This window comes from Chlamydotis macqueenii, chromosome 2 (genome assembly GCF_036417535.1).
Source record: "Chlamydotis macqueenii isolate bChlMac1 chromosome 2, bChlMac1.mat, whole genome shotgun sequence".
NCBI classification, from domain to species: domain Eukaryota; kingdom Metazoa; phylum Chordata; class Aves; order Otidiformes; family Otididae; genus Chlamydotis; species Chlamydotis macqueenii.
Window position 1 is genome coordinate 104,994,042 of NC_141557.1, and position 144,179 is coordinate 105,138,220.

Consider the following 144,179-nt stretch of genomic DNA (forward strand, 5'->3'; position numbering starts at 1 on the left):
ACTTAGGTCAAGAAAAGAGTAAGTTTGCTCATGCTGATTATTTTGGCAGCATAGTGTATACCATGCTGTAAAAATCACCTGTCTAAGCAAGCAGTTAACATGCAACTCCTAGCTTATTTCCTGGTGGAACATAATAAACACCTGATTTCCTGGTTAAACATAATAAATCACATTTCATTATACCAGTTGATATCTGCAATCTACACCAATATTTATGGCACAGCATATATGTGTGAAAATTCTCTCATCTTCATAGCTAATATAATAGGCAGTATTATATTAACAGTAGGTTCTTCACATCAAAATTATTTGTTTCTGGGGATATCTGAAAGATATTGGGCATTCCAGGAGATGGAAACATGGATGTAATAAAAACTAAATGAACAATCTCTGGGCAGACATTTTTTTCTGTAACTTGCATCAGAGTTGAATCTTAACTTCTGCTTCACATTTTATTGAAACAAAAATGTACTGACGTGAATGACAATTCTTTGTGAGTGTAACCTGCCTGACTTGTAGGTCCATGAAAGGTCTAGCTGCTTTCTGTAATTGTCTGGAGGTAACACAGTGGGTTGACCCTGGCTGGTAGCTAAGCTCACACCCACTCACTCACTCACCCACTCCCCCTCCACGGGCTGGGGGAGAGAATTGGAATGGGCAAAAGCATAGGAAAAAAAAAAAACCAAAAAAAAAAAACCTCTCAGGTCAGAATAAAGACAGCTTAATGAGGAAAAAAACTAAAAAGGAAAAATAAATAAGTCATGCAAAAACAATCATTCACAGTCAGCAGACCAATGGTCAGCCAGTCCCTGCGCAATGATCACTTTGGGAAGATTCCCCCCATACACTCATTTTTATTGCTAGGCATCACGTTATATGACATATAATATTTCTTTGGTGAATTCAAGTCACTGTCCCAACCTTTTGCCCACCTCCAGCCTACTCACTTGGGACACAGAGTGAGAAACAGAGAAGGTATTGAGGCTGTGCAAGTACTGCTCAGCAACAGCCAAAATATTGATTAGTATGTTATCAACACTCTTTTGCTCCCAAATACAAATCAGCACCATATGAGCTATTGTGAGTAAAATTAACTCCATCTGAACCAAATTGTGGTGGTTTAGCCTGAGTCACCACACAGTTTCTCACTCACCCTCCCCCTACCCAGCAGGAAGGATAAGAGAAATTGGGAAGAAAGGAAAACTCGTGGGTTGAGATAAAAACAGTTTACTAAAATACTAAAAACTACAAAGATAACAGAATATAAGGATATTAATATATACAAAATATACAAAATGAACAATGTACTATTTCTCACCACCCGATGTCCAAGTGACCGACGCAGCCTGTCCCGAGCAGCGATCATGGAAACGACACCGAGCAGCAAGCAAAGGAGGGAGAGCAAGCCAGCAAGGTAGAGGGAACAATGCCAGCAACCAAGAGAGAAGAGAAGGATGCCAAGGATGCCCAAACGGGTGCCAGAATGGAATGCCCCCTCCCATGGGCAACCCCTACTTATATACTGAGCATGACGTTTATGGCATGAAATACTCTCTTTGGCTAGTTTGGGTCAATTATTCTGTCTGTCTTTTGCCCAACTTCCTGCATCTGCACATTAAAGAGACTTGGAAAGCCAGACAGTGTCCTTGGTCTCATTAGCAAAACTCGTATCATCAGAGTGTTTTTATCAACATTCTTCACACATGAAATCCAAAACACACTGGCTACGGAGAGAAGAATTAACTCCATCCCTGCTGAAACCAGGACACAAACCCAGTACAAGTAAATTCCACCACCTGCCTCTGATGTGAGGCCAGTCTAAGAGGGACTCTTCCATCAGTCCTCCATCAGTTTCTTCTTCAAATGCAGTTTTTGTTCAGTTTTGTGTAAGAAGAGGTTAATATGGGCTTAATTGCTGTGTGTATAAGGGTTTTGGCATTGCTGGTATGGAATTTCACATGTACCTAAGGAGCATAAGTTCAGCTCTTGAATAACTCTTGAAAAAATTCTATTTTAACCTTATTTAAGTAACAAGATATAATAAATTAATAAGGTTAAAATATATTCTTTATTCTAGAAAATTAGCATTCAAGCAGTAGATTTAAAATACGAGTTTTGCATACATTCTGTCTGTGTGTTATACTGCCTACCATTATGATGAAATGGTAAAATTAATAATAAAACTAGTAAGATGCAACAGTCAAGAAAGTGGGTAATTTTCCATAGGCCTCTTGGTATAAATACATAATGGATTAAGTTTGGCTATACTTCTTTGTGGTATATATAACCATTTTTATAGTAGGTATAATCTTTGCCTGTTGTTTCATTTCTTTGTAATTGTTTTACAAAAATTTTATTGTGAAGTAGAGGAGGGCAGGTAGATCGGGAAGACAAAGATGGACCTGATGTCATTTTTATTGTAAGCCATGGATAAGTATTGGCTGAATGTTAAACAAGTCACTAAATCAGAATAGAAGCATAGCAATTATCCAGAGTTGCATATTTAAGTGAGAAATTCTTTCTTAATTCTGATCCTCCAATGTATTGTAATCCTTTCAAGACATTAGATATTACTGGATTAATGGCTGTTAGTGTAGGGCTTTGCTATAGACGCACATTTTTGTTAAGCAATAATAATAAAGAATTTCCACTTGGAATTCAGACAGAGGCAATTGGAAAGCCAATATGTACCTTTAAACAGAAAACAGGGACAATGTTAAAATCTGCCTCTGTTTCTCAAAGTGATATATAGGGATCTCCATACTGTAGCATGTTATAGTTAAATGCTTCATGATTGCAAGAGTGGCCACTCTTTTTTACACTCTGTTTTACAGAGAAGCATATGGTTCTTTTTCCTTTTTTTTAGGGTCTCCCTCCATCTTAGTACACACTGGCTTGCTTTTGCTACATTTACTTCACATACTTTCTATTTGAATGTTATTTGAAATCAGCTTTTTTTTTTTTTCAGAATTAACCCTAAAACTAATGTTTTCCCCTAAATTATTATATCTTTATCATTCAGATGGAAGATGCAAGTGACATTTTTTATAATAAAAATATATTTTTAGCATTTTATTATCAAACAAGAGTCAATATGAAGTGAAAATAGCAACAATTATTATTTTATATTATAAATCTATTAGAATAATTATTTTAAAACACTAGAGAAATGTAGTCTCTGATTTAAGTATTGTATTGGGTTCACACGGTAAGATTTTGGTAGCAGTAGGGGCTGCAGATATGGCTTCTCTGAGAAGACACCAGAAGCTGTCCTTGTGTCAGGCAGAGTCAGTTCCAGCTGGCTCCAAGGTGCTGACTAAAGTTGCATCCATCAGCAACATTGATAGCATCTCTGTGATAATGTATTTAAGAAAGAGTAAAAAACCACTGCACAACAGCAGCTGTGAGTGAGGAGTGAGAAAATGTGAGAGAAATGGCTCTGCAGACACCAAGGTTAATGAAGAAGGAGAGGTAGGAGGTGCTCCAGGTGCCAGAGCAAATATTCCCCTGCCAGCCATGCAGGGCAGAAGAGAAGACCATGGTGATGCAGGCTGTTCCCCTGCAGCCCATGGAGGTCCACAGTGGAGAAGATACCCACACTGTAGTCCATTGAGGACCCCACAGTCAAGCAGTCTGTTCCTGAAGGATTGTACGATGTGGAAAGACCCATTCTGGAGCAGTTCTTGAAGAACTGCAGTCCATGGATAGGGGGAAGGGTATGAGGAGTAAGGAGGAGCAGAGACAAACCGACTGCAACCATTCCCCATCCCGTGGCACTGCTCAGAGGAAGGAGATAGAAGAGTCAGGAGTGAAGTTGAGCTTGGTAAGAAGGGAGAGGTGGAGAGGAGGTGTTTTAAATTTTATTTTATTTCTCACTATCCTACTCTGTTACAATTAATTGACAATAAATTAAATTAGTTTTTCTAAGTCAAGTCCATTTTGCCCATGATGGTAACTGGTAAGTGATCTCCCCGTCCTTACCTTGAGCCACAAGATTTTGATCGTATTTTCTCCTCCTGTCCTATGGATGGCAGGAGGGTGATAAAGCAGCTTAGTAAGTGCTTGCATCCAGCCAAGATCAACCCACCACAAGTATGAAAATAGAAATAATCAATGTCTTCATCATTAAGAAGCCATAGTAAATTTAGAGGATCTCTCTCTCTCTCATGTAAGTTCTTAAGCAAATTGGCAGGTGAAAACCCCTCTAGCAGAAACATTTTAAATGAGATTTTCTTTGTAAGAAAATACATTAAAATGCAAAATATTGTAACTTTTCTGATCTTTTTTTTTTCCACAGAGAAATAAAATGTAAGTTAATTATTTAAGAAGTTTGTTTTCCTAGAGTATCTATGATAGTATCATGTCATTTTAGATTACATGAATACTACTTTTCAAGGTGCTCATTAATGTATGAAGTTGGAACTGAATGTCCCTATTTGAGTTTAATTCAAGAAAAAAGTCAGTAGAATTTGGGAATGAAATCTTTGCATGTTATTGGAAAACTCCCTTAAAAACTCAGTGGCCTAACATCTAACTCTTAGGTTTGCTGGTTAATTCTGTTCAGTTACATGACTGATCTGTAAGCTTAATTTCTACTTTTTTTTCTTAATCTGGAATGTTTTCTTTAAAAGTTGTGCAGACACTGAGCCAGTGTTAGTAATAAATGTAATCTGATCTTTGTGATAGCACATCTGTTAAAGTGGCTTCCACTATTGAATTGTGTGGTCATAATTGCCTAAAATTATTTGGTAAAAAAGATTAATACCCTGAGAGGTAAGAGCATTTACGTACAGGGAGAAAAAAACCCGAAAACCTCAAAAACCTGTTCTTAAGTCTGCAATTTTAAAATTTGCAAGAGTATGTTTGCTCTTGATTTTTCCTGTAGTGCTTGATTGTAAATACCATTCTGTATTTTTAATTCTTTTTAAAATTACTTTTCACATATTCCTGCCAATCTAGCAAGAATTAATATACTTCCCAAACATAGTATAATCCCATATTGACCCATTCTAGAAAACTGCATTTTTGAAACTGTGTTATAGGAAGAATAAAATATTTTCTGAAATTTCTACTGTAACCTGTTGTGTTGGTCTTGAACAAGATGGAAAGGATGGTAAGTAAAGGCTAGAGATCAGAGGGAAATATAAGCAGCAACTATGCAGGAGAACATCAGAACTAAATATGTTTCTTATTGGGTTAGACTAATAATCTTTTAATCTATCTTCAACATTTGCTATAGGAAACATGATGCTGGAAGACAATATGAGTCAGGCCTCTTCTCAGGCTCATACTCATCATATACTGCTAGTATCAACAACTGTTGTTACAGATGTATTAGAGGGTACATCGCTGGGACGGGAAGATGGAAAAATAATAATAAAGTGGTTTTTTGAAAACAATAATAAAAATATTTTTAAACTTATTTAAAGGTTCTTTTATCCCTAGGTCCAGAAACTGCTTTAACAAAGTAGAAAAAGACTCTTCCTTTTGTGAGATGTGTCTTGTCAAATGCCAAATAAACAACTGTGATACAATGCATGGCATAGTAATGTTGTCAGGTATCTGAAAAGAAACTGTTCATTCCCCTTGGACAGGAGTTGGAATAAACATTTCCAGCCCATATTTCACTCAGCCAAGTTCAGACTCTCAGACTGATTCTGTAACACACATTAAAAGCTCAGTTTCCTCAGATGCATTTTTTTCCTATATGTGGTCAGTTCTTGAATAACTGAAACAATACCTTTCCTTATGAGCTGTGACTGTTCCATTAAATCAGGCAATAGTTTTCAGATGCATGCGTAAGTTGCATTGACATTTAATTTCCATTACATTTTGTCAGTATAATAAATGCTTCTTATGTTTACAGAAAATGAAGCCTGAAGATTTTAGTGTATATTAGAGTCAATGGAAAGAAGGAAGGAACAGTGATTTAGGATGGTTCCATCTGAGAAGATGTGTAACAAGTAAACAATTTAGAAGCTTTTACTCCATGGAATAGATAAAAATGTCAGAGTTAGAAGTCAATGTAAATTACTGCCCAAAGCAGATGCACTCTATCCAAACATGTAACTTAGTGGGAACAGAAAAACAGAACCATTTAGTTTTAAAAACATGTTTATTCACTTAGTAGAATACGCCATTTACTATAATTTTGTTGCCTTACTGCATAGTTACTATCAGTTTTTCAAATTAACGTTTTTTGTACATTGTTATCTGTGAAATTTTCAAAGCAGACATGTTGGATAAGCCTTCGATTCCTGCTGAGCACAGAGCCACTAATGTGACATTGCCTAGAGACAAAAGCATCATTGTTCTGTGTGCTTTTGGATATGGTTCTGCTTTCCTTATTTAATGCAAGGTCATTGTTTTCAAACCACAGCATGTTCTCATAAAGATCAAGCATTTTCTTAAAAAGGAATCATAACAACTTGGTATAGTGGAAACTGAAAAGTTAAAAGCCATATAAAGTACTGATCAAAGGAGAGAAATATTATCAAAGGAGGAAATTATATTTTTATTTAAAGGACTGAGCTGCTTACACAGAGGGACAGATAATTGAGAGATATATTTTAGAACTAGAGATTCCTTTTTTTTTTCCATATAAAAAAGGATTTGGTTTTATTGTTGCTGTTTGCTTTTGTTTTGTTTTGCACACCACCCCCCATCCCACCCCCACAGGAAAAAGCATTTTAATGGTTTATGTTGAAACATTTCTGTGCTGCAAGATAAACTTGGTGGTTAATATCTAAATATTTGTATTAGTATTATTCTGAGGTTAAAAAACTTGGGTTATATTGTTAGATAAAATACTAATTTCTTAAAAAATTATGAATGGCATATATAAGGCTAAAAATAAAATTTAAGTACATCATGTTCCCTGGTTTGTTCTATAATGTTTATTCATTTCTTAACTGAGCTTGGTGACAAAAAAAAAAAGAGTTTTCATTCTGAATTATGAGTAATCATCAGAAGAACGAAAGATGTTAAGTTATCATTGTAGGAAGGAAAATCAACATAAAGTCAGTGAAGTAAAATGAAGCAAACACATGAAAGGCTGAAGTTAAATAAGGCTTTTTTTTCAGGAAGCTAAAGAATAGCAGATGTCCCAGCTCCTTGCAGGAGGGTTGCACTAGATGACCTTTGAAGGTCCCTTCCAACCCTAACCATTCTATGATTCTATGATTCTATGAATACAGTGGAAGATAAAAAAATATTTCCTATCTTTCTGAGATGGGGAACTGTCCTGATCTTGGCTTCCTGTTAATGTCATGTAATTTCCAGTATTTATTACACTAGTGAGTAGCACATTCTAGTCTTTCCATTACCAATGCTTTTGTGACATGTTGATGATTACTTAGTTTAGAAGTACAGATTCCTGCAGCAGGTTAGTTGGATAAAATCCAACCATGGAAATAAACAAAAAAAATAACGTCTTATTTCTGAACTTCTGCACCTGATTCCTAGAGTTTTGCTGTAAACGTGGATAGGTTACCAAGTTAATCCATATGTTCAGCCTTCTGAGAGTCTCCTCTAGTGATTGATCCACTCATCTAAGTTTGAAAATCAAACCAATGATGCTGCTTTCATTTTGAATCCTCTTTATCCATCCAGATAAGCACATCAGATATAGTTTAGATGCATTTGGTGTGGGCTTAAGACATATCCACAGCCTTGGTTACTTCTTATCATGCCTTCCATCGCTTTGATCCATCTTAAAAGCCACTCCTGCATAAGATCAAAGACTATATACTGATCATATATGCACAGACTTTAAAACCTATCTAAAGGTCACAGCCATGCCAGCAGGTAAGGCATAAGACAAAGATTCACTACCTTTTTCATAAACACTTTCCTCAGTGCAAACATTTCTAATAATGATGATCCCAATTAAAAGCATATGCATCTAGTTGTGTCTTCAAAAGAGCTTTTTTTTTTTTTTCTTTAAAAGTGTTCTCATAAGCTTCTCTTCTTGTTGTTCCAAAGCACATATATTCAAAGAGATTTATCAGGTGAAAGAGTGAGGGTTTGGTGGGGCTTCTTTAAGGGATCCTAGATAAATTATTGGAAGTACAGCACTGTATAATGTGATTATTCCATCTTTGCTTTACAATATTTTGCTTTTGAGAACTAAAAATGCTAGTAAAAAATTATCATATTGATTATTTTAATTTTTACCTTTTCAACTAATTATGAAATAGAAGAGGGGTTTTTTGGGGGGGGGGATTTTGTTTTTGTTTTTCTTAATACTCATTTAATACTCATTTGGCATTGAATGGCTTCCAAATAATTCCCAAGAATCTATTCTTCTGTAGCAAATAATGGAATGCAGAAAAGTAATTTCTGTCAGATGGCTACTGTTACCTTCTGTGTATAAGCCATTTTTTTTTTAAATAGTGATTTTCATCATTCTGAAATCTAATTTGAACCATTCTGAAATGACAATTATTGTGAACTGTATTAGGATCTTTTGTTTCCTCCCATTAATGCTGTTATCTTTATGGGCTCTCTTGTCTAACCTACACTAGTTCAGTGTTAGGAACATATTTAAATATATGACTGTATTTGAATAATTACATATTTTATTTTTTTTTAAATGGCACTAAATCCTATCATGAATCACCAAGTGTACGAAAAACTATCCTTATTATTTTCTTTCTAGTAGTTATTGAAATGAGTCAATGCTGGCAGTGGTTAAATTGGCAAATTCCCAGTGGTGAGGCAGTGTTACTAATGGCTTGCATCACAAATGTTAAATTGCTTGAGATAAATTGACAAGAAAGTTGATTAATGCATTAATTTGCAATACTGTGAATTCATAATTAAGTGATGCATAGGTAAATGTCTGCATTTGTACCATAGCAAACCATTTGCATTACAAATAAAGAAAAAAATAGGTATAAATATACATAAACAACTGTGAGGAGGAAAAACATGAAGCTGCACATCTCATTTCAAAATCAAGAAGAAATTAAATAATCTATTGCTATTTCTTCAGTGAGTAAGTAGTGCTCCCTGCAAGCAACCTGTAAATAATGTTATATAACAGGAAAATAAGAAGTGATGTAAGAGTTAACATAGCTGTCAGACCAAAGGTTGTCTATCTGACTCTGAAGGAGGAAAAATTCCACTGATTCGTGCAATTCCTTCAGACTCCAGTGTATATTTTCAGGATTGCATCTAATTTCCCTGTTTTGCATCCCAAATCGTCTGTATCCTCTATCTTACAGTAACGCTTAGAGTAAAAGTAACATTAGCTATAGTCTCCTTGATCACTATTTTCCCAGTCCCATGCTTATTTTCTCCCTGAATTGGTGGGAAGGGGTCTCAGAAGTATCTGATTTCCTAAAATATCAATTAACTACATAATTAATCAATTAGCATACAGAAAAAAAGGAGATGGGGAATAGAGACTTCAAACTATGTGGAGGCAGAGAGAGTATAGGATAATGTATGTAAGTTATGAAAACAGGTATTTGACAGATTCTTAGCTCTAAGTGGGTGCTGAGGAACAGAAACCATGAATGAACTGGAGAAAGAAAGAAGAAAAGAGCATGACAGTGAATATGCATGAAAATGGAATAAGAGAAGAAGGGAAGAGTTTGAGAGTTAGAGAAGAGAAAGGATGAGGAAAAGAACCTTGTATTGTAGCTTATGGAAAGGAAAAAGAGTTGTGAAGGAAATTATACAAAAGATTAAAAAATGGTAACACAAGAAAGTTCTAGTAAGAATGAAATATACATCTTACAAGTAACATAGCAATAAGACACTAAAGAATTCAGCGCCAGTGAAAAGTGGAGTAGTTAAGATAGATGAAAGTGGCTATGGATGAGATGTATTCTTTCCCAAGATGATCTGAAGATAGACTGGCATTTAATAAAAAAAAAAGCTATGCAGCTCAATATTTCTGTTAAACAATTATAAAATCTGGTGCTACAATTAAAGCCCTTCTTTTTGTGCATCAAAATGAAGTCAGTGTCACCTAATCAGAATGGACAACTTCCCTTTAAGTTAAAACTAAAAACCTAAATATCTGAATAAAACCAGCACTGGCTGGACCACATCCCGTATTTTACTACACTGGTTGTACAGGCTGACTGCTGTGCTGGAGTTGTCTGCCTCGACTGCCTGATGCTTGTGTGCCACCTGTGAAGCCAGTGTGTGGAAAGGAAGCTTGAGGAGACAGGTCATACCTTAGATCAAACTCGGTAGTGAGCTTCTGTGTTGTAACTTTTTTTCTTTTTCCTTTGTTTCCTTTAACTTACAAATTTTTTTTTTCCCCTTATATTCTCCCTTTGTATTATAAATCCCAGCTTCATTAAAAGCATCTGCTGGCACAAATACTCAATGCAACAGTAACTGGGAATTTAATCAAGCAACTCTCTTAACTCATTCCTCTGAGCTATACCTGATTATACAGTATAATATTTCTGACACAGATTACCAAAGGTATTTGTGTATTTGATTTCCATTAAAATGATGAAATCTATAGAATTTAAATGCCAAAACATTTTGCAAAAAATATTTTGTTCATTATTTATAAGATTCCAATGCACCTTCCATCCTGCATACCACCTGCTGTCCCTTCTTTTTTAATAATGAAGATGAAACAGAAGGAAAAATAGATTGATAAAATGATATAGATTAATATATTTTTCTACTCCATATTTTGGGAAAATTTGTATTAGTAAGTTGTACTGAAACTCTATTCATTTGGATCTGATTATTGAGTTTTTAAATTATATCTTCAGTCTCCCATTTCTTCATAATACTCCAACTATGATTTTTTTTTTTTCCAGTTCAAAATAAAACCACAATGTCAGAAAACAAAGTCAGGGGTTAAGCTCGTACCTCTGTGCCATGAAAAATATTCAACAGCTTCCTCAAGGGAAATTTATAATACCTAATGTAGGAGCCTCTCTTCATTGAAGACAATGCAGAAGAACTACCTCATTTATTCTGAGTCACTATTCAGAGGCAGTAGATTTCTCTCAACACATGTCTATGGAAGCACTGCTGCCAAATGCTATGTCCTTGTTTTTGTGGGCACTCCATACTTTGAGTTTTTGAGTAGCAAACAATCTAGTTCCTGTAAATTGATCAAAGCAAGAAGGAGTTTCCTATTTCAATCACACAAGAACATCAAGATTCCTTATATTTTTATGGAATCTGTCAAATCTCTTATTAATTTTTTCTTTAGTCATTTCATTTATTTATATTTCCATTTATCTTTCTCCATCTTACTGAAAAAGGGATGCATCTGTTCTACATGCTTCATCTGTGGCAAAATTTGCTGGAAAAACCCAGAAAGGTGGCAGTAAGAAGTAGAGAAAATAGTAATTAATTCTGTAAGTCAATAACAGTAGTCAGGCTTACTGAATTATGTTTTAGGACTTATTCTGGAATTTAAGATTACTGTGCATGTGCCTTATGTAGGTGTGAACACACCTAATCCAAGAAGAAGGAAATCACAGCAGAGAAAGTTATTTTACTGTTGTAAACACACAGTAGAGGAAGCCTTATGTTCTCCGCTGTTTAACTATCTGAGAGCTGAAAGATGAGCTAGGGTAAAAACCTCCTAATGTTTCCTTATGGGGACAAGAATTTACTCTGAGCTCTGTGGTTTAACTCCAGCTATGAGACAGTTTGATGCCAAGGTTTCTGAACAGCCCAACTTTGACTTGACAGTATCAAGATTTCTGTTTTTTCAATTATTTTCCAGGTAAATTGTTGAAATGCTAAAAAACTTTGAAATTAAAAAAAAATTGGAATAATAGAAAATGTCAGTTCTACATTCCTAGCACCATCATCATTTATTAGGAAGCACAGCAATCACAATTTATGTTTTATTTAATAGGGCTGGGATGAAATTTTGATGACTTTCTGATTTCTGCCTTGCAGAAAGAAAAAAAAAATTGTTCTGTGCTTAATTCTTTCCAGCCAACATATAGGAAGCTGAGACATACCAGCAAGAATGAGATCAACAGATGTTAAAAAACCCAGTATTATCAGTATGGCTAGTAGTGTCTGCTATTACCATATTGAGAATATAAGTATATAAGCCCTCCAAAGGCTTCTGAACATTCTGATTTCCCTACTGTGTTCTAGAAGACAGTGGCACATTTTACTAGGGTATTTCACCTTATTTTTATTTCAGAAGACTCAATTAAAATTTCTAATTATCATCTTGACTGATGTGACTTTGATATCTTCAGAACAAAGAGTTTGATTTACATCAAAAGGGAAGAAAAGCTAGTATTTTCTTTTTTCCTCCTCATGCCCTTTGCTGTTGTGTGACTAAAGTTCAGAAGTGAATGATTTTGAAATTTTTCAAGCATGTGAAGTCATTATAAACAATGACCAAAAGAAAGGTCATTCATTGTGGTTTCTGCTGTTCTTATTTATATAGTTGTCACAAAAGCCATTGGAGACCTGCTGAGAAGTATACAACTATATTGAGGGGCACATCTTGAGGCACTGTGAATCTAAGGAGCAAAGTAAGCAATCACCCCTATTTTGGAGCATTTCAGCTCTAGCAGGGTCTTAGTAGGTGCTTGTTAATCAAATTAATTCTGAGACAACACCTTATTGAATGCAAAACTCAGTTGGGGAACTGTCATGCTGTAAAAAAAAACATGAATAATGAGGTATTATTCTGTGTCAGAGTAAAGCTGAGGTCCCTGCAGTAAGGACTGTGCATTCTGCCTTGCTCTTCTTCTTCTGTGCCTTCCCCCACTCCTTCCAGACTCTTTCCACCAAAGTCAGGGGTCTGCATGTTGGAGTAATAGATACGATCAATACTTTTGGCGATAAAATGTAAGTATAATTGTGAGAGAGAAGACTGGAGATTGCATCTATTCAGTCCTATGTCTAACACTAGGGGAGCTTTACACTGCTCTGTCTGGCTATTAACGAAAGCTAAGATGTGCTGTCAAAGGCATCCTTTTTTTGTTTGGTTGTTTTGTTTTGGTGAATATGAAATGGAATTAAGACAGGTCAGAGTTTGACACAGGTTCTCAGGAACATAAGATATGATCCTCTCTGCTACTGAGCTGCCTCCAACCAAAGGTTAAATCTCCCATTTAACAGTTGCCTAATCCCAGTCATGACTAAAAGCTTTGTTGTAGTCGACAACATTTCTGTTCCTCAGATTGAACTAAAGGTCACTATCCAGCCATCTAACTCCAAGTCAATTTGTATTTGATAATGAATAAAATGCAAAGAATTACAAACCCCAGAAGAATCAGAAAATGGAACAAAGAGGTTTGAGAAAAGAAACACATAAAGACAAGAGAATTGAAGACAGAGAAATGATAAAAAGATCCAAGTGATTTTCTACTCTTCCACTATTTGGAACTATAAATTATTTTACTAACAGTTCTAAGAAAAGTGACTAATCCAGATAACAGTGTACAGTCATACAACATATGTTATAAGAGTGTGGCTGTAGTAAGTTAAACAATACTATGTGGAAAAGTGTGGGATTAATTTACTTTTTCACATAATTTTCTTCAGATTTGTTCTGTTGAATAAGCATATCTTCCTTTCTATTTTCAACATAGATATAGTTTATTATAAGGATTTTTAGAATATTTTAAAACATTAATATCTGTCTTCCTGGTTTTTACATATGGCTTCCCTTGTCAACCAAATATGCCAGTTATGTGATAGTTAATATCTTCTGAAAACTGTTTAATGAAATTTAAGCATGGGAAATGAAACAGCAGTAGTAGTTTGAACTTTTACTAACTAGATGACACAGATTAGAGTCTATTCCAGTACTGTCAAGATCAGGTTGGACAGGGCTTTGAGCAACATGATCTAGTTAAGTTGTTGGACTGGATGACCTCTAAAGACCCCTTCCAATCCAAACCATTCTATGATTCTCTGGTTCTAGCCATGCAGTCCTCCTTCATTTATTTCCCTTCTCTCTTGAGTTAACCTGTACTCAGATTTCCCACTTTCCATGGGAAAGTTGATTATCTCATTAGGCATTCTACGACATAACACATAGTAAGACACTCTGTGATGTGCTAGGTTTTATTTATAGAAGATGTCTACATCTACCTTTTAAAGCTATTCCACTTAATATTAATTAAATACCCCACTGTGGATGTAAGAAAGCTAGAGAAGGAGGAAAAAATGCTGTGTAATCCAGCAAATGGGATGGTGACTTGACTGTAAAGAAAACTTTATTGCTTTAGTTTAATAATCTTTTCACCATTACATAGTGCATACCACAAGGCTAGAAACTGTAAACATTTGCCTGTAAAATCCTTCTCATTCAGATTGAAAATATCACCCTTTCCAGAATTTGATAGATAAGGCAATGGGAAGAGAATGTTCTACGCAAAAAAAATCCTCACCAAAAGAAGAAACTGAAAAAAAATTCTCATGTATTGCAAGTGAATACACTCATTGCTGAACTCTGTGGCTGAGAAAGGAGGACCATTTTGTAAAGCCTAACTGATTAAGCATATTCAAAATATACCTATAAGGTTCCATTCCAGGAAAAAAAAAAATCCAAAAGAATGTAATCATAAGGCACTTATCAGTGCTGTCAAAAGGAATTGCTCTGCAATGTCACAAGGGAAGACAGTGAAGCAACGATCAGTGATGAGAGAGACTAGCTGATAGCTGGAATGAGGAAAAGTCAGCAACAGAGAAATCAGACAGAAAAAGAGAGTGAAGCTTAATGAAAGTATTGAATGTAAAGGATGAACATTCTGGCAAGTTAGAGAGCTGAAGTAAAGCAGCAGGGCAAATGAAGACAGAACCAGGAGTTAAAGGGATCAAATGGATCATTAACAAAGGAACAAACATTAGCCAAGGAAAAGTGCAGGAGGCTGAGGGAAGGAGAGAGAGACTGAAGCTGAAATTAAAGAGGAAAGCTGAAATGTAGTGAGGCGATTTGCAGCAATAGGATATGGCAGCAGTTGTAAAGATGAGAAGAGACTTCCTTCAAGTGCTGAAAGTGGAAGGAGAACTGAGAAGGTTTGCAAGAAATGATGAGAAGAGTGTCCCAACACCAACAGCCTGATCTGGTCTACAGGGGGTAGGTGCAAAGACAGCAGGATTAGGTGAAATGATTCAGGTCTCCATAAATCAGAATCTTGGATGGCAGTAAAAGTGCTTTGAATGGCTGTACTTTTGTTCAATTTTATTTTATTCTATGGGTGGAAGAAATGTCCCAGAGAGAGGAAAAGAAGAACAATAGAAATGGCCATAGAAATTACAAAGACAGTACACAAGTGGTGGAGGTTCTGAGAATAGATAAGTGGACTGGGAGTAATAGGCATGCAGGATAGCAATAATAAAGGAATATAATGTCAGAGAGTTTGTGGCAAAACTATCGGCATGGAACCTGGATTTGTACTTGTTTGAAAGGGAGGAGAACAACAAAGGAGAACAGAAAAAGGAAGAATCTTGAGTTTGTAGAAACATAAAGGTAACAGGTATAGTAGTAGAGCATAAGAAGTTTACATGACATATTTGTTCAGAACATGGATATGGATAAAAGCTGGAGAGATATATAAAATTTCTGTGGAATAGGACTGGTAAAAAAAGTAGAATTCGAAAATGTTATCAAATGTGATTTTAAATTATTTTTTTTTAATTGGTTTGGGTGAAAGTTGATAGACATTACTGCAACATCTGTGAGCCAAGATTTCATGGAAAGAAATAAAGGGATGGTTGAGGTTTTCCATGCTTCTGAAACCAGATTATGCTAGATCTAATCCACTGTGCTCACAGAAGCAAAGGTAAATTGTAATCCAACAATTGAAAATGCATGAAACTTCTCTTAAGGCATATGAAACCACTGCAAAATTAGTTGCAATGTTTAATGAGGTTGCCATAGTTGTGCCTTAGCTGAATGAGATTTCTGGATCCTACAGTTGTTCTAACTTAAATAATTATCTTGCCTATGGTATTCCTTCCACAGAAGATGTACCAAAGCAGCATACATCACTGAGTAGGCTTTTGGATGTGTCCTTTAGTGAAAGTTAAAAGCTTTTCATCTCAGTTTGATTTACTTCCACAGATTTTACATGTACTCACTATGTCCCAGAATATGTATGCCAATAGTGTATTCTGTAGCTGAAAGACTCATGTTTCCACTAAAATTTATATTCAAGTACTGGAAGTACATAGATGATATTTTTAACTAAACTATCAGGATTACATACTGTCAGTACCTTTCCAGAAAACTGTACACATTATTAACAACCAGATCTACACAAAGTTGTCCCTGCTCTGACTTTGTGTAGGGGGTAGACTAGATGAGCTCCAGAGGTCCTTTCCAGCCAAATTGCAATTCTGTGAGTCTCAGGTATTGCTGTGAAATATCACACTGACTGTGTGCTACCCACACAGAGAAAGCTGAACCTTTGCAGACACCTACACTTTTCAGTCACAGAACTATTATAGGATAACCTGACAATCCTTGTTTTTACTTTTAATGAAATGTGATATTCAGAGAAATATCTCTAGCTGATTAATGTTTTGAGGATGTAATTCAGATTCTGGACTTCGGTTTTACACAAGCAGTCAAGTTCTTTTTCGGGTCAAAGATGTGATCATTATGTTTACCCAGCATAGAACTCACTCTGTGTGGCAAATCATTGTACTGTTGTATTGCGTAAATGCTGGATTATGGATCTAAATGTCATATAGTAATAAAATATTGTTTCTGCTATAAAATAGCATTTGATTCTTAAATTTTAAGTTTGTAACTTGCATGCTAGATACACCATGGTAGGATCCAAGCAGTGTTTTCTGCACATATTTCTATCATCCATAAACACAGGACTACTACATCACATTTCTTTGTCTTGACTGTTGCTTATTCGTACAAGAGAATGTCAAAAGGACAACAACCATCTCTAAAGGTGTTACAGAATTGTAATATAGAGATTGAGCTCCATCTTGTGGAATACAGAGCAGTTTACAACAGATTCTGTTTTTCCCTTCAGAAAAGGCATCATTTAATTAATTTCCTATTTGAAGTTTTCCTTGTTGAAGTTTTGAATAGATAGGGGAGAAAAGTGTTACAATATGTCTCACATTAATAAGATGCTGCGAAGAAGAATTAAAAGTATTGGGAGATAGAGCCACAGCAGATAATGTTTTGGTGAACATTTTTGTTAATACAGGAGATGACACAAACATTGCTACAAACTGGACTATTCATATTTTTTAATATTCACAGACATATTGGTTTTCAGCACTCAGGGTTTGAAGTCTATTAATAATTCACTTAACTCACCTCTGAAAAAAAATAATTTTAGGCATGTCTACTCTTATTTTCATTTTCCAGTTATACTATAGAAGATGTGTTGCACGATCTTTATGAAAATAAGTGAATGCATTCTAAGACGCACATACAGAGAGTCCAGTTATGAGCTGTAGTAATCTGCTGAGTTAAACTTTTCTGTTGAAGAATACAGTATTAAAGACAACTGAGTGGGAAAATAAAGTCATTATGTGCTTTTAGTGCATATTACTAAACATAAAAAATGTTGTCAAGACTGAAAAAGTTCCTCTTTAACTTGAAATGAAATATACCACTGAAAGGCATTCAATACAATATGCTAAATACAGGTGTTTAAAAACAGAATGAACCTTTCAAAGGTTCAAATACACGTGTAATCACTCATGCATACGTATATACCACAGGGAAAGCTAGACTGTGTGTTTTGTGCAGCTATAAAGATGAGATCATCTGACATGGTATTTTTTTAATTGAGGTATTCCAAGGTAAAAATGTGGGTGTTTAATTTTTAAGTGACTCCACTTATATCTAGGCATCAAAACTGCAGACAAGCACTTAGCAGAGGTTTGAAAAGTGTCAGGCATACAAGTCCTAGTCCTGTATATTTAGAGTTAGTTTTCCAACAGTTTCCTTTTTTTTTCAGCTCATTAAGCATGAAGGGATGTTTGGTTTCTGTTCCTCAGAGTCTGCAATACCTGTGACACAGATATGTGATGTGACCAAGTACATAGATATAACCCCCCTGTACACAGGAGAATAAAATAAAATAAAATAAAATAAAATAAAATAAAATAAAATAAAATAAAATAAAATAAAATAAAATAAAATAAAATAAAATAAAATAAAATAAAATAAAATAAAATAAAATAAAAATCCTAAACAAGCACCCTGGAACTCCTTTTCTCCGCCTCTCTCTCCTTCATCTATGTGAGTTAAGTAAAGGGTGGGCTCAGTTTTGTAAAGTTTTGATAGAAGTGGTATTGATTTCAGAAGGATTGCCAACTTTACTGATGACATGGTTAGAGTTTGGGGAAATTAACATGGTCCACAAATCTGTTTTGCATGTACTCTTTACTTGAATAAAGCCTAACAAAATTTTAAAAGACAATGAAACTCAGAAAACAACTATCATTAAGTGAAGTAATGACAATTGGTGCCACACAGAAGTTTCCCTTCAGGAACATGGTTTGTAATCTGAGTGCTGATGGATCCCACTGATTTCATGATTGTGAACTTCAGTGCTGTGGGGATATGATGATGTTGACTCCTAAGCACAGTCATATCTTTCATTATTGTTGGGTAAATGCAAACTCTTCTCAACATCTTTGGAACAATTTAATTTTAAAACACTTCCTTATGCAAGTAGTACCATTATATCTTTTTTTTTTGCCAAATTGCCTCCTGATATTCTGTTTGTCCTGCTAAAACTGAAAAGCATCTCAAAGAAATTGAAGCCTCAGGGGTTGATCAAACTTGTGGGGAAACTGGTACTTTCCTCTCCAGCTGAAGTAGAAAATCTGGTATGAAGATGGAAAAGATTATTTGTTTATGAAGCACAGATTTTTCTAAATGCAAGAGGTTTTAACACTAAGTATATATGCTAAATTATAATCAAGTTTAGATTGACTTTTTTTTCTGTATCTCCTTTATTAGACAGGTTTTGCCACAATCAAACTGTGCAAAAAAAATTGTGAGTCTTGTGTTTACTCTATTCTTTCATTTATTTTTTTTTTCTAGACCTCATGAATTATAGTATCTCTTTATAGATTTTTTTTTCCTATTTGCTTTTTTTTTTTAGGTCCTTAAAAATCAGGGTCATTTTAGATGAGTTGCTATGGATTGTTTTTATCCTTGAGAGTTTTATGACGTTATACAGTTCCTCACTAGATGCTCTTCTATGCAGGAAAAATCCAATATTTTAGGCTTCATTCAGTTGATCAACATCTAAATTCTTTTGTTTTAATTTATGTAGCTGTCTTAAGAGAAGATCAGTGCATTCATTTTTCACATCATTCCTACTTCTTTTGCATAATACATATCTTCACATTACTGATTAAGATTTCAGATGAAAACATAGATAATTTTGTAATCCAAGCTTCTCCTTTCATAATAAAACATATTTCAGAGCCTTTAGAACATTAAATTATGTATATATAATTGGAAATTTTAGAAACTCTTAATGTTAAATATCTTTTATGTGAAATATGGAATTACTTTGGACCACTCACAGCTATTGTATAGGAGTGGATACAGTCTCCACCTAATTAGGTATGAGTTTGATTGTTAAGCTCTTGTTTTGTGATACTTCTTCTTTGCCTCATGTTTACTTATCTAGTTCTTGGAATGGGTATAGCACAATAATATTGCTTTAGTTTAATAAAGAACTAATCACCAGATTAGAAAAGCTTAAATAAGATATGCCTTAGAAAAATGTATGTGGGTTAATAAAGGAAAGTAATACCTATATGGGTGATATTTTTTTTTTCTCAAAGGTTTCCGAATCAAATGGAATGCCAGAGAAGAAAGAAGAAACAAAAACTTAAGGAAAGGTCTTCAAAAGATCAAAAATACTCAGAACTACAGAGACCTTTCATGGGAATCAACCTGACTACAGGAAAACACAAAGTGTTATGAACTTCATGTAGAAGACCTGTTTGCTGCATATTAAAAAAAAAAAAACCAAACAACTAGTTTCCTTTCCCTGGTTTTTCCTTCCTAGTTTTAAAGAATATTGACTGTGATGCTCTCACAGTTAAACGAAACATCTAAATCTTTTGCTTTCAATAATAAATAACACCTTGAGAAAGCCGGGTTCTAGATTACTCCATCAAGTTATTTATATTAATTTACTTGAATGTATTATTTTTATAAATAATATAGATTTCTATTTTTTAACTAGTTTTACCACTGAAAGTGTAGACTTCTGGGGTTCTTTTTATTGTTGAAGTAGTTGGGTAAATGATTTGTTTTCTGTAGAGTGTTTTTATGACTATTAATAGGAAAACAGCAGACAGTTTGTCCTCAGATTGTGAACAGATTGAGAACCTCTCCGTTCCCAACATCCAAGAATCTCCCTTCGTAGTTGAAATTATAATTTTTGTGACTATAAGAGTATTTTTCAAATGGGCATTTGCTGATATTTTTTTTTTTTTGAGCATTTACATAGCAGGTTAGTAAAGTCTTGGAAGAAGAAATTACAGGAACTTAGAGGAAAGTGTTTCTCTCAAATGCCACAATCCAAGCAGGTGATGGTCAGTGGGGCTATTCCAGTGTCTTTTACACCTTGGAGAACCTCTGAGGTGTCTGATTGTTCTCTCTCACTTTTGTGATTCAGGCAGCTGTAATGTTTGAAGTAAAAAAAAAAACACAACACTTTCTTTCAAGTCAGAGGAAAAGGAATTACTATGAACTTCTGCCTTCCTATTTAGCACAGAGTCTGGTCTACTTATTAGGAGTAAGCAGCTGTTTGCACCTAAGGAATTACTTCATGCTCTATAAGCTTAAATCCTTAGCATTAGTCTGACATTTTTCACATAGAGCATTCTAGCTTAATAATGACCTTGTGCTTGTTATAAGGTGTTGAGAAGTGTTTTCAGAGTTTATTGAGTACAGTTAGGAATACAGAAAGTGGTTTTGTGAGCCCTTCTTAATTTAGTGTGTGTTACATGACTGCCTACAGAGTTTCATAGTGCTTTGCACTTGTGCTCATTAAGTGTCTGGTTTATTGTATTTAAACAACAAATGACTTAATTATAAGGAATGAAAAAAAACAAAGTAAATGTTTGATTAAACTCAATAAAAACTGATTAAAACAACTTTAATTAGATGCACGTGGCTTGGATATTTGCTTTGAGTCATGCAGATAAATTATTTCCCTACTACGCATAGAGAAATCATCTCAGCTAACTAATATTTAACTCTATGACGAAGTCTACACAGGTGGAAACGAGATGACCCAGGAAAGGAGTGAGAGGTACTTTTTAGAGCATATTGGGAATACTTTTTCTACAAAATCCCTCATAAATAGCTTATATTTTCACTTCAAAACTCCTGAAGAGGATGTGTCCTTCCTATGAAGGACACAATGCTTGTGTGATTCAGATGCTGAAAGGCAAGTAATAACAGGCAAATAATGCATGTGTTTGATCCCATTTCATACCTCATTTTTCTCCTCATGAATTTTTTTCTCTCTTTCTTTTTTTTTTGAGATTTATGGAAGAATCAGAAATAGAGCAGGGTCTCTGTAGATAGTCCTGGTGAAAGAAACAAGCCTTCAGGGATAAGAGTAATAGGATTAATTATTTCTTAAAAGAGTTCAAAAGAACATGGCAAAAAAATTAGAAAGATATAGCTAAAATAGCTCAGCGAGAAGATCTATGACTTGTTTAAAGATTGGAACAAGAAATTGGGTGGAGTAGACCTTAGGTTTGTGGCATATTTTTCTTTATTATTGTCCTGGAGAACACTTTGGACCGCATAGTTAAATTTCTTCTGAAGCTTTATCAGACGTTTATGTCTGAGGTGCCACACCTAATTACTCTGCTTACAGTCATATGCATACTTAGACGTGTGTGTGATGGGGCGGGGGGGGCGGCGGGGCGAGGAGCGGAGAGGAAGAGTCCTCCCTGTTTGTAGTGGTATATGTACAGAAACTAATGTGTTTCCTTAAATTTATATTGAGAAGGAAAACTGTGTCTCTAGCATGAAGGATCAATGTACCTGAAATGCTAGGCAGAGGCTTAGAGCAGAGTATAATGAAATATAATCTGTATAAGCATCCATTTAACTCTTGCTGTCCTGCCTGGATTTAAACTGCAGATGCCTGACAGATGTGACAGAGCTGACACAAGTCCAGCACTTAAATGGTGCTAGACCCTCAATTATGTAAGCAGATTCTCTAGAGAGTTATTTTGCAGGCTTAGTCTGCTTGAAATGAAGCAGGTGAGTTAATCCTTTCCATCCCAAAGCTCTCTACCAGCAAAGTAGCTGATAAAGACTTTGAGTCTTATCAATCTCAAGTAGGATTATCTCTTCCACCTTTAAATTAAGAATGTCTTAGCACTTTTTAAAGTAAATGGTTTCATGGTCAAACAGAATATAATAATGCCTAAAATAATCTGCATTCCTGCTAGATCCCACCTCAAAACACCCTGAGCTGGAAATTACCTCTGATAGCAGACAGGGCACAGCAGGTTCCCATTCTGAGAAGTGCAGTATCTTCCTCAGCTTGAATCAGGGAAAGTCCCAGTCTGAGAGAGACCTCAGAGCTGGTCTCTGACTTCTGGAAAAGCTATATAAAAAGTTATATTAAAGTTACACAGGAGAGCGAGCCATACATGGAGTCTGATTTCTGCTGGCTGCAGCTATCCCAAACAGCAAGCATAGCTTTTGTAAGGCACTTTTTTTTTGTCTCTTCCATGAGGGTGCTCAAAAGTTTCACTTCTCTTCAGCTTGGTCTTTTCCTATGTCTCTCTCCTCAGCTATGTAGCCCTCCGTGACCTATTCTTTTTGAATGGCTTTTAATTATTTTTCAGTTGTTCTAATTATTTTTTTAATCATCACATGAAAATGTTAACATTAATTTTTAAAAACAGTGGCACAACAAATTTAAAACCTTTGCCATTCCAAATAAAAGCTGTAAGTGTGCTCTATATTTACAGAAGCAAAAAGTTTAATTTTGTGGTTTTGCTCAAATTTCTAAATATAGTTCTTCAAGATTTTGACATTTTTATAAGCTTGAGTTTCAAATTCCTAGTATGAGAAAATTTCTAAAGAAAGTTTCAGGTTTTTATGGTGCTTTTATAACACACTGTGAACATAAAAAAACATTTTTTTCTTAGATCATGAAACTTTTCAGCAGTAGTTACTTCAACTAATTGAAAAATGTGTGTGTTACGCTAAGATTAAAAGCATGTCTGTGCACTATGGTTTTCAGATTATTGTCTTCTGAAAGAGGCTGAAGGAGGAGAGAAAAGAATGAAAGTGTTATCCTATGGACAACAGTTGGACTACAGTCAGCATTACTTGCCGAATCATAAGTTACCTGGTATAATAGCAGAAACAAGTATCATTACCTTCATAAACATAACAATCATCTGAAACACCACCACAGACTCCAGGTAACAACGGGATTTTTTTTTTTTTTTAAATAAAATCTTTTGGGGCCTATAACCAGCTGAGAATTGAGAGACTCATTGTCTTACTTCATGTAAAAACACCTATTTTCACAGTTCAAAATAATATTTTAGGAAATATTTCATATTATATTTCTTAGGAACAGATTATGCTTTCAAGACTGTTATGTTGTATGATATGTACTGGGTGTGGCTTCCAGAGTCATTTTGGCTGTAAAGAACTTGAAGGTGGTATGAACTTTATGTAAGCAAGAATGAAGAATTGGACATTATATGATATTCTAATGTATTAAGGCTGTAATGCAATTAATATATCCTGTAATAAAGATATATATCATCACTCCCAGTAAAATCACCTTCTGAATTAAAAACTTGCTCTGAAATACATAACAGATGGTGATAGGATGAAATTCACTACAAAACCATCACAATTTTCTGTATAATTGGCTGTATAAATGAGTCATATTCAGTTCTGGAATAAATACTCTGGCAGCTGTAACTCAGTACATATCATAGGTTTGCCTTCAATTTATACTGGCATTACTGGAAGCAGAAATTTCCTGATAATTTTATCTAGAATAACTAAGAAGTCAAAAACATGAAAAAGGAAATTCATTCCACTAAGTGTTTTTCTAAAGGAAATAACATTATTCATTTTATATAGGCTATTTACTGTTCTTATTCAAAGCTAAATATTTGTGGACTAACCCCAGTTTCAGTCCTCATTGTGGCAACCTTTATATTTAATTTCCTGATTAACTCTACATTGAATTAAATCACATTGAAATATAATTAGAAGAAATTGGCAATAAAATATAAAAAGCAAGAATTCTTCATAAACCTCAGCACATTAAGCACCAAAGTCTAATGTACAAAAAGAGATGTTTTAACATCATAGAATGTGTACACGTATGTATAGATACAAATGTACATACATATATGTATATGCACAAAAAATACATGCATTAACATGATACATATATTAAAGTTTCTTTTCAATGTAGATGTTTTAAGAGTTTTATTATTTTATTCAATTTTACTAAAATGTGAAAATTGCTTCCCTGTATAATCCAATGTACAATGATGCCATTATATAATCTAATTAATGGCTGTTTTCATAGAATCATGGAAAGATTCGGTTTGGGTGGGAGATCTTGAGGTCATCCTGTTGAAGCTCCGGTTCAAAGCAGGGCTAACTCCAAAACTGGAGCAGGCTGCCCAGGGCGGTGTCCAACCAAGTTTTGAAAATCTCCAAGGACAGAGATGTCTGTGCAACCTGATAGTGCTTAACAACTCTCCCACAGAGTTAGAATTTAAGACAATTAATTGAAACCAGATTGTTATAAAGATCTTAGGAGGGCTGAGGGATTCCAGAGGGGGTTATTTGATTGTTTCTTACACAATTGGACAAATTTGAAAAACACATTTATCTTGGAATTAAAGGGGATTGCTAAGAAATTAACTAAACAAATAAAACAATTTCTCATTTGGAAATGAGGTGCAAATTATTTTAATATGCTGAGATCATCATCACAATCTGAAATGAATACACAAACTGTTATTAAAAATTAAAATGTTAGCTCAGCAGCCATATAGTGCATTTTTGTAATCTGAATTGAAGGAGAGAAAATATTAAAGAATGACTAACATAAGTTGGAAGCCAAACACTGCTTGCCTTCATATTATTTTTTAAAATATTGGATGGTTTATGCTTTAGCCATTAATTGCTCACTACAGCAAATTAGACACACAGATGTTTCTCCTAGAAACATGTAATGTCAAAACCAAAATAATTATTTTCTTTAGTTGCTAAAATGTTGTAGCTTATTTTTACATATCCACAATATAGCCTAGTTAGAAAGACAACTGGTCTTTATTTTTGTTAACAAGTTATCAGAATTTCTTTACAGGTAGGGAATTCATCCACATGTTTGAAAGAAGCAGACTGACTAATAAATATATTGCATAGTTTTTTCAATGATATAATTTAATTAATTCTAAGATATTATTTTAATACAAGTAAGGATAAAGCTGTAACGGTTGACCAAAGGAAAATTTCTGGTAGTTACTAGAGCTTACCTAGCCACAGAAAAGTCGCAGAAATTTTAAATGGACATTCCACTTCCTCTGCAGAAGCAGTACTTGAATACTAACAGAGAATATCCACAGATACAGAGAGAATGTCAACAGATTTCTTCAGCTACTGGGCAGTTTATTATGGCATAATAGGCGTTTTCAGTCATGTCTACTAGTTAAGATAGCACAAAATGGTAAAGATAGAACAGAAAACATCTAACACACCCCAGTAATTTTTAAATTAAGCTTTCACCAAGAGTATAGGAGATAAAGGCTCGGTCATTTCCTGGGCTTTAAACTAGTATTCCTTTCTGATTAAGATAATATTCTGATCACAGTCAGCTGGACTGTGGGTTCTATGCTGGCTATTTAGTTAGGCATCAAGCAAGTACATGACAAGAAGCTAGCCTAAGTGCTAAACTGTAGAAAGAAGTTAAGAACTGTAAATCCTAATCTAAAAGAGGTTTCATGTGCCAAATTTAAAGCTATGGTTCATATCAGAAAAATAATGTAAGTGCCTAAATCCTAATTTGCCATACTCTTCCACCACCTTACCACTACTTAAACTAGGTTAAGCACATTTCTACCTGACTTTAACTTCTCCTAGTCTGAGTTTTCAAATATATCTCAAACTACACATCCTCAGAAGCTTAGAAACATTTACCTTCTGTTAAGTTTTATAATGACAGAAAAACTCAGTGTTCCTCTAACTAAACATTATAAGAGATTTTATCTAATAATGTACAGGACCAAACCTCTCATAAAATAGAGCTAAGTTGCTATCTTAGAAAAAAAAAATAACACAAACCAATTATCGTGGTTTAGCCTTAGCCAGCAAATAAGTACTACGCAGCTGCTCGCTGACTCCTCCTCCTCCAGTGAGATGGGGAGGAGAATCAGGAAAAAGAAAAACAAAACTCACAGATCGGGATAAATCAGTTTAACAGGATAGTAAAGGAAGAGAAAACAAGAAAAAAATAGAATATACTAAGCATGTGATTCACAGTACAATTTGCTTACCTCCCAGAACTCAACACCCATCCTGTTCCCAAGCAGCAATCCTGCCCCCGGTGCCGTCCCCACTTTATATACTGAGCATGACATCATATGGTACCAAAAATCCCTTTGGCCAGTTTGGGTCAGCTATCCTGGCTATGTCCCCTCCCAGCTTCTTGTGAAAATTAACTCTATCCCAGCTGGACTCAGGACACCAGTCAAGAAGCAAAGAGAAGAGCCTTGAAGTGGGTTTAAATTATCATTGTAATCTACCTTTTGTATTATCACCTGCTGGTTAAACATTGACCAGAGAGAAAAACGCAATCTGAATGGTCTTCTCAAAGTTCACAGTTTTTTCATTGCCCAGGAAGAAATCTTTGACAACACTGTCTAAACTGCTCCAGGTAATACTGCTCTCTTCTCCTTCGGATACATGATTCTGATGCAGTAACAAATAAGAATTAGAACAAAAGGGGAAAACAGAGCACAGCTCCATAGCTTACTTGCTAGCTCATTTATCAAGCAAGGGAAATTCATGAGTTCTGAGAAGTGTTTCTCGACTGTGAGTGTTGTGCATATATACATTCTATTTTACAGATCAAGGGAAATGTTTATTTTTTCCCTTACCATCTTTTCCTTCACAATGGGAGGCTCTCAGCCTTGAAATTCTCAACCTAAAGGTTCTCTTCAAGTCACTGAACAGAGTTTTCATCTTCCCACTGGAATGCTCTTTCTATCCTCTTCCCTAGTCCCTGGTTAGGTTTGGCATTTTTTCATAAATGCTCTGCATAATTTATTTGCCAGATCTGAAATACCATTCCTGGATTTTCAAGGGTATAAGAGACCAATAGCCTATCCTCCTTCACTAAAGCTAAGTGGATTCTAGAAGCAGTAATTTGAGAACAATCTCCTCTTCTTGCCTTTCCAGGATAAGAATTTGTGGGTTTAATGCAAAATTCAAGAGTACATACATACATAAAAGACTGCAAAGACTCAGACTGATGGAAGCAGAGTCTTGTGTCTTCTTTAGATAATGATTAGCTGCTTGCCTCTGGGTAAGGTAAGAAACATCTGTATTTTTTCCAGTGTCCAAAACTATTTGGGCAGAATTAGGTGTCCATACTGTATGTAGCACAATAGGATCCAGAGGTTTTTCAGTCCTATATGTATTTCATTAATAAAAATTAATAACAATATTATCAATTTCAGGGAGAATGGTAATCAAGTAAAGTTTTACTGCCACCGAGAAGTAATCTTAGATATTCAGATAAACTACCCTTCTAATAAGGCCTATTATTAAGTCTTAAAAGTTTTTAAATGAAATTCCAATGAGAATTTAAATATCAATGCTCCAGAATTAGAAACATTAGAAATCATAGAACCATTAGGGTTGGAAGGGACTTTTAAAGGTCATCTAGTACAATCCTCCTCTGCAAGGGGTAGGGAGATCTTCCACTACGGTAGGTTGCTCAGAGCCTCATCCAACCTGGCCTTGAGTGTTTCCAGGGATGGGGCATCCACCACCTCTCTGGGCAACCTGTTCCACCCTCAGCGTAAAAATTTTTTCCCTAATATCTAATCTAAATCTACCTCCCTCTATTTTAAAACCATCACAACAGGCCCTACTTAAGAGTTTCTCCTCATCTTTCCTGTAGGCCCCCTTGAGGTACTGGAAGGCTGCTATAAGGTCTCCCCGGAGCCTCCTCTTCTCCAGGTTGAACAGCCCCAACTCTCTCAGCCTGTCCACATAGGAGAGGTGCTCCAGCCCTCTGATCATCTTTGTGGCCCTCCTCTGGACCCTCTCCAACTGGTCCAGATGGTAAGCACTTCTGTTTTTCTTTTTGTTCTTTTTGGTTTTGGGGCATGTTTTGGGGATAGTTTCACATTACTAGTTCTTATTTAACATGTCTATTTTGAAACATAAATTAAATTTTAAAAAGTCTTGACTTTTAGAAAAGTATGTCTCGCACAGTACTATGTAGTTGTTGAGTAAGACTTGCAAATACTTGCTTCAAAGGCTAGAGAAACTTGATACTCAATTAAATAACAGTACTGGGAAGCTCCAAGTGGAATGGAAACTCCATTCAGGTCTCTGAACATTCCAGCAGTGACTTCAGTTGGTGTCAGGATCTCTAATACATGCTTTCTAACTGCTTTTTTTTTTAGAGAACTTTGGCAAAACAGGCATGGTAAGAAGGTTAGGCAATGTCATACTTCCTTTAGGAACGCTCTTAAGGGACTATGAGGTTCTATGTCCTCACTAAATCATACTACCTAGTCAGAGCAGTAGTTATAAGCTTCAGTTCATTTACATATCCTTTTCTGAGATACATGATTGGTGTGCCTGGGAAATAGGCCCATGAGATCAAATTATTCTTCATTTCAGATTTTCAAACTACGTGCAACAAATTTTATTTAGTGAATATAGTAATTTTTTTCCTACTTAACATACCATTTCCAGCCAACTGAAAGAGACAGAGATTGGTATCACCTTATCAATTACTGTTCATCTCTTCATTATGCTTATTAAGGTATGACATATGACTGGAAATGATTCAGTGAAACTAGGCCAATCTCCTGCTATTCTGTAATCCCTTTCACAAACTTGTTTGGATGTGTCTTGAAAGCCAGTAGATATTTTTTCTTCACTCCTCCCCTTGGGAGTTTCTTCCTTACTCTGACTCTTCTAATAGTTTGAAATCTTCTAATTTCCAGTCTAAATTTATTATTTGGCAATTGCCAACATTGTCCTTTAGCTTAAATAGCTTTCTCCTCCTGGGCATTTTGCTATTCTGCTCACTTCTGAGGTATTTATAGACAGTAATCATGTCTGTTCCTATTATTTTTTTTTTTTAGTGTTTGCATTTTTTAATGTGCTGTAAATCACATAGTGTTGCTACTGCTCCCTGATTAGATTGCTGAATCTTTTAAAAGCAGGAGGATGGATGTTTAAGCCAGTTAAAAATTGTTCTATTGATACTTGGGGAACGATCCTTTAGGCAAATGTCTATTTGTATTAAGTGTTTTCAGACTGAATGCTATGCTACTTATTTTATGGATTTTACTCTTATCAGTAGCTACTTCATACCTAAAGAATGGCACCTGCTTTATTGTAAGAACACCTGGAATTGAAAAGCTCCTTGCAGCAGCCAGCCTACCTCAGCAGCTGTCTTTGCTGACCAAGAAATAGGGTGGAGAGGGAGAGGGAAAGAAAGAGAAAGCAGACTATTTAGCTGATGTAAAAAACTATTCATTAGTGTGATCTGCTTCAGTGCATTTTAGTGGCTTTTAATCCTTTTAACCCTTTTCTGAGCGAGTGTTTTCCCATCATAAACTTGCAGTTCATTGCTCTCTGTACAAAGAGATACTTGTTTGATCGATGTCTAGTGAAATCTTACCCAAATCTTTACAGCAAACTATTGATTGAACAATTATGCTTCATTTATACTGAAATGTTATCTGTTCCCCCATTCAATCCTCTGTTCCTTTATCTGACATTATATAGACCCTCATTATAACTCTGTTTATAGGAACTGACACATTTAGCCTGTAAATCAATTTTCCATTCTCATTGTATTGGAGAAATCGCTCTTCAATAGGATTTTGCTGCCTCAAAGGACAGGTTCAGTGTAGCACTTACATTTAATTGATCCGTTAGGTTTGCTATTGAAGTGCTTGCCAAGGTTGCACAGGTGAAGTAATCTGTAGTATTCTTATTGCTGAAAAAGCTAGTTCAGTTTAAAATTAATGTTGAACTTTCTCACCTAGAAAATGAACAGAAATTAGGTTGCTTTGTGTGATGCTGAAATAATTTCCTGGTTTAACAACATGTTGAACTTGCACATCCTAGTTGACTTTTCATTTTTCTTTCAGCTCTGTGAAATGACTAAGACTAGCCACCTCCCTACTGCCTAAGGACATTCATATTGAAAATGAATTACTGAGTATGGATAAGTATGTTTGTTAAAACATTAAGAGCAACACCTGGAAGAATTTGCAATCTCATCAAACTGTTGAAAGAAGAAAGAGCTATCTTCTAAATCTAAACATTTCATAACAATGTCCAGAAAATATCCTGGATATCTCTCATTAAGCAAAAAGAAAGGAAACTTTCTTATTCTTATTTACTCTTTTTTACTTATTTTCTTACTTCATTTTACTTATTTACTTACTTTATTCTTATTTACTTACATTCTTTATTACTCTATACTAAGCCTTCCAAGATCGAGAGGTGTCCCCACATGTGCTTCTAGAGAGAGAGAAAAAAAAAAGTCAGCTAGGATGTACAAGTTCAACATGTTGCTTTGTAGGGGAAAAAAGATGAAAATAACATTTTAGTCATATTTTATGTACCTGAAATCCATAACTACACAAAGACCATAAACCTTGTGATGACTTTCTGTACAGCCTTTTCACAGTCATCTGTCCAGTTTGGTTGGTGTGTACCTGCCCTGAAGTGCTGTCTTCAGCAGAGCTCTAAAGGAGCACTGGAATAGGCTTATGTTATTTTCAATACATAACTAAGCCAAGCAACTTTTTTTTTTCATTATTTGTTTGGAAATCAACCTTTATGTGAAAAAACAAACAAAATTATCCACATTTTTGAACATTTTATTTCTTGAACATTTTATTGAATATAAATATAAAAAATACAACTTCCATTTATTTCCTGTCTACAATATCATACATGAGAAAAGGAAAAATGTCACTAAAAGTCTTTATGCTTTTTAAACTTCATTTTTAGATCATGATGTTCTTTGGAACTGTAAATCTTTACTTGGATCACTGTTATTCACCATCTTTGAATAATTAGGACATAATGAGATTTCTTCATTTCCAATGACAGTAAGTCCAACTTGCTTAGTATTTCTTCATGAGTTGAATCCTATAAGCTTGACATCTGTTTGATTGTGCTACTTTGAAATTAATGATCTGAAGCTGAAATTCTTAGATCCAAGTTTTTCAATGCTTATACATACCTTTCATGCCATCATTAATGCAAAGTCCTATGAACTGTTTGTAGTCACTACTTGGATTTTTAAATATATTATCTGTACAGCCGTACAAAGCGTACAGAGGCAGAGTTCTCAGGTGGTTTGATGAATAGAGGTAAATAACTCAATTTAGGTTAAATAAATACAGTCTTAAGTCACTGTGGGAGCATGAACACAGCATGACATAAATATTTTTTAGCATTTGAACATTTGTAAACTTGAAAAAGCTATTAAATGTGACTCTATTACTTGTATTTTTTGTAACTACTGGAAAATAGTGTTTAGGAGTTTTTAAGAGATTCATTTGGATCTCAACAAAACTACAGTCAGAACCTTGAAATTCAACTTGCCTTCTCTGGGATTTTCTAATTTGAAGCACTGAATTCCATTTGTTTAGTATTAGCTCCCTGAAAGTAAACACATCAGTTCTGTACAATAGTAAGATCTCATAAATCTCAAAATTGGAAAATTAATGTGAGATAGGCCTTTTGGATATTTTATGACTGTGGGATCACTCTGCTAGAAAATATTTCAAAATTAAGAACACACATGAGAATATTTGATGCTTACAAAAGGAGATAAAATTTCCTACATAAAAGGAGTTAAATTATACTGAAGAGAAAAAAAAAAAAGTTCTGAACATGTTTTTGTTTCATCACTGTTGGTATCTGATGTTCTCATGTGGTAGTTTTCCTTTTCTTCCTTTCTGAAGTAAACTTCTGAAAACAAAGAAATAAAGAAACAAACAAAAAATAAAAAGAGCAAGCTATTTTTATTTTTACTACTTTTTTTTTTTCCCTCTGGAAACTACCTTTGTTCCTATATTTCTGCTGTAATAGTCACTATCTGAATAGTGACACTTGAAAATTCTTTCACTTTGACTTTTGATAACCTACATGATCACTGTAGATTTTGTGAGGGTATTTCACAGGACAATATACATTTTCAGAAAATATTTCCAATCACATAAAGTCTGCTATCAAAAACACAAAAGATTCTTTCCATATTTGAGTAAAGATGTTCACAAAAATTGACTAATACTCAGCAGATACACCTTGAAAACTGACACTTTTAAAAAACAATAGATCTCAAACATTTTTGGTAAATCAGAGAAAGACTAGTTGAATTTCAAGATACCCCTGCCAGGGGTCCCAGAACACAGAAAAACTTGGACTCATTTGCACTTAAATAGATACATTTGTAAATTTGGAACACTTCTACTACTATGAGTGCTGAAATAGAGAATCTCTCTTTTGTCTGTGTGCATACAAATGGGTAGTTGTACTGTACATGAAGCAAAACAGGCTGCCTGTTACCATGACAAAATAGCAGCAAGACATGTTAGGTTAAAATTATACCACAAATTGAAGTTTATAAAATTCTAACCATGAGTTAACTGTTATACATGCTAATTTTATGCTACAGTGAATTTCAAGAGTTAATTTCAGAAGGGATTAGGTATGTGGCATGCAAATATCTGCATTTCTGCAATGAAACGCAGGAGACTAATGACAGGTATGAATAACAAAATGTACTAATGGCTGTAATTTAAAGATTACTGCAGTGATGCATTCTGGTGGTGGTGTGAAACTTATTTATTCATTTCAGTTGTGATTTGGGAGGCTGAATTTGACTCCATATTCCCCAAGCCAAATGCAATGGCATGTAAGTGAGGCTATTGAGGAAGATTTTGGTGTGCCCAGTTGGTTGGTTTTCTTGTTCCAGGTATCATCTATAAACTGCTACCAGAATGGCAATTAACATGAAGGTTATTGCTGAGCATGTTAACATCATGGAGCAGATTCTCCTGGAAACCACGCTAAGGCACATGGAGAGCAAGGAGGTGGTTGGTGACAGCCAACATGGCTTCACCAAGGGCAGATCATGCCTGACCAATTTGGTGGCCTTCTATGATGGGGTGACAGCATCGGTGGACAAGGGAGGAGCAACGGATATCATCTACCTGGACTTGTGCAAGGCATTTGACACTGTCCTGCACAACATCCTTCTCTCTAAACTGGAGAGACATGGGTTTGATGGACGGACCACTCAGTGGATGAGGAGTTGGCAGGATGGCCGCACTCAGAGAGTGGTGGTCAACAGCTCGATGTCCAGGTGGAGACCGGTCACGAGTGGCGTCCCTCAGGGGTCTATGTTGGGCCCAGCCCTGTTCAACATCTTTGTCAGCAACATGGACAGTGGGATAGAGTGCACCCTCAGCAAGTTCGCCGATGACACCAAGTTGTGTGGTGCTGTCGACACACTGGAAAGGAGGGATGCCATCCAGAGGGACCTTGACAGGCTGGAGAGGTGGGCCCGTGCCAACCTCATGAAGTTCAACCAGGCCAAGTGCAAGGTCCTGCACCTGGCTCGTGGCAATCCCAGGCACAAATACAGGCTGGGCGGGGAATGGATTGAGAGCAGCCCTGAGGAGAAGGACTTGGGAGTGCTGGTGGATGAGAAGCTCAACATGAGCCAGCAATGCACCCTTGTAGCCCAGAAGGCCAACTGCATCCTGGGCTGCATCAAGAGGAGTGAGGCCAGCAGGTTGAGGGAGGTGATTCTCCCCCTCTACTCTGCCCTGGTGAGACCCCACCTGGAGTACTGTGTCCAGTTCTGGAGCCCCCAACATAAGAACATGGACCAGTTGGAAAGGGTCCAGAGGAGGGCCACAAAGATGATCAGAGGGCTGGAGCACCTCTCCTATGAGGACAGGCTGAGAGAATTGGAGCTGTTCAGCCTGGAGAAGAGGAGGCTCCAGGGAGACCTTATAGTGGTCTTCCAATACCTCAAGGAGGCCTGCAAGAAAGATAAGGAGAGACTGTTCAGTAGGGCCTGTTGTGACAGGACGAGGGGTAATGGTTTTAAAATAATGGGAGGTAGATTTAATTAGATATTAGGAAAAATTCTTTTACAACGAGGGTTGTAGAACACTGGAACAGTTTGCCCAGAGAGGTGGTGGATGCCCCATCCCTGGAAACATACAAGGCCAGCTTGGATGAGGCTCTGAGCAACCTGATCTACTTGGGGATGTCCCTGCTCCTTGCAGGGGGGATTTGGACTAGATGACCTTTGAAGGTCCATTCCAACCCTAACCATTCTATGATTCTATGATTCTATGAACCACAGTTTCAAATTGGATTCTGATTGATTATTTTTGTCATCTTTTCGATACCTATTAACAGTCACTGCCTTCTGAAACAAGAAGGAATTTAGAAGAGATGCAAAAGATAATTTGTATAACTAGCAAAAACAAACTTCCTCAATTTTTTTTGCCAGTTAAACTCCAGATTTGTCTCAGAGACTATATATTCAGTCCCAGGAAAGTCTTAAAAATAGGGAAAAAGCCACCATCATCAACAAAATATTATCAATAATTTTTGAGTCCTCATTAAAATTACTGAAACCGCCATTGTCCCAGCTTCAGCACTACATAATTTGAACTAGACACAATACAGCAACAGATCACAAAAGCCAATAATAATAAACAAGAAATATAAAGATAAGTCAGCTTAGAAGGTTAACTGTAATTACTCTAATGTTTAATTTTCTTCTAGCAGATAAGAACTGAAGGAAATTATCTGTATGCTTTATAACCTCATAGAATATAGTTCAAAAGATACATTAAGTAGTGAACCCAATCCATTCAAATATTGGATAAACTATATCAGAGTTTCCTCACTGATGTTTGTAACTTTCCAATATTCTCAAAGACTCTGCAGGTTACAGCTGCATGCTTTTTCCTAAATTCTTTCCTAAATCCTAAATTTGCCTGCTGCAACCCTGTCTCCTTATAATTTTTTTCCAGCTTCCATGAAGCACGTGAATTGTTCTTTCTGTGTGTCAATAACTTACAATGCCAGGCTCAAACAAAATCAAATCAAACCAAACCAACAAAATAATAATAATAAAAAAAAAATTGTTGACACATAGCCTTAGAAATTGCTTCAGATAATAAAAAAAAAAATAACACTGGTTAAGGAATACATAGTACTTCTGTAGTACATAAAAGGAAAATCCACTGAGGTTTAATAACTACATACAGGAACTGCAGATGACTCAAAAAATAACTTGAGCTGGAAGTATCTGGATGATGAAAGAATACTAGGGAGCAGCATTATTATCTTCTTCATATTCTTTCCTCAACTTCTGCTTGTAGACAGTTTCAGGAACAGAACACTGAATTTCATCTTCACCTTGTGTGCTCTTTCTTAAATTCAACACAGTTATTTTTTTCCACCTTCTCTTCTTTATACTAAACAGATCTACTGATTAATGACAAGAGGAGTGAGGAAAAAGAAACAAAAGCTAAGCTGATAAACATTAGTACGAGATAGATGAGAAGCATTAAAGATGAGTCAAATAATAACACTAAGTGAGACATTAGGGGCAAGGACTAAGAAGTGCTGTTAAGAATGCTAAGAAGACTGCTAGTCACAGAAATAAATATTTCTAAATTAATACATATGAGTATTGACTGACACCTTCACACACTCTTCTTCTTCCCAGGAGATTATAGAGGCCTGGCCCTTTCCCTCATTTCTATGGAGGGTATGCCTGTATGAAGACACAGCATCAGTTACTGTACCACTTCATCTGCTTTTATGGTACGATACTTCAATCATTTGTTTTTCTGTATTTGATAAAGACTATCATTTTATATATTGAATAGACTGGGATAGCTGGACATCCCTCACTTTTTGACACTTCCTTTATGCCTTTGAGCTCAAAGGAGGACAAATCATTGTGCCTTCTATGACAAACTGAGGACAAATATTTTAACTCCTTTCTTTGCAGAGTGAGTACTGTGGTTGTCTTCACCCTGGGAATATTCAGTGCTACTACTTGTTTAAGAACTGACATCTATTCTCAGTCATGTATACCTATTACACTCTTAAATCTGAAGAAAGCTTGAAGCCCTCTCTCTATTGTTTAAATTTATTCTCCAAGACAAAACTATGACAGTTATCCTGCTTCCAGCTGTATGTGACTGTGTGAAGATGAAGAAGGTAAATTACAGACATATTAAGTTGAGATAACATTAATTAGAGGGGGAATGCCATGGGGTGAAGTTTATAAGAAAGTATCACTTAAATAAGACCTTGACTACATCTGCCCAGCTCTATCTCATTAAATTATTGGAATAGCAACACTAACAAAGCACAACTAATTATTGTGGAGAAGACTTACTCTAAAGATCTGGACTATATCCACCCTTCTCTAATGGTTTAGGTATGCATGGGAAAGAAACAGAGATGCACAGATGAACTGATAACAGTTTTTCATTCATGGCAGGGTCTCAGAAGATGACAGAGGTTTAGGTAAGAACCAGTAATTGACTTAGGACATGAAGAAAGTCAAGAGATTGGCCTTAGGTGATGTAGTCAAGGCCTCTGGTGGCTTAAGCATAGTTTTTAGGTTAGAAAACAATAAATAGTGAAGACAGTAGCTCCTCTTGGGGGAAGCATATACACGGATGTGTTCATCATTGCCACAGGCTGAACTCATTTTGCCATCCAGGGCTTGGATACCTCAGCCAGGTGGAAAAAATATCCCATTCCCTTGAGACCATGGTGCTGATCACAACTAGACTGGAGGCCTTGTCCGATGTGGGCATCCTATGCAGAGTGTATGTCTATGCAAGTGTGAGACAGAATAGAAATTGCCATCCACTTGACATACCCATCCCATTCAGTAAATAAATCTATGTCACTGGGTGGCTCGTTCCATCACACCTTCCTTTCTCTGTGATTAAGAACTAAAAAAAAAAACAAAAACAAACCCAAAAAAGGAAGCCACTAACTTTGTAAGACAATGACATTTTCTCATCTACCTACTTCTGATTAGGTAGTGTAATTTCCAAATATATTCACAAAGCCTTATTGCTTTTTTTTTTATGTTCTTTGTTTGGGCCTCAGAAAAGCTGATTAGCCACATAGAGAAAATGTAATTTACAAGAAATGTCTGTGGGTGGGAGGAAGACCAGCTGATTTCCAGTGTGGTAAGAGCATTTAGGAAAAGGCAATGGGAAGTAAAGAGTACAAGTTGGGAAAGCTGTGGATGCCAGAAGGGGGCTGGGAGGAGACAATCGCATTTTAAATAAGCTTTAGTGTCTTCTGAGATTGTTATGGACACAAGAAGGCAACTGTGGATCCTGCTTCTAAGATAGAAAAGGAGGAGTAGGAACTGACAGAGAACCTCAGAGAGATTTCTGCTGCTGCTAATGAAAAAATTAAGGGCAGTAATGGTCACTGTTTAAACAAGGATATAGCCCATTATCTCTTTTGCATTATCTGCTCTCCCATTATCTGCTTTTGCATCTTCTCATGCTCTGTAGATAGAGATGGTTATTCCAGCTTGAGAAGGAACTCTTAGTTTCCCTGAGGACGTATGGACAGCTGCTTATTCTGCCTCTTCCTAGTGGTGGCTCTCTCTTTTGTATGGTCAGTCTTGTTAGGATCCTCATTAAAGTTATCCTACTAAATAAATTACTTTGGTTTTCAAAACTCTTGTGCCCATCTCCTGCCACTCACCCTGCTTTCATGGTAATCTATAGAGACGTAGGTGTCTTAATTGTGGATGATCTGAAATCTAGAATAAATAATGAGATATTATATTGACAATATATAAGTTAAAGACATTCAAGATAAGAGGAAAAAAAAACAAAAAAAAACAACCAAAAGACACAAGTGGAATTGCTAGGCTGCTAATAGTAACTTGAGAATTTCAGATTAAAAAATTACTGATGTTGACATATATACAATCCTGAGTAAAAAGCAAAGCTGTAAGACAACAACTCAGCAAGGTTGAGAATCTGTCTATACCACGTGTCATAGTTTAGCCCCACTTGGGACCAGACTACACAGTCTCTCTCTCACTTCCCCCACCCTCTGAAGGAATAGGGAGAGATAATATAAGAAACAAAGGCTCAAGATTTGAGATAAGGACAGGGACAGATTCTTAAAGTTGCCATTATAGGCAAAACAGACTCAACACTGGAAAAACTATTTGTTTATTATTAAAACCAAAGCAGGAAAATGAGAAAAAGAACAAGATAACTTCCCCCTACTCCTCCCTCTTCCCCGGCTTAACATTATCTCTACCTCCTTGCCCAAGCCCCAAGCGCCACTGGGGGGAATAGGGAATGGGGGTTATGGTCAGTTCATCACTTGTCACTTTACGCCACTCCTTCCTCCTTGGGGGAAGACCTCACATTCCTCCCCTGCTCCAGCACAGGGTCCCTCCCACAGGCTACAGTCCTTCATGAACTGCTCCAGCATGGGTCATTTTTCCAGGGAGTGCAGTCCCTCAGGAACCGGCTGCCCCAGTGGGCCCTCCATGGGCCACAGCCTCCTTCAGACATCTGCCTGCCCCAGCATGAGGTCCTCCATGGGCTGCAGGTGGATCTCTGCTGTTCCATGGATCTCCATGGGCTGCAGGGGCACAGCCTGCTTCACCATGGGCTGCAGGGGAACCTCTGCCAAGCGTGGCATTACTCCTCCCCCTCCTTCCTCACTGACCTTGGCGTCTGCAGCCATTCCTCTCACAAGAAATTCTTCACAATCAGGCTCAGGCAGGCGCCTCTCAGGTTCTCTTCACATCTGCTCTCTTCACTCCTTGCAGTCAGGCTGGGCTGAATTGGGCCCCGACAGCCGCCCAGCGGGAGGCCAGAGGGTGAGGGCTGCAAGGCCCGCAAGGCTCACGCCTGCCCCTCTCTGCCCCTGCTCAGTGTCTTCACATTATCTCTCTTTTTTTTTTTTTTTTTTTTCTGTTTTCCTCTTCTTAAATATGTTGTCACAGAGGCGTTATCAGGGCACATTCTGCTACCAATTGGCTCGGCCCTGGCCAGCAGCAGGTCTGCACTAGGCCTGGCTGAGCCCACCACACAAAGGGGAAACCTCTAGCAGCTTCTTGCAGAAGCTGCCACCGTAGCCCCTCCTCACTAAACAAAACCAGACCACCATGGAACTACAGACACCTGTATTTTCATGACCTGTTTGGCCTGCAGAGACTATTACTGGGTGCCTGCACTGAAAGTGGTGAGCATACTCATTTAACTTTACAGCATGCTAGTCTAAACTGTGTATTGTATCTGTTAGCTCATGATTAAATTATGTGTTCACATAAATTGTGTATATTTCTACTTACAGTCTTTGAGTGCCATTAAGAGTGCCCAAATAAAAGTGGTTTAAGAGAGGTTTACACCTCCCAGCACTCTAAAAATATTTATTGTAAAATTGTTCCCATTCACTTGAAAGGAAGCAGCTCTGCAACCATGCAATTTCTCTCCTTCCCATATAGCTCTTAGGTTATGGGCTATCATATGAGCAAACACAAATTTAACACTGGATTTTGATTTAGCATGGAAATAGTGTTATGAACATCAGCCAGGACTTGGAAAAAAAGCCAAGAAAATACACTTCAGATTAGCATTTTTTTTATATTCAAAAGAGTTCTATTATTCAGTGATATTAACGTGCAAAGCTCTGGGTTTAATTTCTTTTGAACTTCATCCATCTTCCTAGATTTCTTTAAATTCTGTCTCTAACGCTCATTACAGATGAAAGAAATATTTCCTTGTGCTTTCTCCAGACGATATTCAGAAATCCAAAAGGTGTTTTCAGCATTATATATTAATATTAACTTTTTAATCACCTCTGAAATTACAGCATGACATTTATTCTAATTCTTTTTTGTGCTATTGGTGAGATTTTAATAGAAAAAAAAATATTGTTATTGCTGATGTAAATGAATTACTTGGTTAAAAAAAAGTGAACAATTTATGTTCAGAAGATTATATCAGATTACAGGGTTCTTTTCTGTATGCAAAATGAAGAATGATGTGTATAAGCCTGTTTTCTCTAAACCCAGAAATATTAACCTATGACTTTTAAATTAAACTTTACTTACACTGTTCTTCTCAGGAAGTCCTAACTCTTTCAATTCATTGAAAACAGGTTTTCTTTTAAACAGTTTTTAAGGAAAGTAAACCAGCCTCAATATAATGATAATGCAGTGATTTTGCACTTCTAAAGGGGCTTTTTACTTCAGGCTTTCAAAGCTGCTTAGAAACATTAAGGATGAGATTTTTAAAAGGCAGTAATACTGGCTTACTGTTGCTGATGTTAAACTCTGGAAAATCCTCACTAACTTCAGTCAGAGTGAAACCAGGCCAATGCTGGATGTCTTGGGACACAGTTCTCCCACACCTTGCACACCCTTAAGTTATTTTGTGTAACTGATGGTTTCAGGAAGTAAATACTCATTAGTTATATTTCACACTGAAGCACAGAGCCATGACACATTTCATCAACCAGCACAGAAAGAGCTATGGTGATCTTGTTTAGAGGTCTGGGACTGAATTTCAGAATAGTATCTTAAATATATTGTAATACACTTGTCTGTGCCATGATTCACGCAACAGCTACGTGGACTTCATTAAGCAGTGAGAATATTTTTTACAGTTGATTTTCAACCCCCAAATAAAATTCAGGTAACTCTTGTTGACCAAAATTGGGAAGAGACTCTTAATTTCTTATCTGTTGGAGTTGTTTTCATGAAAGATCAGATAAAGAGTGGAGCTATGCAGAGAATTGGTCCATAAGAAGAGAAATTATCTCAAACTATTTTTCCTTAAAAGGGTAAAAAGCTTGTGACAAAATTCAAAACATGAATTTTGGAAGTATTGAAAATTTCCATTCTCAGTTTCTCCATTTATGGCTTTTTAGGTATTTGCCTGTGGGCTTCTACGGATACAGGAGAAATAAGTGATTTCCACTTTCTACAGCAGCTACTGATTGAAATTGTCACAATTCCTCCCAGTTGCTCAGATCTGCACAGTATGGCTCTGAGGAGACAACCACAGAGCAGTGCTACAAGCAGTGTCCCTCTGTCACCTTCTTTCTCTCCCTCACAGCAGCATACATATTTATGCACCAGTGCATGGGTGCAGGGTCCTGATGTGGGATGTGGTCCTGCAGCCGTGAGCAAGGAGAGCAGAGCAGGTCCAGTCAGGCTGGCCCCAGGATGGCCATCCAAAGCATGTGGGAGGTAAGGCAAGTTGGCTAGGCAAGAGTCTGCAAGAGGATGAGATGGCACGGGCATCCCTAGAGTGCAGTCCAGGAGAGGGCTGGGGCAAAGGGTCTGAGCTCGAGCACAGCCTCTGCGGGAGGAGGAGACACCCATGGAGACTGAGCCCAGACCTTATTCCAGGTCACTGCTGCCTCACAGTAGAGGTGGCCACGACCTCCCGCACTGCAGCCCGAGGGCGCGAAGGGAGAGAGTTGGGATGGGGAGAGGCTGCAGAATTTGTTGAGTTGTGGGCCCTGGCACACATATCATAAGTGAACTTAATAGGGGTGCTAGAATACATCACTGCTTTTCCTCTCTCTCGAATATGGAAGAAGAACTCTTTCTTACAACATGTTATGTTTCCTGCAATAGTGTTAAGTTTAACCCAATACCTGTCCATCACATTACATATGAGCTCAGTTACTCAGTCACATATTTTTACAAATGATTGTTAAACCTCTGCATCATTGCACAAGTATAAACATTATTTAAGCAAAAAATTAAGTTTCCAGTGTTCTATATTCTCCTGTCTTCCCAGCAATGTTTGTAAGTGGTGATCCTCAGCTCCAAGCATCAGATGAGAATCTTTTTCAATCATTGTTAATTTGAACTCTCTGCTCATTTGCATGTATGTAGATAACTTAATAGATATAGTTAGATAATTTGCTGTGCTACCTAAGGCAGAGTTCTTGATCATGTTCATTTGCACTTGTTGACCATTACACTTTTTTTTTTTCAGATAGTTCATGGGGCTGTGGGTAATATTGACTACCCACCATATGTGTGAAATGGCAGTCCTCAATCCTCCCCAATTCCCAAGAAGTATTTTCTAGTTTATGATCCAAAATTAGCTCATGCAGATACTGCATCTGGTGAATATTGTCTTGGTGATTCACTACAGTGCTGGCTAATGTTTTGATAAGTTGAGTTACTGGGGAAAATATGACAGCATAATCAGCTGTCAGATATTTCTTCCGCATCTGCATAAATCATTTGCCTGTTGATGCCAGATGTATCATGAATTGTCAAGGAGAAAGATGGCTGTTTTATACAAAAGATTGAGCTCTGGGACATACAATATTTTATTAAAATTAGAGGATGAATTTTTTTTCACAACCAAAGCCAAGAAGGAAATAATACGACGGTTACAGCAACAGTGACATATTGGAAGTCAAAGCTGGCTATGATTTTTTTATGAATTATAGATTTACTATTGACTACTTTTCAGATTCAGATTTTGAAAATAACACCTAATGTACCTTACTTGATAACATTGACATTTTGATAATGTGATAATCAGAGGAAAAAGTGGCAGAAATCGTTTGATTGGAAGCCTTTTACTATGTAATATGAAAATTAACCTTTATAGGACAACAGTGATTATATTTTTGTAGTAGGAATTTAAAAAAATAAAAAAGAAGCGGTAACTTACAATTTGTTATCAGTTGATTTTTCTTTTTCAAAAAAGGAAAGTTTACAAAATTTGTAAATACACTCTTATCATACTCTGATTTTTTACTGATGTATTAACAATTCAATACCATAATTTCTATGAAATTATGGTATTTCTAAGAATTCAGTACAAGTGTAGAGTTTGTTTCTTCCCATTTTCATTCCTTTTGTTTCCTAGAATTTTACATTCTAATATTGCAAAACTTTGATGATTTTAGAAAAGGTTATATGCCAGAAGGAAAGCTTGGTAATGGTATAAATAGGCTTTCACATTCATATCTTTAGCAGTAACTGCTTATCTTTGTATGTGAAAAAAATTTTATGTAGCCTTAATTATTTGGTACAGAAAAGGAGTTGGTCATAACACAATTACGTGTGTGTTCTTTCTCTCTCTCTCTCTCTTCCTCTTTGTATGTGTGCTTGTGATAAATATTTCATTGGTGAGCATTTTTTTTTCAAATCAGTCATATATGTGCTTACATATACATAAATATACATATATTGTGTGTATTGTTTTCCTTTTTTCACTATTACTCCCTATTGTGAAGGGAGTTATAATCTGATGCCCCAGGATAGATCCTGTCTTGACTTACAGGTTATCAACAAACTCAGAGAGACACCTTATGTCAAGCACAGTTTGTTTGTCAGTAAACTACAACCAGATGTAGAAAATGTGCAGCTACCAAAGTCCACAAATGATGGCTCTCTTCTTTCAGCATAATACAACTGTCTACAATAGAAACAAATACTACCTTTGAGAGAGATGGAATTTTCTTAAATATCTAATTCAAAGCAGTGAATCCTCACCTGTTTCCACTTTAAGGACACGTGCATCCCCACTTTATACTCCATGTAGTGTAGTTGTTTAGTAACACCTATATTCAAATAGACAGTCAACAAACAATTTTTTTTCTACTTGGAAGACATTTCACAGTCAATGTTTCTCTCCAAAAGAAGAAAAGAACTAACCACACATGACAAATATTAGTCATAACTTTTAATGAATTTAGGGAAGGTTTTCAGGTATTTTGGTGCTAAGAACCTGTATGGATGAGGACATAGCATAATAAAAGGCAGATTTTTTTTTTTTTGCTAGAATTAGTAGTACCACTCCTGGTCTGCAGCCTCAGCAGTGCCATGTGTTGTTCACTGAGAAAATAAATTAGAGCACCAGGAGAGGTTTAAAAGTTAGCAAGATTCTTCCCTATTACCTTCTTGCTACATATAATTTGGTGGAATGGGATCTGTGGCTAATAGCAACACTCCCCCCTGTTCTCTCTTACAGTCCCTCAAAGCACGAAGAATTCATATCCCTCTGTTTGATCATCCCTCTGTGAGTCTCCTGAAGGAATCACAGGCTCTGAAAATACCAGTTTGTCGTTAGATTTAGAATCCTTGTGCCACTAGATGGCCCTGTACAACAAACTTTTAGAAGGTCTGCCGTGGAGTGCCACGAAACTTGGAGAGGCAGAGCAGCAGCTACAGGGCATGCGAGGAGAGTAATAAAATTGGATTGAGCGGAACTTGGCTTTTGTTTTTAGGCAATAATTGCGGTAACGAGAAACAACACTGAATATTATCCACCCTGCACCAAACATTTAATTGACACAAATGTAAGGTCCGTGGCATATTATTGACAGTCAGCATCATTTAATTGTCTATGTAATGTCTTCCCTGACAAGAGTAAAAACGGTGCATTGAAATCAGCCTGTAATGCCTGGCTAGTTGTTCATCCAATGAACTTGAAATGCCCTTGGTGCTCTGTATGGAAAGACAGATTTAAAGCAACAACAGTCACAGCTATTTAAGAAAATAGCCATAGTATTAAAGCCATACTTTAATTAAAGCAAACATTTGCATATACTGATTTGAACACAATAAAATAATTATTCTTAAAGAACTGGAACAGTAGATTTATATTGAAAAGCACCATTTCTAAATTGCAGTCACTTAGAGCCAAAAAAAAACCCCTTCTCCTTTGATAAATTAGGATTTTTTAAGGATTAGAAATATGTCAAATGTTTGCAAAATAATTTGGGCAGTAGTGTGCTGCAGGGATATTCGTGCTTGAGCAGCACTAGAAAGCTGATGTGCAGCAATTACTTTGTTGTCTCCTGAAGGAACTAAACTTGGCAAGAAAATAATTACATAAAACTAAACATATTAGATGTCTGCTTGTTGTGGGTATAATTTTGTTTGTTTTCTTGAAGAAAGCATTTAAAGTAGACTCTTTCCTTTCATAAACACTAGAATATTGCTTTGAATTATATGCTTCCTGTGTATTCCTTCTCCAGGAAATCCAGCTTCAGGAAAAAAAAAGGCAGGTCAACTCCATAGGCAATTATAAAATATTGCTTCTTTCAGTAAAAATCAGAGTTAATTTTATTTGGAAGACAACATATGTTAGATCAAGATTTTGGCATAAGTTCTTTTTAGATCTGACTGTGCTTATTAGTTATTTAATTGTTGGGGGGTTTTTTTGGTTTTTTTTTCCTCTTTTTTCTTTCTTTTTTTTTTTTTTTTTTTCTCCCAAGAAGTTTATTCATCCTCTGTCAATGTTTTTTCATTAGGTACTAGAAGCATCACATGTCATTTCCAAGGTATCTTCCACAAACAATATACCACAAAACCTATCGCCACTGAAGTAATCTAGCAGAGGTAGTCTACAAATAGTCCTTTAACTGTCTATGAGTTATTTCTTTGCTCGTTTGTTTCAGTATTAAAAAAAAAAAGAATAATTGTATAGATTATTTCTTCATACAGTCATTTTCAATGATGTTAAGGTCAATTAGCTTTACAGGAGTTGATAAATATAGAAACAGAAATTTCTATAGACATCTCTTGTGACTTTGAAAATGTTTCCCTTTGTGTATATCATGAAATCATGGAAAAGCAGCCCATAAAGATTCAGGAGACCAAAGGCCAGAACAACACTAAGTGATGGAGTAAATATATATATATGTCAATGTGCATCTATAATAGTAATAAAAACAATGTCAAGAAATATCTCCAGGTATTTGATCCTTCATACAGTTATTTGCATGTTCTGGGCATGAATTTGATAAGGGGCAGTTAATGCTACTAAAAACAGTGGTTTAGCAACAGTTTCTAGATCTATGGGTGTTCGTATGAAAGGGACTACTCTTCATAAGCAGTTTTGGGACTTGATAGACACAGTCCTTAAAAGTATGGACACAGTCCATTCTGTCCAGTTGACCTTTGTGTCAGGGAAACAGTACAGACATGTTTGATTTACTAAGACACAGACAAAATTTACAGATAAACCTGGTTCAGAACACTTAAGAGATTTCTTAGGAGTGTGGTAGGGCCAGGAAGCTAATCACTTGAGTTGTATGCATTTACTTAAAGCTATGAAGATGTCTAATCAAACTGTTGCTGTGTTTTTGTAATTTCATCTATGAATTAAGGCACACATCAACATTTGTAGTGAAACAGTGGGGTAAAATGCTATGAAAAGTTTATATTTCTTTTTCCAACAGTTTTTTTGGTGGGTTTTTTTTTTTTTAATCTGAAAGTGTCTTGAGGATCATTTGTATATTAATCTTATAATATTATAATATATTTGTAATATTAATCTTATATTTAAAAAAATATATTCTCATCAGTGCTGGTTAAGACTAATTGTTAAGACTGCAAAGTTTGAATCATATTCCATTCATGGAGAAAATAACTGAAGAGTAAAATAACTATCATTGAGTTCATAACAAGTGAAAGAAATGCCTGTTTTACAACAAAAAAAATCAGTATAGCTTCTTGGTTTCACGTGGCACACTGTTTCAGTTCAGTCAGTTGTTGCAACTCGTTATTTCAGCCTGTTTGATTAAGGAAGCAGCAAATGATCGAACACAGTTTGCTGTTTCCCCTGATGTGGAAAATGGTGCTGTAGATAGCAAACACTTTTCACTGAAAATTGAGTTTGTGAAGGATTCAGAAGCATCTGGATGCAGAATAACCCTTTCCCCAGTGCTTTCTTATTTTAAATAGAAGTTATAATACTTAGATTTACTCTGACCCTTGCATCTCTCCTTTCTATCAGGTACTCTTGAGTATCTGTTGGGTTTGGGGGCAGTTTTGGGCGGAGGGGGAGGGGGGCAGGGGGATGTTTTTGGATTTTTTTTTATTCTCTTTTTTTTTTTCTTTGATAAATATTAATTGTAACACTCTCCATTTTCCCTTCAAGGCTGGGAAGATGGTAGGAAGATTTCTTCAAAGCCTTTTTGAGTCTGAATCATGAAAGTGTAAAACTAACCCACAGTCGAATTATAGAGAGCAGACTGGGGAAGCATCACTATATACTTGTCGTAGTCTTAAATTCGTCCCTAGGCAATCACTGTCACCAGTTGGTGAAGAGTGAACATACGGCTAGAGAGATCTGGAACGGTTCTTCCTATACAATGCAAGATATTTCACTTTTTTTTTAGTTCAGAGCATGCTTTTTCCACATAGCTCATCTATCTGGAAGACTTGTGGTTGGAAGTAACGATCATGATTTTCTTGATTGATTTTTCATTGTACATTGAACTACAGACTGTTCACACAGGAGCTTAGTATTAGGCCCAAATTTGAAGTAAGTATGAAGATACTTCCACTGTTTCCTAAGAATTGCAGTGGGAAAGCAGACCAAGGTATGGACTGCTCCAAGAAAAAGTCCACAGTGAATGTGTGAGAGAGTGAGTGTCCACAGGGAGAAAAAATTTAAGGAAATTATTATTCATTAATAAAATTCCTTGTCCAATTTTAGAATAAATTAATAGCTTTGTTCTAGTAAGGAATATAAGACAAATGAATCTTCCATGTAGCAACCTAATGCACTGTTGCTAGCCTGCCAAGCTGTCTGCTCAGTTTTGTTCTAAAGAAAGTTATACAAAAGTAGCAACGGTGCTATATTTATAGCTCATCCACAGGGCACTGTCTTTGTGAGGCTTTATTCTAGTCACTGCATCCTGTGTGAGCAGCAGGAATTGTGAAGAGATCAAATAAACCCATGACTTTGGGTTAGGATCCCCACCGACATATGTGTACCACTAACTCAAGCAGTCAAATATGTAACAGCAACAGCATATTAGGCAGGAGCAACTAAGAGTAAAAAACATCTGCTTCTTCCTTACTCTTTTTCACAAACAGCAGAAGCCATATTCCAGGAATATATTCAGATTTATACAATAATATATTTGTCAAACAGTTTTTCATTACCTTTCCTGAAGGTCCTAGCATGTGGCAATTTTTTCTATTGTTTATGCCAGTTATTTCTATTTCTTCTAATGGATATTTTTGACTGATTTTAGTGTTCTATTAGATAAAATAGGAAATGTACTGGAGCTGTACTGGAGAAAGGTAAGAGCCAAGAATCTTTGAAGTAAAATACTCTCAAGATTTAAAATTATATTTAGTCTGAACTCTATGTTTGAGATTATCTTAGGTAAGTCTCAAAAGTAGAAAGATTTTAAGTAAAAACACCACAGAATTACATTAAGTATCAATTTGCTGCTGCTGTGAGGTGGTCATTTCAGCAGGGGAACACAATAACAGCTCAGGCACCTACAGAAGCATGAAGTAGATCAGAAAGTATATAGACGAAACATAAGAATGAATTTTATATTGGAAAGGCATAATTACCCTAAATCTGACCAGTAACTCGGTACTAATATTACTAATTTTATGGAAGTGTCTGGAGATGTTTAATACCAAAATGATGAAGACATTAATTTCCCATCTCATACAGAACGTGTCACTTCCAGGAGCACAGCACAAGGTGATTGATGATAACTTGCTAAACAGAAATATCCTTACATTCTGAATCTCCAGTGTTGCTTCCCAGAGATTCTATAATTACTCTAAGAGACAATCAACTAAATTTCTCTATGGAAGAGAAATATATTTCTTGGGCTAATTGAAAATCAGACATTTCAGAAAAAAATTAAAAGGTGTCACAAATAATGTTCATCTCTCCTACCTTCCATTCCAGCAATCAAGGGAACCAGAAAGTCTAAAATAGCTTTAACTTGAGTCATAGATCACTATAGCAGTGATCATAGCAGTAGGAATGGAAGCTTTAGAAAGATCCTTCTGATATTTGAAAATTAAATTCTCTATGGTGACATATTGCTACAAAATAAATTCTTTAGTAAAGGCGTAGCATTACACTGAAAACTGTTTCGGGGAGCAGAAACCCAAACACACTAAACCAGCAAAAGGCTTGGAAATAGAATAAAGCCTCTCTTCTCTCTTAAACACTTTGTTCTTCAGAGTGACTAATATTTGGGTTTAATTAAAAAAAAAAAAAGTGAGGAACGTAAGTCCCTTTCTTTGAATAGTTCACCTCATGAAGTCCAGCCTTGTGGCCTCCCAGAGTTTGAACAGCTCTTGAGTTCATGACTAGTTCCTGGTTAGCTGTACCCAGGAAATGCAGTCATAGCTCGCCTTCTTCATTTTCTTCTTCTTCTTTGATACTGTCCCTTACAACAGAATAGAAGCAAACACACTGAATGTTAAGGGACACCCTTCTAAAGAGTACTATGTCAACAGTATGTCATATGCTTTTCAATGACTTTTGGACATGGAATATGCACAGAGAGCTCTGCTGTGGAAGAATCATCTGAAAAAAAAAGGAATTTTTTTCTTACTTTTTTGACAGACAGTGATGGTAAAATTATTTTTAAAAAAAAAGGTATTACAAAAGTAGTTCGTGACCGACAATTACTTATAAAAATACATACTTGGGAAGTCAGGAATTTCAGAACTCCTAAGCTTTGATGATCCAGGGAGTTTTCTTTCCTGAATTGTAAAGTTCCATGGATATTATCTGAAGGAAGGGCATTCCAGGTCTCTAGACTTCCCTTGTCCAAGAGTACAAAGCCCTTGGACTGCTTGCAGGAAATAGCAACCCCAAAGATTTAGGGTTTTCTTATGTCAGAATTCCTTGGGGGAGTTAAAAATGTTTCCAAATCCCTCACTCCAAATAGAGTCAGGGACCTTTGCTAATCCTGCTCCCACACACGTACACATCTGAAGAATCACAACGTATTGCTATTTTGCTTTGCTGAGAACTGAGAGGCAGGGGGGAGGAGAGAGAAAGAGAACGGATTAGAGTTTTACTGGGTTGTGAGGCAAGAAGAAATATCTTTTTCTATTCCTTAACTATCCATCTGCATACCAAAAAGACATAAAAGACATGTGCTCTGTATTTTCCAAAGAGTCAGTATGTTCAGGTGTCTCTGGGGGTCACTCTTTAACTATCTTAGTTTCTATTAATCTAGCTCACGTGCTTTCAATTCTCCTTTCAGGCTGCTTTGTAGACCCACAAAAATGTAAACCAGCAAAGGCAGTTATGACTGTCTCAGCCATTTACTTCTGCACATCACTTCTCTAATTTCTTATTGCTTTATTTGCAGAAAGAATTTAGGAAGCCTAAATTGAGATCTCTCCATCCTTGATTATGGCAAAATTATATTCTTGTTTTCCTTAAATCCTCTGTGACTAAATAAGCAGTTATCATTTTAATGGATACTTAGAAAAGTTCTGCTTCTCTAAGAGATTCCTTCTGTCAGATTTTCTTCCTTCCTTTTCTGTAGCTTATTCTACAATATCCTCATGGTGACAGGAAAATAATGATATATTACACTGGCGTGTAATCAGCATGATGTTTCTCCAGCAATATATTATATCAAATCATCAACATAGTAGCACTACAGCAGTATCACTTTGACAATGATTTAAACTAGCATATCATCAGTGCTACTGTACATCATTTCAGAGATAGATATGTTAATGCATCATCAGATTGATGTTGCTGTAGCAAGAAGTATTTGCATAACGCAGGGGTGATGTAAGTACAATAGGTAAGCTTTCTGCTACTGCTGTAATATGAGGTATTAGCATAATGCGGGGGTGATGTAAGTACTGCAAGTCCATTTTTCCTCTTAATCATTTTTCCAATTAATTTATCTGTGGAAAGTCCATATGCATTCACTTTACACATGAAGGTCAGATTGTGCTACTCTGGCACTTGTAACTAATTTAATTAGGACAATCAAGCCTGATATTTGCATTGCTTAAGTGAATGAAAATTTTGCTGTTGACTTAAAGGAAACAAGATAAAATTTTAGTTGAGAAACACTGCTTGCTCATTATAAGAACCTTTGATGCTGAGAGAATATAAGTCTAACCTAATACATGGGCTGGAAATTCAGACAAGTGCCTTCTGCTCCAAGTGGTTTTTCTGTATTATTACTGTGTTTATGATTTGTTGCAACAGCAAACTGACTGAGTGATCTCGTATGAGTTGCTTCACACTGAGAAGTCCTTTCATATTCTGTCTGTTTTCTTTTTGTTGATTAAAAACTTTGTATTGTGAATTGTTTATCATTAGTATCAATAAAATACCTAGTAAACCAGAATTGCAATCTAGGTTCTACAGCCTTCTAAATAATATTTAATTAGTCTTTAGTAAAGACTTAATAAAGTGATCCAGAATAGAAAAAAAAAATCCTCATTTGAATGGTTTTTAGTGCTTTACAGAAGAAAATTATTGTTATTATCAAGTATTCTTCCAAACTCATCTCGGTACTTTTGCCTGTTATAGCAGCAAAGTTGTTCGTACAGTAGTGTGATGGAGAATTTTTAAGTTAAAGAAAGTAGATGACATGTACACAAAAAAAAATACCTTTTGGATTCTTACGGAAAAAAAGCATCCTCATCTCATGCTCCTGAGAAAGGGCTACGGAAGTGATGCTGCTTCTCAAGAAGACAGTAGGAGAGAGGAATGGAGTTATCAGAGTACAATGATTCTGTCACCAGTCAAGGAGGAAGTAGGGCCAGGTGTTGAGGGGATGAGACTGAAAGAAGTAAACCTAAGAGGGAGGGGGAGGGGGAAAGCATCTATTGGTCTAAGGAAAGGAGCATACTGGTAGAAAGGGGAAGACTGGAAGTTGCAACAGAAGCGAGACTAAGAGTGTTAATCAGTAGCAGGATCAAATAAAGGGATTAATACCAGGTTTTGGCCAGCAACCAAAGCAACAGAAGTTTCTCTGTCTCCTATGAGTCAGTTCAGACCCCCGAAAAAACTTGACTTTCTTAATCTCCTCATTGCTCTGGGGTGGAAGCCGGGGCGCTTGGCAAGGCAGAAAGGTTCTGGGTTTATTCCTAGCCTGAATACATAGTTTCTGGCTGTATGCTCCTGTCCCTGTGCTGAGAAAGTCATGACCCATGTCGTCTTCTTGCAATTGGTGGCCGAGACCAAATGGCTCTGAAACTGTTAGCTTAAAATGTAAGGCAGGAATATAAAGTGACAATGTGGTGATGTTCAATAAAGGTGTTTTCAACTTTATAATGTATGATAAGGATGGCTGAATTATTTCCAAGCCATAAACAATTTTTTTCAAGTCATTCAAGCCTGTGTCAAAACCTCTATATTATTTACATCATAATTCACTACATCCCACAACATTTGCAGAAAATAATTTTGTTTCTTTGTAACCACTCTATACATAAGATTTCAAGCGTGATATTTATAGAAGAGCTGAAGTAACTCAAATCCATTTGTATAGCACAAGGTAACTCAGTGGCAGATATACTCTGGAGAGTTCTGGTACTTCTACAAGGCAGGAGACGATGTTGAACAGAGACCTATCTTTGTTCCTGTTGTGGTTTAACCCCAATCAGCAATCAAATATCACACAGACACTTGCTTACCCTCTCCCTCCTCAGCAGGATGAGGGAGAGAATTAGGAAGAAAGGAAAAGACATGGGTTGAGATGAAGACAGTTTACTAGGATAGCAAAGGAAGATGATAATAATAACAAAACATCAGCATACTAAAATATACAAAACAAACGATGCACAATTTCTCACCACCTAATGAACCAATGACCAACATAGCCTATCCCAAGCAGTGATTACAGAAATGAAAGCTAGCAGCAAGCAAAGGAGCGAGAGAGAGATCATGGCCCCTGGGTCAACCTCTACTTAAATACTGAGCATGACCTCTGTAGTATGGAATATTCTCTTTGGCCAGTTTGGGTCAACTGTACTGGCTAGACCCATCCCAGATTCCTGCACCTGCATATTGGTGAAACCTGGGAAGGTGGAACATGTCCTTGGTCTCTTTAGCAACAATTAATAACATCAATGCATTATCAACATTCTTCACATACTAAATCCAAAACACAGCAGCTACTGAGAAGAAAATTGCTCCATCCCAGCCAAAACGAGAACAGTTCCTGACTAGCACATTTCCATACTGCGTTAAAAAAATCCCACCACACAACCACAATTAAAGAGTTCTACTCTTCACATTTTAGATCCACATTATAATCCTGTTGCCTAAGGTCTTTAATGTTTAGTTAAATTAGAAGCATTAGGTGCATCAGTCCGTACTAAGATATCAGTAGTTATAATTAACAAAAATCTAGAGATGGAGTTGTGTGACTTAGGCACCTTGGAGAAGATTATCCTGAGAATTCTCTTTATGGAAATCATAGCAGAAAATTTTAATTGGATATATTTTAAATACTAGTAGACAGAACTGAGATAGTTTTCTGTGGTTCATAAGGAATTTACAGAACATGAAAGAACTTTCTGCATACTCCTGTTCCACTGGCAAGCTGAAAGTCCCTTGTACCTTTTGTCTCTACTACTTTGAGATTTAGGATGTGAGAACAGATTCCTTGGAAAGGAATTACAGGGTAATGGCAGGGTAATGGCAGGTAGGGCAGAGGTGCCTGATAAACGTGATTTATAACAGGCCTCTGTGACTCAGTACATTAGCTTGTTATGTAATAAATATTACACATGTAAGGCCAGTGTCTTCACCCTCCTAGAGTTGTGCAGAAAACAAATTTTACAGTAACTTTTCAACAGACTGGTAGCAGGTCTGCACTGGAAATCAGTTCCCAGGAATCCATTAGCATTCCAAGTCACTGAGCAGCAGGGCAATTCTCAGCCTCCCCGTGAAACACATCGAAAGTGATTTAATGTTAGCACTAAGAGGCTTTGTTGTGGCTAAGCAGCTCCATGAGTGCTGTGTCACCTACCTCACTGCCCCCAAATGATTTAAACAAGGCTCCTCTCTCTGGTCAGTAACCAAGCAGATCTGCTTGTAATTTGACCTGCTAAATGGTTATGCTCAGACTTCTGTTTTAGCTGCAGACAAGCAGGCTGCGGGATTTATCATTTTACCTCTTGCTCCTCCAGTCTTCTCTCTGGGCTCTGACCAGACTTGACTCAAATGCCTGGCTCCTGTGACTGTAACAGTGAGATGACAGCAGCATTTACGTTTGAAAAGCAGAATTACCACTCTGAGCTCATGGGACACTGTATGTGCATGCAAAGAATAGTGATGCTACCACTGTCAGGGTGGTATTCATTACTTTTTTTTTTTTTCTCTTTTGCTGTAACACTACAAGAGTTTAAAAAGTAATGAAACAATCTTTTATCCCTTGCAGGTGCAGGGTCTTGCAAATACCTTTCAGGAAGATGGTGGGGCATTAAGTATCAACTTTCTATTCTTTCCATCACAGACTGTGACAAAAACTAAGATGCTAGCAGCACCCAAGTCAAATGACAGGTCTGAGCTGCCTTCATATGAACAAGGTCTGCGTTAGTGGATGTTCGTTCTCTTCACGCAGGTTGTTCAAAGCTGGCACACAGTTTCTCAGAGCACAAAGGCCCAGGAAGACTTCTGCTGCAATCTGGCAGGCACCACATTCTCCTCTAACAGAGGAAGGGCAAATGGTGTTAGGATAAGCATAAGTATTACATAGATGCCTATTATATTAGGCACAAACTGGTGAATAGAAGCTGCCCTGAGAAAGGCAGCATCTCAGCTTTCTTTAGGAAAGATGAAAGTTTTAATCAACATTGTTATAAAAAAAAAGCCTCAATAATGTATCCTAAGATCGGTGTTTTAAAACAAATAACATTCAGAGAACTGACCATTCATTCCAGTCATTAGCTGGGAGACCTGACATCACCCCCCCAGCAGCAGACTCAGCATGCAGATCACAATGCAGGCTTGCCTCACACCACTCCTCTGGTGTCACTCCCACAATGATCCTGAGGCACCCTAATGCCACCTAGTCAAAGATATTTCACAGTAAATATTCTCTGCTCAAAGACAGCATCCATTTGGCTCTTACTCTACCAAATACCTGTATATGAGGTCAAATTTGTGTGGGGGGAAAAAAAAAATGATGGAGTGGTAATACAGGTGTCTGTGACAATTCATTTGTCATGCTGTTCCAAAGTACACCTTGTGTTAGATAATGCTGTACCCTGTGACTGTACAATCAGTTTAGATTTGAGTAGTGAAAGGTTTTTTTTTTTTCCCTGGGATGGTGTGTTTTCATGTACTCAGGTTACTTGATGGATTCCTACATTTTAGGAGCTGATTTAACCAATCAGAATTCATGCAGTTCAAAGGCTGAACTTGATGCTGTGAATAAATAAGATGTGAATGCTTTAAAGTGAGATACCCAGTCATGGTTTAAAGGTGTCTCCTGAAGGGAAATTCACCATTCTTGGTAAGCTGTTCCTGTGGTTAAGTTTCTTATTAACAAAACATGAGATTATTGCTCCAGCATCAGCTTTCACATATTATCTGTAGAAATTATTTTGTCTGTTAGATTAAACTCATATTTTCCTACATACACAATGAGAGAACATTTGATTCATTTAACATTCTCCTTAACAAACTAACTTGAGCTCCTTAAATATTTTACTATGATATTCTTCCTCTAACAACCTCCTGATGTTAGGGAAAAAAAAGTATTTATACATATTTTATATATAAAGAAAATATTTAAACATATATCACCAAAGATGGGGAGACAATAAGCACTGGAAGGTCAAATAGATAGTCCTATTCTATTTCTTTCCATTCTGTATTGTGATTAATAATGTTAAGTAGCTTGCCCAGGATCCATGTCCTTTTTTTTTCTCCTTCTATGACCTTACTACATCCTGTCTGAAAGAACTCCTTTGATCAATGCATCCAAAATTCCTCTTGTCAGCTCATAACAAGAACAGAGGATGCTTTGACATGCAAGAACTTCAGAATGCCTCTTAATTTCAGTTAGCATTTCCAGAAAAATTTAGGTACAACAAGAAAGAAGCAGTAAGCAAACAGACTGTTCAGATTTCAGTAAGATGAGTCCTAACCATGCTGAAGTTTTGAAATACAGTATGTTTGGTCTCATTTAAAATTAAAAGTATAGTTTTGATTCCTCCTTTACAAGTCCTATATGGCTCTGGAGGAACAGGTAGTTTCCACACTCTTCATTTATCAAGAATGTTTCTCTGTGTCTGTGTTGGTTAGTAAAGCTCACATTGATAAGAAAGGCTACCATGACACAAAGTGATTACAGAGGAAATTCAAAAGAAGCTTTCCAATATGCCTAATTTCTTATTTATCATTGTCTTGTCATCTGCCATTTTCAGCCAATCTACTGTAGCTAACTCACTCAATGAAAAAAATGCATCTTAATTTGCCAAAAGCAATTAAAATAATTAATAACACTGGAAAATGTATGCAGCCTGTGTACAACTGAAGTACATCTTGTAGGTAAGGAGATTCTATTATCCGTTCAAGTATGATTTTAAATTATGTGTATTCATTGTTTGCAGTGTATTCAAAGAAATTTACAGAACCTTTACAAATTTAATGTTCAGGCTACTTAAACTTCTGACAAAAATTACTTACGTTCTCCATCTGATGACATCAGATAAATAAACAGTAAAATTGTCACTGGTCAGCTGTGGAGCTTTATGAAGCATGGTGCTTTTCTTTCCTACTTTACTTCCTTTGATTGTGGTGGAATATTGAGTTTTGTTTGGTTTTGTTTTTGCTCTGGTGACCCTCTACCATAACTACTGCAAGACTATTGATATTCCCTCTAGCCTGCAGTCTACACTCATAAACCTTGTAGGAGTTCTGCTGCTGATAGTAGAAGATGGAGAACTATTTTAAACAAAACTCTGAACCAACAAATTGTTGAACAAAAGCTCACATTCCAATATCTGAGACATGCCTCAGAATATGCTCAAACTACTCTCTAATTTAATCAGAGAAATTCTGTAAAATGTAGAAAACTTTGGTCTATCATCAACTCCAGTAGGCCCAGTACTATATAAATAGAGGTTCTTACCTGACCAAGAAGATGACACTGGTCTTTCTGGATTATCCCTTCTCATTTGCTTACCAATAAATAGAATTTATATTTTCCAGTTCTTAGGCTGAGTTTTGTATAACCTTGCTCTGTAATCAGAACTTTTTAGTAGATATTGACTAGATCAAATATCTGTATTACTGTCCTGGTTTCGGCAGGGATGGCATTAATTTTTCTCTCAGCAGCCGCTGTGTTTTGGATTTCCTGAGCAAGAAACTGGTAATTCAGGCTAAACCATCACAATTACTTCCTTCCAAAAGCTGGTGAACAGCCATGGATACAATGACTGCATAGACTCAAGCAATGTTTATTTTACGGCTAGAATTAAAGCAATTAGAGAAAACAGAGAATAGCAACTTGTATACTGTAAACTTATCCTCAGACTTACCATCCCCTGACTGTAACCTGTGGAGACTTAACTTCCTTGGAAACCGTCAGCATCATCTAATCTGGTTCCTTGTTCAGTCTTCCTCCCTCTCTTTAAACTTGCAATATTTCCTTTGGACTACTAATTTTCTGTGTACAGGATTTTTTCTATAGCAGGCATGCCAAATATTTGTTGACACACAAATTCTCTGTTATTTGATAGGTTTTTTTCCAGTTTGTTTTTCCCTGATAGTGACATTAAACAATGTTTAGTTTGTCTAACTAAGAAATAACAGGTCTAAACACTGGTCTGGATTTTTGTTGGCTCTTTCATAGGTAAAATGGAAATTATTTCCTGATATATTTTATTATTCATTTATATCTGTTTAGTCCAAGCAAGAATTTAAACACATGACTGAGAGAACAGAAAACACCATACTGGCTTTAAAGTCTGTTTGTTTAATCCTAAAAGCTAGTTTCAGATGTATGAAAGAACAGAATTTCATAGGAAATATATCTGGGATAGTTTTTCCATGTTATCTTTTCTTATTCTGACCTTCAGAAAATTTATGTTGTTAAGGTTTTAATATTAAACTAATATCAGTTTTATCTTTAAAGAAGGACAATAATTTAAAATTAATAACACTTCTGTCTTTTGTAGGAAACTGAGGGAATGGGAGTACTGAAATTTAAATAAGTATCACAATTTCCTCCTAAAGGTCCATATAGTTGATTTTTTTCATGCTGAAGCTAAAAATATTTCAAACACTTTTGTACACTTGACATGGTTTACATCAGAATGAAAATATATGGCACTAGTATTTTTTGCTTAATTAATCAGAGTACAGTCTCATTTACATCTTTGACCATTTAGAAAAAAAATTATTTGGGGTTCATGACTGGATAAACAATTACTTCAAATAAAGGATGTGGAGATGAGGCAGCAGAAATATTTCTATGGAACAGAGTCCTAGAATAACTGCATATGAGATTTCTAATGTTTGCATGTAAGCTTTCCTATCACAATATGCATAATATGAATGTTTAGAAACATAGAAGAGAAAAAGAAGAGTTCAGCCCCTTTCAATGGCTGGAAACTGTACAGTTTATATGTACTTTCAAAAAATCTACAGAACATCTATATTACATACTGCAGACTGCAAAATGTTTCCTGGTAACCCATAATGAAGAATAAATTTGTAATAAAACCCCAAAGCTTCAATCATAATGTACTGCAGGAAGAGAAAAGGAGAGAATAATCAGTCATGTTCTGCATTCTACACTTACAAGACATTTCTTAAGTGATTAAAATATTTACATGTTATTTTCTCCACTGACTGTGACTGACGCTGTGCCAAAATGTTTTTCAAGTTTATTTTAAGCTGAGCTGATGTTGGTTCCAGCATGGATGGATAAGAAGAGACTATACTTTGATGTAGTGCCTGTTTTTTAGCAAGTATTATTATGCTCCATATCCTAGAAGGATGTGTAGGAAATGCAAGGCAACCATACATCTGTGTTTACATTTTCAATTGTTATGTTTTAGCTCAACAAGTGTTTAGGCATCTGCTTAAAATTGTATATTGTATTCTTGTTCTAATAATAGTCATAGAATTTAATTATAATCATATATATCATCTCAATAATTTTGTTCTATATGTGTTTGTATTAGAAATAATAACATTATATTTAAAGTTATTAAAACTTTTTAAATGAATTTTTTTTTTTTGCATTTTATGGTCGCTAGTAATTTATGTCTGCACTTAGCTATTCATTGAAAACTGATGGTTTAATTTCACTTACACAAATCTATTTTTGACAAAAATATGTTCTCGTGCCCTTAATTAGAAGTTTTACTGATAGTGAATATCAGTCCTTCTACTGATTTGATGTCTTCTTTATAACAAGTTATCCAATTGTCAAAAAATAAAGGCTGAATATCATTTTTTTTTCTTAGCTTGGTTACAGCAATTTAACAGGAGTAAATCTTCACATCCTAGTAGTATACTTCTAATGAGTCAAAGGGTTTGATTTACCTAAGAAATAACTTCTTCAAAACACATCGAAATGATTTTGTGAAGAGGTAGACATGGTAGTGTAAGAGGAAGCAATAGCAAATCCAGAAAGGAAATTATAAAAAAAAAAAAAAAAAGGTTTTGAATGCATTTCTTATTGAAAAAAAAAGAGCTACAATCAATAAAGTTTAGATTTATTTTTTTCTTTTTAATGGAAAAAATAACTTTTAAGATCTGATACTGGTCAAATTACAAACTATTCTGTTTTTTTTGTTTGTTTGTTTTTGTTGCTTTAAGATTTTGAACTTTCTCTGACACTTTTCAGACCAATAGTGTTTGGCAAGTTATAGATTTTGAAGAAGCTGAAGATATTTGTTAGAAATACTTAGTGTTTAACAATGTCTATACATTTAATTGTAATTTAGAACTGAGAAGAATCTGAGTAGTGATTACATTTTTTATCTCTTTGTCACATTTTGCCTTCTAGCATCTCCATATTCAGATTTCCATAAATCAATAAAGTGCATCAATAAAAGCACTTATAGAACCCAAGATTGTTTTGTTTTTGCAGGTAGAAGTGATAGGGCACGACAGAAATGGTGAAGCACTGGTTACAGAAGTTAAACACATCAAAAAGAAAGTTTGCCTCTGTGATGCATATAAACCTTTTTGGTTAAGGTTGCACTGGCTGTAGTTGTATTACCATCTCTCAAAATTATACATCTTAATTTCATGTTCTTATAACCTTAGTTGCCTAAATATTGATAGAATGCCATGCTGCCTGTGCTGATTGCATTGGCAAATGCTCATCTTTTTGAAGGATATTCTCTACCAAGACTAGAAATCATGTTTATCTCTCTCATCTATTACTAAGTAGGGTATTTTTATCACAGTTAGTGTGTTACTAAACTAGATTTTGGTTAGCTTTATTCTTGAGTGGTTGTAAAGAATAAATTGCAAGCAGTTAGCCTTTCTCCCAAAAGATATTATCTAGCAATATTTTTTTTTATAGCTCTATCTAACCTATTGCCTTATTTGAAAGGTGGACTGCTGAAGAATATCAATTAGGAAACTGGATTGTAGAGTATTTAGCACGTTGTTGACACTGTTGTCTGTCTCCACATAATCTGTCCTAACAGTGATTTTGAAGGTGAAATCCTATCAATGAAAATCATTTGCCGTTTCTTCCAAAGGCTATACATAGCTGTAAAAAATAAAAAAAAAGTTTAAATATTGCACATGGAAGATTATCATAAGAAGATTTCTTTCATACAAATACAATAATTGTATTGTTTATATTACGAAATTACAAAAGAAGTATAACTGCAACAGGAAAAAAAAACCTAACAAAACACAAAATCCATTAAGGGCTTAATTGATACTGAACCAAAAATCTGTTTCAAATTTATTTTACACTGAAATGGTGTAAGAGTCATTACACTATGAATCTGAAAATTGTTTTACATTGGTTTTTTTTCGTAAGTGGTGTTAGCATGAGTGTCAAAGAGAACCATGGTATCCTGGTTTCAACTAGGATAAAGTTAACTTTCACCTGAACTGAGAGAGGAACAGGAGCTGCTGCCACCTGTGGCTAGGGACACAGCTAGGATAGTTAACTAATTAGCCAACAGCTGGGATAGTTTACCAAAATTAGCCAAAATTCCTTACCATGTGACATCATGCTCCCTATATAAAGAGAGGACTGTACAGAAATGAGGCTTCTGCTACTCAGGGTCTACAATGAGCTATTGTACTGTGAATTATCTGTTTAAGTATCTTTCTGTTACTGGTTTGTTTATATTTTATCTCTGTTTTCTTTTCCTCTATTATTCTCCTAAACTTCTGCAAGAAGCTGCTAGAAGTTTTTCCCTTTGTCTGATGGACTCCGCTGCATTTAGGGTGGACCTGCCACTGGCCAGGGCTGAGCCAATTGGTGGTAGAATATTCATCGGTAATGCCTCTGGGATAATGTATTTAAGAAGAAAATTTAAGAAAAGAGAAGGAGATGTGAAGAAGTAGAAGCAGGGAGAAAGAGGGGGAGGCCCGAGCCTTGTGGGCCTTGTGGCCCTCACACTCTGGCCTCCTTCTGGGCAGCCTTCTGGGCCTGACTTGATCTGGCCCAGCTTCAAGAAGTACAGAGAGGAGATGTGAAGAGCGCCTGAGAGGGATCTGCCCGAGCCTGATTGTGAAGAATTTATTATGAGAGGAAAGGCTGCAGATGCCAGAGTCAGTGAAGAAGGAGGGGGGGAAGTGAAGTCACTCCTGGCAGAGATTCCCCTGCAGCCCATGGTGAAGCAGGCTGTGCCCCTGCAGGCCATCCCCCTGCAGCCCATGGCCCATGGAGGAGCAGAGATCCACCTGCAGCCTGTGGAGGACCCTGTGTCAGGGCAGGTGGAAGCCTGAAGGATGCTGTGGCCCATGGGTCCCATGCCCATGGCTGGGGCAGCCTGTTCCTGAGGGACTGCACCCCATGGAAAAATGACCCATGTTGGAGTAGTTCATGAAGGACTGTAGCCCGTGGGAGGGACCCTGTGCTGGAGCAGGGGAGGAATGTGAGGAGGTCTCCCTGCAAGGAGGAGGGAGTGGCATAAAGCGACATATGATGAACTGACCATAAACCCCAATCCCTCTTCCGCACTGTGCCACTTGCAGGGTGGGAAGGAGGTAGAGATAATTAAAATGAAGTTAAGTCTGGGAAGAGGGAGGGATTGGGAAAAGATGTTTTTGTTCTCTTCCTCATTATCCTGCTTTGGTTTTATTAATAATAATAAATAGTTTTCCCCGAGTCAAGTCTGTTCTGCCCATAATGGTAACTGTTGAATGATCTCTCCCTGTCCTTATTTCAAACCTTGAGCCTTTTTGTTATATTATCTTTCTCACATTTTCTCAAAAGGTGGGGAGAGTGAGTGAGAGACTGCATAGCTTGGTCCTGAGCAGGGCTAAACTATGACACATGGTTATAATTTGTTGAACTTCATAGTGCTGCACGTTGAGGAGAAAGCTGCTATGTAATCTGTAGCGAACAATTTCTGAAGTATTAAATTTTGTCTTGTTACTCTTCTCTTATCATTGCATTTGTGATCAGCAGTGATTTCTGATAATATAAATGAAGACTTTTAAATCCAAAGGAAGTGAAGTAGAAATTTTTAATATCTAACCTCCAACATATTTACTAATTTTTGGTCATCTTCTACTATGATTAACATTTCCTGTCTAATAAAAACATCAGGTGTTTCAAATAAACAGTTGCAGAGGTTAGAAGAAGATAATCTTCCACTCATATGAGTAAAGCATTTGCTCTGACCTTAAGTTGTGTATTTGACAAAGATAGTAGTCTTTAGGGTCTACATAGGAGTCTGGTTGGCTTGAATATTTAGTTCCCTTGTAACTTAACTGAGCAAAAGGCTCCATTGGGAAAAAAAAGATAAATTCTTCCTCCAGTCACAGCACAGAGTGCTTTTATTGTGCTGCACATGGACTCATTAATTAATGACATATTTGAAAGTGTCCTTTAGTCCTCTGCTGTGACAGTTATCCTGTTGAATTATGAGTTTCAGTTACTAGTTTTTGGCAACTGAAGTTCTCTGCCAGGAAGTGAGTCTATAGAGTCTTGAAAACTAGTGAAGCTTCACTGCACAGGTACCTCATCTGGAAAAGTTAATCTGTTAATAATTTATCAACTGTGAAGTGGAATGAAAGCATATTTATTATCCTTAATATGTTTTTGTCTTCTTTTTTCCTAAATATTTGTACAATACTCTACAATTACAGAGGGATTGCTAGGAGATTGGCTTTCTGTCATTACAGCTTTGTCTGTGCCCACAGTCAGCCATCAGAAAGTTGACTCAGGAGCTCACTTGTTCAGTCAGGCAAGCCTGTCTTTGCTGCCTTTGACGTTTCTACAGGATAGTGAAATCATAAACCTATCATTTGAGATTAAGGACGTGAAAAATATAGTTTCATTACCTTTCAGATATTTCAGCTCCAAATGATCCCATTAATTTCCTTGGACTAAAAGACACAGCACATGTTAAAGTAGTTTTACTTGAGTGGATAGTCTCTTGAGCAGTGGGCTCTGAAATAGATATAGGTCAGACACCCCAGGTAAACTAGCAAAGCTCTGTTATATTATTGCACTAGGCAGACTCATCAAAGTTACTGATGATTTATAAGTACTAATGAACCAAGCCTTTAATAAAGGTGCTGTTGTGGTACTTCAGGTCTGATCCAAGAAGGACTTTTTCTTCTGAAAAGGATTTAGAAAGTGCACCTAAAGTGTATTTTTGTCTGTAAATCTTAAAGCTCTAAGACAAGAAAGTATGGTAATTTACAACTCTGTTCTGTAGTGTTATACATAGTAGATGGGATTTACAGCAAATCTTAGAACCATGCACAGACTTAGATTTAGAAAGCCAAATATAACTGTTGGTGCCGCCTGGAACATCAGCCTGGAGCATCAGCAAGTACAAATCTAAGGACCTGACTCTAGAATTTGAGCTGTTACTCATTAATGTATTGTCCCTCTGACTACCTATGGTGATAAATGATTCATAACAACACAAGTTCGTGCTGTATTCCATCTTCAAGGATTTTGGCAGAGGCATTTCTGAAGTATGCAGTAAATTACACCCCTCCCCACTTACCATTTCATGAAGGGTGGAAAGGAAAGAAAGTTTTACTTCTCTAATATAGTATTAATCTTAAAAAAAAAAAATCTTCTATTTTAAGTCTGTTATCTAGTTCAATATAGAATTTTTAAACTATGTTTTCATTGGATATGGTAGTTTTGCACTTGATGTATAGACAATCTTTATACAACTCCCAGAAGGGAGAAATTGATTATTTCAGTGTATCAAATACAGATGATTTAAGGAACGGTCTTTGGGATGCTTTCTGTAGAAAAGTCTGACAAAAGTGTCACAGTATCATGAAGCACTGGTGACACTATGGTTAGCGTTAGCAGCATTCAGTTATATCCATTGTGATGAAAATCACACAAATGGGGTATAACAGTTATTTCACCACCTCTCCTGAGCTGAAGTTTGAGGTTCCTAGCTTTAGAAGCAATCTTCTTTCCCTTCCACTTTGTTTTCAGTGTCCCAATATCTGACTCACTTTGTCACCCTAGTGAGCAGGTTTAGGGTGCACAAGAAGCTGAGAGGGGACACAGCCAGGACAGGTGACCTGAGATGACCAAAGGTGTATGCCTTAACATATGATGTCATGCTCAGCAATAAAAGCTGTGGGAAACGAGGAGAAAGGAGAGATGTTCATGGTTAAGTTGTTTGTCTTCCCAAGTAACTGTTATGCGTGGTGGAGCACTGCTTTCCAGGAAGTGGTGAAATATCTGCCTGCCAATGGGAAGTAGTGAATGAATTCCTTACTGTTGTGATTTAACTCCAATTGGCAACCAAGTACCCTGCAGCCACTCACTCACCCTCCCTGCCCCTCTGGTGGGATGGGAGAGCTAAAAGTAAAAGAACTCATAGGTTGAGATAAGAACAGTTTAATGATTGAAATAAAATAATAATAATAATAATTTAAGCAATGAAACCAGAGAGAAACAAAATCTGATAAAAACAAATGGTACAACTTCTTACCGCCTACCAACCCATGCCCTGCAAGTCCCCAGTCAGTGATCCCACACTTCGGCCAACTCCCTCCAGTTTATATGCTTAGCGTGATATCATATGGTATGGAATATCCTTTTGGCTGGTTTGGGTCAGTTGTCCTGGCTTTTCCCCCTCCCAGCTGCTTGTGTACCTCCAGTCTTCTCACTTGACAGGGCATGAGAACCTGAAAAGTCATTGACTTAAGCACTGCTCAGCAACAACTAAAACATCATTGTTATCAACATGATTCTCGTGCTAAATCCAAAGCACAGCACTATATTAGCTACTAGAAAAAAAAAAAAAATTCTATCTCAGCTGAAACCAGAAAGCTTACTTGGCTTTGCTTGTGTGTTGCAGCTTTTGCTTTGCCTATTAAACTGTATTTAACTCAACTCATGAATTTTCAGCTTTTGCTCTACTGACTCTCCCTCTCACCTCACTGAGGAGGGACTGAGCCAGCAGTTGGGTAGGGCCTTAGCTGCTGTTCAAGGTAAGCTCACAACGTGGTTTTGTTTGTTTGCTTCTTTTTAAATTCATTTGCAGAAGGTACTCAATAAAGCCTTAATTAATTGGTTTTTTTTCCTTTCAGCTTCAAGTAATTAAAATGCTTATTCTAATGGAGCATCACTACAAACCTTTCTGATGTTAGCACTCAGTCGGGTACTTCATAGAACACACTGAGAGGTCCAGATGCTCTCAGGTATTGATTTATAGGTGACAACATACTGAATTACAGAAACAACAGATCAAACACCATCAGTAGATCAGCTGTAGTTTGTGCAAGATTCCTGTTGCTTCTTGTAATACTGTTTCATACAACAAGGTTTTATGAGAGATCTGCAGGTAAATCTTTTTACATTAATAATGGATAAAGTGATTCTTAGTGAGAGTGTCTCTGAGGGTGATTAAGGTAGCAAAAAAGTGGTCCTCCATAATAATTTTAAGCAGACCTTATTACTTTACTTTAAACATAATGCAGTATTTTATGTAGGTCTTATATTAGGATATCACACACAACTCAAGTAAAATTTTGTCCATCTGCTTGAGTCCCATTACGCTATGGCGATTTCCAGAAAATAACATCTTAATCTATATGCATACTGTAAATTATTCTTTAGCTTTATATAGAAATACCTTTTTTTGTGTTTTGCCCAAGACTAGAAGTAGTCTTTCCTAACTGACAAACTAGTCAGCTAGTACTTGATTGATTCATATACAAAAGTATGTTTTCATAAAGTCATACTTTATGGTAGCCTTACAAGTCTTGGTTAGCCTAGCCTTAATGAAGACTGGAAAGAGAGGAAATCAACACATAAAAGACAATGCTACATATTCAACTACAGTCTGACTGCTCTACTCTGTGAAGCAAGAATTTTTATTCTCTAAGTTTCCACAGTGAATTACACCTGCTTTTTCCATAATTGTACATTAAAAAACCCCACAAAAATTCCAAAACTCCTTACATTGGAGCAATAAGGCAAAAATCTATTTTCATGACATTATGCTCATGATTCAGTGGAGAGGGACAATCTAGCAAACTGGTTTTGTACCTAGATTAAGTAATATTTCTAGCTTGGGCTCCTAATTGCTACCTCTGTCCTGTAACTATGCAGAACATCTAGGTTCAGCACTTCAGCCCTATGTTAAGCATCTGAACTTAACATGAAACCCTTTTTGAAAACATTTAGATTCTTCCTGGAAATGTATTCCTTGAGTAAATTTCCCACCTGTTACCTCCCTCTGCCATTGTATCACTTTCATATTTTAGCTTTCAAGGGAACACTACAGACAAAGAGGTATTTCATAGTCAGTAGATAAACTGAAATGACTTCTAGCACTCATGGCAAAACATCACAGTTAAATCCTGGACCCTAAGCCATAAATTCTGAGCTTCCTGTTGTTGATCTCATTCAATCTTTGTAAAATCCATGGCTGGTTTGTTGTCTAGCTAGCAAGAAGAGAGGTAATAAATAGGTGTAATCCTCCTAGATATTCATAGAAGTTGAGATCAGAACACTTGTACCCTGGTTTCTTTAATACAAAAACACATAGGGGGATTATCACCTCCTTTAGTTTGTACATGTACAGATGTACATATCTCAACATCTTATTTATGCTGGGATATGTATATATAACAGCTTCTGTTCCATTATGCACTTATAAGACAAGTCTAGATTGCTAACTATATGGTTATCAAGGTCTAACAGTTATCAATTCTATCTCAAAGGTCTTGAGTGTATACTGAGTGCCTTTGATATTCTGCTTTAAGCAATTCTAACAGAAATTCCTGACATATCACGACAGCATGCAAGCCATGGAAGGTTGCATCATTCTCTGTGATGATTAGCAGGAGTACATACTCCTAATGATATTGAATCACGATGTATGTGATAAATAGTCCCATAAAATCCTATTGTGCCATGAAGGCACCTGAATATCTGGTGAAGGAAAAAGACTTCGGTGTTAGGAAGAGAAGCAGACTCATAAAATTTATAGGATATGTTAAATAATTCACTTGTTTGTGTCCACTTTTGCACAGCTTATCATTAAGTAATTTCTTTTTTGATCCATTGTCTACTATCCTACTAAACTTGCAGAAACTAAGTGTTAGAGAAAAACACATTTATAATCCAAACTAAAATATATTTTTGTAATTTGGAAACATGTTGATCATTCATTAAGATCTTTTGCAGATAAAGGAGCTAAACATTCTTTTGAGAAAAACCCTCTTTGAGAAATTTCCTTTTCTGAAATGAAGAATACACAGAAGGGAAAAATTATTGCGATAGCATGGTGTTTTCATATTTGGGCCAGGTGATGCTTGAACTCAGTACAAAATAATACTTGTTTTAGTGGAGATGAAGGGATTCAAATACTTTTCTGTCTTGTGTATCATCGCTTCCTTCTGAACTCAGCTGTCCAGTTCTAGATTTCACAGCCCGTGCTCAGTTTCTCAGCCATTCACATTAGGAATTTAGGCAAAGCTTGCCTATTATCCCTGGTATAATGTAAAGAAAATACTCTGTCTAGTACTATGGTGATTATTTAAGAAAATATTAAATGAAAGCTTGTTTTAAAAATGTAACTCTCTTATTGCACTATGTCATGCTATGATTTTGAAATGCTTTCTGCATTTTATCTATGCTCTCACATTTCTTGGGAAACTAAGACAGTGTATGGGCACACTGAGTTTTGCTTTTAAAGAATTTGGGTTCAAAAAGGAATTCTTTCCAGATTTGAGAACATAGAAGCATTCCTTAGTGCTGCCCTATTTCTGATAGTTTCTATTAGAAATAGTTCGTGGCTCATGGAGCTCCTTCCTTGCTCCTTCCCCAGGTTATTTGTCTCTAAGTATCTGACACTTTTGTCTCTATAATTAACTTAGTTTACAATAGAATATAGGGGATCAGAGAAAGTGCATAGTCTTTTTGTTTCCTATGGATATGAAAAAGCAGAAGGTATTTTTTGATCTAGCCCATCTGTAACCAGAAACTTATGAAACTTTCATGTTATTCTTGTACATGTGTTTATTGTTTAAATAGAAGTAATTATTTTTCTTCTCCTGCTGGAAGCTTCAAATTGAGCCAAATGTCTCTAGCATTCTGCTAGCAGATATAACATTTTAGAATAGTGCACATATGTTCAATTGTTTTTATAGAAGAAATGGCAGGTAGTAACAGCCAGTTGCTTAAATATGTAGACTCAGCTTCTAGAGAAAGAAAGTCTATCCAGCAGTATGTTGATTAGATGAGCAAATATTAAATGGAGGTTGTTTTAAAAATGCAGCACTTTTATTGCACTGTATCCTGCTATGATGTTGAAGCGGGGTCTTCTTTCCACTGTTTGGTTGACATTCTGCTGTTTCCAGAACTGTCAAAGTGTAAGTTTAGTGATTACAATGCACCTTTCCTTTCTACAGAGTTTTGTGGAAATCACACTTGAATGCAAGAGGACAGAATGTTTCAATAAGTTATACAAAATATTCTATACAGCTGAATATTTCTTCTCCTCACTGCAGGGCTAATTAGTGGACTGAAACCATTCTACCTTTAATAACTAGTAAGTTAGTTTCTGTAGAAGGACTTAAATGCCTTACATAGCTCTGGGAATGACCTGCAAATGCTTCCCTGCAGAGCCTGGAGCAGTTCCTCAGTTCTACTTTGACTTCAAACTGGGGGAAAACCTGCACTCCTATTAAGAGCTCTTCTCATACCTGCTTTAAAACAAATGTTTTAAGTAATGTATGAAAAAATTTACAGTTTCAGTAGAAATGTCACCTATCCCACAAAAATGCCTTATTCCTACCTCTTCAGAGGTCATTCTTTCTCAAAATAAAGTGAGGCACTTGTTCAGTTTGGACCTTTCATAATTTGGACACGAAGTATTTTGTGAAGTAACTGCTAAAACCTGCCTACTAAGCTTGAGCAGCATCAACAACCTCTATGCAGCCTGTCCATTGGAAAAGACAGGATGGATGTGGTTTGAAATTTTAGAGCAGACACCCAGTCATAGGTAAATAATTGAGAGACTTGCACTCTTGACAGGAGGAAAGTAAAAAGTCTCTTGGAGAGACAGGTAACTTTAAAGGTCAGTCTTAGGCATTATCAGGTGAGTGCTGATTTTATTGAATCCACTGCTTTTAGAAATGGATCTTAAGTAAGGAGCCTAATTCTCCCCATATATTTTATAAAGGGTGACGACAGTGCAATGGTAGCTGCATATGTCTGACTCTTTTTATTACCCCTCTTCCTATTTTTTCAAGAGTGATGTTTGCACTGTGTTAAAATCCATGAGATCTTTAAATTTATTTAAGCAAAACTAAGATTTTATTGGTTGAGTAAGCATTTCTTTTAATTCTTTCCTTGATTTTGTAAGATTTGCCTTTTGAGTATTTTTAGGTTTGATACTTTTCAGCATAAGGACTATTTCCCTTTTGAAGGCATTTATTTGTTTGACTGATTTTAATGAGGAAGTCTTCTATGTTTAAAACTTGTGTTTCTTTCCAAATTGCAGTTATGTAAGAGATATGACCTCCTAATTTTCATGACTTATCTAATTTATATCCATTGATTGCTTTGATTACATAGCTGCTTCTGATATTACTTCCTACTTAACTTCAGTTTATCAAAGAAATAAACTGCTCAATTTCTTAACTATTTGAGATATGTATAAAAACCTTTTTTTTAAAAAAGGAAAAGTAGCTGGTTAGAAATTTTATTTAATTCTTCTGATATTAATTTAAAAAATTATTAACTTCCATGTTTATTTCCCAGTGTATACTACCAGTAATTTTGTCCTAGAATTTTTTCCTGTTTGTACCCACTGCCTATGTGAAAATTGGCTCTTCAATTCTTTTTGTGTCTTTGGAATGAAGATCTGCTGTCAGAGACAAGAACTGTGTTTCTTCAGGACATGCTTTGTTGCAGTTTCTATGGTTCAGTAACAGCAAAATGCACAATCAGGACTTTTTTAGCCCACTGTGTAAATTTGACTTTGCAGATCATTTTCACTTCTCCAAAGTTGGTAGGAGTCATTGTCTCTTGTCCAAAAGTCTTCAAATAGTTATTAGATTGTGTAAAACTTTAAGTATCTCTAGACAGACAGCCTCAAAGATGTAAAGGTTACTGTCTCCCATGATAGCTTCCCAGTAAACATAAGTCATTTTTAAAAGATTGCAGAAATTACAGTTCAGACTCTCTGAGGGATTTTCTGGCAAGGAAAATTATGTGGTTTTTTTTTTTTCCATAGTCTTGATTATTTAAAATACTACTGAAATCAGTCATATCTGTTCAGGTTTCTCCAATTGAAGGATCCAATTTAACTAGTTTTAAATTAAATCCTTTGAGATTTATATTCTTTTCTTCCATCCTTACCATTAATTTAAGATATGTCCCATCTGTAATTTTACCTTCATAGTAAATGAAGGCAGAAATTATTCCCTTCACAGGAAATTAAATTTCATGTCTTTGGAAGACTTCAGACCGAAAGAGATCCTGGACTAATATTTAAAAATAAAAGAAAAGAAAACAAAACATCTTCTCCCCTTGCCTTCTCTGATTATTTCTGTTGCAGAAAGATTGTTGACATTGTGAATGCTATATAAAAAACTATAGGCAAATTTCTCATGTCTTTCATCACTATTTTTCTGTTTCTTTGTTTTTCTTTACTCTTCCCTCTTCCTTTTTCACTCTTTTCTGTTCATTATTTAGGCTACTTCATTAATTTTAAAAACTAAATTGCTTTTAGATAATTATTTTTTGCTTGTTAAAGTGATTGATATTCATTGTTACGCATTTCATATGGAAAGCGCAAATGGTTCCAAAATGAAGATATATTTTATATATAGAGATATGACAATATACTTGTACACACAAAATAAAGAGATTAAGTTAAAGGCCCTGTATAACTGTCAGCTCCTGCTTCTCTCAGGCATTCATTACAGACAGCCCAGAAGGTAATGTTTGGAAGATTCTGTGAAAGTAAAGAACGATTATTTATCCAATTATTTTGTCATTTGCCTTTGAACTGATTTAATTTCTACCTTGAAAGAGTTTGTTAACATGTATGTAACAATAAATGAGTTTTATGGATAGAATGACTATAAGGGATGGTTCTCGTCACTGGGATATCAAAATACTGTCTCTGATCTCTCTTATTCTGTTAAGTACTGACTGCAGCCTGCTTCCTTAGCAGGAAGTGTTTTGAGGCAATAAGGGATAGATGCAAATGTAGGAGTACAGGAACACAGGAATCACATTTTCTATAGAAAATACTGGGATTTTATGACAGACCTAGTGCTCTATAAAGAGATTCTAGTGTTTGTTCAAAAGTTGGATTCAGTATTTTTACATTTCTGTCACGAGTCCCTTGTCAATTTGTCATTGCTGAAACACACCACATTTCTCTAGTCCTTTCAGAGGAGAAGATCTGTTTTTGAAAAGATGCGATTTTGTTTTCCTGCCATGGACACCACTTCTGATGTACTTGGAGGGTGAAGTCATCCACCTCTTTCTATTTTCCCACAGACCTTTTGTGGAAGTATCTAAATAGCAGCCCTGGTTTCTGTATGACCTCCAAGCAAAAGTTCTCAGAAATCCTGAAAGTCTACAACAGCATAAATTGAAAAGGAGTAATCATTACAAGAGAGGATTGAAAGTATCACCACTTTAATTCCAGATCTTCTTACTGAACTCCAAGTTTTTCACTTGAAAGTATGATGAAGTATGTGCATCTCTAAAATGTTTTGAGTCCTTCAAGAAGGAATGTCGGTAAAACAATTTATCAATTTGCAATAACTTTGAGTTTAGAAGCTGAAAGTGACATATAAGTTCAAAGTACTTTTTTATCAAAGCAGCAATTCAATGTCTGGAAAATAATGAAAAATGAAGAATGACAATTAAATATTAGATGGTGTAACCCAACCCAACATATAAATAAATAAAATAGTTTCTAAAAGAGTGGCTTAATTTTCTAGCAAACTGAGCATATAGGCAGAAAGCTGAAAGACTGTTGCAGTCATGCAGAATCTTCTAAAATGAAGTCATTTATGTAACTTCCCCGATAATGACATAAAAGCCTCTTTTGTTCTCCTACCTCCAAAGTTTTAATTTTGCCATTTTCTCTACGGAGTAGACTGCATTCTACTCTGTGACATACAAGGATTTTAGCTGGGTTCAGACGAGGAGAAAATGAACTCCTTTGCTATATGCAGAGAGAGATTCCAAAAAAAGACAGAGAGAAAGAGAGAGGAAGTAGAGCAGAGTAGGGGAGCATGGAGGAAGTCTGATGAAAGAAATACGCAAAAAAAATTCAAAGTGAGGTAAAGATAAGAAATATGTAGAAAAGGAATTGTAATAAAAGAAAAAAAAAAGAGAGAAGTAGTTTTTAATAGAAATTTAAATGAAATTAAAAATTTAAAAATTTAAATTTCATACTCAAACCATATTCTCTCAATGTCTTTTATTAATAGTGGCTTTAATCTGAATGAGTTAAACACAGAGTAAATTTGATCCAAGTACTTAATGTGCAGCCTTTACCTGAGAAAAATAAACAGATGTGCAAAAATACTGAATTGCCATTGTCAAAAAAAAAAATTGCCAGTTTTTTTTGAATGGTGAAGCCTAAGATATGACATTAACCTTAGTATTTTACTGTGTGCCTTAGTGTGTGCCTGAGTGCCTTTGCCTGTTTCTCTGGTTTCATTAGCCTTATTGTTTTATGTATGTTTTGCATAATAAGGCTAATGTTTTGTGCACATTATTGTTTCATAGACATTTTCAGGGGTTTACAATTCTGCTCCAGGTTTGGAGCTTGATTTTAAAGCCCAGTCCTGCAGCTGTTGAGATTAAAGGCAAACTATCTTTGGTCTCTGGGGAGTAGAATCCCATTCCTGTCAGGGTACCCTTCCTCCTGCTAAGAGGACAACATAACCATGAGATTTTAGGCTCTTGTTTAGCATCAGAACCACATACAAACTAAACTAAGAAACTGAGCATATGTCACATAATTTTTGGCTAAGTGACAATTCAAGTAAATTCATTATCCAAGCTTAAAAAGAATTTAAGTTGGCTTTTTATTTCAGTATTGTAGGGTTTTGGAACTTGAACTAAAGACAGGTTGTAAGTACAAAAACAACTTGTCAAGCAGATCATCATATTATAGCAGAGCATAGCATTTGTTCAGGTAGTTGATATTTGCTTCTTAATAACCATTCTGTAGAGCCAGTTTATACCTTGAACTTACCAAGGCCTTGCACTGCAATGTTCAAATTTAATCATAAAAAATATAACTGCAGAGTTCAGGCATTATCATACCCTAAAAATCCAGAGAATCGAAAACAGCTAGGGAAATCAAGAATGGCCAGTCCGAGTGTTTGACAAATGTATTTACAGGGTTTTGAACATACTAGCACACATACCTATAAAGTAATCTATTCTTAATTCTATTTTAATGAGAGATGTGATAGAAAACTCATCAGTGCTTAAAGCAACATCTTTTTCATTGTTTTCTACTAGCTAAGCTTGGCTGCTGGTGAAAAATGGTGTGGATTGAACTAGAAAGACACGTGCATAAATAGCTATTCAGAGTAAACTTAAGTTAGTTATAATGGCTGAGGGGAAATAGCCTCAAGCGAAAAGGATTGCAACAACTGAAATCTCATTCTGCAGAAGTGATTATTTCAGCAAGAAAACAATGCAGTTCTTGTTTACTGGCTAGGAAACAGGGATTTATAGTCATGACAGACATTAAAACCCTTTAGGGAGATCAGTATGAACTAAACTCCATGTTTTAATTGCAAAGGAATGCAAACAGCTTACCTTGAAACATTGCAGATATAGAAATAGAGAAATAGGCAAAATTCTGTGGAGATCACATGTAGAGTTTCAGAAAAGAATTTACTACATTTTTCAGGTAGTGATACACTAAATTTTGATGTTAGAAGGCATATTTTTCAGAAAGTAAGACAGGAAGATTGTTATCACTTTTCTAATTTGGGAGTAAATCATAGAATCAGAACAGTTTGTGTTGGAAGGGACCTTTAAAGCTCATCTAGTCCAACCACCCTGCAAGAAGCAGGGACATCTCCAACTAGGTCAGGTTGCTCAGAGCCCCATCCAGCCTGGCCGTGAATGTTTCTAGGAATGGGGCATCCACCACCTCTCTGGGAAATCCGTTCACTTTTATCCTTTCATGTCACAGAATGTTGCTCAATTATGTAGTAATAGATAAGCATTAAATGCACCAGTCAACAATCTATTTACCTGATATTGCACTGATATTTTATTAGAACTGCCTTATAAAGATCTTTACTCTTCCCTCTCCTGTATGTGGGTTTAGGATGAAATATTTATGCAAATATAATAGAAAACTGCACAGACTATGCAGTGATATGTATATGTTCATTGATTCAGCTCACCTCTAATGGGTTCACTTAGAAAGACCTGAAAGCAAAGACACCTTGCATTATGCAACCTCTGCATAAATACTCCAATTTTCTGTTAGCTGAGAGAACTGCATTGTAACCTCTGCTTTGGCATAGTTCTGTTATTAACCTGGGCAATCACTGAGGTCCAAATTTTCAAAAGTGACATTTAATAATTGGATCCCTCAAACATGAATTTCTGAAGGGCAAAATAAATTTGGGACTATGGGTGTTAACTCAAATGCTGTACATTTTCATTAATTAAATGCCAATGATTGATTAAATTATACAGCTTCTTTTATAAGACCTCAAATATATAACCTCGAAGTTAAAGCCATCTCAAATGATGAGAAGCTAAGACTAAAGAAAATCAGTTCAGCACTTTAGGTAAATAGAGTAAGGAAATGTTTGCCTATGGGTGAGAAAGGAACAAAGATTTTGTTACTTTCCTAACTCATTGAACACAAAGGAGTCACAAAAATGTGTCAAAAATCACCCAACTTCAGATGCCTACATTATATATAGACAGCTGAATCTACACTACTTATCTAAGGCTTTTTCACACACAGTGGAAAGGAAAAGACATCTAGAAATAATTCTTGACCTATTTTTAGACAGCTTGATTAGGAGGAGTTGACTGAAGCCCTATAGATGCTACTTTCTTTCAGTAACTGCAAAAAGAGGTCAGGTGACTGGTTCTGACTTGGACACTGAACTTTTATCTTTTAGATTTATAAAGTCATGTGACACAAAGTGTCTTGGCATAGGTTGACCTTTGGCTTTCTTCAAATATCAAAAGGACTTTTGTCTCCTACAAGCACCTCCTTTTTAATTTATTATTAGAACGAACACTATCTAATTGGAAACATAAATTGATTTTTTTCCCCCAGGGCATAATATGCAACATATTTCTTTTAAGAGCCTTGCCAAATTAAGAAATCTAGCAAATGAAAAAGAAGAGCTATGGCAAGACAACGAAATGGAAAGAGAAAAAAAAAAAGAGAGAACAAGGAACAAAGAAAGAAAGAAAAAGAGATGGATAGAGAGGAAGAGACAGAAAGAGAGAAGGAAAGAAGAAAAAAAGGAAACAAGGAAGGAAAGAAAAAAGAAGATAAAAGGAAAAGAAAGAAAGAGAAAAAAAGAAAAGGAAAAGAAAGAAAATAGAAAAAGAAGAAAGGAAAGAGAAAGAACGAAAAAAGGTAGAAGAAGAAAAAGAAAAAAACAAAACCTCCACAGTACATGTATACCACTTTAAGAAGAGCCAGGCAGCAGTTTTTTGAATGCATTTAACGATTCTGAATTGCACAGTTGGCATAAAGATGCTATTGTTAATAGGCACTTTAGAAATAACAGTGATAATATACTAAATTAGGCAATGACCATTTTCTGATCATTATTAGCTCTCTCTTTAAGGTAATTACTACAAGTGACCCTAATTCCAGTGAGGATTTGGTTTGCTAAAATGAAGCATCCAGCACGAATGGCAAAGCTGTCTCATATAGCTGTTAGCACTATCATATTTATTTGTCCAGAAATGAAAAGAGGGAAAAGTGTTAGATAAATCTTTATCTGATGTAAATTACCATAGCCTACATGTTTCAAGTTGATTTACATAGGCTGGTCAATATGTACTGCAGTTCACCAAAACCAATATTCGCTTATTTACAAATTGGAAAATAAGCACGCTAGCTGCAGGGAAGAGTAAAGAATGTCTTTGATTCTTCCTTGAAGAAACAAAAAAAAATGAACTAGATTCTTCAAAATGTAAGGGTATTTAGTCATATTGCAGTGTCATTTGCAAAAGAATCCTGAGGCAGTGACAGGCCAGCTTATCTTACTCTTGCCAGGTTTATTACTAGCAGAGTTTCGAATGCTTAACACATTTGAAGGATTTCAGAATGTCAGACCTTGACTGACAGCTTTACTCTGTGACTTCCTTGCTCGTGAGCATATGACAGTTTGACAGGCATCCTTTGAGTTTATTTAATTATTTTATGCAAGTCTCCTTACTGAATAACATTAATGATCATTTTAGTTTACACACACAGCAGCAGCAAAGCTGCCATATTGAATTCTATCCTACCTCCCCCACTTACTGGCTCTGGGCCTTTTTGTACTTTTCTCCTCCCTCTTTCTTTAGTCAAAACAAGTGGATTTAAAATAACATATGCACAGAAAAATGTAACAGAATGAAGACAAACATTTACATTATTTCATAGGAAGTTAAAATATCATCAGATATTGCAAGAAATGAGCAGAAATTTATACTGATATGAAAATGTTACTCTGGAAACACTCTTTTAAAGGAAAATAAAAGCGGCAAAGGAAACACAACAAGGAGAGAAAATAAGAAACTTTAAAGTTCTGAATAAAACTTACATATAATCATTGCTATTATTACTGTAATTGTTGTTGTTGTAATTGTTATTACGATTTCTTTTCCAGCAGGTTAAAAGTATATAACTTTTTCCAGAGCTGCTTTAATTTAGATAAATACTGATTTTTTTTTTCTCATTATATCAAGTATGTTCCCTTTCTTAATACTCACACAGTCTTGCAGCAACTGCTGTTGATATGGAATGGAAGATATGATTTATAGTCATTAAGTAGCTAACATGCTCTTGAAATGTTTATTAACAATTCTGAGGTTCAGAGTATGGAAACCTTACATCCATTCTTGCTGGAATTGTGCATAAAATGATGTATTAGGAAAGCTGTTGGAGGTTCCCACAGGAAATTGAGGAAAAAGATACAGTAAGGGACTGCAAGAATGAAGAACTGCCCATTGTACTCGAAGAGCAGGTTCGGGATCATTTAAGGAACCTGAAGGTGCACAAGTCCATGGGTCCTGATGAGATCCATCCTCGGGTCCTGAGGGAACTGGCGGATGAAGTTGCCAAGCCACTGGCCATCATATTTGAGAAGTCGTGGCGGTCTGGTGAGGTCCCCGATGACTGGAAGAGGGGGAACATAACCCCAATTTTTAAAAAGGGGAATAAGGAAGACCCAGGTAACTACAGGCCGGTCAGCCTCACCTCTGTGCCTGGCAAGGTCATGGAGCAGATTCTCCTGGAAACCATGCTAAGGCACATGGAGAGCAAGGAGGTGGTTGGTGACAGCCAACATGGCTTCACCAAGGGCAGATCGTGCCTGACCAATTTGGTGGCCTTCTATGACAGGGTAACAGCATCGGTGGACAAGGGACAAGCAACTGACATCATCTACCTGGTCTTGTGCAAAGCTTTTGACACTGTCCCGCACGACATCCTTCTCTCTAAACTAGAGAGACATGGGTTTGATGGACGGACCACTTGGTGGATAAGGAGTTGGCTGGATGGCCGCACTCAGAGAGTGGTGGTCAACGGCTCGATGTCCAGGTGGAGACCAGTCACGAGTGGTGTCCCTCAGGGGTCCGTGCTGGGCCCAGCCCTGTTCAACATCTTTGTTGGCGACATGGACAGTGGGATAGAGTGCACCCTCAGCAAGTTCGCTGACGGCACCAAGCTGTGTGGTGCCGTCGACACGCTGGAAGGGAGGGATGCCATCCAGAGGGACCTTGACAGGCTGGAGAGGTGGGCCCGTGCCAACCTCATGAAGTTCAACCAGGCCAAGTGCAAGGTCCTGCACCTGGGTCATGGCAATCCCAGGCACAAATACAGGCTGGGCGGGGAATGGATTGAGAGCAGCCCTGAGGAGAAGGACTTGGGAGTGCTGGTCAACGAGAAGCTCAACATGAGCCAGCAAAGCACTCTTGTGGCCCAGAAGGCCAACCGCATCCTGGGCTGCATCAAGAGAAGCGTGGCCAGCAGGTCGAGGGAGGTGATTCTCCCCCTCTACTCTGCCCTGGTGAGACCCCACCTGGAGTACTGTGTCCAGTTCTGAAGCCCCCAACACAAGAAGGACATGGACCAGTTGGAGAAGGTCCAGAGGAGGGCCACAAAGATGATAAAAGGGCTGGAGCACCTCTCTTATGAGGACAGGCTGAGAGAGTTGGGGCTGTTCAGCCTGCAGAAGAGGAGGCTCCGGGGAGACCTGACAGCAGTCTTCCAGTACCTCAAGGGGGCCTACAAGAAAGATGGGGAAAGGCTGTTTAGTAGGGCCTGTTGCGATAGGACGAGAGGTAATGGTTTTAAAATAGAGGGGGGTAGATTTAGATTAGAAATTAGGAAAAAATTTTTTACGATGCGGGTTATAGAACACTGGAACAGGTTGCCCAGAAAAGTGGTGGAGGCCCCATCCCTGGAAACGTTCAAGGCCAGGTTGGATGAGGCTCTGAGCAACCTGACCTAGTCAGGGATGTCCCTGCTCCTTGCAGGGGGGTTGGACTAGATGACCTTTGAAGGTCCCTTCCAACCCTAACCATTCTATGATTCTATGATTCTAATTTGCAGTTTTGGTAGCTAAGCAGTGCCTAGGAGAATTAACTTTGGCTCTATCAAACACTTCCCATGTAGCCCCAGAGAAGTTGTGAAAGTTGTGTACTCTGTAGCCACTGGACTCATTAAGTGCTTTAATATTTATCTTCAGCACAGTGGGGATCCTATAGAAATGGTTTCTGAGAACAAACAATTAAAGACTTTTGACTAACTATTCAAGTGGTATAAAGTGTTATGGGTCTTCAGCACCTCTGATTAAGTTACACCAATTTGTAACTCCTTAGAATATAGAATGGAATTTGCACATGTGGAAGAGGACAGTCTTCGTTTTGACACTTCCAAACTTGTCTGTGATTGACTTTGCAATCTTGACAATGCCATTTTCTTCCAGAATTGTGAGTGTAATGTTGAAGTGAGTGTGAATTATGACTAGACTACCATCTCACACTCTAAGGATTCTTGCTTGGACTAGTTTTCTGACTGCTATTTTTCTCATAACAGCAATAAAAATAGAAAGGGCTTTCATTTCAGTGCAGAACTGAATTGCTTGATGACTTTAGGCTAGTAGTCCTTTATAATCACTAGTTAAATAAAATAATATTAATATACAGTATGTGACAATAAGACTTAAAGAAAATAGTAAATTTCCATATTTTAAGTACTCTCTTGGTAAACAGAGAATTTGACAGCTAACTTAATGATTTAGTAGTGATTTGTAGGGATTTTCTAAATTGTTTGTAGATGTCAAGATCAATCGTTTAACATAAAAGATTTACCACCTTGACCTCTACCTAGACTGATTTTTTTTTTTCTGAAAGATCATGATTTTATGTGAACAGAAGGAACACAGCTTATTCTACCATAGCTCAGATCCTCTTTCTGTTCTCAAAGAAGTTTGATATTGGATATACTAAAATGGATTTGTCTGCATCTTATTGGTAGGGCTTTGAGTAGTAGGCCAGTGATAATGGTTCTTGATCAAAATTTTGTCTTTGTGGCATCATTAGAATATAGAGAAAGTGCAGATGTGATGATTCATTCAATTTTCTATCAGGGAAGACCACTACCAAGTAACATTATGTTGAATGGCTCTGTTTAATCAGAAATGGATATCAGAATTTGGGATGAAGAAAAATATTTTTATGTCACCGTTCTTGAAAGAGACCTTCTACCCTCTGTTCCCTCCTTTGTCCTCTTTCATGGAGAAAAGCAATCATTTGTGTGAATATAATAGATTATCCAGACTATTCATTATAAACATCACACTTTCAGGGTTTCACTGACAAGTCCATCTTGTGATTATGTTGTGTGGAGGTAAAAACGTCTGCTGAATTAATGACAAATATGTCAGTGCCTTTACCCACTGCCCTGTTTGAAATGATTAAACTCAGAGTATTTGCTTAATCTATTTTCCTTTTTCATACACCATGCTCACTGCCTGGGGCAAACCCATCTAATAATTTTCAATTGAATAAAACCATAACTCATGACCCAATAAATTATTAAAAACTCTGCATTGCATCAGAATCATCATTCATCTTACCACAGTGGCAGAAAGCCTACAGAATTCCTTAACAGTTCTTGCTGTGATAAATAGTTCCATTAAAATTTATGAATATAGTGGTATATATTAACACATATTTTGTTACTGAATTATCTGTCATACTATTTTTTTTCCATGCACCAACATGTTACATTAATAATTTCATTGGTCTGTGAAACTCACAGTCAGCTATCATCATATGCTTTTTTGTTTGATTTTTTTTTTAATTAACCCTGAGATCCCTTCAAAAATGTGGCAACATTGCTATTCTGCATTGCTTTTGCTTATTTTTTCAGTCAACCTCTATGTCCATCTAAAGTGATTAATTGTGAAATAAAATTAGAACATTCTTGACATATGATAGAAAGAATAAATTAAGTAAGAACAAATTAAGTAAAGAATAAATTAAGTAAGAATAAATTAAGTAAAGAATAAATTAAGTAAGTAGCTGCCATAAGAGTGCTTGATAACATAGATTAGGAGTTATCTGTTTCACTATACAATTACATCAGAAATGAGTGACTTCCAAATGTAAATTCTGTTCATTACATTTTTTTTTAAGTTGGACAACTCAATAGCAGCTACTGCATAGAGATGGCACACATTTCTCCATCTATTCTTTTCTCAATTAAAAAAAGTCAAAGTTTTTAGCAAAAAATAAAAAAAAAACACAAAGGGATTTTTTTTTTTTTTTTACATCATTGAAATGAAGATAGGAGGCTTCTTCAACATAAAGATGCAGGGGTGAAAAGGAATGGTAACAAAGAAAAAGGGAAAATCAATACTCAGCCTGATCATTTACTTATCATAGGTCCCAGTCTGAAGAAATGAGCAAAAATCAATTACTCAATAAAATGCGTTTGTACTTGGGAATGCTAAAGCGCACTGGTAAGGAAATAATTAATCCTTTGTTATTGCTTGCACTATTTTTAGGGCAGTAGCCTAGAAGTGTGTGGAGAGAAAGTGAATTTTTTTCTTCCCCATATTCTTTTGATTTCATGATATCCATCATATGTGATACTGTTCATAGTGTGCAGTTTTCAGAGAAGATACATTCATAGCAGATTAAGAAATAAGAAATATGCAGTTTGTAAATTATTATTTACTCTGTGTTCTTTAGTTTGCAACAGCATTCTTGTTCCTTCCTAGAAAAAAATAGACATACAGCCCTTCCTATTTTCTTTTGCAAGAAGAAGCAACTCTACTTTGGAGGCAGCTTCTCTTCCACAGGGAGGGATCTAAGAGCCATCGTCAATCTTGATAAACCTTCATTTGATCTGGGCTGAGGGGCAAAGTTAGTTTACACTATGACATTGCATCGTATAGCCCTTTAGCAGCAGAACCTGCACAAGTCTCTAAAGATGGACTCCATGCTTATCAGAAAAATGCTGGAAAAAAATCATCCAGCATGTACAAAGTTATTATCTTCCTACTTGCTTTCACATTTATTTCTTCCTGAAGGATATTTTCACAGCATAATGAAAAGAATTTCGGCCAAAGGTATTGTTTAATCAGTACACATTTCTGTCAAAAACAGATATTTTATGCAGCTAATCTTATTTTATGACTAATCTCCTCTGCTTCTACACCAGGTTTTAATGATTCCGATAGCTTCTTAAAGCCACAAGGATTCTTTTTAAAAACTCTCTTAGATGAACAGTAAAGATACGTGGTTTAGAAAAGTTTTTAAATCATGGCACTTAAATACTCATAAAACCATGTCATTTATTAGAGTGCAAAACAATAAACAAAACTGGTTTGGGGTGATGCACTTTGACCATTCAAAACACTGATGTGGGACTGCTCAGTTTTTATTTAAAACCAACTAAAATGAGTAAAGGCATTACTGAGTTTAAGGCTTAACACTGTGTTCCTAGGAAAGAGGAGGTCTTACATACTTTTATGAAGGAGAATCTTAATGACAGAGCCAGACTTTACAATGGAAGGACCATATATGAACATCTTTCAAATGCCTATATTTGTATACTCACACCAGTCCCAAAAAGTTAATTTCAGGTCCTCATAAGAGCTACATCCTGAGATGTCTGAGAGCCAGAGAGCAGTTGGTGTGGACAGAGGAGCAATCTTTGCTGTTTTAGCACAGGGCGAGGGGAACAGAGTAATTTCTGCCCATTTTGAACCCTCACTGTATTCAATCTACCTCCTCTTTTTAATCTACAGAGTTTCAAAGACCTCCCACTGGTGCTCTGTGTCTTCCAAAACTGCTTGTTTGCATGTGGTCAGGAAGAGTTGGCAGCTGCAGTGTCAGCACCAGGGTGGGAATTCAAATTGCACAGTTCATATATAACGACACATTTAAGCCAGATGCTTTTTCTCAGGGGGTGTAGGCAGACAAAAAAAAAAAAAAGGGAAAAGAAATAATTGTATGTTCATGACTGGGTGTTCTCTGAACCCAATTACCTGATCAAAAAGCAACTTTTACCTGCAGTTGCACCTCAGCAGGAATAGCAAATTATAGTAGCAGTACAGAGGAGATCTGCTACAAAGTCTTGGAGATTTATCACTCTGCCTTGCTCTTTTCACCTCCTCCCCCTCTGAGATTGCTTACATTTTTTTTTCCTATAAGCCATCAGTTATTAACTATTTCCCTGTCTGCCCTCAGAAGGGTCTCCCTCCATCTCTGCCAGAATGGTGCAAAGGAGAACGATAAATGTAATAAGTTGATTGGTTTGTTTTGTCTTAGAGAAAGATTTAATATTGTTAAAAATACGCAGAAGTGGGTATGCTAGCACTCATATGACCTCTCCTATGCAAGGAGGCCCTAGCTCTGCCGTACATGCCGTAGTCTGAACACTTGCTGTTACCTCCAACCAGAATGACTTCACTGAACACTCAGGAAAAGAACAGTCATTTCTTGTCCCTCTGGGGACGAATGCACTAACAAGAGAGCTGTCAGTTCAGTCTGAATCTCAGCTATGTGAAGAAATCGAAACACTGTTCTCAAGGAAAATCTCTCTGCTCATACACCAGATGCAAACAATATGGATTAACCAGTTTGCTATCTCCGCCACAGTACCTGCAAAAGGCTTGCAGGGGTAGGAAGATGGCAGAATGAGTCTGTGGTTTAAATGTTTCCCTTAATCATGCTTCACCTTTCTTTTGCCAGTTACAAATGAGTGTTGTCAGTCTGTGTATTGCCATTCAGCTTCCCTTCAATCTGCATGGAAAAAAAAGATCAGTCTTACTTAGAGGTTTGTTTGTGCAGCTTCTAGCAGCACAACAGCTCAGTCTTGTGTGGGATTTCACAGTGCTGCTGCTACGGAAATTGGAAAACCTAAGAAGTCTGTATCATCCTGTGCATCCTTAGAGTGCCAGCTTAAACAAAAGCATTGATTTTGTAGGCAGGGAGAATCAGAATAAGACCAGCAGACCACAATTGCAACACCAGCACACATGATGCCTCATCAAACATGACATCTACATGATACAGGTTTTAAAAAAAGAGAACAAGTTGGCCTTGCAACTCAAATTTTCTAGTGTTATCAGGTTGGTATAGTTTGGGGATATATATTAACAACATGCAAATTTTGGTGAGGCAAATATATTCAGTCCAACTGAACTTGGAAATTTTACTTCAATTTTGTTTACCAAATATAGTGTAGGAAAAAATACATACAGATTAAAAAAAAAAGACAGCCTTTACTTGTAGGATAACATGATCCAAATGTGGCATTAAACCAACAAACAGGTATAACTGCAGTTTAGGCAAGATCCTAAGCTGGTATGAATTGGCAGAACTCCCTCAACTTCAGTATTTATTGATATTCTGACAGTTTTACACGCCAGGACATGGTTTCAGCATGCAAAACAGAAACAGAATAAAAGCTTCCTATCTGAATTGTTGTTTCATCAAAGCATTTTCTTGTTTGCAGCCTGTTTTATCTAGTTTACACAGAAAAACTGAAAGCCTAGAATGTTTCTGGTTTCAAGCTCCTAATGTCCATATAAATCCCTCCACCTCATATGTGGATGCTTCTGAAGGCTTAGTACCAGCCTGGGGTGGGCGTGGGAAAAGAACTTTGAGACAGGAAGATTTTAAGCTCTCTGGATCTAGACCTGACCATACTGTAATTGTCCGTTAAGAAATCTATAACATAAGTTTTATCAATGCACAAGAGAATATACGAGAAGACCTGAACATATGGCACGTCTTTTTAATTAGGCAGTTAGCTGTTATTCTTACAAAAAAAAACAACAAAAACACAAAAGTACACTCCCTCAGAAAACCCCTACCACCTCCCCAGAAAAAAAAAAACCCTACAAAAAACAAACAAACAAAAAAAACCCAAGCAACAATTCCAGCACTAAGGATTACATTTTGTTGGATCTTACAGGGAAAAAGTCACCAAAAAAATCTTGGAAGTCACCAAGTACTCATGGAATCCCTTTGTGATATAAGATATTGATGTCTGCTTCTGTACCTGTTGTTTCAGATGATCTAGGGAAGATGACAGAGGCAAGTCTGAGCTGTGGAGGAGCAGAGAAATGCTCAGTTGTCCCTTAAACAATTCCATGGGAAAAGTTCTGCAAGCTGATATAAGCAAGTGGGAACCAAGTGGGTGAGCCATAGCTGTCCTCCTGAGATTTCCAATACCAGCCAAAGAATAAAGTCTAATACTACCTTAGCGTATTTTTTTTTCAAAATAATGCATTCATTGATATATTTTCATATTTTTTTTTCTCGAAAGTTTTACTTTGTTCTTATTATTGACATCTGTAATTGACTTGCACTCATTCTGAAGATATGTTGTCCTAAGATTGTACCTATATAGAGAACGTAACTTCTCTGGTAAATTCTCTGTTCGTGAATTTGAAAGACTGTCTGCTTAGGCATTGATTTCTATCATGATATCTGTCTGTGAAATAAGAAAACTAAATAATCAGGAAAAAAAATGTAAGCCTGGTTTATTTTCTGAAGTATGCTATGGTGTACTTTCTTCTGGTACACTGTGTCACTACTAACAATATAAAAAACACTTTAGCAATGTAATAATGGAAAGAATAAGTTTGTCTTTATCATTACAACCTCTACTAAAGCAACTTCAATTTTATTTTTTATATGCAGAAGGAAGTTAACTGATTGTAGAATGGCAAGGTACAAGCTGGCATCATGTATATTTGTAACTAATGTAATAGTGGGACTAAAATGGGCATCCTCCTTAAACTGTGTGTTTGGAAACTGTACTGCTCAGAAGTATTTCATAACAGCTCAATTAATTTAGGATACAGGTTTTTATAGGGACTCATACTATGTGATTTTTGTCAAGGTATGCAAGTCCATTGTGCCCCCATGAATTCTGAAATCTATGGAAAAAAAACCCAATAAAGTAAATTGAAAGACATGGTATCCTCTCCCTGTAGTCATATTCTTGTACACTGAGTTAAACTTGGTGAAAAATCTACAAATACACACCTCACCTTTCAGGCAGCTGCCCAGTAATCCTGTAGATACTATAAATCTGCTCTGATCTATTTACCAGAACACAAGACTTTACAGAAGACTTGTAAGATCCATTCAAAGCTATCAAGTAGTCAGACTAACCAGAGCATAGGTAGAGAGAGGTGTGGCAGGGCAATTAAGCCTTCAGTGATTTAAGGTCTTAGTCACTTGGGAAAAGGGAACAGCAGCTAAATTCTCTTTTCTGTCCATGCCCCAAGACTAGAAAAATGTTGTCATCTGAATTACTAGTTGTAAGTATCACACCCGGACATTTCAGGGAATAACAGATGAATGGAAATTAAAAAAAAAAAAAAAAAAAAAAAGAAAAAGAAAAAAAAAGAGAATTAAATAAAGTAGCAATATATACATCCTGTTCAGGGAAAACAGAAGTGAAAGTAAAAGTAGTAGAATCCTATGACTTATTAAGCATTAACCAAGTCCAAACACATAGCATGAATAAAACAGAGGGCAGTTTTAAATATCTTTAAAATGGATAGTAAAGAAGTATAGTGGTAGAAATATTCTATAAATTCCTATTTGTGACAGAAAACTGAAATATTACAAGAAATACAAATAGTTCTGAGAGCTCTCCTTTTTATGGTAGATTTTATCTTCTAAAGATACATATTCCAGAAGAAATGCTAATAAAAATAGTGATGAATATGATAGCAGGCAAATTTAATCTCCAAATTTGCATAGATTCAAGGAGAGAGTGTCACAAGGGAAGTGAACTCAGAGAAGCTGTGATTTAGAAGAGGCATTAGAGAAAGGATAGGGAACTGATTAAAGAAGAAACATCACTGTTTCTGGGATGTGCTGGAAATGGAAATACCCAAGAGGTAGAAAGGTTACAAATGGAGTTTCCCAGAAATATGTGTTAAACTAGAGCTTGTCTAATATTCTAGTCCCTGAGCCAGATGCATAAAATATGTGTGCGCCAAGGAATTAAGTTGGTGATAGGTATTTTAGGAAAACTGGAAAAACAGAAATTATTTAAAACATAAAAAAGACGGAGTGAAAGTTCAGTAGTAAAAAATTCAAGGTCATTTGTATTTGAAATCACTAACAAAAACCTTTACTATGAGTTTATATCTTGGAACAGACTATAGATTGGGTATATTACTTCATCACAGAACGAGCACCTTTACATTGTGCAGTTCAGTACTGGAACAAGATATACAATCTGGCTTAAGTATGGGAAGGAGGATATGATAACCTTTTTTATCTTTTCTATTCAGGCAAGCAAACTGCTTTACTGCTTTCTTTTAAATATAATGAAATATTTTTCATTTATCTCTTCAGGCTGCTGAAAACCAGCTGATTTTAGGAACACGTCGGTAAACCAGTATGTAATTCCTTTTTCCCTAGCTGAATAGTCAAGACCACATCCTATTAACACCTCCCTGTCAGACTTATAGGATTCATACATTTTTGCCATTTTTGATCTCCATTGATGAGTCTTTATATATGTGTTATGCCAATTTATTTGTGATTTTTTTTTTTGTAGGAAAAGCAAACGTAAGCACCTCTTGACTGCCATACTGACTCTACTCCTGTACATGTAAGTAGATAAATATGCACACACACGCACCATTCCATTGTATATTAGTGCATCCAGTGGAACTTATTGATGGTGAAACGTCAGGCAGTAGGAAGATTACTTGTTGCATTGGTTGATCAAGGCCCAGTAGCTTCAGGCTCTTGCCTTCATTGAGACACCTATTAAAACAATGCAATATGCAGCAATAATTAATGGAATAGGAACCTTAAGAGTTTTTTCTTCCTTATTCCCTCCCATTTCCAAAGACATCGAAGGGAAAAAAGGCTAATGAGGAAAGGAGAGGTTGGTTATCTTCAGGCAATATATGACTGTCACTATTGTCTATTTTAAATCTGAATAAATAAGCTATTTTTCACTTTGTTTTCCTGATCCATCTTTGTTTCCCAGTCTATCTTGGTCTGGTTCCCACTGAAATATGAGGAATATATGTATGAAAATAAGCATGTTTCATTGGAGTTTACAGAGAGTAAAGAAGATGAGATCAGACTCTTCTTGGTGGTATCCAGTTACAGGACAAGAGACAATGAACACAAAATTAAATGCAGGAAATCCTGTTTAAACATAAGAAAAAACAAACAAAAAAAACCCCCACCAAACCAAACCCAAGCTTTTTCACTTAAGAGTGTTCAAACACTGCAGTAGGTTAACTAGAGAGGTTGTGGTGACTCTATCCTACAAGATATTCAAAATCCAACTGGACATGACCCTGAGCAATCTACTGTAGCTGATCCTGTTCTGAGCAGGAGGATTGGACTAGGCAATCTCTGTAGGTACTTTCCCCCACAGAATTGCTGTATTCAGGATCATTTTGCTGGTCAGGTGAAAATTGCTAGGCTCTGCTTCTGTATTTTATGCGTCTCTAATTATTTTTTCCTTCCTGCTACTTTTGCTAATAAAGCATAATAGTTGCATGAGATTCTGAAAACAAATGTAAATCCTGTGGCACGTGGTATTATACTTATAAGTGTATTTAAAAGGATAACTGACAGAATGTAAATAATCTCTGTCTTATTAGCTAGTTCCACATTTATCCAGCATCCTGACAAAATGTAAGTTATAATTTGTTGCTTGGAAGTAAAAAAAAAAAAAAAAAAATTGACATGTCATAAATAAGTCTATGAGCTATTTATAACAAATATTTTTTTTCTGGAATTAAACTTTATAGCTAGGAAAAAGAAAAAATATAATAGAAAAAGAAATGACAGTATTTAATGATGATTCTATTTTAATAAATGTTACAGTGCAAAATTAGATAAAATAAGGGGTTTTTTGTTGCTTTCTGAGGTTCCACATGGAGCAATATTTTTACTACATTTCATTTAAAAGCACAGACAGCCAGGAAGTGCCTCATTTTGCATGTCAACTCAGCTGATTTTCCACCCACACTTCATTACTTCTGCCATATAATGTAACTTTTATGATTTTGCTTAAAGTAATAGCTATGGTCGGATAACAAGAGAAAATGGTGTTTTCCACCTCTGCTAATTATATTTTTTGGTTTGAAAAGAGATAGGAATATTTTACTATCATATTAATCTCAATAACTTATATAGAGAAATCTGTATAAATTGCATGCAACAAGATATAAATAGTAAATACACAATATTTATTCTTATAGTTAACTTACTTTTTAAACCAAGAGAGATGATAATTTTCAAACTACATTAGTCTCATTTATCTCCATGATGTCCTTAATGTTATAAGATGTTACAGCAGCATTACCGGCTCCTGCAGGCCTGTATCAGCCTTTAGCTACTCAGGCACATTATTAGATTGTCAACATAATTCAGACATCTCATATAAAAAGAGTCAACCCACTGGCTTCAGTTCTTTGTAAATATATTTGCCTGATTTAATAGCTTTAAATGTATTAAGTGGTTTTTTTTCCTTTTTTTTTCTTTTTGGGTACACATATACTGCTCAGAGAATCTTGTTTGACACTGCTAAAAATCTTAAGAAGTAGCTAACTGCTACCTTTCTTAAGCCTACAAGCACTTAGCACAAATCCTTGTTATTGTCACATACTGTGCTCCTCTGGTAAATCACTGCACAACATGTGGATGGAGAAGAATAGCTGTAGTATATTTTCAAAACAAAAATAATTAGAGAAATATTTTGAGGTGACTTCCGAACAGATAGGGCAAATATCAAAAAGCCTGAAAAGGCATTTTGGTTTTTTGAGGAAACTTACTAACTTCTTGTACTATTTAGTCCTATGTAAGTTTTTTGGAATGTGCTAATTAATCTGCATTTTAAAAAAAAAAGATAAGATACTTGAAAGAAAGGAAATTCAGGACAAATTTGGCTGTGAATGAGCAGCCAGAGAAAGAGTGGATTCTTTTTGAAGTACCTTCTCTGATATAACAACATATTTTTCAAATAAGTCACTTAGATTCACACTGTGCAAAAATAGTACAAGTGTTCAGCTATTCTGTTTTGGTTTGGTTTGTTTTGTTTTGTTTTGTTTAGGCACCAAAGAATAAAAAAAAAAAAAATTACCAAAGCCCAAAGACAGAAAGAAGATTATCAGTAGAACTCCACATATAAATGCATGCAGCTGAACCAGGCCATCTCTGAGGCAAACCAATATAGTTTTTCATTGGAATTCAGAATGTTTTCCCTTCTCAAACCTTCTCACTAAAACAAATCAGATAACGCTAAACACAAAAAGCATAGTAAGTCAGCAAACTTCAGTTCATTATGGGAAACTGAACTCATTTTCAAATACATTATTCTTATGATTTACTGGGCACAATACACTCACACACACAACTGCATATATCACATATAAGGCATATGAAATATTATTTTCTCAAAAAAAAAAAATTCTCTTTTTGTGGTCACTGAAATAGCTTTTGGAAGCCAGTTATTGAAAGTGAGTAAATCTCTTAGGGGTGGATGGATATTTGTATATTTTGCCTAATATATGTGAACTTACTAAATAAAAGGCAGAACTGTACACAAAGTGGTTGCATATTATATAAAAGCCAGAACTGTATACAAATTAATCATATAAGCAAAGTACTTACTCACCTTTCAAACCTCATTCAATTCCAGCAACTATAATGATGAACAGATCGATCATAGAACAAGACTGAGTAGATACTCTAAATCCATCTAGCTTCAGCATCTGGAACTGAAGTCAGTGAGTTAATAAATGAGCTAGTTTCAGGAGAAGATGAATGTGCCCAGAATCTTAAAAACATTGAGCAAGTGCTAAGTGTAACTGGATAAGACAAAGCAAAATCCTATTTAAAAAAAAAATTTGAAATATTTTCTGGGCATTAGTAAAATTCTCTGCATTTTCATATTTTTCTCATGCAAATTAGATGGAACATGGATCAAAAAAAAAGAGCCTAAAAATTTAGTAAATAATTATGCAAATGTTCTGGCTAGGTTTCTGCCCCTTGGTGACTCTGCCCTTGTATAATGTTCTAAGCAGCTTTTTGTTTGTTAGGGTTTTTTTTTTTTTTTTTTTTGGAGGAAAGGAGTGGGAGTATGACAATAATAATTCAAAATCTCTGTAACTTCAAAATTATTTTACTACTGATTCTACTCAGTAGTAAAGATTCTGCTGAGGGCACACCTAGTATCATGTTCTGTTTGTCTACATCTATCAAATGCTGCCACTAAGCATAAGTATATGACAACTATTCAAGAAGCAATGTTAGGAACAGATGAGTTTGCAAAGACTCTGATTTACTGAAGTCATGAAGCACATTATTATTCCTTAAAACTCAAAAACCTTTCACTTAAATGGGGAAGAAAGTATGAAGAAAGCCAGGAAGGAGCAACAGAGGAAAAGAAGGATGAAGGAAGGATCACATGCAGAGGCATGTTTTCAGTTTTGTATCCTCCTATCCAAATTATTGTGCTGATTTGTAACTAGCTGTCAGTTAGCTGTTAATTTGCCTGCTGTTTTACTGGTGACATTTACAACTAAAGGAGAGAATTGAACAAATTTTACTAATGATGCAATTTTTCCTCAAGTTGAGTGAAGAATTTGCAGAGGGTAACACACTTCCAGTCTTTTTTCATGATGGAATACTTGCAGGTTTGTGTAGAACTCCCTGTACATCCATTTTCACTTGTAATTTATGTCTTAGGTCAGGTTTTATTTTGTTTTGCTTTTCTTACAGTTATTTTATTTTCAAAGCAAGTAACGAGAAAACGATTTGTTAATGTTGTCTATCTCAGGAGCCAAACATACCATTTGATCCAAGCTGATCCAGATAGTTTGTGCTGTAGTATTTATGAAGCAGGAACTATTACTTTTACTCAGTTTGAAATTGTATGAAACATTACAACATTTTATTTAGTTTAAGTCTTCCCCTCACAAAACGTTTTCACAGTTGTATATTATCATTCTACGTGTGACACAAGGGAGAAACTAGGTTTTCTATCTGTAGCTTTGGCATTTAATTTGAACAATTAAATAAATTACTAAAGTGAACTAGTAAATATAGTGATCTAGACTTAGTTGCAGCCATCTAAAACCAATGTGAACTTATTTTAAAAGAGTATCAGTAAAAAGTTCTGGGAAGAAGAAAAGTCATAACTCCTAAACCTGGTGTCAGTTACAACAAGCATCTTTTCAAGCTAATAGCAACTTACCAACTTGAACATCTCAGTAGCAGGTCTTTCAGCAAGAAGTGACAATTATTTGGGAACACATGAGCCAAGAGAATGATGCTGCTAGGAATAAGACATAAAAAGAAAGACATAGAAAGAATGAGTTTATTAATACTGCAGATGAAGACAATAAAGATATATAGATGTTAATTTGCACTTGCTTTTCTACATTATATAAAATGTTACAGGTTCAAAGGTAAGTCCTAACATCATGTAATTTCCTAATGGATGAACTCAACAAAATCAAACCTGTGATATGGAGATTTGAAATAAACTTTGCCTTCCAAAGAAAATTTGAAAACAAACACACACCATTGAGTGGGAAAAGAAACACCTATAAAGCAATGTAAACTGCAGCTAATGCAAATTGCAATTCATCTTGTTTTAGAGATTTTACTGGCTGATGTCTTTGCAGCTGCAGAAGAAAATGCCTGTCAGGATTCTGTCTCTAGCTGCTCAGCAGATCTGAAATGATGGAGGTTTACCAGAGGAGACATGTCCATCAAACAAGAAGGAGAAGCTCCCTTTCACTGTTAAACTGTATTATGTAGTGAAAACACTCAAACAGTAATTATTTTCATATTACCGTTGCAATTTGGGTGAGTGTTTTATATTCCAGTTGGAATTTCTTCCTTTACAGATAGTGAAGGGGGATGTACAGAAAAAAAAGTAAAGTAAAAGTAAAGTAAACCGGAAACAAGTGTAAACAATCTATTTTTTGCATAGTAACATTTTACAGCTTAGAAGATCTAAGGCAGGCTAGAGATAGCAGCTGAAAATAATATAGAAAAGCCCTCATATCAGTCATAGAAATATGCGTGATGAAAGGTTTTTTCTAGATAACACAAAAGGAGGTCCACCTAGCACTCTGCAAGATGTTGCCAATTGCACTAACTTTTAAAATATAATTTATAAATAAAAGATCGAGCTTCGCATTTTTGCAATAATAATTAATCTTTCTTTTTCCAAAGAAGGTGAGAAGAAGTCCAAATGCATGCAAAGGATATGATAACTTTCTTATGATTCTCAAAATTCTTGATAAGATAGAAAGCATTTCTCTTTAGCAGGGAGAGTGACTGGTCATTGCAGGAAACTATGAGAGAAAGTAGATTTTTTTTGATGCCTTCAAGCCAGTTTGGTTCCTTTACGAAAAAAAAAAATGCTTTATCCAAACACATATTAGAAGATTCAAAGACAAAATAAATCAGTCACACAGTATAGCTTATGCTATGGAAGAGGCAAATTAAATTACCTAATCATTTCTCCTGGCCTTAATATCTGAGGGCCTGTTAATGAACTATGACATAGAAAGATTTAAAAGTTTGGGAGAGTAATTTATCAACTACAGAAAGATAAACAGACATACAGATCACTATTCTTTCAGTTATTCTGAAAGTAGGTTGACAGCTGTGCCCGTTTTCTCTTGTAGAAATTATTCCTGTGCTGCCCAATCTGATATTGTGCACCATTGTTGTGCATGGGCTCTTTGAAGTTGGAACAGAAATACAAAAACACACCAACATCAGACAGTCAGAGCCCATCCTTCCATACCTTCAGATAAAAGTTTGTAGAGCTTTGATTTAAAAAGGAATGGCATTTTAACCTGGGAAGTAATTAATATCTTATGGATGAAGCTAGAGGTGAGGCTCATAAAACTGGCTGGTGAGTTTCTCTTCTCCATTAAACTTCTAGACTGTTTTACATGGATAACTACTAATGACTTAGTGCATTCTAATATGATAATAATTTTAGCTAATATACTTACTCCAGAATTTTTACTTCATCAAGTTTTTCTTCTATATGTGAATATCACACTTTTGTAGATTGTTTTTAAAGAAGTTATTTGTGTATTTCTTCCATGGTATTCTGTCACATAGACCATAAGTTTTAGATAAATGACAGTTGTCTGTAAATCTTCATACAGAAAAGCTACATTTCAGAATAATTAATAATATTAATTATTAATTGTAGCATTTATTATAAATAGACAATAGAAATGTGAATACCTCTTACTTAATAGTGAGAATAGATTTGATTAGAGAACATATGCAGCATCAGTAACATAGTATTTGCAAGAGAGACAGCTGAGGTAGAATCCTGACTCTTCAGTCTCTTCAGATGGTGAAAAAAAAATTGGTTCTGCTGCTATTAAATTTCTCATTTTGGGACTCTTCTGTAAATTGGAGGGGGGTTTATATATCAAATTATAAAATAGTTTGCACTAAATTTGAGTTCAAATTAGATATTAGTTTGGGGTTTTTTATTTTTATTTTTTAACTGTGAAGATGACCAAACACCAGAACAAAGGAGTCTCCATACTCAAAAAAGTCTACATACTCAAAAGTTGACTGGACACAGCCCTAGAAAGCTGTACTACATTACTTTTGTGCGTGAGCAGTTGAACTAGACGATCTTCAGAGGCGGCTTCCAATTTACATGATTCTAGTCTAAGAGTAAAAGGTAAAATAAAACTGAATTCTCTCCTGATGTTACTAGCAACCCTACACTGAAATACACTGGTTTATGTAGGGTTCTGGTCTGAAATGTCATAAAAAAATAATATGAAATATATTGGACATTAACATAATCTAACTTTAGAGTCCTAATCAGTTCCCGTGTTCTCATAAAAACTCAATTAAAAGAACTGACTCTAAAAAAAACCCAATTTGCTCTTCCAAAAATTAGCAGTGTGGTTAAAGCCATTAGTACCAGTGTCTGTAATCACGAGGCTTCCTCCAGTTGTAAAGATTTGTTTACTTCCTTTTCTTGATCAGTTGGTCCATGACACCTACCATGATGTCAACTGCTTTCATCTGCTTTTTGATCCTTAGTCATAAGCTCTCAGCTGACTCTTCACTTGTCCGCATACATTCAAACCACTCCTTTGTCTAGAGTGTAACCCTTCCATCCTGTCTTCCCTACCACTCCTAAGGAGCTTGAATCTAGCCATGGAAATCTCCATTCACGCTATTCCACCATCTTCCTTTAATATGAAAAAGATCATACCTCTGCAACTATGCACAGGCTTCTACTTTCTTCTTGTTTTTTTTCCAGGTGGCATGAATTTGCATACAGACACTCATGTGTCCCTTAGTCATGAAGCTTTCACAGCAAGACTAAGAGAACTTTCTGCATTATACCGAGCCCTGGGGACTACTTCCTTACTTTTGTCTCCATGTCTCTTTGAGCTACCGTTACCATCCTTAGATGAACTTATTTTAAAGCCCTCCTCAATAGGTTAGCAAGCCTGTTGGCAAAACAAAGTTTTGCCCTACTTTGCAACTTCCTTGTTGGCAAAACAAAGTTTTGCCCTACTTTGCATCTTCCTTGTGCCTTTTTCTCCCCAGAAGTCCTTTAAAAGATGAAGTCCTGCTTCAGCACCAGCGATGCAGCCAGTTTTCCTGCTTTTCCCTGCGAGATCAAGAACTTCGCCTGCATTCTCATGCTCTTCATCCTCACCTCAAGGGCCTCGGTATCATTCACGATACACTAAAGGTCTCCCCAATAACATCATTTGTCTCCACATGGATGAGCAGCAAAGGATAATAGCTTACAGATGGCATGAGCCTTAGTAGTTTTTCTGCAGCATTCCAGACCTGAGCTTCTAGCAAGCAACAAATATGCCAAGACAACAAGTCAATTGTTTTTCCATTTCCTGCAGAGGTTAGCAGGATGCAGAGGTTAGCAGAGGATGCTTACATTTGGTGCTAATTGATTACACAAAAATGCTATTTTTATGTATAGATATAGTCATGCACTGTTTTTAACTATAGTGACATTCTTGGCACAGAGAATAGGAAATCAGGAGTCATGGCCCATTATTTAGAACTTAGAGCTTTCAGTGCTTTTTTGTTTTACTTAAATGTCCCTCCCTGTACACTTCTAAGGAGACAAAACAGTCAGGAGGTAGTATTGAGCTGTGGGAACTGCCCATTCTTGTTTGAGTTAATTGGTTGCTTTTGGACAGCTGTTAGTGCTGCTAGCTCCTCTTAGTGAGCCGAATTGATTGCTGGGTCTCATAGTAGCACAAGATAAATTTCCACATCACAGAAAACACTACAATAATTTGACTCTTCTATTGGGAGCCCCTACAGAGATGCTATGGAATGAAAGAATTCAGAGGAAGAGTTATCCTGTCATCCTTCCTTGAAACAATCCTTCAGGTCAGGGAGGTAGGTTGGAAGCAGCATGGGGACTTTTTTATGCTCAGACATATGCTGCATCTGTTCAGTGAGGGGAATAACTTTAATGTACTCTTTTAATTCTTTTGACAAGGACTTAAATATTGTTGAAGACAGCATATTGCAATGTTGTCCAGTAAAGATGTCCCAACTGGGAAAAATATTCTTTATTGTACGATTGACCTATTCCTTCTTGCATTTGTTCAGAAGATTTCTGTTACCGCTTCAGCCAGAGAGAAATTATTTTCCAGTTCAGCACCAGTTAAAGCGCTGGGCAAAGCTCTAATCCTGTCTTTATCTGCTTCCGTTCTCATTCTTGAACATCCATACACAGCTCTTGATTTCCACTAGTTCATGAACTCATGCAAAGAAATGAAATGAAATTAAATGAAATGAAACGAAATGAAATGAAATGAATTGAAATGAATGTAGTGGCTAGGACCAAAGCGATCCCTCCTTTCTCTTTCTCCCCCCTACCCCTGCCCAATCTCTCTGTCTTGCTCACCCTCTCTCACACATTATAGTAGCATTAATTATTCATATGGCAAAAAAGAGTCTTCAGAGAAGTGCATAACATGAGCAAGAAATCTAATATTTATATTTTTTCTGACTTTTAAATTTTCTAATCTGTAGAATTTTCAGAATACGAAGAGTCCAATCACTTCAGCCTTCTGTCTGCTACTCAAAAAAAAAAAAAAAGAAAAGATTTATGAAAGTATTTTAAAATGTGGGAAAGTTGCCAAATGAAGTCATAAGACCTAAAAGAAGAACTGTTAATCTAAAGCAATTGTAATTTCTCACTTTAAAAAACAGTCTAACTGAGGCAATTCTGGAAAGTATGTTGATTAACCTAGACAGAGAGCAGTTCGGGGATAAAAAATTCAATTTTTTTTTTTTACTGCTTTTAAAAATTTTTGTTTTACTAGATATATATATCTATATGTGAAATATTTGCTACTCAGAGATGTGGAAATTGAAGTACTTTGCCAAACTTGTCCCATGTAAAAAGTCTATCTAAACAATGCAGAGCAGTGAATAAAACACTAGATATGTAACGTGTGTAAGTCAAAATACCTCTGTTTTGTTCATGGAATTTTGCTGCTGCTTCTAAGGTAAGGGTCTGAAATAGGACTTGTTTGAAACAAACAAAAAAAAGTAACCAACCAAACAAAACCTTCTATTTTACCTAGAAATTAAAATGCCTCAATGCAAGCATTGTCCTAACACTAAAACAAAGCAGTGTGGCAAATCCTGCAATAATCAGAGTGCATTTCCCTTCTTAGTAAGACTAGGGAGCACTGGACATCTTTTATGTAGATTTTCATATCAATGAGATTTGTTATTCTTTTCTTAGAGGTGCTCTGGAAAACAATCCCAATATATGTCCATAAAAATTACTTTCTTGTTTATCTTATTTATGAACAATTTTTATTGCTTATCTTTGGCATTCTAGTAATGGTAATCCTGAATAACTTCCATTTGTTCCAGGAAGTGAAGATTACTGATTTGTATTTATTTCTTATTAAAATAAATAAATAAATAAATAAATGAGAGAGATGGAGAGATGGCTGTTGTGATCAGGCAAAAGGATAGCAAATGAAACCCTAGCATCTTGTAAATGCTGTAGTTATTTATCTATACACATACAAATTCCCTGTAACAGTTCTTAAAAAGCAAATTAGGAATAGAATAACATTCTTAGTATTCATTCCAAACAGACAAGAAGAGTCAGAATCAAGGAAGCAATCATCCAAATATAGAATTAAAGCATTACAAAATTTATGTCAGGAAGTCTCAGGACTCTTTCTCTGTTTCAAACCTGCTTCTGTGTTAGTACTTTATTCATTACTAGTTTGAACTAGAAAAAGAGCAAAAACATTAAGTAAAAATATAGCTTTTTAATATCTATTAGAAAAATGTGTGATGAAACTAAATGCACATGTGGAGTTTATCCTTGATATTATATTTACAGATTCTGGGCTATTAGTATCAGTGGAAGTTTTTCTGCAGACTTTGAGATGTATATGGCCCATTATATTAGATCGATAGGACAAGCAGCCAAAATGTTATTTAACCACAGGAGGTTTTCCTTGTTATCTGAGATGGAACAGCAACACAGAAGCTAAAAATGGTAGACAGGTATTAAATCTGCAAAATAAATAAATTAAACAAAAATATGTTTAGCATTTTTCTGTCATTCTAAAAATATAGAAAAACTAGTTTCCACTAGAAGGTTGTTTGTTGGTTTGGTATTTTTTGTTGTTGTTGTCTCCTCCCCTCCCTGCCCCAACCCCTGCCAATCCCTACTTTAATAGGTATATTTAAACGTATGGAAGACTATTGAGAGGAACATCTTCCTTGTGTTCTCTACTTCTGGTAGCCAGCCTAAAGGAAGGTGTAATTTAGTCATACCTGTAAACAGAGTAAATTCCTTGTTAATATGAGATATACATGCTAAAAATTGCATCCCCATGTTATGATGTTACAACCAGTTAGAGACTGCAAAGGTATTCCAGATAAATTCCTTGGTTAAGAGCTGAGTAATTGATCCAGATCAAATACTGCATTATTTTCATTAAGGAAAGGTTATGATCTGCAGGGTATTTACAATCTACAGCCACCAACTAACAAGGAAAAGTTCATAGTTGTCCTGTCCCTGGGTTGAGTAGAGAAACATTTTTTTTTCCTTGCACCAAGCTCTCAGAAGACAGACACAAGCTGGTTTGTTTTTTTTTTTTTCCGCTTTGGGGCTTACCAACCCTTTGTACTGTTATATAACCAGACTTTGCTTTCCCCATTCTCAGCTAAGTTTTACAAATGGGAATGGTCAGTGGGCCTGTCAGTAAGTGGTCCCTGGCCTTTCCCTTTTCTTGGCATCCCAACTCCACTGGACCAAGCCAAGATATGAAAATACACCTATTATTTCTTTCTCTGCCTGCCTCAAGACACCAATCTATTCATTTTCCAGAAAGTTTGAAGTATTACGAAGAATTGTTTCTCAGCAAAAAAAACCAAACAATTGAGACAGATATCAGAAATCCACCAGATGTAGACCATGGGAAGTGTCCCTATGGTGAAAAGTCTGCTGGTAGAAAAGATTGAACAGCATCCAAAATAAGCCAGCTGCTGAAAAATATGGATAGTCATAGAGACAGAAAGAGGGCTTGATCAGGGTAGATGTAGATTACTGTAATTCTCTGCCAAGAGTTGTGCCTCATGACTGAAATGTCAAGTTATTGCAGACAGCCCTGTTATGGGAAATTGTAGTAAACTTTTTTAAAAGACATATGGAAATGAAACAAATATTAATAGATTCATCTAGCTTGGGGGAAATCATGTTTCTGATTTGCTATATCATTCCATCCATATTTCTCACAGCCCTCTTCCTCTTACAGTTTCTGCCTCCAGGCCACTGAGTCTATAAACAGGAACAAGGTCATCAGTAAAACACAATTTAGCTCTTCTGAGAGCCTGATAATTAGTGTTTACTTTATTGAAATGGAACTGGCTGAATTTGTTGTTGGCAGTGTATTCTGAGTTGACTACAACAAAGTCAGCTTCATCTGTCACCTTCCTGAAAATCCATCATTCTGGATGAGTAAATGCTAGTACTCCTGCATTCTTGTCAGCTAAAATGAATCAGTGACTCCTACTTTATATATATATATATATATATATATATCCCTTTCTTCTGTCTTCTGTGACCAAGAGGAGCAGTTATGGACTGACCATAACCCCCCATTTCCCATCCCTTTCCCACCACTCAGCATGGGGTGGGGGGAGGGGGAGAATACCTGTGACAGTAATTGACAGCCTATCTTCTCGTCCTCATCTCAACCCAGGAGCTTTTTCATCTTATTTTTACCTCCATCCTGCTGATGAGCAGGAGTGAGAGAGTGGTTGGGTGGGCATCTGGCACCCCGCCAAGGTAATGTGTAACATTGTATTGTTGGGTACTCACTATGTACATTACTATGTACATTAATAGGCATCATGACAAAGTTTCCACTCCTAACTGAAATGTAAAGATGCTTGAAAAATTACATTATGAGTTCTGGAAACTTCACTGAGAATAGTTTTAGAACAGAGAATGTGAAAGGAAGAGGCAGGGAAGTGAAAAACAGAAAGATAAATCTGGAAGAAAAAAAATAGGAGCAGGCACCAGCACAGCTCAAAACCATCATGGTAAAAGACAAAATGTGGAACCTGGGGGCAGTATGTTTGCTGAAGCCTAGTAAATCAAGGAAGCTGTTGTTATTTCTTAATTGCTCATTTAGTAGCTATACATATTAAAGTCACTTGACTTTATGTCATGAATCCCAACTTCTAATGAGAACAATCTGCAAAACTCACTACTTTGGCTAGCCACTTAGGCCAAAAGAGAGAAAATTCACACAATGTCTTCAGCATAGTTAGTGTTTAATTTTCTTACACATGAATATTGTAAATATTGTTTCTTAGAAAATATTTACAGAGTTCTTAATGTTATTTTTAAATTCTTAAGTTTTTCTTTTCCTTCAATAACTGAATCAGAATTAGGCCAGGACTTTCACTCTGTGAATCTGGTTCCACATAATTGCCGATGCTGCATTCCTTTTCATTAAGTGAAATTTTCTTTAAAAAATTCAGTTCCATAAAAGAGACATTACTATCACTAGCATTTCCTCTGAATCAGAAAAGGGAAAATATATCATAGAATCATAGAATCATAGAATGGTTAGGGTTGGAAGGGACCTTCAAAGGTCATCTAATCCAACCCCCCTGCAAGGAGCAGGGACATCCCCAACTAGATCAGCTTGCTCAGAGCCTCATCCAGCCTGGCCTTGAACGTTTCCAGGGATGGGGCCTCCACCACGTTTCTGGGCAACATGTTCCAGTGTTCTATAACTCGCATCGTAAAAAATCTTTTCCTAATTTCTAATCTAAATCTACCCCCGTCTATTTTAAAACCATTACCTCTCGTCCTATTGCAACAGGCCCTACTAAACAGCCTTTCCCCATCTTTCTTGTAGGCCCCCTTGAGGTACTGGAAGACCGCTATCAGGTCTTCCCGGAGCCTCCTCTTCTGCAGGCTGAACAGCCCCAACTCTCTCAGCCTGTCCTCATAAGAGAGGTGCTCCAGCCCTTTTATCATCTTCGTGGCCCTCCTCTGGACCTTCTCCAACTGGTCCATGTCCTTCTTGTGTTGGGGGCTCCAGAACTGGACACAGTACTCCAGGTGGGGTCTCACCAGGGCAGAGTAGAGGGGGAGAATCACCTCCCTCGACCTGCTGGCCACGCTTCTCTTGATGCAGCCCAGGATGCGGTTGGCCTTCTGGGCCGCAAGGGCGCATTGCCTGCTCATGTTAAGCTTCTCATCCACCAGCACTCCCAAGTCCTTCTCCTCAGGGCTGCTCTCAATCCATTCCCCGCCCAGCCTGTATTTGTGCCTGGGATTGCCATGACCCAGGTGCAGGACCTTGTACTTGGCCTGGTTGAACTTCATGAGGTTGGCACGGGCCCACCTCTCCAGCCTGTCAAGGTCCCTCTGGATGGCATCCCTCCCTTCCAGCGTGTCGACAGCACCACACAACTTGGTGTCGTCGGCAAACTTGCTGAGGGTGCACTCTATCCCACTGTCCATGTTGCTGACAAAGATGTTGAACAGGGCCGGGCCCAACACAGACCCCTGAGGGACGCCACTCGTGACCGGTCTCCACATGGACATTGAGCCATTGACCACCACTCTCCGAGTGCGGCCATCCAGCCAACTCCTTATCCACCAAGTGGTCCATCCATCAAACCCATGTCTCTCTAGTTTAGAGAGAAGGATGTCGTGCGGGACAGTGTCAAAAGCTTTGCACAAGACCAGGTAGATGATGTCAGTTGCTCGTCCCTTGTCCACCGATGCCGTCACCCCGTCATAGAAGGCCACCAAATTGGTCAGGCACGATCTGCCCTTGGTGAAGCCATGTTGGCTGTCACCAACCACCTCCTTGCTCTCCATGTGCCTTAGCATGGTTTCCAGGAGAATCTGCTCCATGACCTTGCCAGGCACAGAGGTGAGGCTGACCGGCCTGTAGTTACCTGGGTCTTCCTTATTCCCCTTTTTAAAAATGGGGGTTATGTTCCCTCTTTTCCAGTCATCGGGGACCTCACCAGACTGCCACGACTTCTCAAATATGATGGCCAGTGGCTTGGCAACTTCATCCGCTAGTTCCCTCAGGACCCGAGGATGGATCTCATCAGGACCCATGGACTTGTGCACCTTCACGTTCCTCAGATAATCCCGAACCTGCTCTTCGAGTACAATGGGCAGTTCTTCATTCTCACAGTACCTGCTTGCACCTTCTACAGCTTGGGCGGTGGGACAGGAACTCTTGTCGGTGAAGACTGAGGCAAAAAAGTCATTGAGCACCTCAGCCTTCTTCATGTCCTGGGTAACCAGGACACCAGTTCCCTTCTGGAGGGGGCCTACATTTACCCTGGACTTTCTTTTGTCCCCTACGTACCTATAAAAGCTCTTCTTGTTGTATTTTATATCCCTGGCCAGATTCAGTTCTGCCAGGGCTTTGGCCTTCCTTACCTTATCCCTGGCCACTCGCGCAGCCTCTTTGTAGTCCTCCCAGGCTACCTGTCCCCACTTCCACCCTCTATAGGCTTCCTTTTTCACTTTCAGTTGGTCCAGGAGCTCCTTGCTCATCCACGCCCGCCTCCTGGCCTTTTTGCCCGACTTGTTTTTCATCGGGATGCACCTCTGCTGAGCTTGGAGGAGGTGCTCCTTGAATATGGACCAACTGTCCTGGGCCCTTCTTCCCTCCAGGGCCACCTCCCATGGCACTTGGCCCATCAGGTCCCTGAAGAGGCCGAAGTCCGCCTTCCTGAAGTCTAGGGCAGAGAGCTTGCCATGTATTTTCCTTGCTGCCCCGTGGATCTTGAACTCCACCATGTCATGGTCGCTGCAGCCAAGGCTGTCCTTCAATTTCACACCAGCCCCTCCCTGTTGGTGAGCACAAGGTCGAGCATGGCACCCCTCCTTCTCAGCTCCTCTATCGCCTGCAGGAGGAAGTTGTCATCCACGCATTCCAGGAACCTCCTGGACTGCCTGTGCCCTGTGTCATTTTACCTGGTCACCTGCCCTCTTAAAAAGTGCCAGTCTCAAGTTTAGAAACAAAAATTTAAATGGGAAGACATCTAAAGTCTTCTTCAGGAAGGTCAATAAGCATTCAGACATATGAGTAGAGAAGCTTCTAATTCTAACTGTAGTTATTCTGAAGGGGGAAAAAGAAAAAAAAAATCTCAGTTCTTTACTTACACCTTTACTATATTGAGATGTGCAGAACAAGAGTTCTAGGCTAATGTTATATCAGCTTCAGAAACAATGGGTTTCATAGAAAAAAAAAAAGTAATGTAAGGAAAAAGATCTTGCTTTTTTAAAGTACTTTTGTTTGCCAAAACAGATTGTATTCTGTTATCAGCACTGAAATAAGTATGTAATTTTAGATTCATACTTTAGTTTGAAACAACACCAAACTCTTATTTTTTACTAAGATATGTTTTCCCTTTTTCAATTTCCCAAAAAACTTTAATTTTAACTGAAAACATTTTCAGATAATGCCCTCATCGAATTACAACTGAGATTCCCTTGCTAATGCCTCTTTTTCCACTCCCTTGCCCCCATCTATCAACCACAGAGCTCTGTTCTGTGAGAAGAAAATATATTTTATCCTCAGAGGCTTTGCTTTTCCCGAGTCAGTGATAACCAAAAGCAAATTCTTCCTCTTTTCCCACTGAAAGCACTGTTTGGTGGTAATGCTATGGAGATTATACAAAAAAAAATTATCTTCTAGACTTGAAAATTAATTAAGCAAAACCTAGGATTTTAACACATAGGGCCAGCAATCTTGCAACAAAGTGCTTTTGAAGCGCTAGAAACCGGTGTGTACTTTGAAAAGATAAACCTAAGATCTGAGAAAATAGACAAATATATCTGTCAAAACATCACATTTATGGATAGAAAACATTTGCAGCTATCCTGATGAACTCCTAATTAAGGCATATTAATCAAAGGTTTATACTAGTCAGAAAGACACAGTACAAAAAATTTCACACATCCCTAGTAATAAGTGATAAACCATATTCAAATCCTATTCTAGCCTCTTTATGATAATACAGAGCCCTTAATATTCCTCCTCTACTGTTATTGTTGTCCCAAATCTGGGTCCATTTATCTCATGTGCAGAAACCAATTAACACACTGAGCAGAGGCATTGTTTTATTTCATGTTTGCTCAAAGATGGTGCTAGGTGGTGTCCCACAAAGCTATCACACCTCTTGGATATGCAAGAGATCTTTTGTACAAAATAACAACAGGGGAGAAATTATAATAAAATAACTCATTGGTTACCCGTACTTTTCCCACTGCCCATGATTACATATGTTCATGTTTTAAACATTTAGGGAACTCCTCTTCATTAGCATGCTTATTATTCATAAGGCAATGTAAGTTTTCGCATTAAAGTCACCTAAGCGTAGTTCAGGACACAAATTTTGGTTAGGATCTGGTGTAGGCTTACATAACAAACCATAAATCACCTGCACACAATATACACTCAACAGGTCTATGAATATACTATTGTCATCAACCAGGATGCATATCCTGGATGATAGGGCAGGTTTCCATTCTAATCTCCAAGGGTACCTAGCCTTTGTAACCCTTATTTTGTTCCTACCTACAACATTACCTCTGCTTGCTCAAGGTTTCTGTCTTCTTACTGGGGTTGCAACTAGAGACCCCAGCCTGCATTTGCCTGACTCTAATCAGTGCAAGCATCTTCAGTATTTCAATTTAATAATATTCAATCAGCTTTTTGTTTCCACTTTAGATCCAGTCTTGGTTTATATTGTGTTTAATGGCTTTTATTTGTCTCATGTGACCTCAGCATCACTTTTTGTGAATATTCATTCCTGAGGGAATGTTTTTCTCCAGGACATATAAAAACATCCTATGGTCTCATAGTTTTGGGAAACTGCATCACCTGGATAACCCATGGTAGAACAAATTTGGTAAATTATTTTATTATTTACTGAAGAAAGGGGATTTTTTTTTTGATGGATCATTTCAATATTTTATTAAAATCATTTATGCATGAAAATATAATTTTTTGAAATCTCAGTATTTGAACAATAAAGCAGGATAGTTTATCTAAGTCTTCCTCCCTCCCCCTCTTACTTAGCTATTGGCTATTAGAGTGTAAAATCTTAGTCTTAATCTAAAAGTTGATAAACTTCTTGATTTCATCAGCACCAGAGAGAGAACCTGTCTGGAAAATAGTTTCTAATTGCAGTTGTATTTATCAGTGATGTAGTTCCCTCATGTCTCATTCGTTTTACTGTGACTCGTAAGTCATATATTGTCACGAGTAATGACTTTTCATGAAAGCTCTGAAAATAGCTATTACAAGTAATCTATCTGACACAGCTGTGAAAATGACTAACATTCATTTGAGTTCTAGCTGAGGAAGTGGGGAACACTCACATGATTCTTGTTCTAGCAGAGTTAAGGTATCACAAGTACTAGATCTCGGATATATTCATATCTTCATTAAAAGGTCAGCCATACCTTAATTCTATTTTTATGAAAGTCAGTACTAAATTTAACATTTACTTTAACCAGAGCAGAGCTAGCTGAGGAAGTTTTGTTATGTTTTGGTTTGTTATTAATCTGACCCATGCTGTTCACTCACAGATTTTATAAAAATGAAACTATGCTACACTTCATGTTGACAGCAATAGGAAACAAACTCAAGTGTAGTGCCAGTCTTATAAAGCATCTGTGTCCTTAGAGACTGAGTTTGTTTCTGCTCTGCATGAGGGCAATGGGAAATCAATATATAAATCAACTCTAAAATTGGGTCTACAGAGAGTAGGTTGAACCTTTCTGGTACACATGAAACTGAGAGAGGGTGCATGCATTCAATATGAAAAGCTGTTTTTAAAAGGATCAAAATCTTTAGATGCATAGGAGAATAATAGATTTCTTACTGTATAAAAACAAATGTCTCCTGACAGCAAAGGAAAACAATGTTGGAGATTACATGTGTGATCTCTTAAATCAGACTTATTTCAATTAAGCAGACTTTGATGAAGTGCTGTTTAAAGTGTTGCAATTTACTTGAGCCATTTATAAAGATAAGAACTTTTTTTTTATAGCATCAACAAAGACTGTGATCTGCTAAAAGGCAAAACTATGCAGTGTTAACAGAGGGGGTACTCTGAGCCATGAAAATATATTCATAATTACAGCATTAAAGGGCTTAGAGAAAAACATCTATGGTTGTTAGTGAGTTCCAACTCAAAAGAACAAAAGAATGGCATGGGGATGGCAAAGGGGCACTTGAGAATGAGCATGTAAGAAAACAGTATCAAAGCCTGTGAGAGTGTTACAGGTCAAAAGGCTGAACTTCAGCACAATTTAAGAGAAGCAGCCAAATCTACATATAGAATTTAAAGTGGACTGCAACTACACACAAGTTTTGTTTATATTTGTAAAATAATAAAATTTGTTCTATAGTGTCCTTTTTTCTTCCTCACTCATTCTGTCAGCATTAGGTCAATACAGTGGATAGCATGCAACATTAGATATGTAAACTGGAAGATGAAACGTAATGGGTGTGTTCATGGAAAGATTATTTTGAGCAGAGTTTTATTGCAAAAAAAAAAAAAAAAAGAATGTGATAGGCATACTAATTCAAACTACCAGCTGCTAACTTTAAGAAGGGGCAATAAAGAGTAAGGTTATTAGCATATCTTTTTAATATGTGACTTACTGTGGTTAAGTGGCTCTTAGTCCAGTACAGGAGAAATATATGCTAGAACCATAGGACATTAATATCCCCCATCCCTACCTCCTCGTGTTCATAACCACCATCAAACTAGAACAAGGAATGTTGTAGTCAGAAGAAGAAAATGCATATGATGACAGAAATAAATGCTCAAATAATAGTTATTTTATATAAATATTTAGAATAGACCTATATAGAAAACATTTATCTCCTATCAAGACCTAAACTGTTAGAATATGTATGACATTTCGTGGATTAAGTAAGAAGAAAACAGGCACGTCCTCTTTTAAAGCATGATTTTGACCTAGTTAGAGTCTTTCTCAAAATAATTATTTTCATGTGGACAACTGTCTTGTACTGCTGGTACTCAAATAACTCTCTTTCATTGTACAGGGAGGAGGACAATTAATAGAATAAAACTAAAATTCTAACCAAATATCACATTTGGGTTTTATGAGGAATTAAAATCTCAACTTTACTAATTTATATTTTATTTTTAAGATATTTGTTTTTAGCCCAAACTAATACCAGGACCATTAGTTATATGTTGTTACACATTAAAAAATGCTTTTCTCTAAGCCTAAGATGACTTGTCACATAGAGAAGAAACATTAGTAGAACCTGTTGGGACAGACAGGACCTTTGTTACTAATAATAATACTTATTAAAAGGCATGCTATACTTTTAAATCTGGTCTAAGAGTTTGGAAAACTGATCTATTCCAATACATTATTACTAATCTCCTAGTCAGTCTTCTCTCTTTTTCAGTTAATGAACTGAAAGTAGTAAATACCAATATGTAGTCCTCAGAGCATGAGAGATACGTCCTCACGAAGGAATTTTTTCAGAAATAAAGCTGATATTATTTCAGCTATTTGATAGGCATCAAAATAGATTTTCTCCAGCATCCACTGCATTTTATTAAAATGCATTTTATTAAAATGCAGTCCCTATCATCAGCACTCTTACCACTGCAAACACATTAAGTTCCTGTATCACTTACATGCAGTGATAGAAATGAGTACTTAAAGAGCTCTAGTTGTCTGAGGCTCAGATCTTGTATAGTTACTTTCTTCCCTAGCTGTTCTTTCAACTGACAGAGCCAAGGAAAAGTGCTTTCAATGTGTTCTCACTTTTCATCCTCCCTCTGAACTTTTATCATGTAGGTACTCATTGCAGTTCAACTGCCAAGTTTCCCCATCTTGCTTTTATAAAGCCTCTGAACATTGTCCTCATTCCATGGTAATGGGGTGTTAATTTTTCAAATGCAGCTTCTCTGATGCCATACTCACTGGGTATAAATTGCTTCAGGGAGGCTTTGGATGCATATTCCTTTATTGAGTTAATGTCATCATTAGTTCTGATTGCCTCTTTTAAGTATCTTCTTGTGTTCTACTCAGGGTATTACAGATTCTTATTGTTGTCTTCTTTTGAGCAATTTTACTTTAATGCTTTGTTTGTTTGCAATCTCTCTGATTTGTACAGGAGCTTTTGCCTCAATTTTCCTTCAAAGTGGATTCCAGTTGTGTTATTAGGTGGAGTACAAAGCAGTTTTCCATCACTTCAGACAGTTTTATACTTGTTTAATGAGGTTAGAGTTTCTGTTTCTGGGGATGTGACTTGCCTTATTTAATGGGGTTTTAGTCATGCACACTATTCAGTGACTTTGTTGGCTGAATCTTTTCAATTCCCTTCTGTGTATTTGGTATTTCTTGTAATATTATTCAGAGTTATGACCAGTTGCAACTGTGCAATCTCATGGCTGAGGTCTGCAGAAAATTCCGCTTATCAATAAGTTCTCGACAGCTGATGAACTTTTTTATTTGTGTATAGCATTAGGCTATAGAATTGACTAAATCCCCCATAACAGATTTTTCTTTGATGTAATTTACCTGCACATGCATAAGTGTCATTTAATAGAAATTGTATGTCAGACTAGAAAGGCTATATTTCTCCTGTTGCACTCTATTTCCTGGTTAGGAATCACTTTACACATTTTAGTGCACTCATAACAAACTATTATCCATTATATAAAGCTCTGTGCTTTAGACTTCTGGGTTTGTTTATCCTTGAAGAACTGAGTAAGCTGAGACATTAAAACTCCATCCTTCAAGAAGGAAAATATAAAAATTTAAATATTTTACTCATGCATACATTATTAGATGAACAGAATTAAATTCAGCAGGATACTAAAAAAGCAAAGACCTAAATCAGTAGTCCCATTGAAGACATTTAAACTATTCGGATTTTGGCAAACGAAGTTTTCACAAAATCCAACCTATTATGGAGGAAAATGGCCTACTTTCACTGTGAGTTTCCTCTGGCTTCCTAAAGAAGAAAGTTTGATTCATATCCCCAGGGTGGAGACTTCTGACATGGCTACCACCCTTCTTCTACTATAAAACTCAAACCAGCTCAGGTTACCCTGTGACAAGGTGATTTTGGTGCTCTATAAGCTGTTTATTTTTTATCTAGTTTTATCTCATCCCAGCTCATGTGTATTGGTCTTCCAAAGGTAAAAATACAGTGATGATAAAGCACTGTAGTTTTGCTTTGAGGTTAACTTCAAGTACTACACCAGGTGATGTATCATATCACCTTAGGTAAAAAGCACAGCATTTACTGCTTTTTCTTCTTTAAAGGCATGAAGCCATGAGAATTGATAGCTGTGGAGATAAATTATTTCAGTTCTGAAATTCTTCAGTCAGAAAAGCTTCCCATGGCCACATTTTAAAGATTATTTCCTGGGAAAAAGGAATTTGTCTTGGTTAACATTTCTTCGTGGCTCATAAATAAGTTTGAAGATGTTTGTTTACTTTAAAGGGACGATTAGTGGAGTCCCCAATACCAGAGACTGGCTTAAAAATAAATATAAATTGAATATTTTTGTTTTAAAAGCATAACTTTAATTTTCATTCAACATTGCAAGTCTTTGGATGCAACTGAATCATGTTTTAAAGCTTTTCTCAGTGACTGTCAAACCAAGAAACTCCCTGGAAAAAATGGACTGTTATGGAGTAAACGATAGGATCACTGCTGTGGGACTTCAGAGTAGATCATTCAACAGACTTCCTCCTGAATGGGATTAGTGCATTAAGGGAAGTAATGCTTGAAAGAACCTGCACCTGAAACATGAAACAAGTTTCACCTGCTCACATAAAGGAGTTTCAAAATTAGATGTCCAAGTGAGGACAAGGCATCTTAAGTGCTCTGCTAGTCATTTACTGAAAGAAGAGTAAAAAGCATTTCCAGGACATAGCTCATCTCATTCCCAAACCAGTGTTTAGGATAGGTCAGATAAATCACCCTTCCTCTGCTTTTATCTGTTGGCTATTAGGGGATATTAATCTCCATCCCTAAGAATAAAGCAATAATCTTACCATCTTAATTAATGCTATGTGATTAGTGTTGAGATCCTCAAAGAACTTGGTTATTATCTTGATAACAAATCTGTGAACCACACCTTCAAGAGAGCAATTATGAGACATATTAATGCATGTATCTGGGAATAAAATATTTCATGTTTAAACAACGCTTTATAATTGTCAAAAAAAAGCAAGCATAATTGTTCTGAAGACAGATCATGACTCAGTTTGTATAAGTAACATTTATGTTCCTGGGCACGCAGACTTGCAGGTATAAGCTCTGGAATCAAGTACTGTAACTAAAGATAATTATTTCTGTGCATCAGAAGTCACTAATTGTTCAATTACCATGCAGACTTTGAAAGTATAGAGTAGGCTAGATTGCTTTTTGATTTTTCAGCCTTTTAGTCTTGCAAAATTTGGAAGACTTGTTCACTTCTAGCGGCCAGAATATAGGCAAGTTTGTCTGACGTTGTTTTGGAGATTTATCCTACCAAAACCCCACAAATTAATTCACTGTAAGATTTGATTGAGTGATGGGTCATATTAATAGCAATATTTCCCTTGATTCAGGAACTAGTGTCATTTTAACTCAGCAGCAGTTGTATTTTTGCATTTCTTTAACATCTCTTAGTACTGGTAATACTTACTGTCTTCACAAAAATCCTTGATTTAGATCTTTCTGTTTTAAGAAGTGGTACTAAGAATGAAAAGATGTGTTGGCATAAACTTCCAGTAAACAAAGATATGATCCTGCAGAAGCTTGAGTTCATTTGAAAAAGCACCTGCAGAAATCTTACAGCATCTATCCTATGGTAATATAGAAAATTGAAACCACTATCTGAATTAGAATTTGGGAGTAATGTCAGAGAAATACGAAAACATTATAAAGAGAAGTATTTACCACAAGTAATGACAGCTCATAGAGATCAAACAGTTAGAACATTAAATTGGTCTTAGTCATTATTATTATTCATGTGGATGCCTTAAAAATGTCTGGTATTTTCCAGTTTTCTCTGAGTGCAACAGGGTGAAAGAAGCAACCCTACTGTGAGAATTTCAAATTTGCCTAAATTATGTGAATGCCCATTTTTACATCAATGTGAATAAAAGCAGGTTGCTCATATGCCAATGGTCTCATACCTTTAGGTGAAGTCTGTGCAAATTGAAAGGACTTTTTTCAAGTGTTGTTCCAAGGTCGTTTGCGTTCAAATTAAGATGTAAAATGTACATTAGAGATATGAAGCCAAACAAAGGGGAAGTGCCAAGCTCGTTATTCCTACTGATGCTGTTGTGAAAAATGAGACCTCTCCTGAAACAGCAGTGGCCATTATTCACAGCCTCTGAGCTTTTCCTCGGGATCTGTATCAGGAAAAAAAGCAGACTTTCCAGCGCTCCAGAGCAAACTAAGTAGTGTCATAAATACTTTGTTACCCTTGACAGCACATCAATCTAGGCAACCACTTATCTTACATCTACAGTTGATCCTGACTGATAAGTACTTACAAAATCATTACTATTGTAGGGCAGGAGGAAGAAAAGACTCTTTCTTTGCAAAAGCAAGGGAAGTGGAGAAGAAGAAAGTCTACAGTAGTTGATACATGTATACATGGTTATTTAGACCTTTTGTGAAGGCAAGAGAGAGAAAGTAGAAAGTATTTTAGTGCAGACGAGAATAGGTAGAGGTGATAAAGGATTCTACAAGGACAGGGAAGCAGTGCCTTTGGCTAGGAATCTGGCAATGCTGCATGAAGAGAAATCACCGTTATAGTGGAAGAATTCTGCAGAAGAAAACAGCTCAGGGCAGATTTCATTGAATCACAGGAAAGAATATCATGAAGAATATTGACAGAGGAATAGTCCACAATCCTTGTCTAATTCAAAGTTTCTCCTGTATAAGTGTAAATATAAACTGTTCTTTTTCTAATGTTGTTCATGTCATAGCTATATGAGTTTCCACAAAAATAAGTTAGTCCTATTATATATTATATGTATTTGCATTTTTTTCACTTTCTTCCTAAGGACTCTTCTCAAAATACTTTCTAAATATCTTTTAATTAACAGTTTTTAAATATTCTTCCTTTATCTTAGGGTAGCTTTGCATTTATGTTTCTAGGTAAAGAGATTTTGGCAATTTTTTATACACTATCTATGTGATTTTTTTTTTGCATAGTGATTATTAATATTTTCTGTGTACACCTTTCAAACTTTTTAAAAATTATTTAGTTTGAATTAAAAAAACCATATTTTTGCTACCAGATTTTCTCTTCTGTAATTCATTTGAAGCTTTAATAGATTTTAATTGTTTTTTTTTTGTGCTCTGGCTAAAGTAATGTGTGTAGGAAATATTGTTCACCATATTTACATCTCAAGTATCTCTACCTTGTTGGAGTGCTTGATTATTCCCTTATGGAGAAATGCTAATTATAAATGATTGAGATTCCTCTTTGCTTTTCAGAATGGATGAAGTATTAGACCAAATACTTTTCCTGATAGTGCAAGAACTCTCATTGACCAGCCCATTGATTAATTTTCATAAAGCATATGTTGCAGAAGTCAGTGATATTTGCTCAATTTACTTGATCCAGAATTGTGTATAGATTTTTACAGTTTATTTGGTCCAGTATTGTGTAATTTCTGTCAATGCCTCCTAAAATATATTCTACCACTTTCTGTCTGGTTAGTGTTCAAGCCTCCCTTTCTTGTTACTCTGCAATAATCTTGAAGTGACATTGGATTGAAGGTATTACATCATGTGATACTTACACATCTTTCAGTATTGTTCTTGCATCAACTGAGATGCTACAGTGTCTTCCAAGACCTGCTTCTTTCAAATTTATTAACAAAACATTACTGTGGGGTTTGGGATTTGGGTCTTGTTAAGTTGTGGGTTTGTTTTTTTTTTAATCAAAACTCATTCTCCTTTTGTCAGTATCTCAACAGAAACAACAACAAAAAAGAGGTTGAGTAAGGCTGAGATAGGATAAGTTAGTGAGGTGCAATCGTCTGTGAAAGTGCCCACTTGCCACTTTCACAGATGTTTTATTGTGGATATCTCAACATATGAATCTGATTTCATCTTCAGGGAAAGAAGACTGCAAACTTGGCACCAAAGGCAACAGAACACAGAACCTGTGTGTGGTGGAATAGCTTTTGAAACAATCTCATTTAATTATATTGAAATTAAATTTAGATAAGGAATTGAGGTTGTGGCATTTGCCGGGATCTTGATTTGTGTCTAAAGAAAGAAATACGTATTTTTATTGTTTAAACAGAAATGTTTTTGTCATATGCATCTCTTTTAAAAACAGAAATACAGAAAAAAAAAAAGCCTTTGCATACAGTTACTGAGAGTAAAATTTGGCTAAGGGTAGTAGAAATTTAATCTGCTAGTGGAACTCCAGAAAGAAAGCATTTTAAAGTTACTCTCATTGTCTGAAATTAGTAACTACAAGCCTTACATAACATCGAACATAGTATGTTATATAGCAGTTCTTACATGAATGCTATAGCTTTATTTGGACATTAAATGTATATTAAAAAAAAAAAAAGAAATTGCAGAGAATCCATTGCATCCATTTTTTTTTTCTCAATTTTTAATTAAGGTAATTACTCCACAGATACCTTATTCTTGGACTGAATTTATTTGGTTATACTTTCTGGACATTAGACCTTTTATTTACATAGTCTACTAAGTATTAAGTTCACTTCTAATATTAAGTAAATATCTTACTATTTGAAAGAATCATTAGCTGTGTCTACAGTCCAAAACTTCCAGTAATTGGTGAAATTATTCAGAACTTGTATTCATCTTTCCCAAACGATGAATTCTCTGTTCAATCATTTCTTATATGATGGCTATCATGAACACAAAGTTATTCATAGATTATTAAGTCAAAAGGATTCATTAGATAAGCTTTATTGGATGGGATTTACTGGGGATATTTTCTTTCAAAAATCTACTGGCTGTCCTTGAGGTGGAATAGAAATGTATTTCCAGCACGCTTCGTTGCTAAGGTACCTAAAAGACATGAAAAACTAGTGGGAAGCTATGGGTAAATCTTTCCTTTCTGATGTCTGAAGTGAGAGCAATGTTAAATATGTCTTGTTTTCTTCAGGTATGACAATGTTACCTGTGTCTTGAAGTGATTTTTTTTTGGGTGTTTATTTTTGTAAGTGAAACAGACCCTGAAGGAAGGGATATGTCTATAGTTAGCACTTCTTGTTTGTATTATTTTCCTTGTAACTGCTGATCATCTCATAATGCCCACTCTTAATATAAGCTGATTTAGAGTCTAGAAGATATCATCTGTGTTCATCTTTCATCAATAAAGTCATATCACTAATGATGACTGCACCTCAGAATACAGTATGGCATTTCAGTGACGCACATTGGTAGAACAGCTTGATGAAATATAGAGGGTTTCAGGAAACTACAGGTGCTGTCTGCCATACTTTGTGGAGAGCTGGAAAGATTTTTCTCCCATTTGACAATGACATACATAAAATATGTGGCAGCACAGCTTGAAAAAAAGCTAGGTCATGCCCTTGCTCTGTATTTATCTCTACATAGCTCTTGAAGCCATTAATAAAGACAGCACTGACAGAATTCCTGCTGAGTAGGCAGCTGTAGGCAGATCCCAACACAGTGAACTGAGCTGGACATTTGACACAGGGCTTAAAAGTTCCAGATATGTTTTGGCCATACCATTGGAGACAGAAAGTGCAAAATCAGTTTTTCATAGTGGAATGGAAAAACTCTTCAAGCAGCTGAGTAACTGAGGAGGCTCCTGCCAGGGTGGCTATCTATTTCCAAAGCACATTAATCACTATCACAAATGGGGATAAGCTAGTTTTAGTACTTCTTTCCTGCCTGTGACCAGTGGCATTGGACATTTTTTCATGACTCAAAAATTGATGTGCTCTTTAAAGTAGGACACACTGTACACCTCTGAGTGATAATGCATATGTGATGGATAACCCTATTAATTGATAGAATAGCTCGGCTGAGAAGTCAGCAGAGTCAAACTTCACATTAACCTCACTCTGACTCAGGAATATCAAACACCTATCAAACCAGCAGAAGCCAGAGGTTGTCTGTTATAAGTAAAGTTGTATAGCATGTTGAGATTATATCAATGAGGTGAACCCTATTATGCCTTAACCTGTCCTTGCTACATCATTTGTAAAATGTGTTTCTTCTTAACATGAGTTCCTGTCACATTACCTAGCTTGAGTTTTCAGACAAAGACTAATAGTGAAAGTCTCAATATGGATGACAAGGAGCCATTTAATGATGAATATTCCATATCAGACGTGACATATAGTTCATCTTACAGAAATATTTCTAAAAGTATTAAAACTGACATATCTATAGCTCATATTAGAGGATGCTAATTTAGAACAAAACTATCTCCATCTGAACCATGGTTTTAAATAATATTAATTAAAATGTCTTAGGAAAGTTGTAAAACCTAAACTCAAACACGCATGCTTTGTTTTAAAAAACTAGGCACAGCAGTGATCCAGAGGCTATATAGATGAAAATAAAAAAAAAATAAAAATCTTCTATTTTTCACATCTGTTTGTAAAAGTAATTTAAAAATAGTTTGGATTTATGTAACACATTTACTTTATGTATTTCAAAATTTCATACTTGATGTAAGTAAATACAGGAAATTTACATAGTATAATCCTCAAGATGTGAGAGTCTTGTCCAAAAAAATTAATAAAAAATTTAGAAGCAGAATCAAGAAGTTCTGTCATACTAGCAATAACTTGATAATTGGGTCAAATGTGCATTGGTCCCTGACTATAAAGGGAAATGAAAAGTTAAATATAACTGCAAAAATGAACGATTTTTTTTGCTGCTGTAGACTATTAATGCCTTTTTAATTAGTAATGTCTTTTTGTGGTAAAAAAACCCCCTCATTCCCTTGAAAACGCACCAACTTAATTGTAACTGCTGCCAACACATTAATCTCATTCTTGATAGATTTTTTTTCCCTTAAAAGAATGTAAATAAACCCATGTACATATACATCAGATATGTGGAAAAATAATCTCCAATTGCATGCACTAGGAAGAAGATGTGACTTTTCTTCTCCAGTGTACTTTTTAAAAACGAAAATAGGATAAAGGACTGTTGATAAAGGATGATGGATAAAAAAAGGAATGAACAAAATAAAGAAAATATAAGCAAAATAATTAAAAACAAGAAAAAAGAAAAAAAAAGCACCCCAGAAAAACCTATGGAAGGAGGAAATTAAAGTGAAGAAAGGAAAGAGCTAAATCACAAAAGAAGAATGCATCCTAGAGAAAAGTCAAAACAGAAAAAAAAGAATAATTTTGAATTTTAAACAGTAAATAAATTATGGAGTATTAAACTTAACAGGTGCTGAATTCAACATTTCCACAATAAATCATTCATTGAAGCAAATATCAAGAGAAAAATGTCTGAAAAGAGGCTCTGTTCTGACAATATGTTGCTGTTCTCTAATTAGAAGTAGTTCTGAATTTCAATCATGGTAATGTTCTCACAATTTCATAGAATCATAGAATGGTTAGGGTTGGAAGGGACCTTCAAAGGTCATCTACTCCAACCCCCCTGCAAGAAGCAGGGACATCCCTGACAAGATCAGGTTGCTCAGAGCCTCATCCAACCTGGCCTTGAATGTTTCCAGGGATGGGGCCTCCACCACCTCTCTGGGCAACTTGATCCAGTGCTCCACAACTCACATTGTAAAAAAAATTTTCCTAATATCTAATCTAAATCTACCTCTCTCTATTTTAAAACCACTACCCCTCGTCCTATCACAACAGGCCCTACTGAACAGTCTCTCCCCATCTTTCTTGTAGGCCCCCTTGAGGCACTGGAAGACCACTATCAGGTCTCCCTGGAGCCTATTCTTCTCCAGGCTGAATAGCCCCAACTCTCTCAGCCTGTCCTCATAAGAGAGGGGCTCCAACCCTCTGATCATCTTTGTGGCCCTCCTCTGGACCTTCTCCAACTGGTCCATGTCCTTCTTATGTTGGGGACTCCAGAACTGGACACAGTACTCCAGGTGGGGTCTCACCAGGGCAGAGTAGAGGGGGAGAATCACCTCCCTCGACCTGCTGGCCACGCTTCTCTTGATGCAACCCAGGATGCGGTTGGCCTTCTGGGCTACAAGGACACATTGCCTGCTCATGTTGAGCTTCTCGTCCACCACCACTCCCAAGTTCTTCTCCTCAGGGCTGCTCTCAATCCATTCTCCGCCCAGCCTGTGTTTGTGCCTGGGATTGCCATGACCCAGGTGCAGGACCTTGCACTTGGCCTGGTTGAACTTCATGAGGTTGGCACCGGCCCATCTCTCCAGCCTGTCAAGGTCCCTCTGGATGGCATCCCTCCCTTCCAGCGTGTTGATGGAACCACACAGCTTAGTGTCATTGGCAAACTTGCTGAGGGTGCACTCTATCCCACTCTCTAAGTGTGGCCATCCAGCCAACTCCTTACCCACCGAGTGGTCCATCCATCAAACCCATGTCTCTCCAGTTTAGAGAGAAGGATGTCGTGCAGGACAGTTTCAAATGCCTTGCACAAGTCCAGGTAGATGATATCCGTTGCTCATCCCTTGACCACCGATGCTGTTACCCCATCATAGAAGGCCACCAAATTGGTCAGGCATGATCTGCCCTTGGTGAAGCCATGTTGGCTGCCACCAACCACCTCCTTGCTCTCCATGTGCCTTAGCATGGTTTCCAGGAGAATCTGCTCCATGACCTTGCCAGGCACAGAGGTGAGGCTGACCGGCCTGTAGTTACCTGGGTCTTCCTTATTCCCCTTTTTAAAAATGGGGGTTATGTTCCCTCTCTTCCAGTCATCGGGGACCTCACCAGACTGCCACGGTTTCTCAAATACGATGGCCAGAGGCTTGGCAATTTCTTCTGCCACTTCCCTCAGGACCCGAGGATGGATCTCATCAGGTCCCATGAACTTGTGCACATTCAGGTTCCTCAGATGTTCCCGAACCTGCTCTTTGAGTACAGTGGGTGGTTCTTCATCCTCGCAGTCCCTGTTTGAGCCTTCTACAGCTTGGGTGGTGAGACAAAAGCCCTTATTGGTGAAGACTGAGGCAAAAAAGTCATTGAGCACCTCAGCCTTCTTAATGTTCTGGGTTACCAGGACACCAGTTTCCTTCCAGAGGGGGCCTACATTCTCCTTGGACTTTCTCTCATCCCCTGTATACCTATAGAAACCCTTCTTGTTGTTTTTTTTTACATCCCTGGCCAGTTTCAATACCGTCAGGGCTTTAGCCTTCCTCACCTGATCATTGGCCACTCACACAGCCTCTTTGTAGTCCTCCCAGGCTACCTGTCCCCACTTCCACCCTCTATACGTTTCCTTCTTTACTTTCAGTTGATCCAGGAGCTCCTTGCTCAGACACACAGGCCTCCTGGCCTTTTTGCCTGACTTGTTCTTTATCGCGATGCACCTCTGCTGAGCTTGGAGGAGGTGCTCCTTGAATATGGACCAACTTTCCTGGGCCACTCTTCCCTCCAGGGCCTCCTCCCATGGCACTTTGCCCATCAGGTCCCTGAAGAGGCCAAAATCTGCCCTCCTGAAGTCCAGGGCAGAGAGCTTACTGTGTATTTTCCTTACTGCCCCATGGATCTTGAACTCCACCATGTTGTGGTTGCTGCAGCCAAGGCTGTCCTTCAGTTTCACACCCCCCACCAGTCCCTCCCTTTTGGTGAGCACAAGGTCGAGCATGGCACCCTTCCTTGTCAGCTCCTCTATCGCCTGCAGGCATAAGTTATCATCCACGCATTGCAGGAACCTCCTGGACTGCCTGTGCCCTGTCGTGTTGTCTCTCCAACAGATGTCAGGGTGGTTGAAGTCCCCCATGAGGACCAGGGCCTGTGACCATGAGGCTGCTCCTGTCTGCCTGTAGAGCGCATCATCTGCTCTGTCCTCCTAGCCAGGCGGCCTGTAACAGACTCCCACTGTAATGTCCCCTGTCCCTCCCCTTCCTCTAATCTTGACCCATAAACTCTCTGTCAGCTCCTCCTCCGTTCCTAGGCAGAGCTCCAAGCACTCCAGCTGGTTGCTGACGTAGAGAGAGACACCCCCTCCTCATCTCCCCTTGCTGTCCTTTCTAAAAAGCCTATACCCCTCCATGCCAAATTTGTATATTTTGGACATAAGACTGGGTGGAATTGACATGTTTCTAGAAAGTATAAACTTTTATTTCAATTGTATTTTAGGCTGAAGGATATTTCAGTTTCTGATATATGAATTTTCCACAAACAAGTTAAAAAAAATCAACAGAAACTTATATTTTTTTTAATTAGACAATGTTCTGCTACAGAACACATTTAAAAAACAAAAGTAAACTTCATGTTAAAAAATTTAAGAATTTTAATGTCGTACTCATTTATAGAAAGAAATCACACTTAAGGAAAACTGTGTTATTTTAAAAGCAAGTATTACAGATATTTTTCCAAGGATTTGTGCTAGGTGCAGTGCAATCCTCTCAAATGACTTGGACTGAAAAAGCAATGTGCCTTTGTAAAATCAATGCATATTTCATTTAAACTCTTCTTGGGCATAAAGATAAAAATTGCAGGTGAAACTACACTGCTAGATATCATACTAGTTGGTGTGGAATTACATAGCTACTTTTAGAATAGCACAATGTCCGTGACTTGACAATTCACAGCCTTATGAAATAAAAAATATTACACAGATGTTTAGCAAAAAGGTTTATATTCAAAATGTATGTTCTAACATTTTTTACTTGATTTCTTAACCTCACTGTTTGCTGTTGAAACTGTAGCAGAAAGAAAAGCTGCAATTCTGAAAGATCAACACTTAATGAGTGATAGCAGCGCTGACCTTGCTGTTGTGATTCCTAGTGTTCAAATGGTCTCATATTTTGCTTAAACGAAAAGCTGTTCCTCTGAGACTGAATTTCCTAACAGATAGCCTTACACTTGAAAATTGGGAAAGCCTATCAATTTTCAGAGCTGTTTTGAAAAGTATGGTTTGAGGACCTCAAAGGAACTGCAGTCTGCTTTCATTCAAGAGATAAGAGCAAGCTGATCTGGTAAGCTGTGCATTTCAGCATCTCATCCCACGTTCAGAAAGAGGACATGAATGCTTTGGTATAGAAAACCTATTCTAAACCATGGTGATGAGCAAGCTACCTGGGAATTGATCACCTCCAATTTCATCAGTATCTTCTTCCAGAAGAAAAAAGGTGCCAATACCTGTAGGTCAGAGCAAGCAGCTGTCGCTTAAACTGTTAGCAGCAGTATAGCAAGTCTTGAGCTGAAAAAAAGTCAGTTCCAGAAGATTTCTCAGAGATAGACTAGTTTCTTGAAACCCAGAGGTATGTGTGTAAAAGGAGACACAATTATTCACACTGTAGGAGAAAAAAAAGATTCCCATGGAGTTTTTAGGGAAGTGTTACTGCCTCGTAACCCGTTCAGAGAAAGACATACTCCATTATTTAATTGATCTTGACCTGGAAACTTGTTACATACAATCTGTGAGTTTTGCTCTAGACATGCAAATCCCTAATTTTAGGGTCATCAAGCTCTCTGAGGTCTCAGACACAGAACTGAAGCAGCAAATGCAATGAATTATTATTCTTTAGAAAACATAAAAGCCAGTTTCTGTGTATGTACTTTTAAGGACATAAAAATTTTGCTCAACTTTACCTGCTTCATTGTGACTTAAAAGAAATATAAGCAGGCATTTCTTTCAATGATCTAGTCTACAAATAGACAATTTTGATTTTTTTGTTTATTTTTGATAGATAGAAGAGTGGACACATCTTTATAAAAGGAGAAGACAGAAAATATTAAATAGATGGACAAATAGAAGGTAACAGCAAACGTGACAATAAAAAAAATTCAAATGACAAATCAAAATGTTTTACAAGTTCATCCTCTTGCTTATTTTTCTTTTATGCCATATGAAAAATTAGAATGTTCACCCAAAGTTCTCTTACCTTTTGAAGATCAAACTAGTTTTAGTTTGCCCCATTCAATATCTTCTCCCTTGCACTGGAGAACACATGGAAACCCTTTCATCCTAGTGAACATGTAAAACTCAGAACATCTGATTTCATTATATCCTGGTATATATCTTAAATGACTGGTTCCTCTTCTTCCTCTTTTTTTTTTTTTTTTTTTTTGTTTGAGAGGGACAGTACCCGCTTAGTTGAAACAAACACAGATGGGTTTGCAAAGAACTATTAAAAATGCCAAAAGAAATGTTCAACTTACTTAATATTAGCAGGAAAAGTGAACATAACAAATCAGGAGAATAAGATTGAAGTCTACTGAGCTGTATAAGGTTTCAAGTAATGTAAAATTCTGAGTGCTAACAAAGAATTTCCACAGATGACTGAGAATCAAGTTAAGGAATCAGTAAAGAATGCAAATAAAGGGTCATTTTTAGGATTAATTTAATTAATCACATGAAATTTTCTATAAACTCCTGCTCATGTTACATAATCTTTATCTAAAATGTACACAGATAATTACTCTATGTCATGTTCTCGCAATATATTTTTTTCCACATTGGTGGTAATGAAATTATGTCAGGGAAAAATCAGGTCTTGAGAGTATATTCAATTTTTCAGTGCTGGGGAAAATTCCTGGTTTAGAGTATTTATACTAAGCTAAAATGTATTCCATCACTCATAAAACAGTCTTGAGTACATACCCAATTTATCAGTGCTAGGGCAAGTTCTAGGATTACAGCATTTATATTAAACCTAAAATGTACTTCATCACTCAGACTAGACATATTCTCAAGGCAGAATTCATTCCTCACAGAGCTTCATCAGTTTCAGTGGGTTTACTGACTGTGAAAAAATTTGGCCCAATGCTCTTATTAATGCAAATTTTAATAATCAATTGTCTTTTAAGAGGAAACTGTCAATAATTACTGTTGGTTACTTTAAACTGAAGGTATACCAAAAGACAGACATAATAAGTAAATCAGTAAAACAAAATGACTGTTTCTGGTAAACATTATTACATAAATCAAGAATTGTTCAAGGACTGTAAGAAATACAATATCTATATTATTATATGTTTGTGTGGTAAAAATGTAAGTAATATCATAACAAATAATTACACTCCATTTTGAGAATCCCTTTCCTGCAGGAGTTTAAAAGTTATTTATTAGAAATAAAAGTGTTCTGCTATAGTAAAAAAAGAAACAGCTAGTTACAGTGAGAGGTTACAATGGTCACCACCTTGCATTAAAGATGACATTTCTGCTTATGATTTGATGTTCAATGAGTTATTTACTTCAGGGTAACAAGCAGGGATTACTGCTTGCCTGAGGAAAGAAGTCCAAACAATCAACATGTTAAATGCTATCTCACCAGTCACAAGACAGTATTGAAAATATTACTACAAGCTGGAGAAGAAGTTGTGGTTCTAGCTGTGGAATTTTAAGGGAAGAGAAAAAGCAAGTTCTTGTCCTGTTCTCTAAGTGCATCTGGGAGAAGTAGAAATAAAGTCCTTGAAGTATTAAGTCGGTACATACAGGGAATTTGATTTCCACAGAAAACTGTGAGAAGTGGAGTCTGAAAAATTCTTAGTTCAAAATGAAAAGAGAAGAGGGAAACTAACTGCATTGTTAAAGAACTCAGGGTTATTAAGTACAACTGATTTTTTTTTTCTTTCTGCTTGTATAGTCTTCACTGAAAACTGCTAAAGGAATGAAAGCTTAAAAAAAAAAAATGTGCCTTCAGCCTTATTAAGATAGTTGCATTCAAACTACTCAGCATTTACAGAAAACCTGAAACTTTCTCTGTTGCCATTAAGGCAATATGTAAATATACTAGATTAAATTTAGTCTCACTTTCTAACATATGACAATTTGCATGAAATAACTTGGAAAGCAGTTTGGCCAGAAGTCTTCTCAAAAAGATAGATGTAAAATTTCACGGTAAAATTAAAGCGTACAAGTGAATAAAAAGATTGTGATTTCTCAGCCCTGCCACCTTCATCCACAAAGTGGAGTGTGTATGTCTATATGTATGAGGGTCTTTATGTAGATATGTATGTACATATAACTGTCTCTGGAAGGTTTTCTGTCATATTCAATATCTTTCTGGATCTATAAACACAGAAGTAGTTGGTTTTGGTTTTTTTTTTTTGCTTTGACTTTGGCTTTCATTGGAAGTTCTTCTTTCTGGTTTAGACTTACTTAGGTTAAGTTATTAAAAGGAATCATCAACTCAAAACCAATGCAATGAACCCAACTAAATACTGGAGCTATTGTGTCAGGACGCTCCAATAAATTCCTGATTTAATGCACTGAGTTTAGCAAATTACTGAACACAAGTGAGCCAGCATCACTTGCCATTCTCAATGTCACCAATCAAAAGTACTTTATGTTAAAAGAATCCTCCATGATTTTTAAAAATAATACATAACTGTAGATGCAACAAGGTTTAGGTACACAACTATTGTATTAAAAACATATTGCTCTTATAACATTAAAAATGAAAATAAAAATATTGTATAAGATATTATAATGTCTATATTATATATTATGTCCTATACCCTTTGTAAATATGTTTCCATACCTGGAAAGATTTACTGCAGATAAAGATAGGGAGTTTTCAGCAGGGTTGCAGTGGCTAATTTGCTGCAAGTTTTATTAACACAGGCAACAAAATATTTATTTTTTAAATAAAACTTTTTTTCCCTGCTGAAGTATATTGTTAAAACTAAGATGTTTCTTTAAGGTCACAGAAGTAAAAGCTTGCTTTTTTTAAGCCTTCATGTATCTAAAGAGAAAATTCTAAGAAATTCCCTAAAGGAAATAATTACTTTGATAAACAACCTTTATTGAATATACTTAGAGGAGTATTTCTTCAGGGTACATTGCATTTGAGGTATTTTTCAATTGAATTAATTAAAGCCCAGTTCAAATAACCTTTCTTTATTTTCTAACCAAGTCATTTACTGTCCACCAAAAAATCAAATTGAGTGTAAAACAGAATCAATTTGCCTGACAGTGAAATCATAAAAACTCATAATTAATTGCAAAACTTTAGTTTTATTTATCTTAAGTAAAGGACACCATGGGCATGATGTACTAAATTGGGTAGGTTGCACATTTTGGGAAACCGTAGCTCATAGTTGAGATAAATCATAACAAAAAGGGGGTTTTTTTTATACCCTTGAACACTTCAGAAATAGCTGTGTCCTTTTCTTGAATCCAGGGACACAGCTATTATTTTCTTTATGGCCTATTTGAAGCGTGAGATCTCTGTGCCCACATTAGGTGTAGCTTAATTACAGGTACTTGAAGGCCACCACCATGGTAGAGAAGACAATTTACATAATTCTATGAAGAACTTGGCTCTGAATAATGGATCTTTTTCCAGCCTAGACAACTTGAGACTTCGTAGGCAGTGTAGTTCACTGTATGTGTGTGTACATACATATATATATATATGTCCATATCTATGTATATGCATATGTATGTCATGGTTTAACCTCAGCCAGCAGCTAAGTACCACACAGCTGCTTGCTCACCTTCCCCCTCTCCCAGATGGAATGAGGGACACACTCTTAAAGAAAGGAAAACTTGGAGGCTTAGATAAAGACAGTTTACTAGGACAGCAAAGGAGAACATAATTATATATATATATATATATAAATAAAAATAATTATATAAATATGTGATGGTTTAGCCCGAGTTACCACACAGTTTCTTGCTCACCCTCCCCCTCCCCAGAGGGGAGAGAATTGGGAAGAAAGGAAAACTACAACAATAACAGAATATAAGGATATTAAAATGCAAATAAAATATTATATGACATATTACAATGTCTATATTATGTATTATGTCTTATACCCTTTGTAAATATATTTCCATACCTGGAAATACTGAGGATAAAGATAGGGATACCAACCACCTCTGAAGCAGGTCAAAGTCCTTCATATGCTGCCAGTATTTATTTTTCTGTTGGAGTGTAGCGGGCCTCAGAGCCTCTATATCCCTGGCTCCAAAAGCCTAGGGGTCAACCTCGAGTCTCCCCTGATGTTCTCTGCCAAAGATTCCAGGGAGGGCCATTCTCCCAAGCTGCAGTGTAGAGGAGGTTTTTAAAATCTTGTCCTGTTCAGACTGGCCCAAGGCCTACTGCATGAACAATCTCCTGTTTAATTTGTTCAAAGGCTTGTTGTTGTTTAGGGCCCCATTTAAAATCATTCCTCTTTCGGGTCACTTCATACAGAGGGCTTACAATCATACTGTAGTTTGGAATATGCATTCTCCAGAAACCCACAAGGCTTGTGTTTCCTTTTTGTTAGTTGGTGGAGCCATAGCTGTTGTTTTGTTGACCACATTCGTTGGAATGTGACGATGTCCATCTTGCCATTTTACTGCTAAAAACTGGATGTCTTGTGCAGGCCACTTGACTTTGCTTTGTTTTATGGCAAAATTGGCTTTCAGAAGGATTTGGATTATTTTCTCCCCTTTTTCAAAAACTTTTGCTGCTGTGTTGCCCCATACAATGATGTCATCAATGTATTGCAGGTGTTCTGGAGCTTTACCCTTTTCCAGTACAGTCTGGATCAGTCCATGGCAGATGGTAGGGCTGTGTTTCTACCTTGTCGATTCCAGGTGTACTGGACACCCCTCCAAGTGAAAGCAAACTGTGGCCTGCATTCTGGTGCCAAAGGGATGGAGAAGAATACATTGGCAATATCAATGGTGGCATACCACTTGGCTGCCTTTGACTCCAGTTCATATTGAAGTTCTAGCATGTCTGGCACGGTAGCACTCAGTGATGGCATAACCTCATTCAGGCCATGATAGTCCACTGTTAGTCTCTATTCTCCACTAGATTTTCACACTTGCCATATGGGACTGTTAAAAGGTGAATGAGTCTTGCTGATCACTCCCTGGCTCTGCAGTTGACGAATCAGCTTATGGATGGGGATCAGGGAGTCTCGATTGGTGCGATATTGCTGCTGGTGCACTGTGGTGGTGGTGATTGGTACCTATTGCTCCTCAACGTTTGGCAGCCCCACAGTGGAAGCATCCTTTGGGAGCTTGGGCAAGGTGCTTTACTTATCTCTGTTTCCACAGTGGCTATACCAAAGGTCCATCAGTGCTCTTTTGTGTCTTTGAAATACCCACTCCCTAGGTAATCTATACCAAGAATGCACGGAGCATCTGGGCCAGTCACTATGGCGTGCTTTTGCCACTCATTCGCTGTTGGACTTACTTCAGTCTCCAATACAGTCAGCTGTTGGGATCCTCCTGTCACTCCAGAAATACAAATGGGTTGTGCCCCTTTATAGTTTGATGGCATTAGGGTGGTGAGAAAACGTACATTGTTAATTTTGTATATTTTAATATCTTTATATGCTATTATTATTGTAGTTTTCCTTTGCTATTTTAGTAAACTGTCTTCATCTCAACCCACGAGTTCTCCTTTCTTCCCGATTCTCTCCCCCATTCCTGCTGGGGAAGGGAAGGGTGAATGAGAAACTGTGTGATGACTCAGGCTAAACCATTACCATCTTTTTGACCAGTGTCAGGATGGCCAAGTGGTCTAAGGCACCAGACTCATGGCTTTGCTTTCCCTGCCTGGGGATTTCTGGTCTCCAAATGGAGGCATGGGTTCAAATCCCACTTCTGACATATCTTTTTGTATACTGAACCACAGCTCCTCCTGGCATCCTGACTGCTGGAGTAAGTGGGTCATACTGATCACACAGCAGGCTCAAATAGAAAACCCCAATCGCCCAGGCATATTAGAAGTAATCACAGACTGGCCAGAAGGCAAAGATTTTGGAATGCCACCAGAGGAAGAGGTGACACGTGCTGAAGAAGCCCCACCATATAACAACCTCCCGGAAAATGAGAGGTGATACGCTCTGTTCACTGATGGGTCCTGTTGTATTGTAGGAAAACATTGGAAGTGGAAAGCTGCTGTGTGGAGTCCTACACGATAAGTTGCAGAAGCCACTGAAGGCATAGGTGAATCAAATCTGTTCGCAGAGGTGAAAGCCATGCAACTGGCTTTAGACATCGCTGAACGGGAAAAATGGCCTGTACTCTGTCTCTACACTGACTCATGGATGGTGGCAAATGCACTGTGGAGGAGGTTAAAGCAATGGAAACAGAGCAACTGGCAGTGCAGAGGCAAATCCACCGGGGCTCCTACATTGTGACAAGATATTGCTGCCCAGCTAGAGAATCTGGTTGTAAAGATACATCACGCAGATGCCCACGTACCCGAGTCGAGCCACGGAAGAACATCAAAACAACCAGCAGGTGGAGTAGGCTGCTAAGATTAACGTTTCCCTAGTAGACCTAGACTGGCAACACAGAGGTGAACTATTTTTAGCTCGGTGAGCCCATGACACCTCAGGCCATCAAGGAAGAGACACAACATGCAAATGGACTCGTGATCGAGGGGTGGATTTAACCATGGACACTATTGCACAGGAAATCCATGTGCAATTAAGCAAGCCAAGTGGTTAAAGCCTCTTTGGTATGGAGGACAATGGTTGAAATATAAATATGGAGAGGCCTGGCAGGTTGGTTACATCACACTCCCATAAACTCACCAAGGCAAGCGCCATGTGCTTACAATGGTGGAAGCAACCACTGGGTGGCTAGAGACATATTCTGTACCCCATGCCACAGCCCGCAACACTATCCTGGGCCTTGAGAAGCAAGTTCTCTGGTGACATGGCACTCTGGAAAGAATTAAGTCAGACAATGGGACTCATTTCTGAAACAACCTTATAGACACTTGGGCCAAAGAGCACAGCATTGAGTGGGTATATCACATCCCCTATCATGCACCTGCCTCTGGAAAAATTGAATAGTACAATGGACTGCTGAAAACTACACTGAAAGGCCTGGGTGGAGGAACCTTCAAAAACTGGGATAAACATTTAGGCAAAGCTGCTGATGCAGAAGTCACGGACACTGCTGACGACCAATATGATCAAGCAAATGCCAATTTATTGTTGATACATCCCGGTTAATATAGCACTTCTAATTCCGTATCATGTGCAAGCTCTCTACTACTTGGCTAACTATATCATGCACGCGCTCTTAGCTAAAATATGATTCATTAAGTCTCTTTGTTCATGCACACAGTTCTCTCCACCTGCACCCTGCTTCACGTTCAGTCCCCCCGTCACGTATGCCAGCTGTTTTCCTTCTTCTCAAGGTTGCTTCGTTTGCTTTCTCACAGGAAGCTTCATTACTTTCTCACAGGCGGCCTCATTATTTTCGCACAGGTGGCTTCAGTACTTTTTTACAGGCGGCTTCATTACTTTCTCACAAGCGGCTTCAGCGATGTCCTTGAGGCCTGCTGCTCACAAACATAACAATTCCATTCGGTCTGGATTGTTCATTAAGTGCCCCTGATACTCCAGGTATCCAACACAAAGCCACTTGGTTAGTCAACACTTGAGGATCCATCAATCAAGCTGGCCCTGCCCAATCTGAACTTTTACATACTGTAAACAGTGATAAAGTCCCTGTGGTGCATGTAAGGAATATGTTGGGGAAGTCTGGGTTATTCCTTCCCTGGGCAATGGCAAACCCACCCATGGGATTGCTTTCGCTCAAGGACCTGGATGTACTTGGTGGGTGATGCAGGAGGATGGGGAAATCTGATGTGTACCTCAAGGAGATTTGATTCAAGGTGAAAATAGCCAATAATTTGAACTGTATATAATATTTTCTGTAGTTCTTATATGTTATATCAAAGGTATTGCAATGAGAACCACTCTCATCAGTGAAGAACGAGCTTTGATGAAACTGAGCAATGTGCAGGGGTGATGGAACCAGAACTGGCACCCAACAACTTCTTCAAGATCAACATCTTCAACTCGCAGACCACGGACATGATACACCAGCCATGCTAGATGTACCAACTGCAAGCTCCAGATGCAGCATGCAACAACCACACACTACATACCATCTCTCCTGCCCTGAAAGACTGTTATGACAGATGGAGCCCAAAGTCATGGACTAAATGAACTCAACAGACTTTGGAGGGACAGCCCATTGATTGAGGGAATTATATCTGTGTGTGTACATATATATATATAAGCATGACGCAGATGGTATGGAATAAGGGGTGGATACTCAGACCTTCGTGCCCCATGGTTTAGCCTGAGTGTTCTGGTTTTGTTAGTGAGGGGGGGCCTAAGGTGGTAGCTTCAGTAGGAAACTGCTAGAAGTCGCTCCCCTTTGTTCAGTGGACTCGGCCGGGCCTAGGGCGGACCCGCTGCTGGCCAAGGCCAAGCCAATTGGTAGCAGAATGTCCCGTGATAACGCCTCTGCGATAACGTATTTAAGTAGGGGAAAACAGGAAAAAAAAAAGGAGGAGAAGATGTGAAGCAGCTGAGCGGGGAGCAGAGAGGGGGAGGCGCGAGCCTCATGGGCCTTGCAGGCCTCACCCTCTGGCCTCCCGCCGGGCAGCCGACTGGGCCAACTCGGCCCGGCCCGGCTGCAAGAAGTGGAGAGGAGATGAGAAGTGAATAAGATGTAAAAAGGATCCTGAGAGATGTCTGCCAGCCTGTTGTGAGGAACGGCTGCAGACGCCAAGGTCAGTGAAGAAGGAGGGGGAGGAGTAATATGGCTCCTGGCCAAGATTCCTCTGCAACTCGTGGTGAAGACCATGGTGGAGCAGGTTGTCCCCCTGCAGCCCATGGAGGTCCACGGAGGGGCAGAGATCCACCTGCAGCCCGTGGAGGACCCCACGCCAGAGCAGGTGGAGGCCTGAAGGAGGCTGTGGCCCGTGGAGGGCCCGCTGGGACAGCTGTTCTAGAGGGACTGCACCCCGTGGAAGAGATGACCCACGCCGGAGCAGTTTCACGAAGGACTGTGGCCCGTGGGAGGGACCCCACGCTGGAGCAGAGGAGGAATGCGAGGAGTTCTTCCCCTGATGATGACACAGCGGTGTAAAACAATGCGTGATGAACTGACCGCGACCCCCATTCCCTTTTCCCCCGCCCCGTGCCGCTCGGGAGGGGAAGGTACTAGAGATAATGTTAAGCCCGGGAAGAGGGAGGGGTGGGGGGAGGTTATCTTGTTCCCTGTCTCATTCTCCTGCTAGTTTTAGAAATAAATGAATACTTTTCCCCAAGTCGAGTCTGTTTTGCCCGTGACGGTAACTTTAAGGATTTCTCCCCGTCCTTATCTCAAACCTCGAGCTGTTTTTCTTATATTTTCTCTCCCTGTTCTCTTGGAGGGTGTGGGGAGCGAGAGACAGACTGCATAGTCTGGTCCTGATCAGGGCTGAACTACGACACCGAGTTACCACACAGTTTCTCGCTTACCCTCCCCCTTGCCAGTGGGAATGAGGGAGAGAATTGGGAGGAAAGGAGAACTCGTGGGTTGAGATGAAGACAATTTACTAAAATAGCAAAGGAAAACTACAATAACAGAATATAAGGATATTAAAATATACAAAATGAACAATGTATGTTTTCTCACCTGATGTCCTGATGACCAATACAGCCCGTCCCGAGCAGCGATCACAGAAATGAAACCAAGCAGCAAGCAAAGGAGCGAATGGGAGTCAGCAAGGTAGGGGGAACGATGCCAGTGAACGAGAGAGAAAGATGGATGCCAGGAAGGCAGATACCCACCCTGGCCAACCCCCACTTATATACTGAGCATGACATTTTGGCCAGTTTGGGTCAGTTATTCTGTCTGTCTTTCTCCCAACTTCCTGCATCTGCAAATTAGCAAGACTTGGAAAGCAGGACAGTGTCCTTGGTCTCATTCACAACAACTCCTATCATCAGGGTGTTTTATCAACATTCTTCACACATGAAATCCAAAACACACCAGTTACTGAGAGGAAAATTAACTCCATCCCTGGCGAAACCAGGACATAATAATAAAATATAACAGAATATACAAAGTGAACGATGCACAATTTCTCACTGCCTGATGACCGATACAGCCTCTCCTGAGTCATGATCATGGAACGGAACCGAATGATCTCACAAAGATTCCAAATAGCAAGAGAGAGCGTGAAAGAGCAGCCCACCAGCCAACTCCCACTTTTACACTGAGCATAATATCTATGGTATGGAATACTCTCTTTGGCCAGTTTGGGTCAGCTTCACTGGCTATATCCCTCCCAGCTTTCTGCACCTGCATATTAGCAAAACTGGGAAGCTGAAAAAAAGTCCTTGATCACTTAGCAACAACTAGTAACATCAGTATATTAGCAACATTCTTCACATGGGAAATCCCATACTAAATCCAAAACACAGCAGCTACTGGGGAGAAAATTAGTTCCAGCCCAACCAAAACCAGGACAATCTATATGACATAGAATTTTAATTTAAATTAGTATAAATGCAATTTTAATTCATATATGTTAACAAGATATTAAATATTACTTAAATATATTTATTTTAATGTATTTTTTATTTAAATACAGGCAAACCAAGGATGAAATACAGTGATTAATATAATGATTAATAGATTAATTATTTTTAAATTTAAAGACAGTAATTTCAAAATAGATAAACTATAGACCTCTCCAAATATGCTGAAAGAATAAAATATTTTGACATTCACTGTAGTTTGTGTGTACTAACATTGTATAAAAATACAGTCAACATATGAACAAATCCTTAAAATTTCTTTCCTGAAAATAGAGTATTAATAAATATGGACCAAATCTGGCTGCATCATAGCAGTCTTACTGTGATTTGGTTTGGGCTGACATGAAACCAATATATCAATCTCTTACTATTTGAGATTATTTTTTTTTGTGCACCAGAAATCAGGAAAGATCAGATAAAAGTCTTTTTGATACAGGATATCTTTTTGATACAGGCCTAAAATACAAGATATACACAAGGACTTGCAGTTAAAATGTAAAGATAAGTAAATACTAAAAATCATAATGGTAACATGAAAGCATTGGACATGTAGTTTTGTAAAACATTTATAGTCTCAGAATTGCAGGATTTTGATCAGGGTTACAATCAAACTGATGAGTAAGGAATATTAGTGTGGCCAGTCATGACAAAAATGTGTTGCTTTTGTGGTTACTGTATCTCATTTGCATATTTAAGGTCAAAAAGCTGAGGCAGATGTGGGATGAGGAAGGAATTTTCCCCAGTTTAAGTTGTGAACCTTTTTTCCTCTGGAACATGACATTGACCTTTCTTGTAAGAGAGTTCATATTTCCCCAAGGGTCTTCTAACAGAGAGATGAAGGGCTTCCCCACAATATGTAAATAATTAATAAGTATTAAAGCTTGGACCTGAAATTTAGAATCAAGAAAGAATCCCTTTGTGACAATAGCATATTTTGTCTTTTTTTTTTTTGTCTTGGGGAATTCTGCCAAACTTTATTTAACTTAAGTGCCTTTGAATAATCCCTGCTTATCAGATGTGCTGAAAATTGATATTTTACATTGAAGCAACTGTAACCTCTTAAGAGTTATATATTTGACTCATAGTAAAAAATCAGAATGAGATCTGGCCAGGGATATAAAAAGCAACAAGAAGAGCTTCTATAGCTATGTAGGGGTAAAAAGAAAGTTGAAGGAAAATGTAGGCCCCCTCCGGAAGGAAACTGGTGTTCTGGTTACCTGGGACATGGAGAAGGCTGAGGTACTCAATGACTTTTTTGCCTCAGTCTTCACCAATAAGGGCTCTTGTCCTGCCACCCAAGCTGTAGAAGGCGCAAACAGGGACTGCGAGGATGAAGAACCGCCCGCTGTACTGGAAGAGCAAGTTCGGGATCATCTGAGGAACTTAAAGGTGCACAAGTCCATGGGACCTGATGAGATCCATCCTCGGGTCCTGAGGGAACTGGCAGATGAAGTTGCCAAGCCACTGGCCATCGTATTTGAGAAACCGTGGCAGTCTGGTGAGGTCCCCGATGACTGGAAGAGAGGGAACATAACCCCCATTTTTAAAAAGGGGAAAAAGGAGGACCCTGGCAACTACAGGCTGGTCAGCCTCACCTCTGTGCCTGGCAAGGTCATGAAGCAGATTCTCCTGGAAACCATGCTAAGGCACATGGAGAGCAAGGAGGTGGTTGGTGACAGCCAACATGGCTTCACCAAGGGCAGATCGTGCCTGACCAATTTGGTGGCCTTCTATGATAGAGCGACAGCATTGGTGGACAAGGGACAAGCAACAGATATCATCTACCTGGTCTTGTGCAAAGCTTTTGACACTGTCCCGCACGACATCCTTCTCTCTAGACTAGAGAGACATGGGTTTGATGGATGGACCACTCGGTGGATAAGGAGTTGGCTGGATGGCCGCACTCAGAGAGTGGTGGTCAACGGCTCGATGTCCATGTGGAGACTGGTCATGAGTGCTGTTCCCCAGGGGTCCGTGTTGGGCCTGGCCCTGTTCAACATCTTTGTTGGCGACATGGACAGTGGGATAGAGTGCACCCTCAGCAAGTTCACCGATGACACCAAGTTGTGTGGTGCCGTCAACACGCTGGAAGGGAGGGATGCCATCCAGAGGGACCTTGACAGGCTGGAGAGGTGGGCCCGTGCCAACCTCATGAAGTTGAGCCAGGCCAAGTGCAAGGTCCTGCACCTGGGTCATGGCAATCCCAGGCACAAATACAGGCTGGGCGAGGAATGGATTGAGAGCAGCCCTGAGGAGAAGAACTTGGGAGTGGTGGTGGACGAGAAGCTCAACATGAGCAGGCAATGTGCCCTAGCGGCCCAGAAGGTCAACCACATCCTGGGTTGCATCAAGAGAAGCGTGGCCAGCAGGTTGAGGGAGGTGATTCTGCCCCTCTACTCTGCCCTGGTGAGACCCCACCTGGAGTACTGTGTCCAGTTCTGGAGCCCCCAACATCAGAAGGACATGGACCAGTTGGAGAAGGTCCAGAGGAGGGCCACGAAGATGATCAGAGGGCTGGAGCACCTCTCCTATGAAGACAGGCTGAGAGAGTTGAGGCTGTTCAGCCTGGAGAAGAGTAGGCTCCAGGGAGACATGATAGTGGTCTTCCAATACCTCAAGGGGGCCTACAAGAAAGATGGGGAGAGGCTGTTCAGTAGGGCCTGTTGCGATAGGACAAGGGGTAATTGTTTCAAAATAGAGAGAGGTAGATTCAGATTGGATATTAGGAAAAAATTTTTTACAATGCGAGTTGTAGAACACTGGAACAGGTTGCCCAGAGAGGTGGTGGATGCCCCATCCCTGGAAACATTCAAGGCCAGGCTGGCTGAGGCTCTGAGCAACCTGATCTAGTTGGGGATGTCCCTGCTCCTTGCAGGGGGTTTGGACTAGATGACCTTTGAAGGTCCTTCCCAACTCTAACCATTCTATAATTCCATGATTCTATTCAGTTCAAGACTTCTTGGGCTGTTTGAAATACATGCATTATAAACAGGGAGCTTATATTGTGGAGAGAAAGAGCTGCTGCTGAAGGAATTAATCTGTTATGTTATCATAGAATAAGGGGACTGGACAGGATATGGAAGACAAATTAGAGAAGGAGCCTCAGGAAGAATATGGGAACCACGAAGGAGTATTGGCAAGCTTTACTGGGGTAAGAGGAACAGGTAAATAAGGCATAGACTTTTGGAAGATAAACAAGGACCTGAAAGATATGAGAAATCCGTGTTGCCAGAGACCACAGGCTGGGAGTGGGGATGCCATTCCAGCATGGTAAAATGGTGTTCTCAGCCATCCTGGGATGAACAACCTGATGTTGCAAGTGTTCCATCAGGTTGGATGGAGTTTTGAGCAACCTGATCTAGTGAAAGATGCCCCTGCCCATAGCAGGGAGGTTGGACTAGATGATTTTTAAAGGTCCCTTCTCTTGCAAACCATTCTGTGGTTCTATGATTCTATGAACTGAGGGATCTACAACTGCTGAGGTGGGAAGAATGGACTGAGTCAGAGAAATCAAGAGGAAACACAGGTAGATAGCATCAGCCTGGAGAAGACTGACAGGAGAAAAAAAATGTAAGTGAAGGGAAATTGGTTTCTGCTTTTTTAAAAGTAAAATCCATAGTTCCTGTGTCTGGCCTTTTCTTGTGTATAATAGGAAACTGACTAAAACATGTGCCTTAGGAACATGTGCTGGATGTCATTAGTTCTTATCACATAATTAACTGGATATGGTATGGAGTTGTATCATATTGTTTAATCCATTAGCTTCAGGGATCCAGAAGATCTAAAGAGTGTGGACATAGTTTTGAGAACTTAAATGACAGAATTTCAGTCTATTCTTTTTTTTTTTTAATTTTTTTTTCCCTAGCTAGGGGAATTGCAGCCACAGATGTGTGTACAACTGCATTTACATCTATTAAAAATATTTGTAATGAAGAACATTTTTAAAGTTGAAACATTAGGTACCTGAAAGTCAGAAAATGTGAGTTGCCTGTGCTTCATATGAACTGACCTGCTTTCCACCTTTTTGACAGTATGGTTTCCAATTAATCACAGTGACAGTCCAGGCTCTTGTGCTTTCAAAGAAAGCTTGGGAGATATAAAAAATGAAAGCAACTATAACCTCAGCTCCATAGCACGTACACTATATATCAAAAGCATTAAAGTTAGTGCTACAGAGAGCAATACAAAATACTAAAGATGACACAAGAGAGAAGAATTACAGCTGTGGAAAATGCAGTTCTTTTAGATAACCATGCACAAGTCAGTAACCTCTCTCTCCTCTGCAATGCAGCTACCAGCTTTGCATACCTGACCACAGTATGAGGACAACTACCACAGCTTGGAGGGCAAGGAAAGTGTCTAGAGTGGCAATGACAGAGGTTTCATTCAGTCCTTAGTGCTAATTAAGGGCTGTGTTCAGTAATGGATTTGCTGTATTTCCATACACACTGCTTTCATTTCATTAAGACAGCAGAGTATAAACATTTTGTAACCTGATGAGAGAAAAATGTTTCAAGAAAATGCTTAATCATGCACTTATTTTGAGTATGTGGTAAAGTTCTTTGAATTTAAATGCCTGCCCTGTGCAACCAAGTCTTAATAAGAGAACAGCTGAGAATGGAGGTACTTCTCCACATATTTCAAGGGTAATCAGACAACACACATAGGTCATACATAGGCAGGCCTGACAATCATTCAAAGTAATAACATTTACCAACATTTTCACAAAAAAAAATTTCTCTGTTCCTTACTTGTGGAATAAACCTCTTTTCATTTTAGATTTATAAAATTTAGGCATTTAGTGCACATGATTTTCAAAGTACCTTTCTAGTCAGCAGAGAAAGACACCTCCAGGGAGAAACCAATCTGAAAAAAAATGTGTAAATGACATCTTTATCTCTCTGATGACTTAAAAGGAGCCTAGATGTTTGGCCTTGGTAAGGCACCTAGACTTCTGATGGCCAGATGAAGTGATATGAACCCCATCTTTGATGTCCAAAAGAAATGGTCACCAAGGGTGGACCTATAGTGTACATATTGACTCTGTAAGCTGACAGAGTCAAATCTACACCTGTAAATCTGGTACACTGATGCTCAAACTGTTTGGCATAAACTCAGCTGAGCTTGAGATAATAAATTGGGTATGCAGGATCACAGAACTCTGATTTTTCACCTAATAAACACGATCTGCATGGTAAGAATTGCTGTCTTACTGATAGTGAAATGCAGATAAGATAATCTTTATTGCTCTTAGACTTACTGACTTAGAGTTACTAACTTAGACTTACTGTCAACACATGCAGAGATGTGTGATTTTGCAATTCCTCCTGGCCACAGCTCAGTGATTTGTAGCTTTGCACACAGGGACAGGCCAAAAGTCTGTCCACCTCGTCCTTCAGTTTTGTTGAATCAGAGTGAAATATATACAAGGTATGTAGCTGTCTACAAATTTTTTTTAGATCTTTACAGCTTCAGTACTTGTTATCTTTTTTCTTTATTTCTTTTATTTCCTACACTACCTCGTTATTGCATCAGTTTGGCTCCCTGCCACCACCGAGTCATGTGTTACACCCTGAAAAGAACCTGATAGTTACTGCTTTGGTTACATGAAACTAATATCAACAGATAACAGCGTTGAAGAAACTGTGAAAATGGCTCCCTAACTAGATCACACAGTGAGCAGAGGGAGAAAAGGGGGTATTTACAGGTAAAAGCTGGTAATATTGAAATGCATGGGTGTTATAATTATTTTTGTTATATAGCTATGAGGAAAAAAAAAGACACATACATGCCTACCATATAAATATTAACAACAAAAAGAGGGCTAAGGAGAACCTCCATCCTTTATTGGATGTGAGCAGAAATATAGTGACAAAGGATGAGGAAAAGACTGAGTTACCTAATGCCTTCCTTGTCTCCGTCTTTAATAGTTGTTCTCAGGGTACACAGACCTCTGAGTTGGAAGACAGGGACAGGGAGCAGAATGAAGCCCCCGTAATTGAAGGGGAAATGGTTAGTGACCCGCTACTCCACTTATACACACACAAGTCTATGGGGCCAGATGGGATCTAGCCAACGGTACTGAAGGAGCTGGCGGAAATACTCACCATGACCCTTTCAATCATTTATCAGCAGTCTTGGCTCCTCACGGAAGTCCCAGTTGGCCAGAAGTTAGTAAATGTGACAGCCCTCTATAACACGGGCTGGAAGGAGGACTCAGGGAACTACAGGACTGTCAGTCTGGCCTTGGTCCAGGGAAGGTTATGGAGCAGATCATCTTGAGTGCCATCACACAGCACATACAGAACAACCTGTACAACAACAACAACAAAAGTTATTTTACTAGTTCTATTTTTATATTGTAAACTCTAGCGGGAAAAGGCAGGGAATGAGGGGAGGAAAACATTCTGAGAAACATAATTGTTATAAACATATTTTATTTAGCTCCCAGTAAGATAAGACTTACCTCATAGTTGGAGCACTCATTCATTGAAACAAAAATAAATACCTCTGGATCAGATTAATTGTCATTATTATAGTGCAAAATGTGTTTATTTTTACTTTTTATATAATCTCCTTTTGAAATAAAAAAAACAATATCTTAAAGGTTGGGTCCTTTACAGAGGACCCCAGACAAAGATTTACAAGAATGGAGATACCAGTCTGAACATCAGCAGAATTCACCTCTCTTATTGATCTTGCTAATGAGATAGGACTTGTTTGTGAGCCTAGATATTAACAGAAAGTTTTACTCAGTTAATAGGGAAATGTAACTATGACAACAGAACAAGTTAATCTTTCATGATACACTCTGAAAAAGGTGGTCTTGCTGCCATTGTTCTGCAAACTATGCCATAATGGCAGAAACTGACATAATATGGCCAAGGACACCACAGTGTGATGTAAGATGATTAACAATTTTGATTATCAGAAAGATTTTTGATCAATCTTATGCAATGCCATGAATAACAGTAATGAATCAAAGAATCTAAAGAATACTCTTCAGAATAGGAACATACTCTTCGTTTATTAAGGTGATATTCTAGGTCAAATTAAAATTTCATTTCATGAGTACACACCTAACAATTTAAGGAATGTGAAGTACCACAATAGCTTGCTAGAAATTGAAGGTCAGCAGCTTCAAATAATTATAAGACAAGACTTAAATAATAATTAAAAGATTAATATTTACAATTGTGGGAAATAGAACATAAATACTTCCTTTTTTTTTATAGAAGTAATAATTCCATTAGAGAAAAAAAAAATTAAAAAAGCAACAAAAACAAGAGGGTGTTTTTAAGTCTAGTATCAGTATTCTCTACTACTAAGCAATAAAATTTTCACCAGTCAGGACACAGTGCTGCTTTTTATTGCTGTGCTTTGTTAAAATCATTATTTTTCTTCTGATTTAAGAAATAAAAAAAAACCAAAGAAACTAAAAAAAGAAAAATTCATGATGAACACTTAAGAATTAAAAGATGATTAAACACTTCTTATTCATTCTTGCAGTCTCTCACTACTTTATTCAGACTTTTATTGCATTTTTAAGAAGCATGCCCATTGGGATAAACATTCAATTCAAGTAATTTAAAAAGTTATAAAGGTTTCTTGGAAAGATTAGGAACATTTCTTCTAGTATGCTTAGGAGTATGTTTATTGTACAAGACTTGAGCAGGGCACATGTTCAACTGGTGTTTTTTCCTTCTCTGTGATATAATACCCAGACATATGATCTTATATCATTTTTATATTAAACATGCCTTAGTATATATTAAAGGAGCAATCACAAGAATAATCATAAGAATCATAGGAATAGACATAGACTGTCTATCAGTATCAACTTTGTGCTTTACATTTTCTTCCTGAAAGTACATAAAAGCAAGATAATTAAATCAAAACCATGGAATTCACAGAGTCACTTGATTGTATCATCAGCTGCAAAGCTTAAAACATAGACTGCCTGGTTTATCCTGCTTAAATGGGATTGAGATGAATAGATAAAAGTGGGGAGCTGGTCTGTAAATATATAAATAATACATTTGAGAAAATTATAAGGCTTTACGTGCTTGATAGGAAACAAAACTTTAACAAATCTCATAAAAGAGTGCAGTAAAGAGAGGCAGTGCTTAAGTTACCCTATAGGTAATGTCAAGAAGATTAGAGAGTCAAAATAGTCAGAGAAGATAAAAGAACCACAGTGATTAATTAAAAATAAAACCTAAACCCATAAGTGACAGTAGTTAAACATAATTGCTATTTTTTTAGTTCATTAGAATGAAGTTCCTTGAAAATCTGTACATTGTGCAAACTGAATTTAATCTCTTTTGTGAAAGATTGACAATAGTAATTTAGAATTTTTTTTTTTAATTCAAATCTATGTAATATTTATTTCATCAGGATTCAAAATTATTTTCCCTTGAGATTTTATAATTTAGAATGTTATAATTTTCCACGGAAACCTTGAATTTGCACTTCAATTAGAAATTGAAAAAATAAAATTTTTGAATTTTTTTCCAGAAGGAAATTTGTTTAAAAATCTTTAAGTAAGCAGCTATTTTCCATTGCATTATTGAGAGAAAGAATGATGATTTCCTATTTTGTAAAAATATGCACTATAAACATAATTAAGAATGCAAAAGAAAATTATGACATAAAAGTGATTAATAAAAGGTCAATATTAAAAAAAAAGTAGCTTAATAGAAGTGAAATGAGGTTTTATTATCTGTGTGCTAATTAATTTTTATCTGTAATAATGTAAGCCTTCTGAAATTAAAAGAACAGAGGTCAAATGACCAGTCTTCCAAAAATGTAGTAGCTGTCTGAACTGAACTTACTTGGATTAATTTGCTGCCAAACATCCTCATAAGAATTGCTCCATGTACAATACTCCTTGTCTTATGCAGTGAGGGCTGATCATTTAACATAACTCCAGAAAAATATAAAAGCATAATTTATCAATTTCCTCAGAATTATCTCCTTGAAGGGTCTCATTACAGCACTTGGTTTAACAGCACTTTACATGGTAGGATTGAAGATGTCAGGTATTAGTGTCATTAGCGATGATCATTTTGTAGGTCAAGAAAAGGATATTAAAAATACACTAAATGGGTTGATAAAAATCATTAGGCAAAGTAAAATAGTGAAATAATGAACAGTGAAGTAGAGGCTTAGCTTACTCTGGTCAGGAACAGCATAGCAAGTGTGTGTTCAGGCTGATTTTGAAGGTCATGCACATGGTTATTACTGCAGCTGGGGTTAGCTTTTGGCTACTGATCCACTGCTTCTCAGAGAAAAATAATTCTCCAATGCACAGGGCATGCAAACATCATGAAGTAGCAGCTGCAATTCAACACTCCTGGACCATGCTTCAGTGAGTTTCAATCCTTGATGGGATTTTCTGTCTAAATATTTCTGCTGAACTATAACTAGAATTGAACATCATAATCTGGCTCTTTCTTTTTCAAAATAACATATTGCTACTGAGAAAGTATGTCATCCTGTCTTGAGATGGGTACTAGGTTACACTTAGACATGGCTCCCTAAGGCAAATCTAAACTTTAACGACTATTTGTTCTGAGGGCATGTTTTAGCATTCCATCTTCAACTAAATGCATGAAATGAATAGAATCATAGAATAATAACATCTCAGGTTGGAAGGGATCTCAGAAGATCATCTGGTCCAACCTTTTTGGGAAAGAGAGCCTAGATTACATTATGTAGCACCTTGTTGAATCACAAATTTTGAATAAACTTTCTTTGGTACTATTTTAGTAAGTTTAAGGCAGAAGAGATCACAGTTATGATCTAGTCTGACCTTAGTTCAGAATCAAGACCAAAGCACTCCTCTGTAACAATTAATTCTCTAAATTTAATAGGTATTCTTGACCTAGATTATTATTTTTTTTTAAATCTTCATCATAAACACACTCAGATTAAAGCAAAATTCAAATTTTTTCCAGGCTTTTCACAAGCTACTCCTGGAAGAGGTTAAAAAAAAAAGTCTTCAGTTTTCATTTTGACTGAATGAATTTATTAATTTCGATAAATATTTTTCTATGCCTGTATGTGTACTAAATATTTTCCTATAAAAATAATGCTACTGACTATATCCCAATTTTAACTACCCATAACTTGAAAAAAAAATTCTAGCATTATTAGATTTTTGGCTATGTTAATACAGTTCAATTTTTCAAAACTAGCTGGACTATTTTCATTGCAAGGATCAGAAATGTAACTGAAATTAAATATACTGAGATGCAGAAGGATTGACAGGGTTAGCATGAACTGTTTACTCCAGCATTTCACAATAGCCCCTCATACTTTGAAATGTAAATGGCTTATCAGCTTTTGCATCCAAAGCTTGGCTTGATGTGACAGATGTTCTGAGCCTTTTTCTGATAGATCAAACTTTGTTTAAAACAAGGTCAGAAGATGGTTTTAACAGCTAAAAGTCTAAAAAAGGAATGAGATACAAATTCCCATATTCTTTCTCTGTAGAAACCTTCCTTTCTTCCACTGTATATAAGAAAATAAAGAGTAACAAACACTCCAGTTCCTGTTACATTGAGATGTTTTTGATTCAGTTTGGTGATAGGCATCTGAGCTAGTAGAAAAAGAGAAGGGAAGAGCCACTGTCGCATTTGTAAGGATCAAATCCCATGGATGCTATCAGCGTAGGATTTGAAGGTGATACTAATAGTTCTATGGAGGCTAAACACATTAGATATTTCAGAAAAGGACTCAGTACATTCTTGGCAGTAAGTCCTCTGTCAGCTAGACGACATGCTGGCTACAGAAACATGGTGACTTGGATTCAGTTTCTGGAAGTCCTAAGGGTCTGAGTGAAGAGAACTGAGAGTGTCTCAGGGAAAGAATTGCTGCTTGTTTCACTTAATATCTGGTACCAGCTACTATTATCTGTTGAACTGGATAGACCCAGTGAAGCTGATCAAGGTGGGAAGAATTTGTTTTCTTTTCAAATCTAGCTTTTGTCTGATAGAAGCAATGTTAACTGTCCTGTATTGTAGAGGATTGCACAGCTTGAAGCAAGCAATGGATAATGAAAATAGATAACTTGGAGTCTTCTTCATGGTACAACTGTAAAGGTGGATCTTATGAGGATTATCAAAATTATTGTTAAAGGAAGTAAAATATTACCTTGGGAAAACATAAAACAAGCAAAAAAGAAAACTAAATTTGCATAAACCTCTTGTCCTATTTCTTTCACAAATATGAGTATATTTACTTAATATAGAAAAGTAAAAAATCTGGAGAGCTTTTTTTTTTCTTGAAAACCCTTTCTAGAATCTCATTATTTTAAATTTTTTCTGTATTGAGCCAAATATTCTTCTGCAGAAAACTGGCAATCTGAAAAGCTTTGTGCCAAATTTAGTAGGATTGGGAAAAATAAGATAGTTAAACTTTAATGGATTAGCATAATATTAGCCACTTGATGTTAGCATGAATATTAATATTAATGTTAATGAAACTAGCCTGTTACTTAAATCCATGGATATATCTATTTGGTGTGAGATAAATGCTAGTGTTATAGCAGTGTCTACATGTATTTTTTTTAAGTCTATAGCTAAACAGAGAAGACCAGCTGATAATTTTATTTTCTTTTTCCTTTTTTCTTTTTGTTTTTTTTTTTTTTTTCCTTCATCTCCTCCCCTGTTTTAATAAGAAGTACTTCAAATTAACTCAGATCATTCAAATCATAGTGTATTTTGCTATGGAATGTTA

General features: G+C 37.0%; 1 long non-coding RNA gene and 1 other non-coding gene across 2 annotated transcripts; one reads left to right on the forward strand and one right to left on the reverse strand.

Annotated features, from left to right (window-relative positions):
• Positions 1 to 22,435: 22,435 nt before the first annotated feature.
• LOC147601742 (uncharacterized) lies at positions 22,436 to 91,144 on the reverse strand. Its single transcript, XR_015257648.1, has 4 exons — positions 91,065 to 91,144; positions 88,058 to 88,189; positions 30,116 to 30,239; positions 22,436 to 22,559 (listed from the first exon to the last, which is right to left on the reverse strand). It is a non-coding gene; the product is annotated as an uncharacterized LOC147601742 (long non-coding RNA).
• A 36,452-nt stretch (positions 91,145 to 127,596) lies between these two features.
• Positions 127,597 to 127,704, forward strand: TRNAM-CAU (transfer RNA methionine (anticodon CAU)). Its single transcript has 2 exons — positions 127,597 to 127,634; positions 127,659 to 127,704. It is a non-coding gene; the product is annotated as a tRNA-Met (tRNA).
• The last annotated feature ends 16,475 nt before the right edge of the window (positions 127,705 to 144,179 follow it).